This window comes from Podarcis muralis, chromosome 15 (assembly GCF_964188315.1).
Source record: "Podarcis muralis chromosome 15, rPodMur119.hap1.1, whole genome shotgun sequence".
NCBI classification, from domain to species: Eukaryota; Metazoa; Chordata; class Lepidosauria; order Squamata; family Lacertidae; genus Podarcis; species Podarcis muralis.
The window spans coordinates 21,134,565-21,277,626 of NC_135669.1; the positions used below are offsets into that span (position 1 = coordinate 21,134,565).

The window sequence follows — 143,062 nt, forward strand, 5'->3', positions numbered from 1 at the left end:
ACAGCTTTGGAAGAACGGCCTCCTTTGCCTCACACCTCCAACAGGGTAGACAATACGGTGCCGAGAGGCGGGCAAGTGCAGAAACGTCAAGGCTGGGTTCCATAGCCGTAGTGCAATTAAACAGTTCCCCGAGGTGCAATGCCCGTCTCTGGGTGGCGCCGTTCCACGGGGAGGAGAGAAAACAGGGGCGCCTCCTTCTGTTGCGCAGGTCCAGCACTCGAGATCCCTTCTCACTTTTGAACCCGGCGAAGGGGTGCAAGCCGTGGGGGGTTGTGTGGATAAAACGGGACAGACAGATTTCTGCCCCATCAAGAGCTGCTGTTCACGGTTTATTATTAAAGCGGGGAAAGGTGGAAATGAAAGAGAGAATCACACACACGGGAAAGGGAGACAGAGAGGCAGGAAGAGAGGAAAAAAAGGAAAACATTAAAAACCACCCCTGACAACACTAGGGGAGTGATGGAGCTGTGGGGTGCCCCCTGGCCCTCCATTTCCGGCGTTCTCTCCCCGGCGTCCGTGAGGCTGAAGGGCACACTACTCTTCGACGACAGCCCCGGAGCAGGAGAAAGGCCTTCCCGTAAAAGTCGGCAGCTTTAGTCAATGCTTTATTAGGACTTTCTTTCTCCCCCTTTTTTGTTTGGTTTTGGGGTTTTTTTTAAGAAAAAAAACAACAAAAAAACACCCCGGCTTAAAAAAATCCCTGGAGTCACCATTGTCCTGGGTTCTGTCCCTCCCTCCTTTTTTTCTTTTCTTTTTTGCATCAGAGAGCTGGTGCTCGGCTCTCTTCCTTTTTCCCTCAAGGGTTTGTGGTAGGGGGAGGGCATGTGGAAGCTACATGCGCGAAGACGGGCTGGCCAGCTCGTAGAAAAGCAGGTAGGCATCGCTGCTCCGGACGTGGCTTGAGGAGAGCGGTGTCACACTGCAGGGGGAAAGAGAGGAGAAAGCAGTTAGGGGGCTGAGGTCTGGCACTGGGGCGGGACCCCAGGGAATGTATATAATAAAAGAACGTAAAGGAGGGTTCTGCTAGACCAAGGAACATCGAGTCCAGCATCCTGTTTTCCTGTACGGGCAACTCCCCGTTTATGCGGGGATTACATTCCGAGGCACCACACGCTTAAGTGAAATTGCAAAAATTGGGAACACCATTGAGAAAGCCTGCAAATGCCCCCTAAACCTCTGGAAACCCTTGTGAAACCCTTTAAAAAACAAAAACATCTGCCCACCAAACTCCACCACAATTGCTTCTCCAGAGGCCTCAAAGGTTGGCGCAAAGGCTCCTGGGATTGCACTTGCAAAGGTTTGTAGGATTGCTAGATGCTACTTTTGCACCGGTTTTGTGCTCCTTTTCGTGCCCCTTTTCATGCCCCTTTTCATGCCCCTTTTCATGCCACTTCTGGGTTTGTGGCGATGCGCATGTGTGCATAAGAAGCAGATGCTCTACCACTGGGGGCAAAGGAGAACCATAATGCTCGGATTCCCAGTTTTCTTTTTTCTTTTTTTAAAAGAGAATGTTTCTAGCATTTGTAGAACGTAAGATTTGAGATACAGGCGATGCTAATTTCCTGTGGGCCCCCATGTGAAAGCTGCAGCCCCCTTCCAATAGAGAAGTCCTAGACATACCGTGAGTCATTGAAGGCATGCCACTCTCCGGACACAGGGTTTTTGCAGTAGGCTGTGTAGTGACCTCCCATTGTGGTCCCGCTGTGATTGGAGACGGCGTACAGGTTGTAAATAGCATGATCTGCAAGGTGAGAACAAAACAGAACACACAGCATCACTTTTATGTTCTGTGCTCTACACATTACTTATCAATGTGTAAAAAGGGGAAGAAACACAGGCATCAGGACTTCATGAATCACATAGGCAAACCCTGGTGAAATTTTGCTATGGTCTTATTGAAACACCTCTTTTTTTGCTACTCTCAAAATTCTTTTGGTGCTGGCTCGAAATTTCACTTTTGCAGAAGTTTGGTAGGGGGTTAGCTCTTCGCCACCCCTGCATTTTCAATTGGACATCCAGAACGGATGAGAGGTGGCCGCGGGGAGCCCGCAGCATTGCTTGACAAACTAGCTATGTTGCATTTCTGTGTGTTTGCATGAGATGTTGCCAGTCTTATCGAAACCAGCTGCAAACCCGTTCAATCCTCGTGGCTTCAAGGGATTCTAGGCAGGGTTGTGGCACTGGGGCAGCTGAGCAAAATTTAAAAAAGGTCAACAGCATCATGGATTTATAATGCCCAGATGCTTTTGCGTGGCAGCAGGGAGCAGAAGTAGATGGTGTTATGGGGTGATGGCAATGACCTGACCTCCTGACCGGTGAGTTACTGCTGTTATTGGGAGAGGGGTCAGGTGGCAGGGAGGCCAGAGAATTGCAAATGCACTGGCAGGAGTACTGGACTGGCTCTTCTGATGCATTTGCACCGCGCTGATCTTTCTGTTATCATATCCTTTATCCTCCCAATAAGCAACAATGACTGTCAGGAGGTTAAATATTCACCGCCGCACCACCATTTCATCTGCTGCTAGTGGGGAGTTAAGACTGTTAAACGAGTTTCAAACTAGCTTCATTTTACAGTGGTACCTCGGGTTAAGTACTTAATTCGTTCCAGAGGTCTGTTCTTAACCTGAAACTGTTCTTAACCTGAAGCACCACTTTAGCTAATGGGGCCTCCTGCTGCCGCTGGAGCACAATTTCTGTTCTCATCCTGAAGCTAATTCTTAACCTGAAGCACTATTTCTGGGTTAGTGGAGTCTGTAACCTGAAGCGTATGTAACCTGAAGTACCACTGTATAGTGTACATAAAATGCTACTCACTTAGCGCAACAATAAAGATTTGATTTACAGTGTATACAAGAGGACTAAGAACTGCTTTGCTAGAATGGACCAAAGTCTATCTAGTCCACACTTCTGCTTTGAACAGCTGCTGCCAAGTCTTTGGATGCTTTCACACAGGGCATGGTGGTGATGGCTATCTTGTTTGTTTGTCTCCAGCATCTGCCACTCGGAGATGGACTGCCCTTGTATATGGAGGTTCCATTTAGCTGCACTTGATAATGTGAAGTCATATTGTTGATGCAACCTTCCCACCAGTGCCCACCTTGCTCCTCTCAGGCTCCTCCCACCCATTCTAGTTTCTGCAAGGAAAAAACAAAAAACCACTCACTGCAGTTTTGGGATGCAAATTCCCTCAGGTCCAAGTCCTTGAGTGGGAAATTAACGAACGTGGTGAGCTTGCTGGATCGCATCCTTGCTTCAGAGAAACGCTTCAGGTCTGGGATAGGAAGTTAAGGAAGAAGAGCAGACGAACTAACAGGACAGGTATATTATGGGAAAGAAAGGAGGCTATTGGGCAACTTGTCTGACTTGTTTCTCATTGTTGGAGCGAAGGGTCTGGGCTCCCTGGAAGCTCTCTGCTGAGACAACCTGCTACCCACAGAAAATGGGCTACTCCATCTTGCATAATCAGGGCTGTGCGTATGCCTTAAGGTAAAGGTACCCCTGCCCGTACGGTCCAGTCTTGACAGACTCTAGGGTTGTGCGCCCATCTCACTCAAGAGGCTGGGGGCCAGCGCTGTCCGCAGACACTTCCGGGTCACGTGGCCAGCGTGACATCGCTTCTCTGGCGAGCCAGAGCCGCACACGGAAACACCGTTTACCTTCCCGCTAGTAAGCGGTCCCTATTTATCTACTTGCACTCAAGAGTGCTTTCGAACTGCTAGGTTGGCAGGCGCTGGGACCGAGCAACGGGAGCGCACCCCGCTGCGGGGATTCGAACCGCCGACCTTTCGATCGGCAAGCCCTAGGCGCTGAGGCTTTTACCCACAGCGCCACCTGCGTCCCTTATTGTGCGTATGCCTTATTGTATTTTAAATCAAAGATCTAACAAAGCTGGATTCTGTGACCTACACGGCCTATTCCAATCAAGTGCATTTGCTTAGTTCTGAATTTATTCCGGTCCTGTTATTCTGAATGCTTAAAAATTTAATGGCACATTTTTATCCTGCCCTTGCTCCAAGTTGCTCAGGGTGGTGTACAAAGTTTGCTTCCTCTCACAACAACCCTGAGAAGTAGGTTAAGGGGCTGGAGAGAGACTTGCAAAGGTCACACAAGAAGCCTCCCAGCCAACTGGGCATTCGAACCCGGGTGCCCTCACTTGATAGATCCAACAAACTGGATTTCAAGATACAGGAAGCAGCACTGGAACTCCATCCCCCTTCACCACCCCAGCTCAAACTTCCTTGCTCTAGCATGAGGGCTAGAATCTTGCACATTTAAAATCAAAACATTAAAAGCTGAGATCCCGAGATGCTGAATTCTATGCCCAATACAAAACCCCTGTGTGATGTTATTGCAGAACAGTTGCCCCCACCCCCACCTGCGATTCACTTGCCGTCTATATGCTCTCTAGAATAAGGACACAGCCACAGGGAAGGCAAAGGATACGCAACACTAAAATCTTTGGGAACCTCTGGATGCTGAATTTTTTCATGCATTTTGTTCTGGCTTTGCAGCGGCAGCAGGTCTGGAAAATAAAGGGACTCCTGATTAGTGGGAAGATATCATTAGAGTGCTGTGTCACAGGGATAAGGCTGGGCTAGCTCCTCTTCCTCTCCCTTCTGGTGGCCAGGGCTCCTACCCCTTGAGGTGGCAGCTGCCTGCATTCCAGTCCACCTACCCCTATATGCGCACAGGAGTGCAGTAGCACCACTAGGAAACATGATCAACAAGTCTGGGGGCACCAACAGCCACCAAGAGCTAGGGAGAAAAGGAGAGATAAAGAGCAGCAAATGGCTGGATTTGCTTGGAGTAGGAAGTGGGTGGCAGGATTCATTCAGTTTGCCTTTTAAAGAAAACCTACCAAATTTGCACTTCCTTAGCCAGTAAATTAAAAACACAAAAAAACCCCCCACAGTTGCTGCTCAAAATTCACTCCTCTGAATTTTTGTGATGCAGTTCTCCAACCAAATATTGTGTATTAAGGTGCATATATTAGCAAAAATCATGTACAAACCCACGTAAACTGCTTGCGCAAATGCATATATTGGGAGAAATGCAAAAAAAAAAAAAAGAAAAAAAAAAGGGGGGGGCACATGAATATCCCTTACTGGTTTCTCATCTCCGTCTAGGATGTCCTCCTTGGTGAAGAGATACATGCAGTCAATCAAGTTCACCTCCCCGTAGCTCTTCTGCAAAAAGAGGAAGACACACCAAAGAGGTGGGAGTTAAGAGCGTTCTGCCAGAGCTGGATGCCAGGGATCGGGAAGGGTGGGGGGTGCGGCAGACAAAACAGCACTGAGGTGGCCAGGAAGTAATGGAGAGCACATGGTTACCTTAGCAATGGGTAGTGACAGGTCCCAGAAGGGATCGAAGGCTGTTGAGCAGTAGCCACACTGACTGCACGTCAGAGAACTCTTGAGCTGCCCAACAAAGAGATCTGAAGAGGCAAAAAGTTGGGGAAAATGAAGAGCGGGGACACTGTTGGCTGGACCAATCAGTGAAGCCTATCCAAACACTCAACCTCTTTCCCAAACAAGACCTGGCAACTGGTAGCCTGAATGCTACACCTGTCCCAGAATCCCATTCTGCGTGGCACTTGGCATCTCTACCAACCCATCTGCCTTACTCACAGCACAGGACTGGTATTCTGTGCTGGCCTCTGGGTGGAATCTTGCTAGTCATGTGACAGAGTGAGGCCACTGCCTCAGGTGGCAGATGCAAAGGGGTAGGGAGAGCTGTGTGTGTCACAGGGCCTGTTCTGCCCACCTGCCTGCCAAGCTATCCTGCTGCCTTCTGGGAGCGGTAGAGGTCTACGTCCTGTTGCCAGTTCCAAAGTAAGATTTAACTGCCAGCCTGGCAGAGGCACTATCTAGTCCTTCGTCTCAGGGAGAAACATATCTTGGATCCACCTGGCAGCTAATCTGTGGCTTTCTAGGCAGGTGGAATCCAAATTTATGGGGTTCCACTTTGCACTTCAGATGCCATCCTGGGGAGAGGGCTTCTCCCACATGCCTCTTAAAGGCTGAGGTTTTGATCCAGCCTCCCCAATTAGCTTTAATGACTCAGAAAGCCTTCTGGGCTCTATGATGGACCATCAAAGCCTTCTCAACTCCTGGGCCTGAATCAGGTCACCTTATCTTTCTATACAAGCTTTGAAATCCAAGGCCTTCTCAAGCTGCTCTGATAAAACAGCCCCACTAAGCCAAATCACTACGGATCAAGATGAAACCGTAAGCCAGCCTTTGTTCTCTGTGTGCAAATTTTAAATAACCACATCAAGGCTCAATTTTGCGCAAAACTGTACTTGAAAGGGCCTCTTAAGGGACAAACTAGATGCTGAGTACAGTTAACCTATCTCACTTTTAGCATTTAAATAGCAAATGTGTGTGAGAGGGAGCGAGTGAGGGTGATGGTTGTGAGATCATTTTTTTAAAAAATTGGCACAAAAAGAAGCTTTCCTCTTAGGCTAAGATCAACTTCATTGGAATGCAAGAAGGGCAGGTAAATTTATCAACTGCAGTGAAGGTGGAAGGGTTAACTCCCCACCCCCTGCTACTTACATACCATCTCCTGTGGCCTGCTATCTAAGGCCACATCTGCACCAGACATTTAAAGCAGCACCATTCGCTAATGGCACTGAGAGTTGTTAGGAGACCAATTTCTGCCCCAGAGAGCTACAGTTCCCAGAATCGTTTAACCATCGACCTCTCCCCCTGGGCAACTCTGGAAGTTATAGCTCTGCGAGCGGATTAGCGGCCTCCTAACAACACTCAGAACCCTCAAAAAACTACAGTTCCCAGGATTCTCTGGGGAAGCCAAGACTGCTTAAAGTGGTAGGACGCTGCTTTGAATGCATGGTGCAGAGATGTGGCGTAAGTTCTAAAAATAATTTAAAATGTTAACTGAAATCACAGAGTTAGTGCAATGCTTGACGCTGTGGGAAATGTGCTGAGTCATGGAATGCCAGGACAAGGCTCCTGTCTCATTCAGAACTCTGACCTGAAATCACCACCACCCGTACCTGGGATCCTGATGCCTTCTCCTAACTCCCAATTCATCCTGCGGTGGCTTTGGCGTCTCACGGGCTGCACTTTAAATCACAGGTGGGGAACCTTTTGGCCCTTTAGATGCTGGGAGCTGCTGCTGGAGGGCCACAAGTTCCCCCCTGCCCTGCTCTCCTGGCAAAGACTTACCCCCAATCCGGCTGTCTTCTCTTGCCAGGTATTTCATCCACATCTGCCTGCCCTTTTCATCATCGCTGCAAAAAAGGAGATAGAAAAAGTCTATCCAAGGCTCTTCCAGGGTCAAAGGGAACTCATATGAGAGATTGAAGGGGTGTGTAGAGCTCTGGATTACAACTGGGGAAGCTTAAATCCCCAAAGCTCATGGGGCCACCTTGGGCTAAGTCACTCTCACCCTACCCTAACCTACAGGACTGGTGTAAATATACATTTAGGAGGTGTGGGGGCAACTGTGTACAGTGATACTTCTGGTTAAGAACTTAATTCGTTCCAGAGGTCTGTTCTTAACATGAAACTGTTCTTAACCTGAGGTACCACTTTAGTTAATGGGGCCTCCTGCTGCCGCCGCACGGTTTCTGTTCTCATCCTGAAGCAAAGTTCTTAAGCCAAGGTACTATTTCTGGGTTAGCGGAGTCTGTAACCTGAAGCATATGTAACCCAAGGTACCACTGTATCTTAAAGTATAATTTTATCCTGCTCTTTGGCAAAAACAAACAAACAAACAGCCAACTGCTCCCAGAGCACTTCTCAGGTGTCCATAATAAGACATTCCCTGCCTTCAAGCTTACTATCTAATAGGCACAACACAAAATGAAAAAAGGGATTGTGATGGAGAAAAAGCAAAGCAAAGCCAGGCACCGTATCCTAGTTACAATTTCTCATTTTTCCAATCTGAAGCCACATTTTCCACATCAGTTGGCAGCTTTTATTTTCTTTTAAAAGCCCTTTTGCACGTAGTTTTGATCAATATATACATTTCTGCAAGCAACTTTCCCTAATAATATAATTCATTATAGGAGCCAGCGCCACCCACAATCCAATGCCCACCCCCCTTCTCTGCCTGCTCTTCCCAGTTCCTTCACACTCTACTGCAACTCACGTGAGATGGTCTAGGTTGTCTTGGTTGCCTTTGGGCCTCACCAGCACTCGGTTCACCTCGCTGTGGAGCCCATCAAGGAGAAACCGCAGGAACTCCTGTGCGTCTTGCTGGCTGCAAAGAAAAAAATGGTAAGCGTTAACTGATCCCCATCAGAGATGAAGGTAAGGTCTTCCAGATAGGATCATGAGAGCTGGAAACCTAACTCCCACTTGGCTAGTCAGCTTCCTAGCCAGCTTCTGAGACCAAATTCAGGGGAAACGGAGGACTTTTGCAGGAAGAACTGGTGGGTGCAGGCAGGGTTAAATGCCATGGTTCCTAAGCTTGTGATCCTACCTTGCAAACACCCACCCGCTGCCTTTCACATCAGCTGACACTAGCTATGTCTGCATTGAAGCAATTCCTACTATGGTAAATGAATCTTACTCCAACTCTGCACCAGGTTATTTTGGGTGGGTGGGTATAAAGGAACCCAAAGCTCAGTGCAAACTAAAAGCATATTTGAGGTTGGTTTTTTTTGCAGGTGTATTCTGCAACATGCCATTGACACATTAATACTGCATTAGTGGTCAATTTATACTGGAATGTCTGCACATCATTCCGCTTTATTATTTAATGTGTTTCCCCAATGCTTATGTATTATTGGCACAATAAAAAGTAGGAACATTTGTGGTAGGTCCCAGGATTTCAGCCAGAAGTAACGGGACACGCACCAATTGGAAATGAACCAGGATAGCCGCTCGAAAACCTTTTGCAGGCGCAGACAGTATTGAAAGTGGGATTACGTATAACTACCCTGATACCATCACGTGCACAAAGCATCACAAATGCACAACAAAAAGGACCAGAGGAGCTACATCTGGAGACCACTAATTAACCACCCCCCTGCAACCCAACAAATAATTTTGTCCATTGGAAAATGAGCAGGGGGTAACATTTCTTACTTGTAACCCACAAAGCGGGGCGCGTATCTTTGAATTTGTGTCTTGAATTCAGAAGGACTCACGGATTCATTGGGGGATGACGTCCACAATGCCTGGATGAGCTTGGCAAACTCTGGACAGTGGAGGGGAGAGGGCGATTGGGGAGGTGGGGGGCAGAAAGAGAGAAAATACTTGAAGGTTAGGATTGTGAGGGAAGGGCAATGGCTTTGCCATGGAACCTATTTCACAAAATGTATCTGAAAGACCCTAAAATCTAGTCTGAACAACTATACCAACAACAATTTCCTTATGCCAAAACTGGATGGACAATTCCAGCTGGGAGCGTGAAAACAGAGGTAGGTGGTCAATTGGAAAAAACAAACAAACCCAAGAGGTCATATAATATGGATAAGTGGTTCCCAAGTTGTGCAGTACTATAGTTGCAATGATATGGAGAGACAGTGTGATGTAGTGGTTAGAGGGCTGGGAGACCAGGGTTCAAATTCCCACTCGACCATGAACTTGATTGGGTGACCTTGGGCTGCCTCTCTCAGCCCAGCCTACCTCGCAGGATGGTTGTGGGGGTTAAATGGAGAGCAAAGGGGGGAGGGAGCTCTTTGGAGAAAAAGGCTGGGGTATAAATGCAATATATTATAAATATTTAGGCTGCCTCCGGACTATTTTGTGGAAGAGAATCAAGTGCACGCTGGAAATTTAGGTTTGCACAATTAAAGTAGATTAAAATGGCCTCTCTTTCTCTTGGTCAAGTATAACGAATTCACTTTGCAAAAAAAAGGATCAGACTGCTGTTTGGAAGGTGAGAGGGGAAAGTGCGAGATGAACAAATGACTCATGGGAAGATGCATAAAACCCTACAAACAAATCAGGATGAATGTGGGACAAAGGCTCATTGCAATATACTGCCCGAAATCCCGCAAACAAATTAGAGCGAGTGCGTAATACAAATCAGGATATAGTCTAACCTCAGTGTAAGCTTTGTGCAAGCAAATCAAGATGACTGGCTAGTGAATAGGTCATCTGGGAGGAGACCATAGATAAACAGAGGTCCAACTATTGGTCCACTGAGTTCACTATTGTCTACTCTGGCTGGCAGCAGCTCTCCTGGGTCTGAGATGGAGATCCCACATTAGCGAGAGATGCCTGGCTGTCCGCCCCCATTTTGGCACTCCTGGGTAGGCAGGAAATGCATTCAGGAGACTCATCAAGTCCACCACACATGACTGGAGTTTATCTCCTGCTGCAGAGGAGACAGAAAAACGAAGAGGGTAAAACTGAAACCCAGAAAAGCCATTTAGCTTTTCATCAGAGTTCCTTATTGTTGTATTTCTGTATCGTTTTGAGGCTTGCTTCTCTTTTTGGTCAGCTGCAGAGGAAGCACTGAATTTCCTTTTGCCTCAAGAACCAACCCACCCTTCTCGGGGGTTCGGGGGCCTTAAAGTCAAATCTGCCCCTGTGAAAGACCCTGGTTTGAAACCTCTGGGGAGAGGGCAGCTGCCAGTCAGTGTTGACAATATGGGGCTGAGCGGACCAAGGGCCTAATTGGTGTAAGGCTGCTCGCCCTGTGTGTGAAGTGTCACGGTCCTTACCAGCCATGAGGGCCATCTGCATGCGGCTTTTGTTGTTCAGGTCGTGGACGTACTGGTTCTGCAAGCAGTAATCTCGGAGATCTTTGGTGTTGCTCAGACACTGCAGGATTGAGTTCATAAAGCACTACAGGAGGCAAACAAATGAACATGCATGAAGTGTAAGGACAAATAGGTCAACTTTCTTTTCCTTTCCCCTTTTTCTAATTTCAAATTCAGCTGGCCACATTTCTGCATCAGATCGTGACCCCCCCCCCCTGAAATATCATAAATATCTGTCCGCATTTTAGTGCCCATTCATTCTAACGTCCGCATTCTGGTATGCAATTTTGCCTACTATACACATATTTGCAAGCGATTTTTCCGTACTAAGAACTTTATTTAGGTATGTAAAACATTTATACATCTTGCCGTTCATCACCAAGAGCTCTGTTAGGTGGCTAACAGAAACAAAACCATAAATTAAACCTTTTTAACGTATCGCTTGCAATTTTACAAGCCAAAGCACCAAAACAGAAGGCAGGAACTGGCATAATCCAGCAGCAGTAAGAACCATAAGAAAATACAAGAGAATGTTAGAATCAGGTCAGTAAAGGAACCCCAGCTGTTTGCAGTCTAAATGTCTTCCCCAAAAGGAAAGAGTTCTTTTTAAAAAAAAAAAATATATATATATATATATATATATATACAAAAAGGCCATTAAAGAGATGGTGGGAGAGATGAGCTTGCTTCCCTCAGGAGGGAGTTCCCAAGCATAGACAATATTATTGCTAAAGCTCCCTTGGGGCCAGGGTCCTTTAATGGCTGAAAAGTATACTACGAATAATTTCATATAATTCTCTGGAGTCTGTTTTTTTTGCAGTGTGTGTGTCTTTCAACCAAGATTCCTCTTTCTGGGGTGAGGAGAGACAAATCTGCATTGCTTTTAAATGCAAATAGTGGGTGAGGCTGAGCTGGTCCTTAACTGAACTGATACCTTAATTCTTCCTCCTTCCACTTGCTGTGATCCTGGCTAATAAAAAGCCTCTTCTGCAGGTGCTGTTTGAATGGGAAAGAAAGCTATCATCTGTCCTAGTGGGTGGATTCTCTCTCCTGCTCGCAGCATAGCAAGCAGCAGCTTCAGAGGAGGTGTCCCCCCCCCCCCCCCAGGACTGAAGCAGGGGGGAAAGGGTTAAAACTCCCCACCATGTCTGCTGTGATTCTGTTAGCAGTCAGCCTTGCCCCTCTACCCCTGTCCTCTACCACCACCACCACCCTTCCTGAGTTTGAGGCCAGCACCAAAATCTGTATAAGTCCACCTGTACTGTGATGACATCTATACCATAAAGGTAAAGGTAAAGGAACGCCTGACCATTAGGTCCAGTCGTGGCCGACTCTGGGGTTGCAGTGCTCATCTCGCTTTATTGGCCGAGGGAGCCGGCGTACAGCTTCCGGGTCATGCGGCCAGCATGACTAAGCCGCTTCTGGTGAACCAGAGCAGTGCACGGAAACGCCGTTTACCTTCCCGCCGGAGTGCACCTATTTATCTACTTGCACTTCGTGCTTTCAAACTGCTAGGTTGGCAGGAGCAGGGACCAAACAACGGGAGCTCACCCCGTCACGGGGATTCGAACCACCGACCTTCTGATCGGCAAGCCCTAGGCTCTGTGGTTTAACCCACAGCATCCCTACTGTACATTAAAAGCACATGGCTTCCTCCAAAGACTCCTGGGAACAATAGTTTCTTAAGGGTGCTATAACCTTCAGAGGGGTGAACTACAGATCCCAGGATTCTCTGTTCAAGTGTCATAAATGTTCTGTGTGCATAGCGTGTGGGTGTCTGAGATGGCGAGGCTGTGGAATAAAAAAAAATCCATGTAAGACAGGCCCTTATACAGTGGTGCCCAGCAAGACAAACGCCTCGCAAGACGGAAAACCCGCTAGAAGAAAGGGTTTTCCGTTTTGGAGGCGCTTCGCAAAACGAATTTCCCTATGGGCTTCCTTCGCAAGACGATAGCCCATAGGGAAATCTCCGGGACAGCGGGGAAGCGCAGCGCGTTCTTCCCCACTGTCCTCGGACCTCCTCCGAAGCCGGGCGGCGGGGTGGGAACACCTCCTCCCGCCGCCCAGCTTCGGAAGGATGCTCCGAAGCCGGGCGGCGGGGCAGGAACACCTCCCGCCGCCACCCGGCTTCGGAAGGCTCCTCCGAAGCCGGGCGGCGGGGCGGGAACAGCTTCTGAAGGCCGGCGGGGGGCAAAAGTCTTTGTTCCCCCCTGCCTGCCTTCCCGGGAGAGCGGAGAAACGCAGCGCGTTTCTCCGCTGTCCCGGAAGGCTTTTGAACCCCCAGCATTTTAAAAAACCCTGGGACAGCGGAGGACTTCTCCGCTGTCCGGGGCGATCTTAAAATGCTGGCGGGCGGCATTTTAAAATCGCCCCGGGACAGCGGAGGACTTCTCCGCTGTCCGGGGCGATTTAAAAGCCCCTGGGAAGGCAGGCAGGGGGGACAAAGACTTTTGCCCCCCGCCAGCCTTCAGAAGAGGGACCTCTTCTGAAGGCGGGCGGGGGGCAAAAGTCTTTGTCCCCCCTGCCTGCCTTCCCAGGGGCTTTTAAATCGCCCCGGACAGCGGAGAAGTCCTCCGCTGTCCCGGGGCGATTTTAAAATGCCGCCCGCCAGCATTTTAAGATCGCCCCGGACAGCGGAGAAGTCCTCCGCTGTCCCAGGGTTTTTTAAAATGCTGGGGGTGGGAAGAAAAGCCCTTGTTCCCCCCCCAGCCTTCAGAAGAGGTTGGGGGACAGACTGTCCCCGGACCTGGTCTGAAGGCGGTTTCCATAAGAATGCATTAATTGATTTTCAATGCATTCCTATGGGAAACCGTGCATCGCAAGACGAAAAACTCGCAAGACGAAGAGACTTGCGGAACGAATTAATTTCGTCTTGCGAGGCACCACTGTATTTCCAAATGGGCCTTAACAGTTATCACTTTACCTAAATGTGACTAGGGATCTGATAGTGAGGCCGTTGCATTTTTAATGTCTTGCTTCTAGTTTTATCAACGGGGAACATTTTCAAAAACACATTTATTGCCAATTGACGTTGCGCTTTCATACATCATGTGAACTGCCTTGAGAAAAGAATGTTCTTCCTGAAAGGCTTAGGTGTGGAAACCTATCGGATGGGCAAACCTCAGCTGCTCAGCTCCCAAACTAGGCCCTGTGAGGTTAAATGCTCCTCCGAATTCAATATGTAGGTGTTTGTGCCTGCACTTAAAAACAACTCTAAACAAGCATTGCATCTTAAACCTAAAAGAGCATTTAATTGCCTGAGTTTGGGCCTGAGCGGTTGAGGCTTGGTGGGGTGGGAGGGTGACACACTTCCTGAGACTGTTGCAAAAAGGCCCTTCAGAAGGGCAGGGGATTCCCACCACAGCAAAGGGGAACTGAGGGACAAACAGTGGTGGAAAGAGCTGTCGAAATTTCCTGCATTGGTGGGGTACCCACCCACCGGGCCCGGAGAAGTGCCACACCACTAATCCAGCCGTGACCGCCGGGCTGCACTGGCTCAGCTGGCGTTGTGTGTGCACGACTTTCCCACATACTATGTTCCCATTACAGTGCCAGAGGCAATGTGGCCTCTGAATGCCCGTTGCTGGGGTGCACGTGTTGGGAACAGCGCTGTTGCGTTCAGGCCCTGCTTACGATATGATAATCTTTATTGTCATTGTCCCATACAGAACAACGAAATTGAAAAAATCTACATCAGACATTCAAAAACCAACAAGCCTGCTATCCCAGCTATCCCAGCCTGGTTAGCCCCTTAAAAACTCTGATACCCCATAATTAATTACAGTGGTACCTCAGGTTAAGTACTTAATTCGTTCCGGAGGTCTGTACTTAACCTGAAACTGTTCTTAACCGGAAGCACCACTTTAGCTAATGGGGCCTCCTGCTGCCGCCACGCCGCGGAGCACGATTTCTGTTCTCATCTTGAAGCAAAGTTCTTAACCTGAAGCACTATTTCTGGGTTCGCGGAGTCTGTAACCTGAAGCGCATGTAACCTGAAGCGTATGTAACCTGAGGTACCACTGTACAATATACTCCCATAGAGACTACCTTACGCTGCGTTTAAAACCAAAATTGCATTTGGATAGAAACTGTTTCTCAGGCGGTTGGTCCTAGTCTTTATAACCCTGTACCTTCTTTCCAGAAGGCAGAAGCTGAAAGAGATCATTTCTAGGGTGCGCACTATCCTGCACTATCTCTGCAGTTTCTTATGGCACCTTGCTGGCTTTCCCTTAGAGCAGATGGCTGGCCATTGTGAGAACAGGATTCTGGATTAGATGGGCCACTGGCCTGGTCTAGCAGGCTCTTCTTACATTTGTGTGTGTGTGTGTGTGCATGCAGTGCCTAGACAGCTCAGTTGGTTAGAGGGTGGCGCTGATAATACCAAGGTTGCTGCAGGTTCGAACCCCATGTGGGGACAGCTCCATATTCCTGCATTTCAGGGGGTTGGCTTAGGTGATTCTCACGGTCCCTTTCCAGCTCTACAATTCTATGATTCTATACACAAGGAAGCGGCATGCGAATCACAATGGCTGTAATTATGCCATACAAACTAGCACATGCATGCTATCACCCCGGGGCTCCAGGATCCTGATGCGCAAGGATCTGAGAGGTAGCTGCATGGTGGTGCGGTCATGCCACGCTCTCCCTGCAAGGCGAGCCAAGCAGTGTGAATTTGGCAAGGAGGTAGCAGCGTCAGCAGTGCCCGGCAATGAGACCAGGGTGATCTCTGTGTTTGACCTGCCCAGAGACTGGGTTTAACCTTGCACTGCTTTTTAAATTGTTCATTTCAGAGCGCTTTGGTTCGGACTTGCGATTCATAGTCTCAGCTATATAAATCGGAGAGCTCCCCGTTTGAACCTTGCTTCCGCCGTGATCTCACTATGAGGTGGGCTTCGACAAGCCACTCTAGCTCTGCCTCAGTCCTGCCATCTGCATTATGGGGGCAATAGCTGAAATAAAGTGAAGAGGAAGAGGAGGTGGTGGTAGAGGAGGAGGAGGAAAAACAAAGATTTCCCTTTGCCCTGCTCCTTTTCCAGCATAAACCCACTCTTTAGTGATAAAGGGTAAAGGGACCCCTGACCATTAGGTCCAGTCGTGACCGACTCTGGGGTTGCGGCGCTCATCTTGCTTTATTGGCCGAGGGAGCCGGCGTACAGGTTCTGGGTCATGTGGCCAGCATGACTAAGCCGCTTCTGGCGAACCAGAGCAGCACACAGAAACGCCGTTTACCTTCCCACCGGAGCGGTATCTATTTATCTACTTGCAGGAGCAGGGACCGAGCAACAGGAGCTCACCCCATCGTGGGGATTCGAACCGTTGACCTTCTGATCGGCAAGTCCTAGGCTCTGTGCTTTAACCCACTGCGCCACCCACGTCCCACTCTTTAGTGATAGATCAGAACAAATGGCAATCCGGGGAAGACCCAGATTGTCATTTGCTCCAACTGAGCATTAAATTGCAGTTTCCCCAGGTGGCGGTAAGGAAGTGTGGGCAAACTGAAGGGGTGGTCTGGATCTATCACTGCAAGTGCAATGCAAACAATCCATATATCTGGTTTTTATTATGCTAAAATGCCACACAGCTCGCCAACAGGAGCCAAGGGCAAACGAGTGACCTAACTGGGTATACATAAACTAAGAATTAAGGCAAAAAAAAAAAATTCCTTCCAGTAGCACCTTAAAGACCAACTAAGTTATTTCTTGGTATGAGCTTTCGTGTGCATGCACACTTCTTCAGATACACTGAAACAGAAGTTGCCAGATCCTTCCAAGAAGTTGCCAGATCCTTCCAGTGTATTCTTCAGATACACTGAAACAGAAGTTTGCCAGATCCTTAACAAGGGATGGAAGGATCTGGCAACTACATCTCCCATAATTCTTTGGGGGGAACGCCATGGGACTGTTTAAACTGGTACCATTCACAGTGTGAATGTGGGCTCAGTTCTCCCGCCCCAGTGCAGATATACCCAAGTGGAGGGGGGGACAGGGATGGAAAGAGGAGTGGACTCACAGTATTGCCGAGGTTCCGGAGGCCAGTCAGGCCCTGCACAGTTTTGGAATTCTGTCAAGAGAGAAGAACATGCATTGGTTGTGAGAATGCGGTAACTCCGGGTCGGGTGGATATGCAAACACAGCCAAATCCAAGGGTGGTGGTGGGGAACAAACAAAGGCAAAAGAGAAAGGGGGTTCATCCTCCCAAAGATTTGGGATAACAGGCATAACGATTACAGACCATTAAACCCACAGCTTGCAGGGAACCTCAAACCCCTGACACATCCCTTGTCAATACTTGCTGAGCAGGAGCAAGGCTTAAGGGGAAGGTTCCTTACTGGGGGGATAGTGGAGGTGGTGGGGGTCAAGAAACAGAGTCTACAAAGCAAAGCCAGTGCCCTGCTTTCCCCTACTCTCAGCGCCAGAAATGAATGAGTGCCAACTCTAGCAGCAGCTGACAAAGCCTGTGGGAAATTTCTGCTATCACAGAATCAAAGGCTCTGTAGCAGATGTGGGTATTAATATCTTGGGCTCCGCCAAGAGATCTCAAGCATTCAGTCTCAGTCCTAGAATATGGAAGTCATGGCGAAGGGAGTGGGGAAGAGACAGAGAAGGCGCTTCTGTGCATGTGCAAAGAGCTTTCCCTTTCCAAAAGTAAGTTAAGGCAATCAGACACTGTCTTATCTAGAACTGGGGGCCCCTGGACTTCCAGCATGGCCCTGAGTTTCCCCTCACCTATTAAATGAATCCAAAAGGCTGAATGAATGAATGCAAACTTACTGTATTTACTTATTACCAGTGCTTCCCCCCCTAAAAATATGTTTAGGGGTACTCTAATTTTGACTCAAGAAATTCACCATTTTATAGTTCAAATCGGGAAAAATAAATACAGTAAATGGACAAAAGTACAAAGATTCACAAAATGTTTAGGGGGTATTTATACTCTGCGTACCCCCAGAAAAAAACACTGCTTATTACCCCAACTTTTCTCCAAGGATCTCAAAGTGGCATAATATGGTTCTTTCCCACGCACCCACATTTTATCCTCACAGCAACCCTGTGAGGTAGGTCAGGCTGAGAGACAGTGACTGGCCCAAGGTCACCCAGTGAGCTTCATGGCTGAGTGTGGGATTGGAGCCCTGGTCTCCCAGGTCCTAGTCTGACACTCTAACCATTATACTACACCGGCTCCCCTACTTGGGGGAAAGGTGCGGCAGACAAATTAAATATTAAATAAGCAGGCAAACAAACAAATAAATAAAATCAGGACTGTCTAAGGGTGCGTATACGATCATAATGTTGTTTGGAAGAAGTACGGATGAGAGAACCTGTCAATCGCAGTTTCTCACTTCTCTCGTCTTAAATTCAGTTCTCCACAGTAGTTTGCAAAAAATCCTCATAAAAACCCATGAAGCGTTTTAGTGCAGATTTGTTAATTACATTTTTTCTGAGCATTTGCATCCCGCTATTCAGCCAAAAAAAGCCTCCCAGAATGGCTTATGTACAATCTTAAAAAACAACAATAGCACACAAGGGGGAAAGGCCAACGAGAGAAGAAGGGAATGAATGAATGAATGAATGAATAAAACTCTGTCACCAATTTACTCGAAAACACACACACACACACACACACACACACACACACACATTTTGGCATGAAACTTTGTCTAATACATGTACTGTGTACATATTTTTTCAAAGCATTTTTTATGAATATATGCATCCTCGTGCGCATTTTACCTTAGCAGGTGGGTTTTTGTACACATTTGTTGGCTGGAGAACCGCTTTGCAAAAACCGCTTTAAGCAAACAGTAAGACAGGGAAGGCAAAGGGAGGCCTTTGGCAGAAGAAAAACAAGAGAGGAACATACAGCAGAGAGAGCCACCCAAAGTGTTGCATCAACCCCTTGCCCTCCCATGGAGGTGTCTGCAAAGCACTCAGTTGACCTTGTGTTCAGGAGGGCAAAATCCCAGGAAGCCAAAGTCCCATTTCCTGTACATGTGGTGCCCCACACATGGCAATGTAGCAGCCAGGGGAGTAACCAAGCTTGGCTAGTCCCCAGCAGCAGTAGCAGCAGCACCTTGGCAGTCTGTTGGGCCTGGAACACAGAATCCTGCCCAGAGGGCCTGGAAGGGATCCAGCTGGCACCCAGCAGAGGGACAGAGGTCATGTGGGCATTGCTCAGGGGGTGGGGAAAGAGAGAATGGAAAAGCAGGGAGGACAAACTTCATCTCTGCATTTTGCACCTCTGACATAGGTAATGCAAGGAGTATCTGCTTTTCAATCTCCAGGTGGGCAGGGAATACATGCCACCCCCCAGCTGAAACCCTAGGATGAGCCACTGTCCACCAGTGCAGGCAATATTGAGCTAAACAGAACAGCGGTCAGACTCAATATAAGGCAGTTTCCCATGCTCCCAAATTGGGAAAAGCAGAACTTCATTGTTCTGGATAAAGGCCGCCTACTGAAACTGCAGACAGCCACTAAGAGCTCTCTGCTTGCTGCGCGGCTTCAGAGACCTGCCGTAAGGAGGCGAGACACAGGGAGAAAAGGTGGCTTGGAAGCATTGCGCTTGATGACAGCCTTCGTTCCGCGCTCCTCATAGAGCATGTGCTGTGGGTGCAGAAGGTCCCGGGTTCAATCTCAAGGATCAGGACATAGCATCTGAAGCATTTATCGCCTGCTCTCCAGCCAAGAAGGCTCTCAGAGTGGGCACAACACATGAGGCAAGAGGGATGGGGAGGGAGGAGGGGAAGATCAAGGTCGGGCACCAGTTCTTAAAGTTACAGGTCTAATAATGCAGCTATGTAGTTCTATTGACGTACAGTGGTACCTCGAGTTGCGGACGTAATCTGTGACGGAGGCACGTCCGCAACCCGCAGCGTTCGCATCCTGAAGCACCGTGTCTGCATAGGCACAATTTGGCGCTTCTGCGCATGTGCAAAGCGCGATTTAGTGCTTCTGCGCATGTGCGAGTGGCGAAACCCGGAAGCAACCCCTTCCGGGTTTCCCATAGTCTGCAACCTGAAAACACGTAACCTGAAGCGTCCGTAACATGAGGTATGACTGTAGATTATGCCTGTCTTGGAAAGCAACTCTGCTCCAGAAACCTCCCCTCCCCACACCAGATCAGGCACAGAGGTGAGCGGGGGGAGGCCAGAAGGACCCAGAATCGTATATCTAATTCTATTCTCATATAGCTGACTAGAATCCTCACCGGAGGGAGCTCGTTGAAACTGCCCAGCAATGTCTGTGTCAGTTTTGGTTGTCTTGGATTGGACAAAGTCTTGGAGGTTGCCGCCTATTAATGGCTATTGACCATGATGGCAGAATAGAGGCTCCATGGGCAGAGGCAGCATAGCCCTGGGTAACAGAAATTAAGGCAAAAGAAGCAGGGCGATGAGGGCTTCTTCCTTCTAGTTCTACTGCAAACCTCCCCGATCGGATCGGTGCCCCTGTGGGGCATCTCTGCTGCAGACAGAGCGTGTTGGACTTGAAAGAGCTTAAAGAGCTGGTGCCTGATCTTGCCTTTTCCCCTCTGCCCTCCGCTTCCTTCTTTCCTTTTGTCCCTTGTCTTTTAGAACGGAAGCGTGAGAGGGGGCAGAGACTGCCTTGCTTCAACTGATTGTATGCAAGCTGTTCTGGGAGCCGTTTTGGGGCGAAAAGTTGGTGTGTGTGTGTTATAATCCACTACAGTGTTACCTCTGGTTGCAAACGGGATCCGTTCCAGAGCCCCCTTCGCAACCCGAGAGGAATGCAACCCGCGTCTGTGCATGCGCGGGTCGTGATTCACCGCTTCTGCACATGTGCGTGACATCATTTTGCGCATCTGCGCATGCGCGAGCGGCGAAACCAGGAAGTAACCCTTTCCGGTACTTCTGGGTCGCCACCTGAAAAGACATAACCTGAACCGAACGTAACAAGAGGTATGACTGTATATAAATTCATAAAATGGTTTAGGGCTGCAGGATGAATGGAGGGGTGCCCCTGTTCCCCACCCCACTCCCCCGGGCTGGACTGGGTTTGGGGTTCAGTGAGTTAAAGCGTCAACCCTTCTTCTTACCTCCTTACATTTCTGGCACCCCAGAAACTGAAGAGGAGGAGGAGGAGGAGGAGGGGAGGGGAGGGGAGGAGGAGGTCCCTGCTGCTTCGCCAGCTCCAAAATAGCAGCGCTTGGCATGTGTTTGTAGGAGGGAAAGCAGCCTCCTCTCCTGTTCCTGACAACAGCCCAAAATAGACCGGCTCAAACAGCACACGTTTCTGCTCTGGCAACATAGCCTCATGTCACATCGGGGGGTGGGATGGGGACAGGGATGGGGACAAGTGGACCCCTATTCTCCGTCTCTGAGGGATGGCAGAATTGCAGAGGAGGGGAGAGAGAAGGAAGGGGTTTGGGGTTCCTTAATGAAATAACAAGCCCTGATTAAGGATGGTGGGGAAATTCAATTTGGTTTGCATTGAAAGGCGATTCAGCCCAATTCATGCATGAGAACCGAAACACACATCCAACCTTCTGAAATCTGCACTTCTCTCAATTTCGCAGTGCAGTCCTCCGGGCAAGTCATGTGTACAAAAGTGCATGAACTAAGGTAAACAGTGCATTTAAAAATGCATATACTGGTGAAAATAACAGGAAAAAACTCATTATCTCAGGGAAAACACAAATACAGTGGTATATTGGTTCTCGAACGTAATCCATTCTGGAAGTCTGTTCGACTTCCAAAATGTTCGAAAACCAAGGTGGAGGCGTCCTGGAAACAATAGCTGACAGCCACATTGGATGTTGGGCTTCCGAAAAATGTTCAAAAGCTGGAACACTTATTTCAGGGTTTTCGGCGTTCGGGAGCCGAAATGTTCGAGCACTAAGGCGTTCGAGAACCAAGGTTCCATTATATTAGGAAAAGTATACATTGCTAAAATGTGTTATTACCCAAAATATATTTACATAGAATGGGAGCTGATATGTTGTGGTGCAGTGGTTAAGGTGTTGGAGTAAGGCCTGGGTTCAAATCCCCACTTAGCTGTAAAGCTCATTGGGTGGCCTTGGGCAGTGACAGTCTCTTAGCCTAACCTACCTCCCAGGGTTGTTGTGAGAACAAACTGGAGAGGGGGAGAATCACGTAACCACGTTGAGCTCCTTGGAGAAAAGGTGGGATACAGAAATAATAATAATAATAATAATAATAATAATAATAGTAATAACACATAACATTGTAAAAAAATATGTAGGAGAAATTTGCACTATATTGCTGCTGAATTTTCACGAGGACTTAAAAATCACAAACTGATGAGAAAGCGTGGAGAACTGAGCTTAAAATTGGGTTTTTGTTTTTTTTTAAAGAGAAATTTAAATGGACATATGCCTACATCCCTAGCCCTGATTCCCTAATTTCACAAATATTAGCTGAATCCCACCCACCTACGCTCTTATTATTATTATCAACAATATTTTTATTATTAACCATGCTATTAAAAATCGCTGACACAGCCAGTTTGGGTGCTGTAGTTGGAGCGTTTGACTCAGCTGGGAGAAACCTAGGTTCAAACTCCTCCCCTTGAAACATTCTGGGTGATCAACGGCCAGTATATATTTCTCTTAGCCTAACTCAGCAGTTCTCAACCTGTAGGTCCCCAGATGTTGTTGGATTACAACTCCCATCATCCCTGAGCTCTGGCATTGTTAACTAGGGGTGATGGGAGTTGTAGTTCAACAACATCTGGGGACCCACGGTTGTTGTAAGGACAAAATGTGTGCAGAAAAACACACACTCACACATACCCAATAACCCAGCCCTTCCACTTTGAGGACAAGGTGGAATAAAGAGAAATTAAGATAGTAATTACAGTCACTACATTTGCTTTGATGCAGAGGATTTTGGGCTTCTGTGGTGGAAAAGTAGCCACCCCACTATCCTTCTTCAGCTGTGATGCTTACCTGTGAGACAGGCGGAGACTAGAAGTGATGCTAGGAACAGAACAGCCTCAAATTTAACCCCTCCATCTAGTCTAGCACCCTGGTGGAGGAGAACATCTCCCTCCTCTCTACTTGTCAGATCAATGTGAGAACGATGTTGTCCTCCAGAATGTTGCTGGACTCCAGTTCCCATTAGCCGTAGGCAGCATGGCCTGTGGTCAGGAATGATGGGATCTGTAGTCCAAAATACCTCTTGAGATAAAACATCTGAAGAACTGAGAGCAGGCAGTAACCCTCCCTGGATCTGCCTGGATCAGCTGAGGTTGTGGTATGTGTTGAACAGCCACACGCAAAAGTGTAGTGTCCCTTCGTGATCCAGCCACACCCTTTATAAGATTGTGCAGCTTTCCAAGTTTATACAGTAATCTTATAATTATGCAACAATAATAATTAGGGATGCATTGCATCGCTCAGTGCAGATCTCCACGTGTTCCACTTGAGCTAGATCTATTTTCTGTGCACGTACATTGGCAAATGATTTGGAATGCTCTAATATCTTATTCTGGAGTGGCTTAAGCTGCACATTTCATTGTACACAACAGAACTTGCGCACCATTCCCTTGAAGCTGAAGCACCTTGAGTTTTCAGTGCTCCTAAACACTTAGCTTTGAAGCAGATAGCGGCTAAAAAAATCTTCCCTTTCTTGCTGACTGGGTGGTTTTAGGTCGCTGGAGACAGGGACCTTGCTGCTGAAAGAGTAATGGGTCTTTGACCCCAACCCACCCTGCTACCTTGGATCACTAGATCACTGGTGAGACCCACTGCAAGCATATGGCCTGAGGGTTGGCAGAAGCTGAATAATGGTTAGCCACCTCTGCCCTGGTTGAATAACTAAACCTGGAGGCATATGCTAGCTGACAGGTGGCCAGAGAAAGAATACTAGTTTTGAGAACTGAGCTGTTCCTGCTCACCCATCCTTGCATCAAAACCTTGCATTTTTTGTGTGCTGATACAATGGGATGCATCCTGGCACCATAAGCACAGTTTTTCAATGACCACGTCTAGATCTTGAATGGCAACCAAGCCACTAAGCACCACTCAATTATGACACTGAAAGCAAGCACCGAGTTAAGGATCCTGATAGCATCACCTTAGGGTTTGCACCCTAAAGGCATTTCCTTGGAAGTGTGTTTGGTGGCAACCTAAACAAATTTAGCTGGATCTGGCCATCACAGAAGGTCCAGAAGAACCATATTCTCTTCTGAGCAGCGACAAGGACACGAGAGGTGCCTACAATGTGTGTCAAAGGGCAAGGAGGTTTGGAGAGGCTGTGACGGAGGTGACCTGATGCTCTGAGGTCTCTGGGGGTGGCCCAGCCCTGCTTAATCTACGTACATCCTTCCCGAAACATTTCCCAGCCCAAGGGAGTAGACGGAAAAATCTCGGAGGAGAGAACAAGGAACCGAGAGTGTGCTGGGGAATGGCGCATCGCCAAAGCATGCGGGACCAGCCAGCCGGCATTCCTCTGCTATGGAGAGGAAGAGGCAGGCCCCAGATGAACAGTCAGCCCACGCGAATCCAGAGGAAGGAGGAGAGAGAGGGAAAGAGAGAAAGAGAGAGAGAAAGAGAGAGATGGGGAAAGCCACTGCTTGCCCTTGAGCACCAAAACCTTGTTCCAGGAAATTCCTCACAAGCAGTCTGACACAGGCACAGAAGGAACAGGTGTGCATTATCTGGGACCTATCCGGATGCCTCCCATTCTGACCCAGAAAACCAGGTCTCCATGGAAGCACAGGCAGAATATGCTTTATACAGAGTTAGGCCACTGGGTCCATCTAAGTCAGCAGTGTCTACATGGCAGTTCTTCTGGGAAAGGCGCTCTGTACATGTTCATCAAGTGGAACTGTCTTGTTTCAAAGGCCCCAGGATGTGCCGGGGCATTGAAAACCGGTTTGGAAGCGAACAAAGCTTGGACAAATTAAACCCCGCAGCTACCCTTCCTGCAGCGCCACTGGGATAGGAAAGGACTCGTGATGCCCCAACTCCCTGCCCAAGTATGTAGGCAGTTCCTTGTATTGGGAATGGTTTTGACGCAGACCGCGGACCCCATAATCAAGATTTATCCAACTGTAGGATGCAGAGCAAGGGGCGTGGGTCGCGCTGTGGGTTAAACCACAGAGCCTAGGACTTGTCGATCAGAAGGTTGGCGGTTCGAATCCCCGCGACGGTGTGAGCTCCCGTTGCTCGGTCCCTGCTCCTGCCAACCTAGCAGTTCGAAAGCACATCAAAGTGCAAGTAGATAAATAGGTACCGCTCCGGCGGGAAGGTAAACGGCGTTTCTGTGCGCTGCTCTGGTTCGCCAGAAGCGGCTTAGTCATGCTGGCCACATGACCCGGAAGCTGTACGCCGGCTCCCTCGGCCAATAAAGCGAGATGAGCGCCGCAACCCCAGAGTCGGCCACGAGTGGACCTAATGGTCAGGGGTCCCTTTACCCCTTTACCTTTAGGATGCAGGGCATAATGTAAAACCAGCTTGAGTTTCATTGCCAGGGGCTGGACAAGATGACCGCTTGTGTCCCCCTTCTGATTCTACTGTTCCATGATTCTATGACTATGGGGCAGCTCTGCAACTCGTGGTTTAAAAACCAAACACTGATTAATTAAATAATAACAATAATAATAACAATAATAATAATAATAATAATAATAATAATAATAATAATAATAATAATAGACATTTCCTTGCAAAATGAAACCCACTATGGCAGCAGCGAGGAGAGAAAAGCTCTCTCTCCAAACATGCTGCCAGCAGCAGCCACCTGGTTACAAATGGCTTTTCCTCCGTCTCCCTCCCCTGTCCTGACAACTGAACTCTCCTTTCCCTTCCCCGGCCAGCTTGGATCACAGCTCCCTAGCTGGCCTCAGCTGCTGGAGCTCAGCAAGCGGCGCCAAGGAGGTTTCAAGCTGCCTGTCGGGAGAGAGGCACGGACAACTCTTACATAACATGCCCAGCTCCATTCATCGACCGAACAAAGGGGCTGACCTGCCCTGAGCCACAGGTGCCGCGGCGGAAGGGAGTCTGTTACGTAACGGCCTGGAACAAAGGCGCTCCCCGAAGGGCACTGGCCCAACGAGGTCAAAACGGTCCCGGCTTCGCGGAGGGAGGAAAGGACACCCCGAACAGCCACGTGGAGAGGGGGGAAGACCCAGGTGTCCTGGCGCCTGTCCGTCCCTCCCCCCCAAACATGCCCTGAGATCCTTTCTGCATGCTCGGCTTTTATTCACTCTGAATAACTACCAACACTCTCCCAGCATTCAGAATGCAGATTCGCTCCTTCTCTCTCGCACACACTTTCACCCATAAATAAGCACTGAAAGGGTTTGAGCATGGGAGGAAAGGTCAAAAGGTGAAAGGTTAACTTCTCGGTTATCTTGAGAGCATGCCCTTTAATTTACTGGGGCTCTCTGCCCGGGGGTGAGATGGAGGGCAAAAAAACAGAATGCAGTGATTTCCAGTCTCCTCCCCAACTGTGCCCCTTCTTAGAAATGGAGACCCGGTGAGCAACACCCAAAAGGTTGGTATCACAGCAGAAAACTCTTGGGACCTAAGTACCAGGAGTTAATAGCTTATTGCTTCATATTGCAGGCTGCTCTTGCAAACTCCATCTTCTGTAGGAAAGCGGGGAGGGTCTCCTTGTCACCTCTAGTTCTTGCAGAACTCCTGCTTTTTGACAGCGGGCGTCTGCACCCACACAACCGTCTTCTGCTCTAGCAGAAGTTAACTACCTCCCTACTTTTAGCTTCTCCCACCCACCCAACCGTCTTTAAAGGTGCGATAAGAACAGGAACGAGGCGAATTCTGGCTTTGCTATGGGGTGGGCAGCACTCACACTTTAACCCCCTCCCAGGCTGAAAGCAGGGTTCAGCCTCCACACCAAGTCCACACAGTGATATCAGGAGCAGAGCAGAGACAAGGACCCAGGGCTCCTGCCAGGCAGCAACAGAGCGGACTGCTAAGATTGCTGAACTCATGCCCACCCAACACATGCGGTGCAAGGCCCACCTACCCACCCTGCGATTTGTGGCCGGTCCACCCGGCAAGGCAGGGGAAACCCCTAGCCAAACCCAGCTTAGAAAATGCCATGAGGATGGTGTGTGTGTGTGTGTGTGTGTGTGTGTGTGGTGAAGCCAAGCTGTACCTTGGTTTTATTGAGCACCAGACCCACAAAGGCAGAGACCAGCAGCGATCCTGGCATGGGTGTCTTGGTCCGCAGCTCCTTTGGCATGCCAGAGAAAGGCGAGACGGGGGGCTCTTCGGGGAGGGTGACCGTGTAGGAATTCCGCATGCTGCGAGGAGGCACCCCTCGCCTCTCTCCCCCCACAAGCTTCCTTCGGTAGGAGATCCAGGTGTAGAGAAAGGTGAGACTCAGACGGGTCTGATCCTCTCAACCCCTTGCTCTCCCTGCTTCAGGCAGCAAGGCAGCGTTCCTTCGAAGAAGAGCTGGACCCGGTGGAATAAAAGAGGGAGAGGAGCTGCTGAGTTTGGCGTGCCTTCTGCCCCGAGCGGAACCACAAGTGCTTCTTCTCCAGCAGGGAGGAAAAGTTTGGCAGGTTCTTCTGGCTGGACATGGAAGCGTGGCAGAGCGCGGGCGACCCTCCACACTGCGGCTCCGGCTCGCGTCTTTAAAATCCAGGGTCCGCCTCAAAGCTGTCACTCCAGGCAAAGCCGCCGCTGCTGCTTTCGCCTTCCCCGCTGCTGACGGCACCTGAATCACTCTGACATCAAGCAGGGGAGGTGGAACAGACGCCCAGGCAAGGCTGCACAGAAGAGGGCTCCCTCCAGGGAGGTACCGACGGCCAAGGCTGCAGGCAACTTTCTGTGCCGGGTGGGGAAGCCAAGGGGAAGTGTGACGGGTGGCTCTGCCTGGTCCTGCTGGGGTGCTCCAGCGTCGTAGCAACCCGGCTATGCAGGCCCAGCGATTTAAGGCACACACATACTCAGAGCAGGCACTGGGGGCGTGTAGAAGCCGATGAACTTTTCTTCCGGGTGGAACTATGACTCTCATCTCAGCCAGACAGAAATACTGTACTCAGTGCTATCCGTGACCTGTCTGTCTGTCTTTTTATTGGAGTCAGGGCCATAGCTGTCAATGTTTTCCTTTTTTAAAGAGAAATTCCCTTATTCCAAATAGAATTCCTCGCAGGAAAAGGGAAAAGCTGACAGCTGGCAGGGGAAGTATGTCGGAAGAACCCGTTTTTTTCACACGTCCCACAGCGAGGCGAAGTGACTTCTCTGAGTCCACATGGTGAGGCAATGGTGAATCTCAGAAGGAAAGTCTGTTGCCCTGCACAGAGTTGCTGCCAAAAGTGAGCCAACCGAGACCATGCAGGGCCTCTTCCCCGAAGTAATGCCCACAGGTGGCATAGCTTCTCCCAGTGGCCCCTCTTTCCCAGCCAGCACATGAAACTACCCACATCCCAATAGTGGGGCAGAGAAAGAAGGGAGCTCTCTTGGTGCAATCTGGTTGTGCATTCTGCTGGTAGCCGAACTCCAATCCTGCCAAGGTGTCTAGTCTTTGAAGGGCAGAACAGTGGCATTGAGAAGGAGTACTCAAGAGACCACCCAGTCCAAACCATCTTGCACCCAAAGGTGTTCATTCACCAAGCCCGCCACAGATTAACTTTCCACACCACAGTGTGAATACTGCAGCAAGAGTGCTGAGGCGGCTGCTTTGAGACTCTTTTGTGGCTAGTTCCTCCGAACCTGTGTTCCCCACCCCCACCCCCAAACCACTTTGCTGATGTGGGTGGGAGAAGTAGGGGCAGAAAACTAAGGGGAAGAAAGAAAAAGGTTGTATGTGGGGAAACTGGAAGGAGAGAGCCCTGCAAACTCGAGGGCGCGCCTTTGTGACACCGGCAGCTGGCATGCCAATCCCCACCCGCCTCTCAGACCTATTTGCATGCACAGCAACCAACACACCTCACTTTTATTTCTTTTATCATTGAAACTTTTCAATAAAATATCAACATCGAAAATAAAAGGAAAGGAGCGATAGTCACTGAAGTACAAAAGGACAAGAAGGAATGCAGGGTATCCCGAGGCAAGCTATGGCCATTGGGTGGCATTTTACCCACTTTGTGTAACACTAGCTGACCTCCAGATAATTTGCTGGTGTCAGCACTCTGCAAGGGGCTTGAGGTCTGATGCCAAATCCAGCACTGGCTTGGATTTCAATGACAAATATTTCCTCTGCAATGAAGCACCCTTAACGGAGTATCTACTGCCTGACAAGCACCCTTCTTTACACACAGAGAGAAACTGAGGCACAGAAATAAAAGGGGAAGCTCCGTGAAGGCGCAGCAACTACGTTGCCTAGGAACCCAGACTCTCCTGCAAAACCACATATTCCCCACAGCCATCGCAACAGACCCATTGTCTGGTGACCTCTTAAAATTTCCAGACGGGACTGACCAAGCGCCTGACACAAATCTATAAATCCCCCGGCCAATGGTCAGATTGTCCCGCGGTAACTTTCCATTGTTTACGTCAGATGCTTTCAAGAGTCAGGATGAAGTTCTGGAAAGTTGCACTCGAGGTTGTTATTGCCATGTATCTATGCAGCCATAAAACCAAAGCATACGACCATAAGAAGAGCCTGCGGGATGAGGCCAGTGGCCCGCCCAGTCTAGCATCCTGTTCTCACAGTGGCTGACCAGACGCTTGTGCAAAACCCGCAAGCGGGATCTGAGCACAAAAGGACTCTCCCCTCCTGAGGTTTCCAGCAACTGGTATTCAGAAGCGCTGCTGCCTCCAACCGTGAAGAAAAGAATGAACAGCTTTCCTTTCCTCTTTAATAAATCAAGCACCGTTCGTTCCTTTTTGCACTGTTTCCAACCTTCTTCCATCCTCCAACCAGATCTCTTTGTGCAGACGCTGCAAGGGAACTAACTTTAGCCTGGATGAGGTAGGGCTATTTTTGGTAGCGTTAAAAATAAACCCAGGGAGACATACATACATATATTGCAGCATTATTTATCTACAAGATTTGTAAGCCTTTCATCAGCATGACACTGTCACTCCAGGGAACGCAATCTGCAAACGCAGAGATAAAAGCACACGGGAATAGTAAGGAATTGGAATTGCTGACGCACGAGGATGGGCAAACGCTCCCATGCGTGCCCGGGACAGAGGTGATAGGAACGGCGCATTGTTACACCGCACACAGACCCAGGCGACAGCAGAAAACGTAATTACGGTTCTATAACTGTACCCAAATTGCTCTGCGCTCAGCGTGTTTTTGCAATCATGAACACAGTTGGAACGCAGGCAGGCTGCACACCCACACAGAGTTGAGAGTCCAGAAGTACACAGTGCCAACCCAGCATTCAGATATCAGGAGACTGCGCAGGAAGACAGACAGAGGCGGCGGCGGCGTTGAAATAACAGGGTCCAATCACCTACGGAAGCCCTTTTCATATGCAAGAGTGAGAAGCGTTCAGCTAGAGCACCTCGGTTAGAGAGTTGACTTTACCTCTCGCAATCACAGACACAGAGAAGACGCTTGTAGGGAAGAAAATAAGAAAGCTGTTTACTATAGGAAATGCCTAACTGGGGTGGCATGGCCCTGGGCACACAATTTTTGAGGAGGTGGGCTGGGGCTCTTCTCCGCTCGCCAAGGGCTGTATCAGCTGCCCAGGCTCCCCCCTGCGTGAGCAGGCAGGCAGTCCAGCTTGGCCCCACTTTGGTCCTGCGGGGGTGGTTTGCTCCGGTGGCAGGGGCTGGGCTGGCACCCCTGCCTGGCACCCACCCACCCTTGGCTCCAGCAACTGGCACAATGCCATTGTGTCTAACGTGAATAGAACCGTTTCTCGCTCTAGTCTGATCAACTAGTCTAGAGGACAGCATGGCAGCCATGCTTGTGCCTTTCCTTTCTGAGAGGATAGCTACAGATGACCTCTCACCTTGAGGTCTGAGAGAGAAGAGTGAGGAGGAGGAGGAGGAAATGGCAAGCAGGATGCAGCCTAAGACTTATCAGTCCAATCAACAAGGTGATGGAGAAGTAAGGCACTAGGTTAAAGGTACAGAGATAGTCTGGGGACCTGCCTTAACCCTATGCAAACCCCTGTTCCGCAAGCTGAGTTGCACCCAAACTTCCAACAGGAGGTTTCCAGGTTATCACTGTTTCCAGATGGGATTCTGAGCTCTTCCGCAAACCCTCTTGTCCTGGGCCCTAGAGAGCGCAGATCCAAGTGTATTTTGTTCTCCCCCCGCTTTCTGGGCATGGCTTCGAGTGGTTTTGCCTTTGCTCCCTGGAAAACCCGCTCCTTAGCGCTCCATGAGAACTAACAGCGGCAATCTGCAGAAAACCAGATTGTTGTTTCGTTCCGGATTCGGCCCAAACTGTGGGTTTTCCCATGGTGGGGGAAAGAGGTGAGGCAAATGGAGGTGTGGATAAGCCCTCAGTCCTATATTGGCAAACCCTGCTTCTGAAATTTTAGATGACTGGGAGGTTTTGCGCAACAAACTCGCTTTCCCTGGGAGATTGGGCTTTTTGCAATAAGGGAAGTGACGTGGGAATATACCAGAAAGCACAGGTAACCCTTGCTTTGACGCAACGCCATCTAATTTCTCACCATTGACAAATCAAGGAAGAATGTTCATTAAATAGCCAACATCATCTCATCTCTCATCTCATCTCCCTCTCATCAGAATGGCAGGGGGTTGGACTCGATGGCCCTTGTGGTCTCTTCCAACTCTATGATTCTATGATTCTATGAATGAGTTCCCTAGGAAGAGGGACTGCTTGCTAAATCATGCTGGGAACTTCAGAGGGGAATAGGCCCCTTTAAACAACTCTCGGCACCTTTTACAAACTACAGTTCCCAGGATTCTTTTTTTTTTGGGGGGGGGGGGGGAGAAGAAGCCACGACTGTTTAAAGTGGTATGATACCGCTTTAAATGTATAGTGCAGATGCGGCCTGAACTGATTTTATAAATGTGACACTGTTGCAGCTATACTCATTCGTGAGAAAGGCTTCGGGTGTAAACCAAAAGGTAAAATCCATACCTGCTGCCTTGCAGGAACATCTTCGGGAGAATAAAAGGCTAAGGAGTAAACCCTACACAAATCAGAACAGACCCCTGGAAGTCAATAGGCACGAATAACTTAGGTACATTCATTTCAATGGGTCTACTCTGCGCAGAACTCAGTTTAATGCAACCCATTGCTTATATATATGTAAATGTTTCATTAGCATTTTTTAAACGAACACAATTATTTTGTGTGTGTTTTTTCTGTACTGTAAATTGCTTTTAGGAAGGCTCATGGGAAACCTATCCAATCAATCAATCAATCAATCAATCGTTGCATTAATGCCCCCTAAAAGTATACCCACTGAAATGAAGAGACCTAAGTTAACCATGTCTAATAATTTTGGTGAGTCTGACAAGCACCGGAAAACCCCCGGTGTCAAAAGACTCTTCTCTATCCGTTTGTCTGATTTTTCTTTTCTTTTTAAAAGGGCACTGAAGAGTCCTGTGTGATATGAAAGCTGCCACAGTTGGAGCAATGGGGGAAGGAGAGAGGGAGATATTTACTTTACTGGGTTTGTGGCTTCTTGAAGCAGCTGCTGGGATGGCTCTCTGACCACCAGGGGAGGAGGAGGAGGAGGCCTCCTCCAAGTGTCAGCCAAGAATTCCTAGAAGCCAGTATATGGATGGAGCACGAGGACAGCTGAATGCCTTCTTGCGGGCAGCAGCGGCCAAGGCAAGTGAGGGTTAGGGCAGACCTCAAATGGCCCTGGAGAGCCTGCGTGGCATGTTGCATGCCAAAGGTGCAGCTCCAGTTGTGCAGAAGAGGGAGTTTCGGCAGGGAGAAAAGTTCCAGCTGCTCTCAAATGACAGTTCCGAGGCTAGATTGCTGCAATATGCTCCGTGTGGAGGTGCCCTTGGTGGTAATTTGGAAACTGCAATGGGTTCGGAATGCAGCGGCCAGGGCGACCGAGTGGAGCCAGCAGTTCGGATCACGTTGTCCTGAACTTGAGCTGGGTTGGAGCTCAGCAGCAGAGCATCTGCTATGCAAGTGGAAGGTCCCAGGTTCAGTTCCTGGCATCGTTCAGCCCGGACATGGAGATCCAGCGCCGAGGGCCTTCTGGCGGTTCCCTTCCTGCAAGAAGTGAGGTTACAGGGAACCAGACAGAGGGCCTTCTTGGTAGTGGCGCCCACCCTGTGGAACACCCTCGCATCAGATGTCAAAGAAATAAGCAGCTATCTTATTTTTAAAAGATATCTGAAGGCAGCCCTGTTTAGGGAAGTTTTTAATAGTTAATGCTGTGTTGTTTTTAACACTCGATTGGGAGCCGCCCAGAGTGGCTGGGGAAACTCAGCCAGGTGGGCGGGGTATAAATAAATAAATTATTATTATTATTATTATTATTATTATTATTATTATTATTATTATCTCCAAGTAGAGCTGGGAGAGACTCCTGTCTGACATCCAGGAGGGTAACTGCCAGTCAGAGCAGTTAGATGGGCCACACTGGTTGCCCATCTGTTTCAGGCCAAATTCAAGGTGCTGGTCGTAACCCTAAAAGTCTAACAGCCTAGTAATGTAGTATCTCAAGAATCACACATCCCTGTGGAATCCAAGCAATGTTTTTCCATCTCTGGAGGGAATGCCCTCTCAAGTCTCATTATTCCGGTCCCAAGGTTATCAAGAAAATATCTAAAATAATCAAATTTCAGGCTTCTGGACAGCTGTCGTTACTTGGATATGTGGACGGACAACATGAAAGCTCTCAAAAACTTTTGACATGAATGCTAGTTGCAGCTAGGATTTCAATAGCCCAGCAATGGAAAACCTTGAAAAATCTGCAAAAACTATCTCTGTTCCAACTAGAGCAGAATATTATAATGCATATAATCATGCGAGAATTATTTGCATTTTTAGCAGAACATGCCAAAACTAAAACCAAACACCAAAACCACCCAGCCTTGATTCTTGTTGAGATCAAGATGGGAATTAGAAAAAAGGCAGTGCAGTCAAGCTCAACATTGAGGTTTTCAGAAAATTGTATCCCGACTTCCAATTACTTTATTTTATTTTATTGAAGCCGCCTTGGTCATTTTATAGAACGAGAGGGTGGAAAATATTAGAATTAAAAGTAAATGATTAATCAATGCAAGCTGGCCGCCATACAACTCCTGGGCAGCCCCAGTGCGGAAACTCTCAAAGCAGGGGGCTTTGTAGTGGCACACACCCCTCTTGCAGTGGTGGTGGGGCAGACGCGGCAGTGACCAGCTGGCCTCAGGTTGCCCAAAGAACAGGCTGTGATCTTCCTACTTGGCAACGGCCACCGGGTTCACTAGCCTGGGACGATGCAGATGGGTGATTAATGGGGCGAGAAATTTCCGGAAATTCTGCCGCAGACGTCAGGAGGCAACGTGTGGAGAATTGCAAACATGGGCGGTGAGGTGAAGAGCTATTGGTGGATCCCAATGGGGGCTTGGCCCAAAGGCCAGAGAGAGAGAGAGAGGGAAATGTCAGAGAGCTACCCTGCGATGGGGCTGAGAATCCATCCATAGGCAAGAGAAACCCGAAGGTTGCTTTGCTTAACCCGTTTTTTCTTCCTAAGTTACATGTCTCCTTTCTGTGTGTTCTCTGCTCCCACATTCCCAGCATGTTTGCACTCCTGTCTCAGCGACTTCTACACTGGCTTGCTTGTGCCCACAGGATGCAAGAGGGAAGGATCCCTCAAGGAGGCACTCTGTGGAGAGCTGGAGAGCACCAGGCCCGTTGGCAGAGCAACTCTGCATTACAAAGATGTTTGCATGAAGGCTGGCACTGTCAGCCCTGCCTTGAGGGAATCTGTTACTGGCGACTGCAGTGCCTGGAGGCAGGCAGTCAAGTTGTGCATCTGAAGTGAGAGCTGGACCATAAAGAAGGCTGGTTGCCGAAGAATTGATGCTTTTGAATTATGGTGCTGGAGGAGACTCTTGAGAGTCCCATGGACTGCAAGAATATCAAACCTCTCCATTCTGAAGGAAATCAGCCCTGAGTGCTCACTGGAAGGACAGATCCTGAAGCTGAGGCTCCAGTACTTTGGCCACCTCATGAGAAGAGAAGACTCCCTGGAAAAGACCCTGATGTTGGGAAAGATGGAGGGCACAAGGAGAAGGGGACGACAGAGGACGAGATGGTTGGACAGTGTTCTTGAAGCTACCAGCGTGAGTTTGACCAAACTGCGGGAGGCAGTGGAAGACAGGAGTGCCTGGCGTGCTCTGGTCCATGGGGTCACGAAGAGTCAGACACGACTAAACAACTAAACAACAACAAACAACAAGCAGTGACCGGAGGAGAAATGGCCACTGGGAGGAGGACAGAGAGAAAAAATGCCATGGTGCATCTGCAGCGGCACAGCCGGACGCCTTCATCTGTCCCAGCTGCAACAAAACATGTCTCTCCTATATCGGTCTCTACAGCCACAGCAGGCACTGCAACCGTCCAACAGCTTGACCTCACCCTCCCAAAGGCGCACTCCTCCATCGTCTCCCGAGACTGACGGATGTTAGCAAAAAACAAGGATCTCCTCCCCTCTCACTTAGGAATGCAATTCTAATGTTATTTGCATCAAGATTATTTAATGGTTTGTATGGTATTGTATATCGTATAGACCCACCTACTCCAGGACTGTGCTCCCACAATAGCCACTTGCCTCTCGGAATCCTGCAAGTGGGAACTGAGATCTTTCCCAACTTGTCATTCCCAGATATTGGCATTCAGAGCCATGCTTCCTCTGACAGCATCTATTTTCATTGTTTTTTCTAAACTGCCTGGAGGACTTTGGTCCACAGGCAGCCCAGAAATTAAACGAAATAAATAAATAAATAAATTGGAAGGAAGGAAGGAAGGAAGGAAGGAAAAATACTACAAGTTATGTAGCTGCATGCTACAACTTCAGCAAACATCTAGTTTGGCCCTGAACCAAAATGAGGTAGAAACGGTGGTGTAGGACCTGTGATGGATCTTGTTCCCATATGCAGGTCATCACTTGATGTTGCAAGTCAGGGCGGAGTTATCTAATTCATACTTTCTGACACCATACGTGAAGTGACACAGAGCCAGCCTTAGAAATTCACACTTTCCTGATCTTCGCAGTGCTTGCTCTCCAGCCAAGTAACGTATACAAAAAGAAAAGTGTAGGATAAAGTGTGCTTTAACATAAAACGGCGTACAAAAATGCACTCTTATCAGAAGACACTGCTTTGCACAGATGTGTGCAAAAGGCAAAAATAGTGTACCAGTATGTGTATGTTATGAGAAATGGGCACTGCTAGCAAGTTTACATGGGGATTAAAAAAATAAATAAAATTGCAAACTGATGTGGAAACATGGAGAATGGAACTGAAGGTTGGAACTTAAGTCTGGAACGTGAAATTGGCAAATTTGCCAGTCACCAAAGTGATGAACACACCCTGCACACATCGGCCCCGACTGGCTGAGCGGTGTGTGTACTTGGTGGCAGAGAAGAAAGAGGGCAGGGCTGAGAGGGGCTGAGGTCCTGGAGGTGCAGCAGAGCAATAGTGGGTTGAAGGAAAGCTTTGGAGACAAGACTGTGTGGCAAGCTAAGCCCTACTTATTTACCAAGGCCTTTAAACTCAATTTGGGCCCCATTTGGATCTATCTGTTTTTATGGTTGGCAAGATTACTAATTTTCGTCTTCTGCTTGTGCTGTCGGTTTTAACTTTTCCAGTAGTTTTATCTATATATATATTTTTAAGAGGGACGCGGGTGGCGCTGTGGGTAAAACCTCAGTGCCTAGGACTTGCCGATCGCATGGTCGGCGGTTCGAATCCCCGCGGCGGGGTGCGCTCCCGTCGTTCGGTCCCAGCACCTGCCAACCTAGCAGTTCGAAAGCACCCCCGGGTGCAAGTAGATAAATAGGGACCGCTTACCAGCAGGAAGGTAAACGGCGTTCCGTGTGCTGCGCTGGCTCGCCAGATGCAGCTTGTCACGCTGGCCATGTGACCCGGAAGTGTCTGCGGACAGCGCTGGCTCCCGGCCTCTTAAGTGAGATGGGCGCACAACCCCAGAGTCTGTCAAGACTGGCCCGTACGGGCAGGGGTACCTTTACCTTTACTTTACCTATATTTTTAAGAGTGTTGTTTCAGTTATCTACACCAGCCTTCCCTCACTTGGTGCCCCCTGGATGCTTTGGACTACAACTCCCATCAGCCCCAGCCCCAAGGCTGATGGGAACTGTTGTCTAAAAGAATCTGGAGAAGGCTGATCTACAGAGTGGTATTATTGGAACACCTGACCTGTCAATGGGCTCAGTCGAATGAAGAAAGGACCGTGCCATATGGTTAAACCCAGCTCTCTTTTCGACAGGGGTGGGGAACTTTTTCCAACACGAGGGCCACATTCCCTTCTGAGCAACCTTTCAGGGGCCACTTGCCCCTGGGTCTGAGGCTGCCCGTCCCTGCCTTACGAGAACAGTGGCAACCCACGGGTGCTGGGCTGGGAGAGCAAAATGGCAACATTCCCCCCTAGCTCAGATCAGATGCAAGAAACAAGCCTAGGCTGACACTGGAAAAGTTTGCCCCTCTTCAAAAGTGGTCCTGTTTTCAGCTGCGGAGCCTCATGCCGACAAGTGCCTCTCGTTCTGCCCCACCCCAAGATGGCAAAGTCCCAGCCTCCCTCCCTCCCTCCCTGGGGTGGGTTAATATAGGAGCAGCTCTGCAAGGCAATTCTTCTGGGTCACTTGGGGTTATGGCAGCCCAGTCCAAATGCCCTCTGCATGCTTCTTGGTTGAGCTATTTGGTAACTGAATACAGGCATGCCTTGGGGTTACAGAGAGGGGAGCTTAATGGTCCCTGCTGCTATTTGCTGGACTTGGTTTTTCAGAGTCAGGCAGCAAAATAAGAACCGTTATAGAAATGGATTGGTTAAGTTGCAATGCAAATTCCCGAAGAGCGTGTGTGTGTGTTTTATGGGAGTGTGTGGCCGGGACTGTGTTCCGTGCCATTAAACTGACAGCGCCAGGTTACTACAACCACCGGATGTGGCACATGACTGGCTAAAAATTATTCCTTTTCCCCCAAGGATACTTGAAAGAGATGATGCAAGAGCTTAAGAAGAACACTATCTGGCTCTGACTTCCATCTCCCACAAAGACCCAGGTAGTATGGCCAATGGTTAGGGGACGATGGGAGTTGTAGTCCAATAACACCTGCAAAACAGCAGGGTGAGGAAGACTGTCATAAACTCACTCTGCACCATATGAAGAAGGAATTTAAAGGATATGTGTAGAGATGGGTGTGACTGCTTCTGGGGAGAAAAGTGAAGGAAGAAGGTCCTTTTTATGATAACAGCATCCTCCAAAGGCAGCATTTGTTCTTGAACCTCGTGTCCCACAAAGGCACAAACCCAGGGCCGGGCCTGTTTGTGAGGCAGACTGAGGCAGCTGCCTCATGTGGTGGAATCATCTCTGATGGTGCCCGGCTGCTGCTGCTACTGCTGAGGAAGCGAGGAGATGTGGCTGTGTCGGCTCCCGGGTTCCAGTGAGCTCTTGTGAGAGCCCTGCGAGATCGCACAGAGGCCTTGCGAAATCTCACCAGAACCCAGAAGCTGCAGCCATGCGACCCTAGGAAGTGGTTTCAGTGGCAGCAGCAAGGGGTGCTACCAGGGGCGCCGACTTATAAAAAATATTGGGGGGGCCCATACCGGGGTCCTGCCCCGGGAAGTTTTCTAAGTTCCAATGTCAGCGGCGCCCAGCAGAGCAGCCCTCTCGGCCACGGCAGCCCGGCTCTCCCAGCCCCCGGGGGCCGCCCTCCTCCCTCACGCACCCGCAGCGTTCCCGCCCGGGGAGGCGGCGCCCCCAGGAGAGGCGGCAGCAGCAGCCGCGCGCGGCCCGGGCTCCCCTCGCCGGCCGCGGGAGCCAAGGCGCGCGACGAGGGAGCCAAGGCGCGCGAAAAAAATTTTAATTATTGGGGGGGCGGAGCCCCCCCAATAAAATTTTTGAGGGGGCTCGGGCCCCCTCAGGCCCCATGGAGTCGGCGCCTATGGGTGCTACACACACAAGGCAGCAATTTCCTGTTTTGCCTCAGGTGGCAAAATGGGACATGCTACCCCTGAACACACCTGTATCTATTAGGGCAGGGGGAAGGAACATGTGGCCCTCTACTTGTTGGGAGCTGGACTCCAACTCCCCCAGCCAGCATGGCCAGTGGTCAGAGCAACATCTGCAGGGCCGCACGTCCCCCATGTACATAGCTGTCAACTTTCAGATTTGAAAATAAGGGATCAGCAGCCTCGAAAATAAGGGATCAGCAGCCTCACCTGTCCCGGGGACAGTCTACGGGATATCTAACAATCCGGGATAGCAGCAGGAAACGGCACTGGAATAAGGGGATTTCCCGCAAAAAAAGGGAAGGTTGACTGCTATGCCCATGTATCCCAGAACGTTTCAAAGACCAGGCTTCTTCAAGACAATGCATGTCGTCCTCCAACTTATCCGCCTCTAAATCTGTAGCTATATTTGCACGGAGGTTCTGGTAGGCCAATCATGCTAGGGAAGAATGCATTGGGTTTTCCTCCTATCATCTGGGACTCTGCTCTGCTGTTTCTTACGTTGCATGCCAGGCACGCATATAGGTGGGAAGGGATGACAGAGAATTCCAACAAGAACAGAAATGTTGAGTGGAAACGACCGATGTTTGCTTATTCATCCCGTGTCCACAATGGAAATCAACCCGGAGAACATGACTAATATTCGCTGCTAGCTTGGGTTGCTTTCAGTTCTCAAACAACACGCAACGGATTGCTTCCAATCCTAGTGAATAGGCTTACAAAGTCAGAAGGATATCAGGGCAGACAAAATCCCCCGTTACCCACGCGGCCTCATACTATTGCGCCTCCTTCCGTCTCGAGGCTGTGCACGGGTGAAAGAAACAACCGCTTGCCCGGGGACCCTCAGGAGCACCCCAGCTGCTTTGCTGGCCTTCTCAGTGTCTGTCCCAGACGGAGCCAGATGGTGCGCCGCGTGCCCATGTGAAGGAGGCGTGTGCAATGCCAGCTGGGAGGCCGACAGCCCCTCCCACCCAGCAGCCAAGCCCAGTGTTTGGTCAGGGCCAGCTGACGCCAGGCCAGCGGAAGGAGGAGTAGAGAGGGAGGCAGAGGCAAGAATTTCTGAGTGAAGGAGAGAGGGGGGATTTAGGGAGGGGAGAGGGGAGAAGAACTCCCTGGCCCCCTAAAGAATAGCTGCCTCCTTAAAGAAGATACGTCTGCAAAAACTGACTGATTTGGAGGATTAGACCCCAAACTGGCATTTGATTGAAACGGTAATATTCAAAAGCCAATGGAGGGAACGTTTCACCTTCCCAGGACATTCTTATTTGTGATTATTTATGCTTTCAGTACTGCTTGCAGCTGCAAAAGTTCCAGGGCAGGCATCCTGCTATGCTTGCAATTGGTCCATCTCCTGCAGCTCCCAGCTGATATTCCGTGACATTTCATACCACCAACTGTTACAGGGCTGGCTGGGGCTGGTGTGAGCTGTGGTCCAAAACTCTAGGTTTAGGAAGGCTGGAATAAGCGGTGAGCTTTAAAATTCTACAGACACCCAAATTAAATAATAATTTTGGGTTGTTCTCAGAGTGCTGGCATGGGGTGTGGGGTGTGAAGAAGAGGAACAGCGCTGGCATTTGGTGGGTGGTTAGCGACAGAGATTTTGCCAGGGTTCGGGTTTGGCTTAAGAGTCCTGCCACCAGTCCCTGGAAAGACCACCTGCTCCTTAATTTTATGTGACGGGGGCCAGGTTGCATTTCCCCCCAGTAGTGAGAGGAAAGGCACTCTGCACATGCTCAGAGGTACTTTCACCTTTGCTATTACTTCATACCTGCATCTTCAAAGGCGGGAAGGGGCATGGCTACAGATTGGGATGTGGGCAGAGTTGGCTGAACTAGAGGGCCCACCCGAACCAGGAGCAATGGCTGCTTCTGGACTAGAGGCTACAAGCTCTATGCAGAATGAAACGCTTCAGATACACATTGCTTGAGAAGTGCTGCAATCTCTGCCCATGCAGGACTAACAATGGAAGAAGATTCCTGCATTGCAGGGGGTTGGACTACACTGATTCTTGGGGTTCCCCTTCCAACTCTACCATTCTATAATTCTAAGTATCGTTTACGTGATTAATTACGTCGTTTACGTGATTAATTAGCATAAACGATGTTATTCTACCTCATTCATTTTACCCAATCTGTGCACCAAGGTAGTGGAGCCCTAAAATGGGGGGGGGGGGGGGGGAAGAACTGTACCACTTCAGACTGTGTGCATGGAATGGGGGCAGAGGAGGAAGTTCCTTTCTCACTTAAAAACAAAGTGACTGCAAGTTAGAAAACAACTACTACTCACACAAATGTATTAGGGGGGTGAGGTTCTAGTCCAGTTCATTCCCTGTTTTGCTAGTTTTCTGTTAGCAGGAACCTGTGTTTTGTTTTAAATGAGGGAGGACTGAAAAAATGGTACCCTCCGCTGGCCTGACACCTCTACCATGAAGTGGTACAGTCCACTCTGCCATCCTACCTCTCTGGATTCCACCAACTCAGTGTGCCCAGCCGTGAAGCGCTGGGTCTAACCAGCAGTAAATCGCCATGCAGCCCACCTGCCCACCTGCTTTGCTCAGGCTGAAGTGGAAAGTTACCGGCTGTGGTGTGAGAGAGTTCAAGAAGGCCATGCATGCATGCAAGGGCACGTGAACCTTTGCAAAGCAGGCGTCTCCCAGAATGTTAAGTGCTCTCTGCCACCCGTTTCTAATCTAGCTGAGTTTACTGCAAACATGGAAAACTTCCCTGAGTTATGGAAGTGACCGGCGACAGCCAAGCAAACAAACAAGCCCTCCGTGCAACGCTGTCTACTGAAGGGCTTAACCTGTACAAATAGTTCTCCAGGGCTTAGCTCTCAAGACATTTCTGTATACCTTGCATCCACCTGCATCGCAACGGAGCCCCTGAGCATGTCCTGAGCGGCTTTCCCCACCAAAACCGGCGGCACTGAAGAGCTTCTGAGATTGCACCTAGCCTGACCCACACAGTTCCAAGCGTGCATTTTCCATCTTGAGGACCAGAAAGTTGCTTTTCACAACACTGACGTTTTCTCGATTGCTTGATGCCCGTTTCTGTGTCTGCTTAGAACCACAGCACACACTCAGGTCCTGGTTATGCCCTCTCACTTACGCACCCTTCGCCCCAAATAAGTGGCAGCTGGTTGCTGCCCAGCGGCGAGGGAGTGGCACTCTGCACGTGCTCAGAAATACACCCACTGACTCGTACGATAACCTCAACACTGGAGAAAACAGGTTTCGGAGGACAAACTCTGTTTTGTCTTATGATGAAGCAGGCATCCTCTCACCCCCATGAGTGGCTATGCTACCTTTTAGAATGGCAACCTTCAGCCACTCTGTGGAGACAGGATCAAGGGGCTGGGCCATGGAGGAGGGACAAAAGCAAGTGCTGCAAGACTGGAAGGGCACCTTTGTTGCTCCCAGCGAGTGGCACGCCAGCTGGATCTGCCATCCTTGGCATTGCCCATCCCTGGTTATGTCATCTCTGCTGTGTTCACAAACAGTTGGTGGCGGCGCAGCACTGAATGTACCAGCGTGCCAGCCGTGGCAAGCGAGCTCTTGCAGCTGACTCTTCCTGCTTTCACCCAGCCAGGACCTTCCTTCTTCCTCTAAGCTGCCAGCTCTGGGTGCTAGTCAAACACAGCTGAATCCTGAATCACAAAAGGAGTGGTGATGGAGGAGGAGGAGGAGTAGAAACCTCTTTCTGTTCCCAAGCCATGGTGTGTTTTTTTCCAGCTGGAACTCGCCAGAACTCAGTTCTGGCCCTTCTCAGGCGGGCACCACTGCCATTGTAAGAGAACAAGGGTGAGTTCCAGCACCTGGTTTTTCTAGAAAAATAGCACTGCCCCAAGCACTCCTTCCAACGCCAATCTGGGCATCACCGCTGTGCCTCCTTAGCTCTGAATCTGCCAGGGTTGGCAGCAAAGATCCATCTTTGCCCAACCTCCTGCTTCCCACAGTGACCCATCTGATGCCCCTGATAAGCTCACAAAAAGGGCATGCACTGCCACTCCCCTCTGCAAGTTATTACTCCGATAGACTGTCTCCGTCCACAGAGATTCCAAACCATAGAAAACAACATTATTTAGGGGCTTTGTTTTCGCACACAAAACTGCATCGCACAAATAGAAGGATGAAGACTTCGACGAAATGCTTTTGCTCGTCTTACTTCACTTGGGAACGTAACCAGGAAACAAGCTTAGGAAATATGTTTTTAAATCTCTCCATGGAGATTCCAAACCACAGAAACAACGTTCTTTGTGGAGGTTTTGCTTACAGACTCCACTAACCTGGAAGCAGTACCTCGGGTTAAGAACTTTGCCCCAGGATGAGAACAGAAATTGCGAGGCGGTGGCGCGGCAGGCCCCATTAGCTAAAGTGGTACCTCAGGTTAAGAGCGGTTTCAGGTTAAGAATGGACCTACGGAACGAATTAAGTTTGTAACCCGAGGTACCACTGTACTTAGATTAGCTGGACTGTCCCACTGATTTTTTAAAATAAATAATAATAATAATAATAATAATAATAATAATAATAATAATAATTATATGACCCCCTCATTTTTCTCAACTGTCCTTCCCTATCAATAATATTTATTTGTGAAAAGGGGGTGAGCACATGACAGGCTCTCGAAAACAAGATGTGGAAGTCCTGCCCTCCAATCTTAAACACGTGGAGACCAGTTGCAGTTACTTAGGCGAGAAAGGAATTCACTCTGTGCATGCTCAGCAGCACCCTCAGCCATCACTCTCGCAAGACTGGGGTATGCCATTCAAAACTGAAAATGTGGGCCTGAAACTGGTGGGGGCCTGCTTCAAAGGGGTCCCTGCCTGACACCAATCTAAGGACAATGACTTTGTAGACTTACGGACGGGGAAATAAATTGGGAACCTTACAGTGTCACTATTTGGGGACCTCTGCTGAGGGCTGGCTGTGGACTCAGTGGGAAGCCACGAATATTTAAATGCGACACAAAAGCGCTCTGACGGTGTGCTGCGGGTGTGAGCTCATGCGCCAAACATCCCGCGCGCGTCGCATCCCTAAAGGCGAACTAATTGCACATTGCTCTATCATGCGCAGAGGAAGAACCAGGGAAGCACGCCCTTGAGGCGCCTGTGTGCATATACACATGTGCACACACACCTCCGTGTGCTGAGACAGCTGTCTCGGTCCGTGACACACTCTGGGGAGCACCTGCAGGGAGGCCCCACCCCAGACCTTCTCTAATCTGCTCCACGGGGGCCTATTGACATAGCAAGAGTTTGTGTGTGTTCTTAAGCGAGTATTAAACAATTATAGCTGTTACATAAACTCAGGGGACTAGTGCCAAGCAGGGAGGGAGAGACTGACAGGGAGACTTAATTACACAGGCTCTGAGCTCTGCTGCCAGTTCACCTGTTCGCTGCCAGGGCTGGGAGGAAGTGGTCCTCCCTAGGAGACTCAGTCCCAAGGGCAAGAAGGCCTGAGAATCTTGGCATTGAGGGGTCTTCATCTGAGGCAGGGCTCCATGCCTAGGGCTTGTGCCCCAGGATGTGTTTCTTAGGCAGGTCACCTCACCTTTCTCCTTTCTCTCCGCTTTTAGGAAGCTCTCACACACGGCACATTAGATAGGATAATGGAGCGACCCCCAGAACCTGCCCTCCTAGGCATAACAGGTGTATTATCCATTTATAGTTAATAACTAACAGCAGTAACTATGTCAATATCATCATGCGCTGTAGTATCTCGTTGCACTTAACTACCTTGGGAGTATTGTGCTCTAGAAGTCATGTTTGCGTGCGTCGTGCGATGCACACAGATACGTTTATTGAGCTTTCAGGGTGCAAGTCACTGTAGGATAGGAGGAATGAAGCAAAATAATACTCTGCAGTGGCTCTCCGTCTGTGGAATGCTCTCCCCAGGGAAGTTCGCCTGGCGCCTTCATCATACACCTTTAGGTGTCAGGCAAAAACGTTCCTTTTTATCCAGGCCTTTGGTTGACCTGATGGACATCCTATGCCCTTTTAAAATGTGGCTCTTTTTTGCGGGGGGGGGGGGGAGGAGTTATTGGGTTATTGCTCTTGTTTCGATTTTATATATTGTGATCTTTTCTGTGAACTGCCCTGATACCTCCGGGTATCGGTCAGTACAGTGGTACCTCGGGTTACATACACTTCAGGTTACAGACTCCGCTAACCCAGAAATAGTACCTCGGGTTAAGAACTTTGCTTCAGGATGAGAACAGAAATCATGCTGCAGCAGGAGGCCCCATTAGCTAAAGTGGTGCTTCAGGTTAAGAACAGTTTCAGGTTAAGAATGGACCTCCGGAATGAATTAATTACTTAACCCGAGGTACCACTGTATATAAATCCAATAAATAAAATAAAAACTGCACTAACATTCCTGCAACAGAGATTAGTCTGCGTGTTGGGCAGGAATGCCTGTGCAGGCTGCTAGTCCAATTCCCGATGGTATCTCCAGTTAAGAGGGAAGACAGCCTGTCTGAAAGTCTGGAGAATCATACCAAGTTATAGTAATCCAAACCATGCTGAACGAGATTATCTCGCGGCAGATTCCTATGTTTCATTTGCTCCCACCAGCCACAACCAGAAAGATGGCAGCTGTAGTCCAGCAAGAGCCACAGGTTCTCCATCCTGACACGGGAAGCTTGTTTTACCTTGGAACCAGTGTCTGAAATTTGTCAGCTGCACTTTGCACCTGGCTATCGGCCACTTGCGACCGAGCGAAGATGCCCGGGTGCCAGGATGGCGTCTGATGTCTCTGCCATCTGTAGGCGCATGTCTGGGGATCCTTGGATGGATCTCGACTTTTTTTGGCACACACCAGCAGCACATCCTGTAGAATTCTACCCATTACATTTTATCTGCACAATCAGAATGAATTTCAGGAATCAAAAAGTCATATTGAAAAAATTCGACTTTCGAGCCGTCTGCCTCCAAAATAGCAACTAGGTATTCTGTTCTAGTGGCCATAATCCTCTTTTAAAGGAGTGATTTGGTGCTCAGCTTATATATCTGAGTTTCTAACACAGCTTGGAGCCCACCTCCCGTGACTTCTGAGAAAGTCCTGCCTGTCAATGTGAATAAGAAATGTGAAGGAAAGGCATTTGTCACGCAAATGAACATTCTGGCCAATGAACATGATATGAGAGAGAGAGAGAGGGGAGGGGGAGTGTGTTTTGGACTTGATACCCTGCCTTTCACTCCCCTTAAGGAGTCTCAAAGCAGCTAACAATCTCCTTTCCCTTCCTCCCCCACAACAAACACTCTGTGAGGTGAGTGAGGCTGAGAGACTTCAGAGAAGTGAGACTAGCTCAAGGTCACCCAGCAGCTGCATGTGGAGGAGCGGGGAAGCGAACCCAGTTCACCAGATTACGAGTTGACTGCTCTTAACCACTGCACCACACTGGCTCTCAATATAATAATATGGCTCTCAATAATATGTCGCATTACAAGAACCAAACCTGAACAGGCTTTGTTTAAGCCTGCCGTTTTGAGAACAGGAACCACAGAGAGTTAAATCCATGCCCAGCAGAACTTTCCATTCTGCTCTTTGCAGAAATATTTTGCACTGCGGCTGCTCAGGTGTTTCTGATCCAGGAACACAGAGAGCCTGGGGCAAAGGCTGGTTGTGGGAACAAGTGACTCAAGTTTGGCCACGTTTGACCTGACCCTGGCATGACAAAACCGGGTCGCCGTGACATGACCGCATTTCCTGGTGGCCCCAGGTGCAGAAAAGACCCAGAAGCGCATGGGAAGTTGAGACCAACATAGACCCAGAGCTGAACGTGAGCCAAGATTTACCTAGTGCTCAGCAATGAGTGAGTTTCAAAATGACCAAAACTTGCATGCGCCCACCCTACCCAGCAATAATTCTGAAGTAGGGGAACAGGGCTGTGGGTACCTAGAACTAACCTCCATCCCTGCTGCCTGCAGAAAAATATCACAGTATGCTAAGCCAGCGAAACCTGTTATTCCACACACAGACAGCCTGGAAAGGAAAGCAAACAAAAACAACCAGATCTCTTCCATTTGACAAAAGCTCCTGCTTGGTGTGTTTACTCGCTGAAGCCAAGGGGCAACTTCTGTGCCCGAAAAGCAAAGCAAATCCAGCAACCGTTAAAGCAAACTTAAGCCTGCAAAACGGAGCAAACTGGTGCTGAATCTGGAAGAGTAACACGGGATGCACTGAAGGATGGGGAACCAGATTAAAGGAACCTTAGGGGATCGATTGACTCTGCTGTGCCACAGCAAAGAGCCATCACCTTATGAACCTAAGAACTTAAGAAAAGTCCTGCTGGATCAGGCCAGGGGCTGATCCAGTGCAGCATCCTTTTTTCACAGTGATCAGCCAGAGATGTCCTCAAACAGAACCTGAACACAAGAGTCCTCTCCCTCTCCTGTGGTTTCCAACAGCTGGCATTCAGAAACATTACTGCCTCCGACTGCAAAGGCAGAGCGTAGTCATCGTGGCTACTAGCCATCGATAGCCCTCTTCTCCATGAATTCGTCTCATCCTCTTTTAAAGCCGTCTAGGTTTAGCTATGTGCTGCATGAAGAAGTGACTTGCTTTTGCCCGTCCTGAACCTTCCAACATTCAGCTCCTTGGGGATGTCCGCAAGTTCCAGTGTTAAAAGCAGCTTTCCCCAACCCGGTGCCCTCTGGAGGTTGTTGGGCTCCCAACTCCCATCAGCCCCAGTCAGCACAGCCAACAATCAGGAATAACGAGAGCTGGAGTCCGATAACAACACCTTAAGGGCTAGAGGATGCCTTTAGAACAGGTGTGGGGAAGCCTTCTGCCCTCCAGAAGTTGCTGAACTACAGCTCCCATCATCCCTGGCTGCTGGCCATGCCAGCAGGGGCTGATGGGAGTTGTGGTTCCCACACACTTGCCTCACGAGCAGCATTCTCACCCCGGAGAGAATGCTCCTTCTAAGATGTCACTAGCCACCTGCAGTTTTAAGAGGAGCTGTAAAATAGTAATTACCGTATTTTTCGCTCTATAAGACGCACCAGACCACAAGACGCACCTAGTTTTTGGAGAGGGAAAACAAGAAAAAAATTATTCTGAATCTCAGAAGCCAGAACAGCAAGAAGGATCGCTGTTCAGTGAAAGCAGCAATCCCTCTTGCTGTTCTGGCTTCTGGGATAGCTGTGCAGCCTGCATTCGCGCCATAAGACGCACACACATTTCCCCTTACTTTTTAGGAGGGAAAAGTGAGTCTTATAGAGCAAAAAATACGGTATTTTAAAGCCCACAGCTTGATGAATCAGGGCATCTTTTTAGCCTACTGAAAAGGAGGTTTTTAAGTTTGTTTTTAAAGAAATATCTTACCAGTGGATCAATTAAATGGCTATTTGTGCTCTTTAAGGCCTGGTGGTACATGCATTTTTCAAACTGGAGGTTTCCCTATTGGAGAAAGGCTGTAGCTCAGTCGTAGAGCATCTGCTGTGCAGGAAGAGGGGCCCAACCTCAATCTCTGGTATCTCCAGGCAGAGCTGAGAATGTCCCTTGACTGAAATCCCAGAGACACACAGCCACCCAGGGCTAATCCACACATCTGTTTCTCTGCAAGCTTTCCCCTGGGAAACCCAGTCTCTAGTGCAGAATCAGAACAACAGCAATTGGGTTTTAAGTGGATTGCTGTTAATAATAATAATAATAATAATAATAATAATAATAATAATAAAGCTTTTAAAGCTAGGCACCAGCACTTTGAATTGTGCTCGGAAATGTACTGGGAGCCAGTGAAGATCCTTTAGGACCGGTGTTATATGGTCTTGGCGGACACTCCCAGTCACTAGTCTGGCAGCCACATTCTGGATTAAGTTTCTGAGTCACTTTCAAAGGTAGCCCCACGTAGAGTACATTGCAGTAGTCCAAGCGGGATAGATAACCGAAGCGTTTGCCACCCTGGCGAGACAGTGCGCAGGCAGGCAGGGTCTTAGCCGGCATACCAGATGGAGCTGGTAGTCAGCTGTTCTGGGCACAGAATTAACCCGTGCAGTTCTCATGTAGCACTAAAGAGCAGGTTTGCCAGAGGAGAAAGGCGGGGGGGGAGGCAAAATTGCTCAAACCCATGCCTAGAAAGCACAGTGGAAAATTGGTCAGACCCATGCTTTCTAGGCACAGGGTGAGCAGAAGTGTCCCCCCCCCCCCCGCATGTAGACACAATACAGTTGTACCTTGGTTCTCGAATGCCTCGTGACTTGAACGTTTTGGCTCCTGAACGCCGCAAACCTGGAAGTGAGTGTTCCGGTTTGCAAATGTTTTTCAGAAGCCGAAAGTCCGACGCGGCTTTCGATTGAGTGCAGGAAGCTCCTGCAGCCAATTGGAAACTGTGCCTTGGTTTTCGAACGTTTTCGGGAGTCGGACGGACTTGTGGAACAGATTGCGTTTGAGAACCAAGGTACGACTGCACTGAGTTAAAAAGGACCAATGGCCTGGCTCAGAAGGAGGCAGCTTCCTATCTTCCTAACTAACACCTTTCACAGGCCTTATTCAGGCTGGGGCTGTGCCCTGCGACACAAGCAGCAACATCGCCAACTCCCTTTTCCCCGGCACCACAATGCAAGGCCTCCTGCCCCACTTCCATCCCCGAAGCCAGAGCAGAGCCCTACCTGGGCCTCCTTGGCCAAGATGTCCGTCCGACTGTCTGTCCGCTCCCATGGTTGAGTCGAGGAGCAGCTGGTGGGGCGCAGGGTGGGCGTGATGACCTCTGGGGTGGAGCCGTGGAGGCCGGAGCCTGGGGACCGCCCCCCTTTGCGCCTGCTGGACTCCAGGTAGTCCTTGACGTAATCCGACCGGTAGTAGTTCTGCAGCGGGCACAGGTCCTGGCGGCTGCGGGCGATGTACGAGGCATGGGCAGAGGGCGGGTCAGCGCGGTAGGAGTCCGACAGGTGCATGGAGGTGATGTCCCGCGCCAGGTCCGAGTGGCTGCTGGATTTCTTGCGGCCCAGCGTGGCGCCGTAGCTGGTGGATGGGCTGTTGCCATAGGAGTAGCTGGGGGCCCCTCCGCTCAGCCCCCCACTGCCCGGGGTTCTCACCGGAATCCGTCCATAGCTGGGGCTCAGCCTGGTGCTGGAGTCCGGGCGTTGGAGCAGCCGCCTGTCGTAGGTCAAGGAGGAGGAGGACGCGGTGGTGCCCGATGTCCGGAGGTAGCTGGAGGGCGCGGTGGGCTTGATCTTCTCCTTGTCCGGGTAGGAGGAGGACAGGTTGGAGGAGTAGGAGGAATAGTTCCCATAGCTGGTGGAGGCCTTGCTGTACGACGAGGTGTCCGAGTAGCGGGGAGCGTCGACATAGCGTTTCAAGGTGGAAGACAGCTGGGACATCCTGCGGGATGGGGCGCTGGGGGCGGCGCTGGTGGCATTGGCTGGAAAAAAGGGGGACACGATGGCAGCCGTTAAGCTAAGGGCGGCCCACTACTATTATCAGGGTTGGGCCCAGGTTTCCTGAAAGAGCGTCTCTCCCTATATGAACCTGCCTAGGTATAAAGATCCTCAGGTGAACACCTTCTCTCTCCCCCCCCCCCAAATCCTTTATTATTTTATTCACATAATATACCTTCTTTACAACAAACAACTCCAAAATAAACAGACAACTCCAAAATAAAATCATACGTAACAAAACCGTAAGTCTCATGTTTTCATTTATACTGATCGCCTTCTCTCGGTCCCATCAACACCAGAAGCATGGTTGGTGTGACATGAGAGAGCCTTTTCTGCGGCTGCCCCCAGATCATGGAAGTTTCTCCCAAGAAACGCTAGACTGGCTTCCTCTTCGCCCTCCTGGTATAGGGCGGTATATAAATTTAATAAATAATAATAATAGCCTTCCACTGGCAGGCTAAGACCCTCATGAGACATGCTTTTGAAAACTAAGGTGCAGATGATGTTGGCCACTGCATCAGGGCAAATTGTGCTTTAATGCTGGTTTGAAATGTAGTTTGAGGAACTTGACCTGTTGTTTTCACGTATTGCGGGGGATTGTCAGAAGATAACATTATCTTTAATTATATACCTAATATATGGGGCTTGATTATTGATCGATGTGCCCTTACACCTCCAAAAGATTGATACTGATACATTGGAAGGACAAAAAGACGACCGCTTTTGATTAATGGATAGATGACATGGCAACTCTTGCAACCCTTGAACTGTTCGTTTTCAGACAAAGATTATGTATAGATAAATTTAATGATATTTCCAACACATTTACTGAAACCATAGTGACCTGTGAATCAGTGTATATTTGAGGGAAACAATAAGTTCATCCATCTACATATGTTTTATGTAGTTCTTTAATCTTAATTATATTCCACTGTTCTATTGTTATTGTTGTTTTCCTCTATATTTTCCTTTCCTTTTCCTATAACTCATTCTAATATTCTTAATAAATAAAACAAAGTAATTTTTTAAAAGGAAATAGTAATGCTGTGTGTGTGTACAGATTCAAAAAATGCAACCACATAGGTGCCCGTGGGAAACTAAAATGACATCGAATGGGGCAGTGGGTGCGAATCAACCAGCCCCGCAGGCAGGTGTTGCAGAGTCAGAACACCAAGGAGCCAGCTCCAAAACAGGAACAGCAGGTGGCATAAACAGAAACTCAACCCTTGATTCCTTTGCCAAGGTGTGTTTACATTTGCAAACCCTGTAGCCCTACATAAAGGCCACCGGCGCCCTCTTCTGACCAAGACTATCTTTGCAACAGAACAGCAATACGATCATATCACGGAGGAGCTCTCTTTCAAACTAGAATTTCTTGCAGATCAACACCATCAGCGGGTTTTTTTTTACTGGGTGATACCCAAGGGCACATAGTAGCGGCACCTTTTTTTTCGTAAAAAAGAAGCAGCAGCAAGCACTGCACACCATTATACATTTAAAGCGCATCCAATGAACATTTAAATCAAATGACTTTCCCTCAAAGAATCCTGGGTGCTGTAGTTTGTTAAGGGGGCTGGGAACTGTAGTTCTGTGATCTACCTCAGATAATACAGAGTTGTCTGGCCCAGATATTCAGAGCACGCTCTCTCTCTCTGTGTACAGCCTTTATCTTCCAAGGATCTCAAGGTGGTGTATATGGTTTTCCTCCTCCCTATTTCCTCCCCACACCGACCCTGTGAGGTAGGTTAGGCTAAGAGATGGTCACCCAGTGGGCTTCACGGCTGAGTGGGGATTCGAACCTGGCACTCCCAGGTCCTGGTCCAACACTCTAACCATTATGCCACACTGGCACTCTTGTGCCTTTAACACAGCTGAATTAGTGGGGCAATTCTATGAGGAATTTTCCCATCCCTTAAAAACCTCAGAAAAGTACGGCTTGCACAATTCAGTCCCTAATAACATCTCCAGATGGGTTTGGGAATGTCCCCCATCTGAAATTCTGGAGAGCCCCTGCCAGCCGGTGTAGACCAGTGTTCTTCAATCTTGGGGCCCCAAATGTTGTTCGACTGTAACTCCCATCATCCCGCACCACTAGTAAAGCTGGCTGGAGATGATGGGTTTTGTAATACAGCAACACCCGAGGACCCATGGCTAAAAAATACACCGGGGTAGATAATAATAATAATAATAATAATAATAATAATTTTATTTATACCCCGCCCTCCCCAGCCAAGACCAGGCTCAGGGCGGCTAACAACCAATAATAAAAGCAAGTTGATTGAAATATAACTTAAAAACAAGATTAAAATACAACATTAAAACATTAAAATGCAGCCTCATCACAGGAGAAAGAAAAAAAGAAAGAAAGAGGGGGAGGGAGTCAAACTGATTCTAAGCCAAAGGCCAGGCGGAACAACTCTGTCTTACAGGCCCTGCGGAAAGAAATTAGATAATAAGATACTAGATGAGTTCACTTTTTTGCCAGGCTGGCCACATACTATGACTGCATGAAGATGGCGGGGGGCTTCACCTGTGTGATTTCTGCCTGCCACCCAGCTATTCAAGGCACAGCCTTTCCTATCTCAGGAAATAAAAAAAGTGTGGCCATTTGCCAAGGGAACTGCCTCCAAAACACAGCTCCCTGGGAACATGTTCTTTCATGAACCTCTACACTTGCAGCACACCTGCAGACGCCTTCAGGTAAGCTTTTCCCAGCAGCGATAGGCCTCATGCCCGCCTGCCTTAGCCTCTTCCCAAGCGCCTCATCGCCCAGGGTGACCCGCAGCTGCCTGCTCTTGACCCATCATGTGCAATCACGAGGTGCGCCGTGCAGGTTGCGTTGTGCGCGATTGCCGCCACTACCTCCCAGGGCCAAACAGACTGCTTTGCTCATGCAGAAGCACGGCCCCTAGTGTCGCTTCTAGGAAAGGCAATGCCGGGCTGTTGCTTTTCCTAGCGTGCTGCCTAAGATTAAATCTCCAGCTCTGCTAATAACAGGCCTCTGACAGCCCTGTTTTCCACTTCTGCTCTCTACCTCGCGAGCACCATCTTCCCATGCCATGCTCAGCTGAGCCTTGCAGGCAGATCCCGGTGCTTGCTGGCTTTTAGGCTGCCCCGAAAAAGCTACACTTGCTTTTCTTGCTTCCTTGTTCCAGCAGCCTCTTGCTGAAACCTGGACTCTCCCGGGAACCCGGCACAACCTGATCACAGCCCTTCCACAGCCTAGCACCTGCCAGCAGCTTTGGGCCACAGCTCCCTTCGTCCCGACCATTGGTCCAGGCAGTTGGAACTGGTGGGTCGAGCGCAAGGGAAGCCCCACGCAGAGCGCATTGCAGTAATCTAACCTTGGAAGTATCTGGTGCACAAACTGCTGCCGCCATCTCCCTCTGTGAGGGATTGTGGATGCTGTGCTTGCTCTTATTCAACCATCTCAAACTCCACTTTGCTCTATTTAATCCAAACAATAAAGGTTATAGTTACTAGCAAGTCTTATGTAAGCCCTCCATTCCAGCGGGATGATTGTTGGGACTGACTCTCCACTACCATTTTCTTTGGGGAGTGACTCAACGACTGCCCTGCTCGTGGCCTGACCAATTGTCACGTCTAGGGCAATTATTTCCCAGCCCCCCCAGGTCAAACTGGCTAATGACTCCGTGGGATTGTCGACATGTGGCCTAGACTCACTTGCCCGAGTCATTCAGAGCTATTTTGCTCTGCATGTATTTTCCCCCATAACTGCACTTGCTGGCAATGCGTCTGAATCACAAAGGCTGTTCCTGGAAGCCTCTCTCAAGCTAAGGTGACTAGAAGACACTGGACTACAACTCCCATCATTCCTAGCTAGCATGCCCAGTGGAAGAGGATGATGGGAGTTGTAGTTCAAGAACGTCTTGTGCCCAGTTCTGGGCATCACATTTTAAGATGGACATTGACAGGCAGGGACGTGTCAAAAGGAGAAAGGCAAGTGCGATAGTAATGTGTCTGTATACCCAGGCCACATCTTCACCATACATTTAAAGCACTATTATAATAAAGTCATGGCTTCTCCCAGAGAATTCTGGGAAATGTGGTTTGTTAAGGTGCTGAAAGTTATTAGGAGGTGCCAATTCTGCTCACAGAGCCTACAATTCTCAGAGTTCCCTAGTAAGAGAACTAGTAAGAGAACTGATTGCTAAACCACTCCGGGAATTGTAAGTCTGTGGGGGGGGAGTCTCCTAACAACTCTCAGCACCCTTAACAAACTACAGCTCCCAGAAATCTTTGGGGGAAGCCATGACTGTTCAAGAGTGTTTGAAATGTGCAGTGCAAATGGGGCCCAGCTGTGAGTAAATTTGCTTCTGGGTAGATGCTCCAAGTTTGCCATTTTTCCAAAAATAATAATAATAATAATAATAATAAAAATTATTCCATTTCAAGCATTTTTAAATTCAAGAGTGCTTTAAACGTATGGTTTGGATATGTGGCCCAAGTCCTATAAAGAACTGGCTAAATTTAATCTGAAGAAAAGATTAAGAGAAGATACAGTGGTGCCTCACAAGATGAAATTAATCCGTTCTGCGAGTCTCTTCGTCTTGCGGTTTTTTCGTCTTGCGAAGCACGGCTATTAGCGGCTTAGCGGCTATTAGCGGCTTAGCGGCTATTAGCGGCTTAGCGGCTATTAGCGGCTTAGCGGCTATAAACGGCTTAGCGGCTTTAAGAAAAAGGAAACAAACTCGCAAGAACTCGCAAGACGTTTCGTCTTGCGAAGCAAGCCCATAGGGAAATTCGTCTTGCGGAACGACTCAAAAAACGGAAAACCCTTTCGTCTAGCGAGTTTTTCGTCTTGCGAGGCATTCGTCTTGCGGGGCACCACTGTATGATAGCAGCTCCCCACATATCTGAAGGACTGTCATGAAGAAGATAGAGCAGGCAAGGGCTATGTATACAGCTATGTCTTTAAAGCACATTCAAAGCACATTTCCTCGCTCAAAGAATTATGGGCCCTGTAGTTTGGGAAGGGTTGCTGGGAACTGTTACTCTGTGACTCTGTAACTCTGCTAGACTACAGTTCTCAGAATCCTCTGAGGGAAAGAATGCGCCTCAGGTGTGCTTTAAAGGTATAGAGTGCTCTCTGCGGACTTGCAGACTGAAAAAGGCTTTGGGGTGGGGGAAAGTTGGCTTCGTGTTTAGCAAAAGCTCTCGAGCGAGCAGTGGCACCACCTGCAAGTTCAGGAGCTCTGTGCCACATTCTTGATCTGTGCCCGTGCCTTGATTTAAAAGCACAGACAAACCACTCAATCTTTTCAAAATCTCGAAGCAGTGTTTGGAAGGTGGGGTTGTGGGGTTGCTGGAACAGAGGGAGACACCGTCTCCTACACCGCCAGGTCACTAAGTCTGCCTAGCTAGTATTCTATGCTCTGACTGGCAGCAGGTCTTTCCCATCACTTGATCCTTTTTTTTAAAAAAGCGGATGATTGAACCTGGGACTTTCTGCAAGGAAAGTGCTTGCTGTTCTAGAAGAAATTTAAAGACTATCTGAATAAATATTGTAATATTACAGATATGTAATCACTTGAAAGAATCAATTAGGCCTAGGACTAAACTGGGATTAGATAAACAAATAAGAAAATGTATGATAGGAAAAGTTAGGAAATATGATTATGACTGTGATATGGTTTTATGAAATGATGATATTGGAAACTGCTACATATAATTACTAAGAAATTCAGATGGAATTTAATTAACTAATTCAGATGGATTTTAATTAATTAATTAATTAAGTGATAGTGTAGTGACGATTTGTTCTATTTTATGTTTCATATTCTTTTTTCTTTCTCTTTTTTATATTTCTCTTTTTTCCTTTATTATTGTCAACTTTTTCTTTTGTTATGTCTATGTATGGAAAATAATAAATATTCTCGGGGGGGGGGGGGGGTTGAGTGCTTGCTGCAGCCTGGCCTTGCCTTTCAGCTGCGGGGTGGGGGTTAGAGGAGCTTTGCAAGCAGCCCAGCCCCCTCTACTCCTTTCAGCTCAACACAAGCGGCTTCTCCATCAATAATTCAGGTGCACGGATCAACTCCAGTTTGATGCAAATGGGGAAGGGAAAAGTCTTCCCTGATCTAGCCAAGGAGCTGGGCCCGCTGTTCATGTCAAAGTCCCGCCTCTCCTCCTACCTCACCTGCAAAGAGGGCAGGGGATTGGGATTTGAGGGGCATAGGCTGTTGGAACCCAGGGGCGAGGCAAGCCTGGCTGGTATCTCAATAAATGAAGGCTTTGATTGGTGCAGGAAGAAGAAAACTGGACCAGCTACACCTCTGGGGTCCTGTGGTTGGTAGGGTGCCCCGTAATTTCTAGATGAAATGCTCCTATTTCCACATGAATCATTAGATAAACCTGCTGTTTTGTGGCAAATTGCTTCTACAGTTTCCTTTTCTGCATTTGTTTGTTGCACAAATTACTAACTCTGGCACTTGCTCACTGAGAGGCCTTGGGAAAATCATCACCCGCCAGTATCTTCAAGAACACCTGCAGCCCATTCCCTACACCAGTGGTTTCCAGTAGCACCCTGGGGTGCCTTGAATGATGGTTAGGGGTGCCGCGGGCAACACTGGCCTCTGTCCTTCTTTCCTTCCCTCCCTCCTCCAATGCCCTCATGTCTCTGCCTCCCAAAGGCTTGCACAGCTGTTTGTTGCACCAGCCCTGGCTATAAGCTCCCCAGGTGAATGGTGTCTCTGGAACTGGCCAGGGGGTGCTGGTTGCCAGAAGCTGAAGCGGCCTCGGAGTAAGCAAGCAAGCAGGCCGAGTCCAGCCAGCCAGTCCCCCAGCCCTTGCTGTTAGGAATGGACAGGCAAGTCCCAGGCCCCTGTGGGGCAGGGTGAGGAGGTACCTCTCTCTGCGGCAGGGGGGTGCAGGTCAGCAGAGACTAGAGGTGGCAGCTGTGGCTGCCCGGAGGACTCCCGAGGAGAGAGGAGAGGAGGCTGAGGGAACACTCCAGAAGGGAGGGTGTTCGAAAAAGGACAAGAGGCTGCCAGCTCTGCAGGCAAGGGGTAACACAACTGGGTTCCTGAGCCCCACAGGGGTGCCGCAGAAAGAATGCAGCTGATGAAGGGAGCTGTGGACTCAAAAAGATTGAAAACCTCTGTCCTACACAGAGGGAACTCTCCTGCAAACTATGCCTAAACTATTGTGGTAGCAATTGCAGATGGAGGTATTTCATGCTGTGTTCATGCGTAGGAGCTAGGGAGCTGTAGAGAGCTGCAGGTCTGCATTGAGTGTGCCTGCAATTTCTCACATGCATGATTATCCGCCCTGAGATTTTTTGATAAAAGGTAGTAAAGGTAAAGGTAAAAGGACCCCTGACCATTAGGTCCAGTCGTGGCCGACTCTGGGGTTGCGGCGCTCATCTCGCTTTATTGGCCAAGGGAGCCAGCGTACAGCTTCCGGGTCATGTGGCCAGCATGACTAAGCCGCTTCTGGCAAACCAGAGCAGTGCACGGAAACGCCGTTTACCTTCCCGCCGGAGCGGTACCTATTTATCTACTTGCACTTTGACGTGCTTTCAAACTGCAAGGTTGGCAGGAGCAGGGACCGAGCAACGGGAGCTCACCCCTTCGCGAGGATTCAAACCGCCGACCTTCTGATTGGCAAGTCCTAGGCTCTGTGGTTTAACCCACAGCGCCACCTGCGTCCCGAAAAGGTAGTATATAAATTTAAATAAATAAAATAAATAATACCCAAAGCATATGCATGCCCTGCACTAAAACAAGTTATCCATTAACAAGATAGTGGCTCAGTCTCAGTTTCCCATGTGTAAAATGGGAAGAAAACACAACCTTTAGAAATTAGGAATAAGGCTTTGGCACAGGGGAACACAGCTGTGTTTGCAAACTTTTTTACTTTTTTAAAAAAGAAATTGATATAAGCTACAGCAGAATAAAATGGCAGAGTGGGGAGATGATTAGGTTGCACAAAACCCCACAACTTTCCACAATACTGCTTGGTTTTAGGCAGATGACCTAACAGATTTCAATAATAACAATAACAATAATTTGACTCAGCTTTGGTTTGGGACATGGCTTTTAACAGAAGCACTGCAAGAGGCAAAGTTATCCCAGAGCATGTGCAGAGTGCCTTTCCCTCATCATTCAGAAAGTGAAACCAAAAGCCTCCTCTCAACCCTGCCCTGCAAAAGACGTCACAAACACCTCAGCAGCAGCAGTGCAATTAGGTAATTTTAGATTCTGGACTTAATGAGTTGCATTCAACATTAATCATACTCAGAGTAGAACTACTAAAATTAAAGGACTTAAATTAGTCATGTCCATTAATTTCAATAGGCCTACAATGAGTACACATGACAAATGCTGAATACAACCCAAAGGGGTTTTGTTAAGATGATAATTGGCAAAGCTAGCTTTACACATTTTGACATGAGTGAATTAATCAACACAGGCTATGTACATACCATAAACATACTTATAGCACATTCCTATCCCTCAACTCCCCGGGAACCATAGTGAGTGCTGGGAACTGCAGTTCTGTGACAGGAAAACTTAAGTTGCCAGAATTCATTTTTTTTGTTTAGGAGAGAGGGGTAATGCGCTTTCAATGTACACAGCCAATGCTGATTACTTCACTCATTTCAAAGCATGGCAAAACCAGCCTGGCTCAGTTTTGGGGGGGTTGTGTTGTGGGGAGCTCTCCTGCTCATTCCTTTCAGCGGGGTCCTGTCCTTCTGCCCCGAAGTCTTACCCTGACAGCGCAGCTGCCTCTAGGGTTACAACCGAAGCTCTCTTGAGCTGAAGGGAATAAAGTCCAAGCAGACAGGAGCCCTTTCCTTCGGAAGCTAAAGGGATAAAAGCGGCAAGTGTACAAAAAATAAAAACATCCGTCCGCAACGGGTCAAGTGCACAAGTGCTCAAATGGGGCTTTAAATGGTGGCTTCATCGGATCCCACCACGAAGAGCCACAGGTGGGAGCCATGGCCTAAAACTTGCAGCTGCACAGAGGAGAAAGACTTCTCAAGTCTTACGTACCTTGGTGGGGCTTGGCTCTCCAATGAGGAGGAGAAAGAAGCTGTCGTCCCCCCAAACAGACACGCTGAGAGGGTTTTTTTTTGGGGGGGGAGGGAAATAGTCTGGTCAACTTGAGGGGCAGGTGCTGTTCTGCTACACCCCTTGAGTCCAGAAACGCCAACTGCCCCCCTCCAGAGGGAAGCACGAAACTTTGGGGTGGCCAGAGGGGGGTCCTTACGGTTTGCCCTGGCGTTTCTCCAAGGCTAGCCGCCTGTTGGTGTCTCCCTCCTAACTTCTTCCTTTTTTACTTTCGAGTTGGACAGCTCTCGCAGGGCTGAGAGTCGCTGGTTGCTGGGGAAACAGCCCTCTTTTCCAAAGGCCTTTCAAGATGCCCAGCGTAAACTCTGGGCTTGGCCGGCCGCCCATGGCTAGGAGCCAGGCTGCAGGGAAACAGGCGGCCGAGGGAAATGCTCTCTGGGGAGAGGAACCAGCCACATGGCTTTGGGGCTTGCAAATTCCCTTCCAGAGGGTGCTGCTGGGCAGTGGAGGCCGGCCCCTTAGAGGAAATGGGGCAGTGCCCCACTAACTGGCCTTGGCTGACCCCCAATCTGCCTGCTTCTTTACTTACAACCCATGCAGGGGTTAGTACTGCCTTCCACCTTCCTCCTCTCCCTCCTGAATCTCAGGGTTTCCCCTTGCAGAACTCAGCAGAGAGGAAGATGGGGAGAAAACTAGGATTTGTTTGGCTCTGCCCATCATTGCCTCTGTCTCTACCCAGGCCTCACCTGTAGCCTCATGCAACTTTAAACAGCCATAGTGCGACTCATGCAACACGTTGGCGATTAATATACACAGAATAATAAATAAAACATTCTTTACCAACCTTCTGATAAAAATACAGTGGTGCCTCGCAAGATGAAAAGAATCCGTTCCGCGAGTCTCTTCGTCTTGCGGTTTTTTCGTCTTGCGAAGCAAGCCCATTAGCGGCTTAGCGGCTTAGCGCTATTAGCGGCTTAGCGGATCAGCTGATAAGCGGCTTAGCGGATCAGCTGATACGCGGCTTAGCGATCAGCTGTTAAGCGGCTTAGCGGATCAGCTGATAAGCGGCTTAGCGGCTTGGGAAAAAGGGGGGGGGAGGAAAAAAACCCTGCAGGAACTCGCAAGACATTTTCGTCTTGCGAAGCAAGCCCATAGGAAATTCGTTTTGCGAAGCACCTCCAAAATGGAAAACCCTTTCGTCTAGCGGGTTTTCCGTCTTGCGAGGCATTCGTCTTGCGGGGCACCACTGTACAAAACAGTAAACAAAGCCACAGAGACTTAAGAACTACCCAACCTAAGATGAACTTATAATGTCTGGTTTCAATAGATTGTTCAAATGCTTAACTCAGTCTTTTAGGTAAGTTCATGAAGATACCAACAAAAGGTAAGTTCGGTGTTATTCACAATACTGAGAGATGCTAGTGGAGTTGGAGATGGATGTTAATGAAGTTGTAGACGACAGGATGCCGGCGTTTTGCACCTGTTTCGCCCTGGCAGTCCAAGTAATCAAGAGGCCGCTGTTCGCCCCTGATGGAGCCCTTTAACTGGGGCTTGCAGGTAGCACACTCCCAAGATAGTTTTCCGGGCTTCTTCAGTGGTCTAATCTCAAAGTCTTGATACATCTATTGATATTCAATCTTAAAGAGAATACTCTTTCTCATAGCTGTCAACTTACAGATTTGAAAATAAGGGGCCAGCAGCCTCGAAAATAAGGGATCAGCAGCCAAAATAAGGGATTTTCCGGGCACAGGTATGTTCAACTTCTGAGCCCCTTCGAGCCAAAGGCAGAAAAGCCCAGCCAGCAGCCAAACGAAGCCTCAAGCGGTGGTTCCCACAGCGCAGCAACCCGGCAAAGGGGATGCAGCAAGGAAAACCACCGTCACCTCTCCGCTGGGAAGCGCTGAGCAAAGGCGAGTCCCCAGGCAACGCGGCCAATTTGATCGGCACAAGGCATGCAAGCTCCACCCCCCCAGTCGTTCTTAGACTCCTTATTGGGTGAGCAACGCAGCCAAGCAACACAGTTGGAGCCTCCCTCCTCCCTGGCCGGCAGGGAGGGAGGGAGGGAGAGGAGCTGCTTCCTTTGAAACCCAGGAAATTTAAGGGACATCATCAATAAGGGACAGCAGCGGGACACGGCACTGGGATAAGGAAGTTTCCCGCCAAATAAGGGGCGGTTGACAGCTATGCTTTTTCTTGGCTTAAGCTTAAGAGACTGGTTTGCTTAGCATTTGTCTACCTTTAAACAGCCATGGCTTCCCCCAAAGAATCCTGGGAACTTTATGGCGAGAGTTGTTAAGATGCCCCTATTCTCCTCACAGAGCTACAGCTCCAAGAATTCCATGGGAAGGGGGATTGATTGCTAAACCACTCCGGGAACAGTAGCTCTGTGGGCGGGGGGGGGGGGATAGGGGCATTTTAACAACTCTCAGCACCCTTAACAAACCTTTTCCAGCCCTTTCCAGCCCACTTTTGCGCAGAATCCCATCTTCTACACAAGTATCTTTAAACAGAAGGTACAGAAGTCCCATTCTCCTCCTCCTTTACAGCCCCTCTTTTCTGAAAACACCTTAAAGTGGGGGATCTGTTTGCTGTCTCTGCTGATTTCTTAGATCTTATGTGTGTATTTTAAAGCATTTATATACCATTCAGTATATCAATAACATCTAAGTGGGTTGCTTGCCACCTGAGTGAAAGTATGCGGAACACTACAGACTGGAAAGACAACCTGGGAAACTCCATGAGGAGAAATCAGGAGCAAAGGCACCACAGCCTCCCAGGCTCACCTAAGGCCTAATCTGCTCTATACATTTAAACCAGCAGCATGACACTTTAAACAGTCACGGCTTCCCCCTAAAAGTCCTGGGGACTGCAGTTTGCTAAGGGCCCTGATAGTTGTTAGGTAAAGGTAAAGGTACCCCTGCCCATACGGGCCAGTCTTGACAGACTCTAGGGTTGTGCGCCCATCTCACTTAAGAGGCCGGGGGCCAGCGCTGTCCGGAGACACTTCCGGGTCACGTGGCCAGCGTGACAAAGCTGCATCTGGAGAGCCAGCGCAGCACACGGAACGCCGTTTACCTTCCCGCTGGTAAGCGGTCCCTATTTATCTACTTGCACCCGGGGGTGCTTTCGAACTGCTAGGTTGGCAGGAGCAGGGACCGAGCAATGGGAGCTCACCCCGCCGCGGGGATTCGAACCGCCGACCATGTGATCAGCAAGTCCTAGGCGCTGAGGCTTTTACCCACAGCGCCACCCGCTGATAGTTGTTAGGAGTCCTCAATTCTCGCAGAGCTGCAATTCCTGGAGCATTTTAATGGTCAATCCCTCTTACTCAGGGAACAATCCCAGGGAACTCTGGGAACTATAGTTCTGCGATGGGAGAAGGGGGTCTCCCAACAACTCTCAGCACCTGAGGCAAACCGCAGTTCCCAGGATTCTTTGCCTGTGTAAAGTGGCATGATACTGCTATGAACCTGCAACACAGATGGGGCCTAAATTATCTCCTCTCCAAGTGCATCAAAGTTGGATTCCCATGTTCACTTCCCACGCTGAAGCTTCGTAACGAGTTTTAGCACGGCAGCATATCTACACAAGACCTTTGCCAATGGAGTTAGGGCTGGATTGTTCCAGAAACTCTGTGGGCCACTGGAAAACCATCACAGGAACAAACTGCAACGCCGTGGCCAGAACACTACAGATGCCAGAGAAGACAACCATCACTTCATCTTGCAGAGTCATCTCCAGGCTACCAATCACTGTTCACTCCAAGCAGGCCCCATTTGGGCCCAGAGGCCCAACCTGAAAAAGTTTCGTGCTACCTCAAGTCCTGCAACTCCAACTGAGGACTGCACAGAGTTTTGACTGAACAACTCAAGTCTGAAACGGCATCATGCAACCCACCCGTGGGTGCTGCAGTGATGCAGGCAGGTGCCCTCAGCCATCATCAAAGGAGGGGAGGAAGCTCTTCCAACAGGACCGAAATGCTTTGTGGGTCCAAAGAATGCTCAGCACAACTATCCCACCAAAATCCAAATTGTGGTGCTCTACATTTTGAGACCTTTTACCTCTGCAACTTTTTGGACCTCTCACTCTGGAGCATCACCCGCTCGACTCTCAAAGAGATAAATTTGTCTTAACCACACACAGACATCCACACCCTCACCTGCCACTGCCCTCCTGCAGTCAACAGGTTGGCGCTGGCAAGGGGAAAAAAGGGCCTGCAAGGATATAAATTACCGTTTGTGTCGCTGGGGGTCATGTCTTCTTTCCTAGCTGTGAAAGGCAGCTGCTTCTGGGGTGGAACACGCTCTAACCGATCGTTAGCAGTAGAATGAGAACAGGTTTTGCCAGGAGAATCGCCAAGGCAGGATATAATTAAGTGGGATGGAATTTGGCACGCGCAGCCCAGCCGACACCTCAGAGCTCAACGCCGGCGCGTCACTATCTTAAGTGATTCCAGTGAAATCATATGCTTAGTTTTGTGCAACGAGAAAGCCCAGAGCTCTTTCGCGTGGTTGTGCGTGCGCGCACATGACCGCACGTCGCCAGAAAAGCATCCCTGTGGCTCTTTCTTACAGGGTTGAATAAATAAATAAACAAGCAAACGAATAAATAAATGAATGGAAAAGAAAGGCAGGTGCTCAAAAATAAAAACACAGAGGTGTCCCAAGGAAGAGCTGGAACTCAGGGATACATGCAAGTTCTGCTTGCAGAAAGTCTTGGATTGACTCTCTGGCAAATCCTAGCTATGACCCCAGTTTCAAACGACAGAAGGTCACTGGTGGTCAGCATGGAGCAGCTTTTGCCTATGCAGAGGGCAAACATAGGGAAAGGCTGGTGCAGACAGAACTGAGTTGGGCTGCACCCACACCAAACATTTAAAGCGTACAGTGGAACCTCAGAAGCTGAATGCCTTTGAATGTTTCGGCTCCCGAATGATTGAAAACCGGAAGTGATTGTTCTGGTTTTTGAAGCATTTTTGGAAGCAAATGTCTGGCACGGCTTCCGATTGGCCGCAGGATGCTCCTGCAGTCAATTGGAAGTCGCGCCTTGGTTTCCGAACTGTACCGGGAGTCGAACGGACTCCCGGAATGGATTAAATTCGAAAACCAAGGTAGACCGTATTAAAGTTGTGGTTCCTGCATTTCAGGCAGCTGGAATGGATGTCCCTTGGCATCCCTTCCAACTCTACCGTTCTATGATTCTACAAAAGCATGGTCTCTACAAGAAACCTGAAGAAAGGTCTGGAAACCAAGCCTTATGAGGAACGGTTGAGGGAGTTGAGTATGTTTAGCCTTGGAAAAGAGGAGACTGTGATGAGATATGATGGCTGTCTTCAAATATCTAAAGGGCTGTCACATGGAAGATGGAACAAGCTTGTTTCCTCCTCCTCCGGAGGGTAGGACCTGAACCAATTGCTTCAAGTTACAAAAAAGGAGATTCCAGCTGAACATCAGGAAGAACTTTCTGATGGTACAGTGGAACGGACTCCCTTGGGAGGTTGTGGACTCTCCTTCCTTGAAGGTTTTTAAGCAGAGGTTGGATGGTCTTTGGTCATGGATGCTTTAGTTGAGATTCCTGCATTGCAAAGGGGTTGGACTGGACGACACTCAGGGTCCCTTCCAACTCTATAATTCTGTAACTTTAGTTTAGCAACCACAAAGCTACAGTTCCGGGACCCTACAGCTCCCAGGGTTCTTGGGGTGGAGGTGGTGGTGTTTATGCAGCCCTAGGAGGTCTGATTTGACTAAACTGCGGGAGGCAGTGGAAGACGGGAGTGCCTGGCATGCTCTGGTCCATGGGGTCACGAAGAGTCGGACACGACTAAACGACTAAACAACAACAACAACAACAAGGTGGTCTGAATGCATGACTTCAGGCTTGCTATGTTCCACGGCGGCCCCATTTATTGAGAGTTCACTCCAATTTACTTGCAGAGAGATTAGGTGACCTCAGTTATTTAACCAGCACTCATTTTGTACGGAGGTCAAATGATGTTGCATCAAAGCAACAGGCCCCTCACACTTTCTAGGCCCAATCTTTTGGGAAAGCAGCTGTGCAGGCAGCTAAAACTGCACAACTATGCCTAGGATAATTATCTTGATTTAGTGTGATTTAGTTTGCATTGTATTTGTTTTTGTTTCCTTTTTGGATTTTTAAAATTAATTTAATAACAACAACAACAACAACAATAATAATAGGAAGCCTGCAACTTATGTGGGGGTAACATTCCAGGGATCACGCCTAAAGCCAAAACCGTGTATAGTCAAAATACATTACGTGCAATGGCAGGTGGGGTTGCCGAAGTCTTTTTCCTCAGAACCCTGCCCCTTTAATTTTTTTATAATACGTTGCCCCATGCATAGAGTTGAAAGTGTGCAAATTGAACTTGCGTAAGTTGTGGGCTTACTGTATAGCTGTGAAACTTCAGTTTTCCAGTATGTGATTAAGTCCCACCTCCAAAAAAAGTGACGGTCCGAAGCACCACAAATTCCTCAGTACATGCCATACTTTTAAAGCAGCTTCAAAAGAATTCTGGGAACTGTAGTTTTCACCTCACAGAGCTATGATTCTCAGCACCCTTAATAAACTGCAGTTCCCAGGATTCTCTGAGGGGAAAGAATGTGCTTTAATATATACGCAGCCTCAGTCTATGTCAGGCATAGGCAAACTCGGCCCTCCAGATGTTTTGGGACTACAACTCCCATCATCCCTAGCTAACAGGACCAGTGGTCGGGGATTATGGGAGTTGTAGTCCCAAAACATCTGCAGGGCTGAGTTTGCCTATGCCTGGTCTATGTGCTCCCTAGGACACCCTCACAGCAGTCAATGGCTGTATATCCAGTATACAGTGGTACCTCGGGTTACATATGCTTCAGGTTACATACGCTTCAGGTTACAGACTCTGCTAACCCAGAAATAGTACTTCAGGTTAAGAACTTTGCTTCAGGATGAGAACAGAAATCGTGCTCCGGGGGCGCAGCAGCAGCGGGAGGCCCCATTAGCTAAAGTGGTGCTTCAGGTTAAGAACAGTTTCAGGTTAAGAACAGACCTCCGGAACGAATTAAGTACTTAACCCGAGGTACCACTGTATTTAAAGCACACGCCCCCCTCGAAGAAATCTGGGCCCTTGTAGTTCCCTTCACAGAGTTCCGATTCCCAGCTGCCCTTAACAAACCACAGTGCCTGGAATTATTTGACAGAAGCAATGCGCTTTGAATGCGCTTTACAGGTGCACAGAACCTTCACCCACGAGAGCAGAGAAAGCCCATCCTAAAAAGCCCAGCTCCCGGCCCCAAACCTTTCCCGTGGGACGCTTACCGTCTGTGACTGCCACGTCTATGAGAGGTTCGTTCCCTGTGATGTTAGAAGCAACTTAGCATCATACCATTGTGGCTGCTCCGGCTGCAGGAAGGAGGGAAGGAACAGCAGGTGAGATAGATACACACACACACACACGCACACACGCACACACACACCCCTGCATCCCGTGGGAACTCAGGCGCAGGCAACTGGCAGGAGGGAGAGTATGGCAATACTGAGAAAGTCCCTGAGGGTGGAAGAGGGAACCTGGGCCATTTCCTGGACTTGGCGTGGCTTCTTCTCTCTCCCTTCCTCTCTCTCTCTCTCTCTCTCTCTCTCTCCCAGGCGTCACCAGGATCAAGGATGCCTGCCACATTTTTGGAGCGCCTCCTCACCTAATGGCTTCAAAGGGCTTGGGAGGTGTTGCGGTTCACCCTGGCCAGGTATGCAATCATCATTCCCACACTGCAGAGGCAAGAAGGATTCGGGAGGCGCTCAGAGGGGAGTGGCCGGCTTGCAACTCCCGCAGCCCATTAGGAGGGAGGGGAAGCCAAGAGCGACTCAACAGGTGTAGAGTCCATTGCCTTCCACCATTGGAGGCAATGTGATTCCGAAGACCAGTTGCTGGAAACCAAAGGGGGCATCTGCCTGGCCACTGTAAGAACAGGAAGCTGGACCAGACTGGCCCCCTTTGGCCTGACCCAGCAGGGCTCGTCTTAGGATCGAAGAATTGCAGAGTTCGGAAGGGATCTTGGCAATCATTTAGTCCAACTCCCTGCAATGCAGCTGTCCCATACGGGAACCGAACCCATGACCTCGGTGTTATCAGCACCGTGCTTATGTAACTGTTGGGGAAGAGATGTAGCTCAGTGGTACAACACAAGGTTCAACTTCTGGAATCTCCAGGCATGGCTAGGAAAACAACAAACCTGGTTTAAACTCTGGGCAGCTACTGCCAGTTGCTGTAGACAATACTGAGCTAGGTGGACTTGGCCCATGGCAGCTTCTTACATTCCTTATTCAATCAATGACTACAATGAGGACTAGAATCTTAGAAAGGCCTTGTCCTCAGCACTGGGTGACCTCAGCTAGACAGCTGTTGTGATCAGGTCCTGTTCACAGGTTTCCCATCTGGTTGTCCACCATGAAAACAGGATGCTGGATTTGATGGCTACCCTTACGTTCGTCTTCTTATGAAAGCCCATGTGAAGAAGAAGAAGAAGAGTTTGGATTTGATATCCCGCCTTTCACTCCCTTTAAGGAGTCTCAAAGTGGCTAACATTCTCCTTTCCCTTCCGCCCCCACAACAAACACTCTGTGAGGTGAGTGGGGCTGAGAAACTTCAAAGAAGTGTGACTGGCCCAAGGTCACCCAGCAGCTGCATGTGGAGGAGCGGAGACGCGAACCCGGTTCCCCAGATTACGAGACTACTGCTCTTATCCACTACACCACACTGGCTCCACTACATGTGGTGTAGTGGCTAAAATGTCGGACTGGAACCTGGGGGTAAAGGTAAAGGGACCCCTGACCATTAGGTCCAGTCGTGGCCGACTCTGGGGTTGCGGCGCTCATCTCGCTTTATTGGCCGAGGGAGCCAGCGTATAGCTTCCGGGTCATGTGGCCAGCATGACTAAGCTGCTTCTGGCGAACGAGAGCAGCGCACGGAAACCTATTTCTCTACTTGCACTTTGACGTGCTTTCGAACTGCTAGGTTGGCAGGAGCAGGGACTGAGCAACAGGAGCTCACCCCATCGCGGGGATTCGAACCACCGACCTTCTCATCAGCAAGTCCTAGGCTCTGTGGTTTAACCCACAGCACCACCCATGTCCCTTGGAACCTGGGGGACCAGGGTTCAAATCCCTACACAGCCATGAAGCTTAAGGGGTGACCTTAAGGAGCCAGTGGCTGCCTCCCAGCCTAACCTACCTCACAGGGCTGTTGTTGGGGTTAAGTAAGAAGTGGCAGAACCATGTACACCACCCCAAGCTCTTTGGAGAATGCAATGAATAAAAGCGTTCTTTGTCGTACAAGGTTCTCAGCAATGCCTCTGAACAACTCACTCAGGATTTCAAGACTAAGCCATTGGTTTTAAGCTTAACCCAGACTTGAATAGGCCCACGTGGTCGCCTCTCCCAGTTGTGTAATGGTGCATTTTGCTGTGCAGACGTTCTTACTGACAACCACAATCAGCTGCCCACCTTCTAAGACTATGCAGGAATAATAGGTTTTTGGCAGGTGCAGACATCAGAGCTTCAATATGGTCAGCATGTTTTCGCTGCCACTGCACCCCTGGTCCCAACCTTGTTTAACAGCCTGATGAAGAGTTCTGGTGGACTCAGAAGCTTGCTTGCTATATTCTGACATTTTGATTGGTAATAATAACAGGACCTGGGGAGCTTTTGTGTTTCTTCTTTAAGGGAAGTGGTACTCAAACCCCTCAGCCATGCATGCTCATATAACCCCCTCTCCCTCTGCTTAACAACCTGTTTGATGGGTGTATCTCTGAGAAAGGCTTATTATTTTTTTTGCCATGCAGAGGAGTGGCAAACAGCGACATGGAAGATTGCATCACTGGCCCTGCTATGAAATAAGTAATAATAGTGTTTCAGCATCACTGCATTTACACCATTAGCCTCTGCTAAGTAACTATCATCTTCAGTTACCACGCTTTCTAGAAAAAAAGGGGGGAAGGGATCTATTTTTTTGGAAACACTGCTGTGAACAGGAAGAGGGTGATCTTTTGAATGCTTCAGACCATCAACACAGACTGTTGACTTAAACAAGTACTTGTGGGCAGGTTAACCCTTGAGGACTAGTAACTTCCTTTGCTTTATTTGAGAGGGAGGCATAACCAGCCTGGAAACCATCATGAACGGCAGCTATTTATTATTCTACTTAAATGTCACTTGACTACAATTCCCATCATCCCTGACTATTTGGCCATGCTGGTTGAGACCAATGGGCTACCAGTTCACAACTACAGGTTTAAAGTAACTCTAAACTATTGCTTATTATTGAACAGAATCCTGCCTTTCCTACGGCTCCCAAGTAAAAGGACCAGAAACGTGGTATGTGTGTGCATTTGTTTTTCTTTTTAACTCATTGTTTCCCCCTACAACTGTTACTACTGAATATGCAGACTGATAACATGAAAGCTTGGTTGCTCTCAAGAACTTCTGACATGGATGCTAGCCGCAGCTAGGATTTCTGTAGCCCAGCAATGGAAAACCTTGAAAAATCTGCATTTGTCTTTGTGTTATAAGAACTTGTGGACTCTGGCTATTGTGGAGGAAAATAACACATAAATTGCAGGTCTCCAGAGGGATGAAGAACACAGAATGCTTCTAAATCACCTGGTGGGATTTTATTTCTTATGCTTTGGACTTAAGATCCCCAGCATTCACCAGGTACACCTGATGGGGAATATGTCTTGAATTATAATGGAGTGTTACTACTCCTTCCTCTTATTATTTTTGGCTTGCTTTGTATAGGGTAGGGTGTAATGAATGCCCTGCTACTGCACCTTTGGGTTGTTAGTAAGTGGTCATTATGCTACAAAAAATAAAAATAAAGAAAAAGAAGAAATAATCTAGCCAGTTGCTGAAAATGCAAAGCTAGCCACTTTCGGGCTCTTTCAACTCTTCCTGATTCCTCTGGATGGGAGTTTTCGCCTCAGCTGTGACTCAAGCGTCACAGATCACGCCTTGGTGGCTGTCCCCTATAATTATGTGTCCCAGCAAAAGGGGTCAATAGTCGAAAAGGCCACTGAGGGTGAGGGAGAAGGATGAAGAGAGAAAGAAAACCTTCAAGATGTTTTCCGTCCTCTGTGATCAGAGAATAGGCTGTTTTCTTCCCCCTTTCTCTTTTCCATAACAGCCTGGAGGGTTTTCTCGGAGGCGCTCCAGTCAGGAGCACTGTTGTTGTACTGACATGGCTGTTTTGCAACAACAACAACAACAACCCTCACAACGTTTTGACCTGTTGCTGTTTTGAACCAGATATTTAGGGCCGAACTCCACAAGAAGCAGGAGATCCACTATCGGAGCTCCCCGAGTGGCTATTTTTAGTGAAAAACAGCTGCGGAGGCAGGCCCCGATTTGGATGGGGCAGCAATAGGGGCTGGAGGGAGTTTACTCCTTTCCCCCCTAGTGAAGTTTCCCTGATCTAAACATTTACACCCCTAACCTTGAAGCTGCTATTTACCCCATGGGGGGGGGGGGAAGGCTGGATGGGGTAAGAGTTAACTCCCCCTATGCCATTTCACCTGTCTACATTGGCTTACACTCAGGTAACAGGGACACAGGACTCCCTGAGGTACGCTAGAGACAGTCAGGGCCAACCCAAGACATTTTGTTGCTTGAGGACCAAAGGATGATTCCTTCCCCAATTCCATGTACAAAAGCCCACAAGGCTGGCAACTGAGGCCTCACCAGCACTATAGCAGGATCATACCACTTTAAACAGCTGTGGCTTCCCCCAAAGGGCACTGGAAACTGTTTAAGGGTGCTTAGAGTTGTCAGGATGCTTCTATTTCCCTTGTAGAGCTACAGTTCCCAGAGTTCCTTGCGAAGAGGGACTGGGTTGTTCAATTGCTCTGCAAACTGTAGTGCCAAGACTAATCTGATTCTGGCTTTAACTTCACGTCTACTCAGTCCTATTGAATTCAACGAGGCTTACTCTCAGGTAAGTGGGGTTAGAACAGGCGTAGGAGATCTTTAGTCCTCCAGCTGTTGTTGCTGGACTACAACTCCCATCAGTCTTCCCAAGGATGATGGGAGATGTAGTGCAGCACAATCTGGAGAGTCAAATGCTCCCCACATCTGGGTTTGGAGTTCAACTGGACTCTCTCGCAGATAAAAGTCATTACAGACTTTAGAAGCCGGCAGGATAGAAACTGGATGAGGTGAGCGGAGGTGAAGGATTGGGAAGACTCTCAAACAAACCCTGCTTTTGCTGCTGTTTACCATTTGTGCTGCTGCAGCAGGAATGATGTTGATTTATTTGTTTAATATTGTTCACTGCCATTGTGATATCGACTCTTAGCTGCACTGAGAACCCTGCTTCAGAGGATGATGCAGGAATATATATTCCAGAAGATGTTGGACTATGACTCCGAACTGACAAATGTCTGTGCTGGCTGGGGCTCATGGGAGTTGTAGTCCAAAAAACAAAACAAAACCTCCAGGCTGCGTGCGCGAGTTTGTGCAGCAAAGGATTGCTAATAGAATTCTCAGTGCCCTCAGCAGTTCCCAGGATCCTCTGGGAGAAGCCATGACAGTTGAACTGCTATAGAACTGACTCAATTATCTGGCCTAGCTCTTTGCAAAGGATGGCGATGAAATCCCAGCAATGGAAAACCTTGCCGCCAAGCTCAAGACAACTTGGGCCAGCAAGCAGCACTCTGCACATGCCTAGAGTACACTCCAAGGAGAGCATGCTACAGACCTTTATGGTCACGGCATACACTCTAGGGCTGGCATTAAAAACAGGTTTCTGTGCACTAGGAGAGGGGCCTAGGGCCAAGTGGCTAAGACTGGAGCTGGGATCAGCTGAAGGGAGAAGGACAAAGAGATGGTTTGCCCAACACGAGATGAAGAGCTGGCATAGGAAAATGCCTTATACCGCATTTGCCCAACTGCTGCCATTTACCAGCATTCTTGGCTGGTCCATTAGGGCAAATGGGGCACTCGCCCTATTTGCCCTCAGCTGCTTCCTTACAGCCAATCTGGCTGTCACCTTCCTCCACCTGAGCCTCAATGTTCTCCTAGTGAGGAGGAGGAGGAGGATGGGAACAAAACTAGGCTGTGTTTCACATTGCATTTGTAGATCACTGTACACACTGGAGGCGGGGGTGTCTTTGATGCACATGACCCAATTCATTTCCCATGAAACATCCCACACCCCACCCAAACTCCGATTCAATGAAGCTGCCTGCTGCTCATGCGCAAGGGCTATTTCACCTGCACATGCTTCATCTCAACCGCAGCTTATGTTTTCAGATTGGATGGAGGCTGGTTTGAGAGGCAACACATCAACCAGCAGCCTTTCTCAAGAAACTACAGGATGAGGCGGATTGTGGCCAAAGTTATGCGTGCACAGCTTCAAACACAAGTGGCAAGAGCTTACTGGAGTCAGAGTAAATGGTAATATTGGCTCTAGCTTCACCTTCTCTTGGCCTCCTTGCCTTCTGCCATAGAGATCCTGATAGGCACCAGCAACCATCCAGTGAGTTTCAACCCTGGGTCCCCAGATATTTGTTGGACTACAACTCCCATCATCCCTCACCACTGACTAAACTGGCTGGGGATGATTGGAGATGTAGTCCCAACAGTGTGTGAGGACTAGGGCTGGGCGATATATCGTCCAAAACCGGTTTGAAGCCCATATTGTGATATCGGTTTCATGACTGTTGACCTGGCAATACATTGCAAATCATGATGTGTGTTTGTGTGCTTTGCAAAAATCACAATGTTGGAAAAACCTTGCAGACAGCCAATGCCTCTACATACACCCTTATTTCAGACATATATCAGTATATATATATATATCCAATATATATACCAGTTATCACCCAGCCCTATTTGGGACCCAAAATAGAAGAATGATAGCCTACTCTGACTGGCAGAGCTTCTCTGGGATCTCAAGCAGAGAGAGAAATCTCTCCCATCATGTGATCCCTTTTAAATGAGAGACTGATCCCGGGACCTTCTATGTGCTGAATTATGGCCCCTCCCCTATCCTATCCTATCCCTCTGGTCCAGTACAGTGTACTCTGACTGGCAGCATCATCTTTTGTCTTTTCATTCAACTGCTACTTGATCCTTTTTTAAAATTGGAGATGCCAGGGACTGGAACTGGAACCAAGCAGGCACTCTCCCTACAGAACAATGGCCCCTACGCAAAAATTTAAAGCCATAGCCGCTCCTCCCAACCACTACCTCCAAAGCACAAGAGCCCCTCACTTTCTCTGCACTACCACTGGCTCCCACTGACCACCAGGGCACCAAGGAAATTTGCAGCTGGGCTCTTTAAGGTTGTGGGGGCCTCGGCCATCTAAGGTCAGAGAGCACCACCAGCTTCTGAGCTTTCTGTCGGTGACGGGCATTTTCTTTTTGCCAAGCGTACACCAGGGGCACGCCGTGACCCTTCTCTGCATTGCAGCAAATTTCAGCAACACCCCCAAGCAGACTGGATTCCCATCAAACACCCCACTGCTTCCTGGGTGTGCTGACTTAAAGGAGGGAGCCTCACAAACTTAACTTTGCAATGACAGGGGAACCGACAGCCTCGGGAAGTGGTGGACTCGCCTTCCTTGGAGGCTGGATGGCCACCAATCAGGAATTCTTAATCTGTGGTTCTGCATTGCAAGGGGTTGGACTAGATGGCCCCGGGGTCCCTTCCCAGCTCTACCTCTCTTTTAAATCAGAACCAGTGAAGGCGGTGAAGGTCCTGCGTGAGTGTCTGGAGGCGGTTGGAGGATGGATGGCGGCTAACAGATTGAGATTGAATCCTGACAAGACAGAAGTACTGTTTTTGGGGGACAGGAGGCGGGCAGGTGTGGAGGATTCCCTGGTCCTGAATGGGGTAACTGTGCCCCTGAAGGACCAGGTGCGCAGCCTGGGAGTCATTTTGGACTCACAGCTGTCCATGGAGGCACAGGTCAAATCTGTGTCCAGGGCAGCTGTTTACCAGCTCCATCTGGTACGTAGGCTGAGACCCTATCTGCCTGCGGACTGTCTCGCCAGAGTGGTGCATGCTCTGGTTATCTCCCGCTTGGACTACTGCAATGCACTCTACGTGGGGCTACCTTTGAAGGTGACTCGGAAACTACAATTAATCCAGAATGCGGCAGCTAGACTGGTGACTGGGGGCGGCCGCCGAGACCATATAACACCGGTCTTGAAAGACATGCATTGGCTCCCAGTACGTTTCCGAGCACAATTCAAAGTGTTGGTGCTGACCTTTAAAGCCCTAAACGGCCTCGGTCCAGTATACCTGAAGGAGCGTCTCCACCCCCATCATTCTGCCCGGACGCTGAGGTCCAGCGCCGAGGGCCTTCTGGCAGTTCCCTCATTGCGAGAAGCAAAGCTACAGGGAACCAGGCAGAGGGCCTTCTCGGTAGTGGCGCCCGCCCTGTGGAACGCCCTTCCAGCAGATGTCAAAGCGATAAACAACTACCTAACATTCAGAAGACATCTTAAGGCAGCCCTGTTCAGGGAAGTTTTTAACATGTGATTTTACTGTATTTTTGGTTTTTATGGAAGCCGCCCAGAGTGGCTGGGGAGGCCCAGCCAGATGGGCGGGGTATAAATAATAAATTATTATTATTATTATTATTATTATTATTATTATTATTATTCCAACTCTACAATTTGATGAATTCCATGACACCAATTCCTGCACTTTAATGCCCCAGCATACACCCTCCTGAACTAGTGGGGTGTTTTGTTTAAGTTACGACTTCAGCCTAGGTCGAAAGCATGGACGTTATAAAGGCAGCGGAAACAGGCAGGAAGGGGGAAAGGGACTTTGCAACCAGTGGTTCAGAACAGAGGCTGACCAGGCCATGCAGTCTGCTGAGACCCTACTATGCCTTGATCTCCCATCAAGCAACAACCAACTGCTAGCCCAACCAGCTTGCTGTGGACCAGTGTTTCCCAAACTTGGGTCTCCAGCTCACCAGACTTGGTGAGCAATATAGTTCCACAACATCTGGAGGGCACCACGTTGGCGATTGCTGCTCTTGACACAGCTGGCTGCCTACTACTGTTCTGCTCTGCCGGAGGTAAAGCATTTTGCACATGATGACAATAATAATAATAATAATAATAATAATAATAATAATAATAATATTTTATTTATACCCCAGGTTTCCCCAGCCACTCTGGCCAGCTCCCAACAGAATATTAAAAACACGATAAAACATCAAACATTAAAAACTTCCCTAAAGTTTGCCGATTCCTACAAACACCTGTAACCGGTCCGAAATAAAGAGGTTTATTAAAGTTTTTTAAATAATAATAATAATAAACCCCATACTTTGGATTGCTTAACAACTGCAATAAGAACACTTGGAGAGTAATTTGAGTAAACGTATAAACCTCCCATCCCCAGAAAACATCTCAGCCTAGGAAGAAACAGAGTTGTTTTGGACTTGGTCGAGCTATTTAAGGGTCCCTCTTTAAACAGCCCTCCAGCCTTCCTTCCGCCCCGGTTTGTACCCACCTGTGCGCATGGAACAACGGGCCTGAGGAGTAGTGGCATGGGGCTCAGTTCTGTCTCCGCAAGGTGCTTTTTCTGCGGCAGGATCGGGTGGAGAGAAAAAAAGGTAGGTTACAGAGCCAGTAGGTACTAACCTGTTTGTGAAAGTCAGATTTGTGGGGGGTTTCTGGTTGTGTTTTTTGGCAGTTAAAGAGAGGTGGGAGGGTGGAGATCTCAACAGGCAGCTCAACTTCTCCAGCACAGAATGAACTCGAATGCCTTTCAGTAGTGGTGTAGTCCACAGCAGAAATTCACAGCTCAGGTTACCAGCCAGATAAATATAGTGTCTTATCTGACCTCACAGGATGGCTGGAGCACTCTCACATTCCAGCGTGGGGAGACTTTAAAGGGGCAGCGCAGGAGGGGCCCAGCCAGGCAGGGAGGGGGGCTCGTCTCTGATAGAAAGGTGGGGGGCAGGTGGGCCAACAGGACTCGACTCATGGTGAGGAAGGAAGAGGGCATTGGGGATGGGAGGTGAGTAAGATGTTACAAGAAAGAGAACTAAGGTGAACAGAAGGATATGATTGGAGAGGAATGGCTGAGAAACGGGATTCTTCCCAGTCTGAAGTCAAGCTAATTTATAAGGACAAGAAGCTCACCCCCCTTTAAAAAATAAAAATAAAACTGTTATTCACTGAGTGCTGCAAACTGCCCTCAATATCAGTTTTTGGAGCGGCTCGTGCTGTTCATTTTAAGCTTTATTTTGGTACGCACACAGCCTGTTTTGTTTTTGTTAAAAGCACTTGTAAAACAATCATTGAAATTATTATTGTAATAACTCCACGTTCATATGAGGAAGTGAGCAGCTCACGCACAGAGCCTTAATGAACCGGCGTGACCCCCTTAGGCGCAGATAGTATCTCTCAGCCTCAGTTCTGTCATCTGTGAAATGGGAACATTAGCACAACCTGCCTAGCAGCGTGACGGGCATTGTCGCAATGACAGACGGGGAGACAGAAACGGGCGTTACAATGTCCTGAACTCTGGGAGCAGAAATCTAGGGCAATCAACCAACACGCTTCCCATTGGGTAAAGGAGCTGCAGGGTGTCACAGGTTAAAGGAAGGAAAAAGGGGGACAGTTTAAACTCACTTGGAACCGTTTTCAGGGGGATGTGAGGCTCCCCCCTGGGAAGTCTTTAGAGAAGGACTTAGGGCAGGCTGGGCCAGCCAGGGGCACCTTCCAGATTCTGCTGTACTACAACTCCCACCAGCCCCAGCTGATGTAGCGCAGCAGCATTATTTAGAGGGCCGCAGTTGGAGAACGCCCTAAGATGCAAACAAATCCACATAGCAACACAACACAAGAGAGTCACACTCTGGGAGGCGGAGCCACGGCTTGGGCCGGCTGCCCCAGGGCTTATTCCAGGCACTGACTCAGCCTGCAATAACAGGGAGAGATTCCTCAACGCCAGCTTCATCATTCCTGGTGTTAACAGCAGCTCTGGCTTCTCGGTCACATGCACTGCAGCGCAGACAGAAAGCCCAGGCAGGGCTCAAAAGGGCTTGAGGCCGCTGCTGAATTTCCGTAGGGGAAACCAAATTTTGCCCCAAGAGCTCCAGCAAGCAGCTAATAGAGAACGCTGCCTTGCCCAGTGAGGATCCGCAATGTTTCCTGACATCCCAGAGCTGGAGTCTGGCGATGGAGGTTAAGCCAAACTGTCTTTCACCATCTGGCTGACCATGTGCAGCTCTCCGGAGTACAGGGAGCAATCGCATGAGCCACCACCAACAATAAAGGTAAAGGGACCCCTGGCCATTAGGTCCAGTCGTGACCGACTCTGCAGTTGCGGCGCCCATCTCGCTTTATTGGCCGAGGGAGCTACCGTACAGCTTCCGGGTCATGTGGCCAGCATGACTAAGCCGCTTCTGGCGAACCACAGCAGCGCATGGAAACGCTGTTTATCTTCCCGCCGGAGTGGTACCTATTTATCTACTTGCACTTTGACGTGCTTTCGAACTGCTAGGTTGGCAGGAGCAGGGACCGAGCAACGGGAGCTCACCCCGTTGCGGGGATTCGAACCGCTGACCTTCTGATCGGCAAGTCCTAGGCTCTGTGGCTTAACCCACAGCGCCACCCGCGTCCCATACCACCAACAATACTTTTCTTCAAAAAAGACAAAACTGAGTTCTATTTAAACTCCCTAGGATGCATTAAAGACAACTTCTAGAACTTGCAGCATGCAAGAAGTTGGGGGGAAGTGTATACACACTGGATGGAAGGGGACAAACTCGTTCCTTCTCCTGATGCACTTGTTTTATTATTACATTTATATTCCACTTTTTGTCCAGGATGGTTAGGCTCCCTGTTATCTCCCTGTCATCCTCACAAACATGAAAGGTAAGGCAAGGCTAGGAGTTGATGGTGGGCATCACAGCCCAGTGGGAATTTGAAGCCCAGTCTCCCCCAAGCCTTGGCCTGACACTCTGTTAAGTGACTCCCTGCAGCTCTTTAATCTCAAGGTTGTGGGTTCGAGCCCCACGCTGGGCAAAAGATTCCTGCATTGCGGAGGGGCTGGACTAAATGGTCCTCATAGTCCCTCTTCCATTTCTACAATTCTATGCAATGAATCTGAAAGGAAGCTGGATAAATAGACGATTAAGTTTCACCTCTCCACAGACATAATGCAAAAGCAAATCAAAATGAAGGCTCAATTAAAAAAAATAATTGCCTGGAAGTGACTAGCAAGAGAGAAATGAAAAGTAGTGTTCTGTGATGCTTCTGAGCATGTGCAGAGAGCCTTTTCCAGACCACCTCGGTGGGTGCAGTCTGTCTCCATACTCAATCAAGAGTCCTTATCCTGGGGAAGGTCCTTTCACATATGGGACTGGACCCCACCACACGCTATCTTAGACCCTGAACTTGATACTATTATTAATAATAATGACGGTGATAGTGCTTTTAATCTCTATGCCGGTTGCCTGCCATTGGCTACCTCCCCTCCCCACGTACTTTCATTTAATCCGCCAGAGCGTAACCTGGGATAGGTCTGTATTCCCGAGTGAGATGGGAGCTAGTAACTTGGGAAAAGGCGAACGCGCGTCGGGGAAGGCTACCGTAACGGCGCAAGAGTTTCTCCAAGCCACGGATATACACACCGGGCCCCGATGCTTCGCCACGCCTTCAATCGCGAGGAGGGGCCCAACTCCGGAGTTGCCGCGGGCGGCGGGCGTCTCTAACCCGGGCGAAGGGAAGCGCCTCCCCCGCCCCGCCTGCCCGTGGTTAGGGGTGGGGATCGGGGCGCGCCCCGCACTCACCTGGCTCTCTCCTGGGGGGACGAGCCGAACCCGGCCGGCTCCATGGAGCCGCTTTCCCAGCCGCCAGCACCTGATGTCACAATCCGGGCGCAGCTGACGCACCGCGGGGCCAGAAGCGACACCCGCGTCCCGGAGAGCGCCGCAGGGCGGCGCGCGCGGAGAAGGGAGAAAGCAGGACCGGGAGCCGGAGAGAGGGAAGGAACGGAGCAGGGGGACCCAAGCTTAGGTTTTTCCCCCGGAGCTGCCTGCAGTAGCTGCACGCGAGCTGGAAATGCACTCTGCACGCGCTCAGAAAACGCGCAGCTCCTTATTGCTTTAATAGCACGCCTTTCTCCCAGTGCAGGACCCCTAGCGGCTCATGGCGTAAATAAACTAAAAAAACACACAGAACATATATATTGAAAATGTAGGTCAGACTGTTTAAGAGCAGCAGTCCCTTGAAAGCACAAATAAAGTGTTTTGCTGTTTGCTTTTGAAACGAGTAATCTCTTAAACTTTTCGCGGCTTTTTGTTTTCTTTTTACAACGGCATAGCAAGCGACCCGCCTCCTTTCGAACAAACCTGCTGGCCCATTGTTTTTTTATGGATCGGGTGCGCTGCTGGCCGTTTACGCACACGCGTAGTGGCAACGACTCGCAACCTGCTGGCGCGAACACTTTCCTGGGGAAGTAAATAAACCCGCATTAAAGTAAACCGGGATTCCGCCTGGCCACGTGGTCGAGCTCGCCACGCGTATATAAAGCTTCCTTGGCCTTTGACGAAGTTGGCGGTTCTCTGGAAATAAGCCACGGTGCAGGAAGGGTCGGGTGCGGATCGTGAGTGGAGGAAAGCGCCCTTACCGCTCCATCCTATATATGCGTTTCCTCGGAAGTAAAGGCCGCTGTGTTCAACTTTAGATCGGTGTATCAGCTTTGGAAGATCGAACTACGCCGCAGGGGGATGCAGCAGATTGTTGGAGTGAGCTTTGTCGACAGAGAGGTTCTGGAGCTCAGGCCCGGCCTGGAAACCTGCCTCTCGCATCTGCTGCTTGTTTAAAAGGAGATCTTGAAATGCAATCCCTTAAAAAAAGCAACACCCCGCTAAAAGTGCCAGATTTATTATTGCAGTTTTTATAGGGTTGGCATTCATTTTTCACAGTGGCCTAGCATGCAAAAATGAATTAAGTGGGTGCAGGTGTTTATATCTTCCGGCAGGACATGAAATGGCGGGAGAAGCTACAGCTTCCTGTTAACTATGCATGATACGCAGAGATAAATTGGGGCTGGTGGAAAGGTTTGCCAAGCTGCCTTCTGCTCACCCTCGAAAGACAATAGCAGCTCAAGGCAGGCCCATCTGAAAGCCAAACCCTGATCTAATAAGCAGGGCTCCATACCAGATGCGGAATTCAACAACCTAAGGATTTATTGTGTGCAGACAGATCATCCAAGGGATGTGCACATAACAACACGCAGCAGTCTGTTCATTTGAAGCAGCACAACAAAAATTTAACACATTAACAACTCATTTTGCATTTTCAGTTGCTGGGGTGTAAATATTGGAACCCTCCTTTTAAAAAATAAATAATAATAATAATAATAATAATAATAATAATAATAATAATAATAATTAGTGTTGCTATGTATGGGGGTGTTAGAAAACTCCTCCTAGCAAGAGCAACATTAAAGTGCTGTTCAAGTTTCATGGGATAGAGGGGCATTTTGTGCGCCCGTATCCTAGGGATGCAGGTGGTGCTGTGGGTTAAACCACAGAGCCTAGGACTTGCCGATCAGAAGGTTGGCGGTTCGAATCCCCGCAATGGTGTGACCTCCCGTTGCTCGGTCCCTGCTCCTGCCAATCTAGCAGTTCGAAAGCATGTCCAGGTGCAAGTAGATAAATAGGTACCGCTCCGGCGGGAAGGTAAACGGTGTTTCCATGTGCTGCTCTGGTTCGCCAGAAGCGGCTTAATCATGCTGGCCACATGACCCGCAAGCTGTACGCCGGCTCCCTCAGCCAATAAAGCGTGATGAGTGCCGCAACCCGAGTCGGCCACGACTGGACCTAATGGTCAGGGATCCCTTTTCCTTTACTCTATCCTAGGGATGGAGAATTTGACTGATTGCATTTAAAGACAAATCTGTCAAATTCACACTTTCCGAAACAGCCTTAGAACTGAAGCACTGCCATTGAGATTGGCTCTTATCTGATCTATTGCAGCGCAGTTTTCCAGCCAAACCATGTTTATGAAAATGCCTACGTTAGTGAAAAAAGCCGTACAAAAATGTATTGTTTTAGGGTAAGTTGCTTGCAAGAATGTGTACGTTAGTCAAACTGCATGCAAAAAACCAAGCTGTTTAAGGAGAAATTCGTGCTAAAAATGGTGAAGGATTTCCAGGAGGATTTTTGCTTTTTGAAATTGCTGCAAAATGTAGACAAATTCAGACTGGTAAAATGGTAATTTGGTTTGGCCCAGATGATTGCCTTCTCAGACCGCTAGATGGCAGTGCAAGGCAGCCCTTTGCAGTAATGTTTTCTATCTGTCCAGAGGACTTAAGTGCTAAAGGTGGATCTCATCTTCCTCTTTGGTGAAATCTAGGAATTGGAAAGGCACCTGGTCATCTGGAGAGGGCACTGGAGGTGAAAGGCAAACTCCCACCCTTCTTCTCATACTCCATTCTAAATCATAGTTGTGGCATTCCCTATGGCACTCCGAGTCTTGTCGCCCAGTGCAGCTGAATGGGTTGTGCTCCCCTAAATCCATCTCTGCCCCCCCAATCCTGCCTGCTTACCAGTAGTTTGATTTGCAGATGTCAGCTGGCAAAACTGTACATTCTAATCCATTATCAGTAAGGCCAGCTTCAGGTATGCAAGGGTGTGGCCTAAATGGGCACTGCAGAATGTGAGTTTTTTTGCTGCAAAATTATTGCAAAACTTTGGCACTGGTTGGGATGAAATTGGACCATGTTGGATTTTTGGGTGTTACCTACAGACACCTATTTGATGTATCAATGACTGTTGGGCAAGGCACTAAAAAATGCAGGTTTCGTATTGCAAAATGCTGCAAAGCAACTGCGAAACGTTGGCACCAGTTTGGAGTGGATCCAGAATTGTGGGATTCGTAGTTAATGAAGCTCACAAAGTGTCGCAGGTCCACACCATCGTTGGAAACACCAGTGCAGAAAATGCAAACGGCTGTGGATTAAATACTGAGGGGACGGTGCCTATTGTTTTTTCTTGTCATCGGGGCTACCAGTCAGGTTGGCATGGGGAAACTTTGGCCCTCCAGATGTTGCTGAACTACAACTCCCATCAGCGTGAGGCAGCATGGCCAATGGTTGAGGCTGATGGGAGTTGTAGTTCGGCAACCTCTGGAGGGCCACAAGTTCTCCACACCTCCATTAGAGCAAGGCTGGCTGAAATCTTGGCAATTGATTTGCCCAGTGCCCACCCCTCCCTGCACATTTTTCTGGACCCCAGGACCTCACCAATTTGGAGGCAGCATATGTTTGCAGACAGCCACCATACCCACTGGTGACTGGGAGCGGCCGCTGAGACCATATAACACCGGTCTTGAAAGACCTACACTGGCTCCCAGTATGTTTCCGAGCACAATTCAAAGTGTTGGTGCTGACCTTTAAAGCCTTAAACAGCCTCAGTCCAGTATACCTGAAGGAGCGTCTCCACCCCCATCGTTCTGCCCGGACAGTGAGGTCCAGCGCCGAGGGCCTTCTGGCGGTTCCCTCACTGTGAGAAGCCAAGTTACAGGGAACCAGGCAGAGGGATTTCTCAGTAGTGGCACCCACCCTGTGGAACGCCCTCCCACCAGATGTCAAAGAGAAAAATAACTACCAAACTTTTAGAAGACATCTAAAGGCAGCCCTGTTTAGGGAAGCTTTTAATGTTTAATAGGTTATTGTATTTTAGTGTTCTGTTGGAAGCCGCCCAGAGTGGCTGGGGAAACCCAGCCAGATGGGCGGGGTATAAATAATAAATTATTATTATTACTGCTATTGTGGGGTCCCTTAGGTAAATCCTACTTGCAACAGAGGCTGGCAGATAGCTAGGAGATATTATGTCCCATGCAGACAAGTAACTTGTATCTGATGAAGACAACCAGGCAATGACAAGGTCTGTTGGCCCCAGAGAAAGAAACGACTCGCATCAGATGAGGAATTCAACAATCTAAGGATTTATTGTGTGCAGACAGGTTTTTTTTCCTTTGACATAATTTCCTTTGACAATAAGCTGTGGAAAACACGCTACAAATGTTCACAAAACAAGACTAGGACAATGAGCAGTGTTGGGCTCTGCCTCCCCCCTTCCCCTCACCAGATTTCCAATCCTCAGATGATGAATTGCAGTTAAGAATCAAGTCTGGCTGGGCAAAAGATGGTTACAGAGAAGCTACCTGAGCAGTAAAATCGGGGGAGACAAGCCAAAGGCGTCAGCTTGGAAGGGTCAAGGAGCAAGCCTTAGCCGAGCACAATGGCAGGGGCTGATGAGAGGCTGGACACTGGCGAGGCAGGATAGGGCACCAGGTTGCTGAGGGCAGGACAGAAGCGAGGAAAGGGGCCAGCTCATAACCACCCATGGAATCTGTATTTGTGGAGATCCACCTAACCAAACATCTCACCAATAAACCTCAGCTTCCTGTTTGTTTCAGGCCTCAAACAACATTCAGTCCAGGCAGCCTGTAGCTCTTTCACAATGGATCTACAGTATCTAGATGCAAGTTCTCTATCGCCCTTTCTCACTTTCTTATCCAGCAAAGAATTGCAACAGCTGTAAGCGCATCACTCTGTTTTCAGTCATAATCCCACTCACACTGTGTTTACAAAGCCTGGTTTAAAAAAAGGGGGTCCGCCCTCCCCCCTTTTTAAAAAGCACACATTTTACTTGAAATCTCACAAAATGTGCATGTGACATGCAGATATCCACTTGCCCATTTCAAATGGCATAACAAAAATACAGCACGTGAACATCTTATATTATGCACCTTCAGTTCTGGGCACATAAATACTGGAAATTTACGTGTGTGTGTTTTTAAAAAAATAGTGCCACTATGAGTTGGTGAATGAGGTGGTAGTGGGAGAAAATTGAGAAAATTGCAGGTGCACAGTGTTTTGCAAAGTCAGCCAAAGGTTGTAGTCCACAGTTTTCTAGTAGGCTAGTAAAGCAAATTGACTTTGGCCATTTGCAGTTCAAAGAAAACGTTTGCTTTCCTTCATGCTACTCAGAAAGCAGCTTAGAAAGAAATAGTTGCTGATATGGCTAAAGCAAAGAGTGTTACTGCTGTGAGAGAACCCACAGGATATAGCACCTTGCAAAGTCTACTCAAGGTACTAGTCCACAGTTTTCTACCACTACTGGTAAAATAATCTATTCTATTATTTGCAATTGGCAGAGTTGGCTGGGTACGTTTGCTTTTCCTCTAATATCTCCTGGAAGCAACCTTCTGCTGCCAAGAAGTGACCAGGGAAGGTGGCTTGCTCCAAACGTGCTCCAGGAATCCAGACTAGAATTGCTTTGAAGGCATAATGAAAAGCACTTTATATTAAGCAGATTTTGCTGGAACGACAGAAATGAGGAGGGCCTGTTTTGCTCAGCTGCGATGCAGCAAGAGAATGTAAAGAGTGGACCTTTTGAGAGTCAGGTAACGATACCATTTGTCAAACAAGCCCTGTTTCTGGGTAACACAGCCTGTAGACTCACGCCACTTAACGTTTGGAGGTGGACTCTGCATCAATCTGTCCAAATCTTTGAGAACTGGGAAAGGGAACTGTTTTTAGCTTATTTATCAGTGCAGGGTGGGAGGGTTCTGAATGCAGCTTTGAGGCAATTTAGATCTAAGCAATAGAGAGGAAAACACTGCAGATTTAATTCCCATGGTGATTTTCATGGAGCTGAGGATCAAGAGGTCCTCTCCTTATGCTCTATTACTCCAAGATAATTTCTCCCTAGCCTGTTGCAATCCAAGGTATTTCCCCCCCTCCCACTCCCAGCTAGCTCTGACTGAATAAGTCCACACGGTTCCCCCATCAAACACCTACTTTTGGCCCTTAATTCCAGTAGCGCTGAGAATCCAAGACAGCCTCTCCACTTAGGACTGAGCCAACTCTAGGACTTTCTAGCCACAGGTGGGCAACTGGCGGCCAAGGAAAACATTTCACACTCTTTACAGCTGAACACTTTGCTTGCTTACTCAGTCGTAAGACTCTGTGGTCAATGAGCACAGTCTCAGATTAAGGGTCACTTCCACTTCTATTAAGAGTAAACCCATTGAAATGAATGAAACCAACTTAGGCATGCCCATTAAACTTCAGTGGGTCTACTCCAGGCAGGACTAGCATTAGTAAAGCCCTGCGGGACTGCAGCCATCTTCCCCGCACCCAAAGAATTGAGCAATGAGAGGAATATCTAGAGTAAGGCTGTTTTATACCCAGCCAGATCATGGGCTCATCTCTCAGTCTTGCCCTTCCCTATCTGGACTGGGAGGGCGGGGCCCTGGTTGGCTCCGCCTACAAAGGCTGTTCAATGTTCCAAGAGACCACCAGGGTGCGGATTGGCTAGGGGTTGTTGCTGGTGGTGAAGATTTAGGTTTGGAGATGCATGGGTTTGGTCACAGCACTACATGGCAAGAAAGTGGCAACTTCCAGAGCAGAGGGGAGCAGGGAGACTCTGCAGCGGATTTAGCACACCCACTCACCCCGTTACTGCCTTCATACCCCTACGTTAGACATCTGGAGCTGCAAACTGGGGAGTTGGGGTAGACAACCACACTTAATGGTGCTTTCCAGCCTGGTTGCGCAGGGGTCATTTCTCCTGGCCCCTGGTAAAACTGTGCTCCCTTTCCTTCCTCCACCTGAGGGCTGGGGGAAGACCATAGAATCAAAGAAGGGTTGGAAGGGACCACAAGGTCCAAGCTTCTGCAATGCAGGAATCATTTGCCCAGCATGGGGCTCAAACCCACAACCCTCAGATTAAGAGCCTCGTGCTCTACTGACTGAGCTATCCCATGCAAGCAAGCTGCTCAGCTATGCTTCCCAGCTGAAAGATGGAGGGCTATGGCTTAGTGGAAGAACATCTTGCTGTGCATGGAAAGGTCCCAGGTTCAATCCTTGCCGCCTCCTGGAACTGTTGCCTGAAACCCCTGAGAGCTGCTGCCAGTCAGTGCCCATAATACTAGGCAAGGTGGGCCAATTGTACAAGGTGGTTTCTTTGACACACTAGGCTTTTCTTCAGAGAAAAGACCAAGATCTGTTTTGCTGACAGACTAAAAACTGGCCACCTTGGGCTGGGTTAACCGGAAAGCTTTGCCCTGATACTTGATAATGTTATGAGTTATGGGTGCCAGAACCTCTCTATTCCCTGGATCCAGTAAGTGTTAGAATTTAATCAAGGCTTGGTGTATTAAACTGAGTACTAGACACTTCTAATCCCTGGATTCAGCAAGTGTTAAAAACTAATCGAGATAGGTTAGGCTGCTGGGTGATGGGCCATTAAGAAAACAAAGGACCAAAGGGCTTGTCCTAGATGAAAAATGGGTGGGGGGGGGCTTCTTCAATGGATAAAGCCACAGTTTAGAGTAGAGAGGTGAGAAGGAATGTGCCCTAGAAGCAAAGCAGCAAGCTGAAGAGAGAGAGAGAGAGAGAGAGAGAGAGAGAGAGAGAGAGAGCAAGCAACATTAGAAAGCCATGTTTGATGTCTGTTTGAATCCAAGGCTGTAGGTATGGAAGAAACATGACCCTTTTGGGGTGCTGATGCTGTGAACCCCTCCATCGTAGTTTAATAAATAAACAATATACCATAGATAAATAAACCATATATATATTAAAGGCAACACAGTCTCTGCCAGGCCTCATTTCCTAAAGGAAACACAAACCCTGGGTAAGCTTCTGGAACCCCGGAATCTTGAATTGCTCAGAGATTGGATTGGTGTGCAACACTGGTGTCAGAAGTTGGGATTCGGGTTTCCTGGAGGAGGACCTATGAGAGATGTGTGCCTGAATCGGAGGGAACAACAGCAACCCTCCTTGAGTGGCTTAAGAGAGTGAAGCAGCAACAAAGCAGGCGGTTGGATAAAATGGGCCAGCTGCTGGCAGAGTGGCCCCGAATTCCCTGTGGAGATGAAAGCATGACTAGTTTTGAGGTGAGAGCCCTGCCTCATGAGATGCTACAGGGGTTTGGAAGTGACCCAGGAGCTCAGCTACAAGACGCTTAGATGGAAGGGTGGCCAAACAGATCCACTGTGTGGATGGGCAGCTGAGGGGCTTGGACCGCAAAGTTAGCAGCTGAAGGCAAGAGGAAAGACAACGCCTCCAGCTGGCTGGAGCTGAGCAGCTGCTGCTGGCTGATTTCTCCACTCCCTCGGAGCCTGCTGGGGAAAAAGGAGAGTGCAGGTGGAAGGTGCCTCAGCAGAGGACACACTGCAGGATGGAGGTGAAGAGCTGCTGCCTAGAGATCTCTTCTCTCCCTGAGTGCCAGCGGTGGAGGGGGACAGACACAAGGTGTGTGCGCGTGAGCATGGGGAAAAAGAGAGGTGTGAATATTCGTGCGCAAGTAGAGCAGCTAGAGGCATAAGTGTGCATAAGTCGCCTGCAGAGGTGCCAAAAAGAAGAGATGAAGCAGGAGAAATTGGAGGTGTGCGAAAGCATGCAAGAAGAGCAGCTGGTGTCTGAGGAAATGAATGAGATAACCGCCCACAATGATTTTGCCCCTTGGGTGCCCTGATATGGACTTGCACAGTCGGGACCCATCCCTATACTGTGGTACCTCTGGTTGAGAACGGGAACTGTTCCGGACCCCCGTTCGCAACCTGAGAGGAACACTACCCATGTCTGCGTATGCGCGGGTCACGATTTGCCGCTTCTGCGCATGCGCGTGATGTCATTTTGTGCATCTGCGCATGCGCAAGCGGCGAAACCTGGAAGTAACACTTTCCGGTACTTCCGGGTCGCTGCAGGACGCAACCTGAAAAGACGTAACCTGAACTGAACGTAACAAGAGGTATGAGTGTACTGGGTGCAGCCCAGCACCCACAGTCACCCAGGATCCCATGGGTGTTGGAGGAAAGAGCCACTGGGAGGATTACCTGCCTTTGTTTCAGGCCATGAAGCGTTCAGGAGGTGTTGGGAGTAAGCAGAGAGGAGATGCCTGGCTGTTGGGAGGAAACAGAGGGCAATTTCTGGCCACCAACTTAGGGGGTCTGATCCTAATGAAGGTATCCCCAGATTTGCAGTTTGGGGGCAGGGGATGAAGTGGACTGGCCCAGGGTTAGCCAGAGGAAAAAAGATGAAGGGAACCATCAGTGTGCCAGTGCAGAAGCAGATGTGTTCCTGGGAAACCCAGCCAGATGAGCGCGCTACAAATAATAAATTATTATTATTGTTTCTTGAAGCCCTGCATGCCGCTGCAGAGACTGTTTGGGGACTGGAGTTTGGAGCCTCCGATCCACAACCAGAGGGGAGGGGAAAGAGAAATTTGAAAAACAAACGCTGAATGTGTGATTTGAGCCCCAAAGTAACTGTTGATCTACTTGGAACTGAGAACTCTGTGAAATCCCAAGACAAACAGACAAATTGCTGCCGGGGGCCATCCTGGAAGTTTTAGTAAGTTTTATTTATTTTCTGAATGCTGTTGATTTGTGTTTTTTGCATGTTTGGGGCTGTTGAATGATTTGTAGGAACTGTTCAGCTAACTGTATGTTTGAAAGCTGCCTTGTGCAGCAAGAGCGCAAGGGAAAGAATGAACAAGGGTGCTGAGAGCTGTATCCTGGCTTAAACATGTCAAAACTCACTATCTTGGACATGCCAAGTGTGGAACGCAGAACTGACTCAGAGTGTGTGCTAAGGAGAAAGGAGAAAGCCTGACTTGTTTGAAAGGAATAAGCTGTTACTGTACTCAGTACTGGGTTGGGTTAAAAGTGTCATTGTGTATTATTATCTGTTTTTAACAATGTGTGTTCTAATGCCTTGGCTTACTTGTCTGTGAATTTTCTACAGGGAAGAGATATTTTGCTGTTTGTTGAAAATGTGTGGACAGGTGTCTGATTTTTTTTGGGGGGGGGTAGTGTTATGAATTTGTGGGTGCCAGACCACTCTAATCCCTGGATCCATTAAGTGTTTAACCGAGGCTTGGGGTGTTAAACGGAATGCTAGAAGCATCTAATCTCTGGTTTCAGCAAGTGCTCAAAGGCTAATCAAGTCAGGCTAGCCTTCTGTGTGATGGGCCATTAAGAGAACAAAAGACCTAAGGGCTTGTGCTAGATTGCGAATGGGTGGGTCCCCCTCCCTCAACAGATAAAGCCAGAGTTTAGGGTTGAGAGGTGAGGAGAGATGTGTCCTAGAAGGAAAGCAGCAAGCTGAAGAAAGAGAGCAATGTTAGAAAGCAATATTTGATGTCTGTTTGAATCCAAGGCTGTGACTATGGGAGAAACATGACCCTTTTCGGATGCTGAAGCTGTGACCTTCATAGGCTCAGGTTGTATATATGTGTAAATAAACCATATATATTAAAGACAACACAGTCTCTGCCATGCCTCATTTCCACGAACCCTGGGTAAGCAGCTGGAACCTCTGGAATCTCACATCACTTGGAGACTGGGGTGCCGTGCAACAATAATAATTTTAAAATCTTCCTTAAAAAACAAACAAACCAGGGTTAGCAAAGCAGTTGCTTGGGCTAGGAATAATTTTAATTTTCCTTCACGCAAACCCAGCCAATTTGAGGATCCTGTTATGCAGAGCAAATGATGGGCAAATTTGAAGCTCACCCACCCACTGCTGCACTCCAGGCTCTCCGAAATGTAAGAAGAGCCCTGCTGGGTCAGTTGCGCCTGAGCTCAGCACCCAACTCTTCACTTGCCCACACTGGGAAGCCCACAAGCCGTGCATGAAAACAAACAAATGAAAGTCACAGCATACAACTCTCTCCCTCACTGCTGGTCCCTGGCAAACAGCTTTCAGTGACAGGTTGGCAGGGATTGAATCTGGAGCCTTTTGCATGCAAACACACGACTTCCATGCCACTAAAGCTATGACTCCTTCGTTCAGCAGCCAGCGCCCACCCCCGGTAGTAAATTTGCAAGCTTCTGCTATTCCTTTTGCAACCTAACCCTGGGTGCAAGAGATTTCCCATTCTCTTGCGGAGGGTTCCCAGCAGATAAGGAGGCCACGCTGCAATAAAGACTGCTGTGGACTTCAGAGGGGAAAGGACATTCTGCGTGTAGGCAGTGTGGCTGTCCTCCAAAAGTTAATTTATTTCATTTAACGAAATGCATACACTGATTGTACTTAAACCTATGAGTGGTTTGCAAGAAATACGCAGGCTCTCAATGCATGCTGTCACCCTCACAACTTCCATGATACCTGGTCAACAGCCACGCAGGCTGGGCGCTGATGGGAGTTGGAGTCTAAGATCCCGTTGGCTACCCCTGCTCTATGCCCACGTGGGGCTGAACCCTCCTGCCTGCCCCCTCTACGTTTTTCTGCACACCTCTTTGGTTTAAAATTTTAAAAGCATGCTGAGGCTCGCTGGCATTGCCTCCTTCCCTCGAGTCTCTAAGACAAAGCTGCGGAAAACCAGCAGAGCCCTCAAAAAGCAGGGCACATTTGGGGGAGTTGGGCAAAAAAAGAGAGGAACCAAAATAGTCAAAGTTGCCATGGGGTGGGACAAAACAAAAAGAAAGGGCAGTGGCACATAAATTCTGCCATGCTTGATTTCCGGATGTGGTGCTGAGGATTCCCCCCCCCTCCTTTTCCTGTCCGTCCCCACTGGTGACCCATTGCTTGAATGTAGCGGCATGATACTGGCTTTTAGCGCAAATCAGTCACTTTCATCAGCTATGCGGCTATATAGAGATATAGAGAGATAATATTAAGAGATACAATCGGGGTTTGGCGTCAAACCGTCCTCCTTATCGGCTGCCTCTTTCTGGAACAAGAACAACAATGAAAAAAGGAAAGGGCCACGATGCTCTGTTGGGTTTAAGTCCGCTCCGAGCCGGCTCTCCCCATCCTCCCTCCCTCCCTCCCTCCCTCCCTCTCCCCATTTCGCTCGCTTCTCCTTCTTTACAGGGACACAAAATCCACAGCTTGCAGGAGAGGCAACGAGAGCAGCAGCAGCAGCAGCCAGGAGGTGTTTTGGATCAAGAGGCTGATTCCTGCGCATTTCTCCAGCCTGTCTGTAAGAAACAAAGGGCGCATTCAGACGTGGGGAAAGGGCTGCATTAGTTTTCCAGATGAAAACACTGGGCCTGGGGATCCCGACCTTCCCTTTTATGCCGTCTACTTGTTTAAGCATTTTTTTTTTTAAGGGAAATCACCTTGGGAATGGCAATCAGTCTATCAGAATCATTCAATAAAGTCATAGATAGATATGACAACTCTTGCAATCCACAAACGGATCGAAGACGATGTATGGACAAATCTAATGATATTTGGAAAGTATTTATCAAAACCATAGTGACCCATGAGTCAAGGCAGACTTGAGGGAAACCATAAGTTTATCCATTTACATACACATTATATAGTTCCGTAACCATAAATATATTTCCTTGCCATATTCTTGCTGTTGTTCTCCTTTGCCTTTTGAAATGTTTTTTTATGTATTCTTTTAATTTTTTTCTATTTACTGTAACTCATTGTGCCATTCTTAATAAGGATGATAATAAAATAAAGTCATGGACCCAAAATAAATCACCAAAAATGTGCCTACCTGATTTCTACCCTCCCTTCCACCCCCTGTGAATTTGGGTGGGTTACTTTGCCTCCTGTCTTAAATCTAACCCAATAAACATCTTTGCCTGCATTCACACTTCACCACCCTTATGGATGAACAGACCCATCCATTTTTGGTTCTGCGAATTTCTCATTCTTATCCAGCCTTAATATCAGTTCTCCACAATTCTGCAGCAATTTGCGCTTAAAAAAAGAAAAGTTAATCAAAGTTTGACAGCAGTTTAGTGTGAATTTCTCCTGCTACACCATTTTGACAAATATACACATTTTCACCAGCAACTTCCCACAATACAATAATTTTGGTCTCGTTTTCACTAAAATAGGTGCCTTTTTTTGCATGTTATCCCCAGGATTTCCATTTCTGTGCACATTATTCGGCTAAAGAACGGCACTGCAAAATGTGGAGAAGTGCGAATTTTGAAGGTTAGCTGTGTTCTGGTCTAATTGTGAATTGGGAAGTTTCTTGTTAAGATGGAAACGAGATTGAATTTCTCTCCCACCCATCCACCCCGTTTCAGGACCAAGACCAGCTCCTCTTAATTCTTTTCCTGCCTCACATCCAGGCCTCCTCACCTTTGAAAACTGAGATGTTCTTCATCTGGTTATCCTCATAATCGTTGGTGATCTTCAGCCTGCACACATAGGTCCCCTCATCGGCGGTGGTGAAGCCCGCGAGGTGAAGGCACACCAGGTTGTTGGACACAGTGACGTTGGCCCGGTTCTTGTACATGGCGTTGGGGACGTTCTGGTTGCTGGCAACAACAACCCCCACACCGGCATCCCTGCTCAGGCGGAAGTCGTAGCTCAGGGCATTCGAAGTCTTCTTTTCGTACGCACAGTCCAAGCGCAGGCTTTGGTCGCTCATGCAAGCGGTCAGGCTTCTAATCCTCTGGCAGCGCGCAACTTGGAGCACTGAGGAAGGCAAGAGGTTTTCACCAACACAGGGAGAAACAATGATCTGCAGAGCTGAGCTGCAATCCCTGCAGCCTCATCAGTTAGGAGTTGAAATTAATACAAGAGCATTTTTAATCCATCAAGTTAGGTTAATTAACTCATCAAAGGGGAGCATCCCTTTCGGGTCTCTCTTTCTGGGTCACTGCAAGGACACCACCTCCTTTGGGGGGGGGGCTGTTTTCTATTGTTTTGATTCATTTACAGTGGTACCTTGGTTCTCAAACTTAATCCGTTCCAGAGGTCTGTTCCAAAATCAAAGCGTTCCAAAACCAAGGCGCTCTTTCCCATAGGAAGTAATGCAAAATGGATTAATCCGTTCCAGAATTTTAAAAACAATCCCTAAAGCAGCAATTTAACATGAATTTTACTATCTAACGAGACCACTGATCCATAAAATGAAAGCAATAAACAATGTACTGCAGTCACACAATCAATTGATCGATCAGTAGCTGAACTGGGTTCCACACAGTCACAAAAACAAAACAAAAAAGAGCTGCAGAAACGCAAAATAAACTGCGAAAATAGGCAGACCTCAGTGTAAAACTCGAAACAGAAGTGTGGCGCTCAAAATGGAAGCGTAACACTCAAAACGGGGCATGTTCAGCTTCTGAAAAAAGGATGCAAACACTTACTTCCGGGTTTGCAGTGTTTGGGTTCCAAGTTGTTTGAGTACCAAGGTGTTTGAGAACCAAGGCATTTTTTCAAAAAAATACTTTTCATGTAAGGAAGTGGCACCCTTGACATCAGTACAAGGAATGAGTTTTACCTGTCACAAGGACTGCAATACCAATGGTGGACTTCATCTTCCTTTCAGTCTACGGTGTGGAGCGTGGGAGGAATCTAGGAGTAGAAAAGGCACCCGATGACATAGAGATGGGACCGGGAGGGCAAAAGGGGAATTGTCAAAAATTATTCTGGCTGAACACAGCCGGTCTCGTAGTCTGAAGCTTATTAGAAAGCAGGGGCTAGATTTGGGGGAGAGGGCCTGCAGTTCCCTAGACAACACACGCCACACACCCCTTGCTTCCCGCCTCAGGCCCTTGATTCCCCTCCACCTGGCCCTTCTCCCCCTGCAGCGGAAACCATGACTCAGCGCTGGGTGAGCTAAGTTGGGGATGAGTCATCCTGAGACTCCTGCAGTGGGGAAAGACGCCAAGGAGAAGGGTGAGGAAGCAGAGAGCGAGACAGGCAGATGGAGAGAGTGTGCCTTTTTGGCAAAAGAGGTGCTTTTGGATAGATAGATATAGATAGATAGATAGATAGATAGATAGATAGCCTCTTCCAGACACTTCTGGGGTACATGGGAACAAGGAACTTATTAATCACTTTAGCAGAAACCTCCAGCCTGCTTTTCTATGTCCCCACCCCCATCAACCTCTTCAGCTAGGCTCTAGCAGACAGCACGATGCCTTAGAAGCAGCACAATTTCTCTCACCATCCCTAAGTAATAAACCACATGAGCAAAGCAGTGCCATCTCAGGCGTATCTGCTCAGAAGCAAGCCCTGCTGTGTTCACGGAGTAACATTTGCATTCATTGCCCCATCTGCTTTTGCCGCTGGCCCTGCCCACCCATGTCATGTGGCCTCAGAGGTCAAAACGGTTTCCTGCTCCTGCTATAGGGAATGGCTGCTGTGCATGTTCTGCCTCCCAGCAGCCTTTGGTGCCATGCAGTTGGCTTTGGGAAAATCCTGCATCCTCCTCAGGTCTTTTCCACCTTTCCTCCCAAGTCTCCAACACAACACAGTTTGGAACCAGGAAAACCCCAGACTGGGCTGCTCCACACTTGCCTCTGGCCCACAGAGGGAAGGACACTGACTCAGAAATATGTTCTCTCTCTGCCAGCCCAGACCCAATGTTCCTAGAGGTTACTCAGCCTTCGGAGAGCGTCCAGAAGAAGGAAGCCTCTAGTCGTGGGGCAGCCATCAAAAGCGTCTCTCAGTGGGATATTATTGCCCCTTCTGGCATGGCAGAAGGATGGTATAGAGGAGGGGAGTGGAACCTCAGACCTAGGGGCTGAATGAGGCCCTCCAGGATTTCTATCAGGCCTTGGGGTTCTCTTCAGAGTGGGTCAGTTGCTAGAGCATGAGTCTCTTAATCTCAGGGTCAAGGGTTTGAGCCCCATGCTGGGCAAAAGATTCCTGAACTTCAGAGGGTTAGACTAGATGAGCCTCCAGGGCCCCTTCCAACTCTACAATTCTTTGATTCTATGATTCAAGCTCCACCTCTTCACTAGCCACTCCCCTCTCCAGGCCACACCCCTTGCCAGCCTTGCTCCACATAATCTGTGAATGCTTTTGCCTGGCTGGAATTTGTCCTTGAACTCTGAGCACGCCTCTTGCTTGTCTGGATGCAGGTTAGAGAGGGGCGTGCAGCCTGCTGTACAAACATAAAACTTAGATTTCATTGCATCAGTATTGGCAGATCCATCAAGGGTTTCACAGCTGCTAGCAGTTGGCTTGCTCCTTTGGCAAGGAGAACGATTTCAACTCCAGTCTTTCATCTGGCTTTGAAAAACCTATTGTCACTTGCCTATTCTTCTCGTATTCTATTGTCACCTGCCTATTCTTCTCGTTTCAAGAAGATGGCAAAAAAGCTTGGTTCTCTCCCCACCCCAATTCGCTTTCTTCTTCATCATCATCATCAACATCATCATCATCTTATTTGTATGCTGTTTTTCCATAGTTAAAACTATGCTCAAGGTGGCTCACAAAGTGGTTTACAAAATTACAAATGTAATAAAAGTACTCATAAACAATAAACAAAACACATTCAAAAGTACACAACCAGATTTCCACACAAATTGTAAGATCTAAAAATCAAGATACCTAAAGATTGAGATCAAAAACAGTAACAAAAAGCTCCAAACAATACCCCAGCCCACGAGTCTGTTCAGCAGCCTCAGCTTTTGTAGCTGGAGTCAGTCTGGGCCTCTAAAACACCCCGCCCCTGCCCAACTTTGTCTTCAGAAAGACTCTCTGGAGACTCCAGCCTTTCTTAGAAAGTTGCACAGTCTGAAAGACAGTTCCTCATAATCCCAGATACATCAGGACTGGAGTGAGCAAGGAACGGCACTCTGCACAAGCACAAGGGCTCTCTGCTTCATGCTGTCCCCTCCCTGCAGCACTGAAAGCAGGATGCCTGAACAAACCTCCCTTAGCTTTACAACTCTGTAGAAGGCACAGGTCTGACAGGTCCCTGAACCCAAGGGGCTTGCAATAAGACACAGGGGAAAACAACAGCAGCAGGAGGGAAATAGAGGCAGGGCAAAGAAGCAGAAAGCTATGCAGTTATTTCAAGCCTGTGTCCTTTTGCTGTGGCAGTCAAAGGGTTTGGGGTCTTTTGCCTCCTTCTACACCTTTCTTGCTGGTTTGTGCTGCAAAGGGAGGGAAGGAGGTCCCGAGTACCAAGGCCTCAGGTTTGAACGGCCACAACTCCAATTAAGAGGATCGAGTAGCTAGTGGTGCAGAAGGCCTTTCTCTGTTGGAGATCCTGGAGAGCTGCCAGTCAGTGCAGACAATGCTAGGCTAGAAGGACCTGATAAGGAGGCAGCTTTCTGCACTTTTATTTCCTCTTTAATACCTGTATGAAGTTTTGCTTTGGGGGGCAGATTTACAAGACAAGGTCCTTTGGGTGTTGCCTGTTTCAGGGTTTTGATTTTGGCATATGGGTTTTGCTGTTTCAGGCAGGCTGGAGTGTGTGTGCTTGTGTGGCTTGCCTGGCTTTTAATGTTTTATTCTTTTTTAGAGAGCGCATTGTGCATTTCCGGAGAGCAGGGGGAGACAGGGTGTGAACACGTGTTTTGCCTTTTTGCTTTGTTTTCCGTGTGCCTCCATCTAGGTGACCCATATTTTTTTGTCTTCGTGATTTGTCAAGCCCACATGGCAACAGTGCCCATGGCAGTTTCTCACGCTGCCAAAACATGCCTCCCTGGGAACCCTCAAAAGTCTGGGGACCCCTAGTGGCAGAAGGCATTGCCAGCTGATCAAGGAGAGGATGTGCAGTGCAACGGGGGTAATTTTCTCTGTAAAAGGTCTGTGCTGATGTCTCCCACTCTGATTTTCTTTCTTTCTTTTTTTTACGCAGAGTACTAAGCAGTAAGAAGGGACGCGGGTGGCACTGTGGGTTAAACTACAGAGCCTAGGACTTGCCGATCAGAAGGTTGGCGGTTCAAATCCCCGTGACGGGGTGAGCTCCCGTTGCTCAGTCCCTGCTCCTGCCAACCTAGCAGTTCAAAAGCACGTCAAACTGCAAGTAGTTAAATTGGTACCGCTCTGGCGGGAAGGTAAACGGCATTTCCGTGCGCTGCTCTGGTTCGCCAAAAGCGGCTTAGTCATGCTGGCCACATGACCCGGAAGCTGTACGCCGGCTCCCTTGGCCAATAAAGCAAGATGAGCGCCGCAACCCCAGAGTCGGTCACGACTGGATCTAATGGTCAGGGGTCCCTTTACCCTTTACCTTTACTAAGCAGTAAAGGTTACCTCCCACCGAGTCAGAGCACTGGTCCATTTATTTCAGTATTGTCTGCAATTATGGGGGTTTCAGGCAGGGGCCTCTCCCAGCCCTACCAGGAGAAGCCTGGGTGAGAGACTGAACCTGGGACCTTCAGCATGCAAAGCAGACGCTCTCCCACTGAACTAAAGCCATTTTGCATAACAAGAACACAGGAAGGTGCCTTATGCCAGGCCTGAGGTTCCCCACCTCTGTTCCCGAACTAATCACTGGCCATGCCCTCTGTGACTGATGGAGACCAGTAACATCCAAAGGGTGACAGCGGCCACTTCCACAACCCAGAGCCTTCTCAAGGGGCTAACTTCATACAGTGGTACCTCGGGTTACAGACGCTTCAGGTTACAGACTCCGCTAACCCAGAAAAAGTACCTTGGGTTAAGAACCTTGCTTCAGGATGGGAACAAAAATCGTGCTCTGGCGGTGCGGCGGCAGCAGGAGGCCCCATTAGCTAAAGTGGTGCTTCAGGTTAAGAACAGTTTCAGGTTAAGAATGGACCTCTGGAACGAATTAAGTACTTAACCCGAGGTACCACTGTATTTTTAGGATTTTGCGTTTGAATCCCCACTTAGCCATGACGCTCCACTGGGTGACCTTGGGGCAGCCATCCTCTCTTAGCCTAACCCACCTTACAGAGTTGTTGTGAGGATGAACGGGGGAGAGGAGAACCAATGCACATCACCTTGAGTTCCTTGGAAGATGAAGGAGGGATATAAATGCAGCAAACAAATAAATAAATTGAAATTGAGCCGATGTGGCCCATCAGCTTGCAAGGGACCCCCACCCCCTCTGTAGCTGCAGAGGGCCCCCCCGTACCCCAAAATTATCCCTTCTGTTGTTTTGAGTAGCTGCTGCCCATGCTGACTTCCGCGGTGGGAAGATATATTACAAGATGACTCACAGGCACAAAGCAGATTTAATGCTGGAGAGTGAGGGTTAGGACACAACCCATTATTTTTTAAAAATTAATTAGCAGTTGGGCTGTGTATGTGAGCAGCTGTTCTGAAAACCCAGGAAGGTCTGCTGTGGGGAAGGGGGTTTAATTGAACCCTTTCCCTCGGGGTGACCTTTTGCCAATTCCTCCCCACCCCTCCACCACTGCTATTAGCTCTGTGGAGTAAAAATACGGATATGAAAAGGTGTGTGTGTGATTTGCATCAGAAAAGGACGCAGAAGGTTTTAACTTGCTCCAAGAGCACCATCTACCCCCCCCCTTTCAAAGCAGGCTCACCGGGTTGCTAATTAGTAAAACTAAAGCTCATGGAAGGAGGGGGATATAGGGTGCTGCCTTATACTGAGTTGGACCATTGGTCCATTTAACTCAGTACTGTTTACACTGACTGGCAGCAGCTCTCCAGAGTTTAAAAGACAGGAGATGCCGGGGATTGAACCTGAGTCCTTCTGCATGCAAAGCAGATGCTCTACCACTGAGCTATGTTCATAGTTGAGCAGCAGAGCCTCTAATCTGCATGCAGAAGGTCCCAGGTCCTATCCCTGCTTCTCCAGGTACGGCTGGGAGGCAGCCCTGCCTGAAAGCCTGGAGAGCTGCTGCCAGTCCAGGTAGATAATACAGAGCTGGATGGACAAATCGTGGGACTCAATATCAGGTAGCTTTCCAAGGTCCCTGAAAGGGGATGTAAGAGAGGAAGGGTGGAGAAGAGAGAGATGAGAAGGAATATTTAAGAGCCAGTGTGGTATTTCTGGCTAGTTTGCCCGACTAGGACCTGGGATCAAATTCCCACCATGCCATGAAGCTTACAGGGCGTGTGACCTTGGGCTCGTCGTCGTCTCTCAGCCTAGCCTACCTCACAGGGTTGTTGTGGGGATAAAATGAGGAAGCGGAGAAGTATGTACTTCCTTGGAGTTCCTTGGAGGAATGGTGGGATAAATAAATAAAAGAAATAGGAATTTGGAGGAGGCAGACATGGGCTTGTCAGACGGGCATCTGTTGTTATGAACCACTTCCATCTACTGCACACCCCAACTCCTCCCCTTTTCCTAATGGTCATGCCTTAATTTGATATCAAGCCTGCCTTTGTCTTGCTGCTTCCCTCCCTCTCCCCACCCTACATCAACAGGCACGCTCCGTATGGAGCAGACTTTGGTAATATGGCGCCCTGAGCGAGGACAAAATTTGGCAGAACTGACATGATTGGTCAGCTACACCCATGTTGTAAGAATAGCACCAGTGGGCATAGCCTGAGTGCACTGTTTATGCAGAACCAGCCCAGTGAACACTCGGAACAAATAAAGTCTTTCAAGGCAGACAGTAGGAGAATTCATAGCACTGCAATTATTTTAGGCCATTTTTCTCGAGCTGTGCAAAGTCCTGGGTTTGTGGGGAAGTGGCGCAGGTGAGTGGCAGGGCATTTTCTTTGCACACAAAAGTTTCCTGGCATCTCCAGGACTGGAAATGTCCCACCTGAAAATCTACTGCAAGTGACTGTAGCCAAAACACTAATCCTATGCGTGGTTTTCTGCCTGCGGAATGGATGATACTAAATTAGATGGACCAATGGTCTGGCTGATACTGAGCCAGATCATTGGTCCATGTAGCTCTATATCCCCCACACCAACTGGCAGCAGCTCTCCAGGATTTCCTGCCCGAAACCCCCGAGAGTTGCTGCCATTTAGTGTGGGCAGTACTGAGCTACATAGACCTATGGCTCATTGTATGTTCCTATAAAGGAGCTGCGCTGACATGGAGAAGGTTTCTCCCTGGTCACCAGCTAAAGAGACAGACCAAACTGCTGTCAGTTGCAGCCAGCCTGCAGATCTGCAGCCTGAACAACAACAACAACAGCCTGTGCTGATGCTTCCTTGCCCCCCCACTTTAACGCCCACCCCACAGGAAATCGAAGGACCGGTCTAGACTGCACCAGCAATGCAGTCCACCATGATGCTGCTGCAGGACTGGCTAAGGTGCTGCCCTTGCAGAACAGGCAGCTGCAGAAAAAGCCTCGCCAGCAGAGCGCTTGGCACAGGGTCTGCGGCACCGCCATGTCCCGCACCCAGCCTTCCCAGACTGCACCTGCGTTTTCCACATTCCTAGACCTTGGCGCGGTGACCGCAGCGCTCCTGACACCCAGCTGGAGTCCGCCACCCAAGGAGATCAGGTTACTGGTTCGAGGGCAACGGCTCTCTACCCTGTGGGCGATACTGCAGCAATCCCTCCCCCCAGCCATGTGGCGCTGATACAGCAAGTATGCCCGCGTTAGACAGTCTTGGAAATCGGATGCCGGATCCGTTCCATCAATACAGCCTCTCTCTCTCTCACACACACGCATTTCTGGGGAGGCGACCAATTTCTCCCCCTCCCTCCCAACACTTTCTGCATGTGGCGGTGGGGTCTGTAAGGCGGAAGAACGGGCAAATCTGCAAGAGGAAGGGCGGGGTGGCAGCCCCCTCCCACAGGGAGACCCTCCTAAGAATACCAAGAAAAGCTCTAGGGTGCTGAGAAAGATGGCAGCGCCCAATGGTGTCGCCCTCTGGGGCTGCTGCTGCTGCTGCGTCAGAGGGGACCCGAGAGGGTCACTAAGGCAGAGGAAGCAAACGCGTAAGAGACCCAGCCCTGCCCCCTTGCCGTCCTTTTCTCTGGGGAAGCGGAGTCTGGTCCACAAAAGCGCAATAAAAGGGTTAGTCTCTAAGGTGACAGGAGACTCCTTGATGTTTTTGCTGCAAGGGTCCGACCCGTCGACTACGTCCCTTTGGAAGTCCTGCTCCCTTGCAGGACTCCATCCCTCTTTCCCTGCCCTTGCCTGCATTCCAGATCTATTCTCCTCCACCTCCGTGGCTCCTCCAATCGCCTCTTTCCTCCTTCCTGCTCATCTCTTTCTTCCTCGGCTCTGTCTCTCCCTAACAGAGCAATCTTGGGAACGTTTGCTCACGAGCAAGCGCTGTGCTTGTACCTTTGCGCAAAGGAATGCAGTCTTTTTTTATTCGTGTGTTCATTCCCCCCCACCGGGCGGTTAGCCGCTCCTTTCCTCCATCTCACCTTTCCTACCTACTCCATCTTCTTCCACCTCTCTTCATCGTCCACCCCACCCTCCGCCTCCGGTTCTGCGGCCTCACGTCTCCAAAATTTCCCGGGGGTGGGGGCAAGAAAATATGAACAGGAGAAGGGACAGCGGTCTTCGCTTCCCGCCGAACCCCCTGCCCTCCCTCCTGCAGCCCTCCTCCTGCAGCCTCCCTGCCCTCCTCCCTGCCCTCCTCCTGCAGCCGCCCCACCCTGGAGATGGGCTCCTCCGACGGTCCCCTGGCGAAAAGCGAGCCCCGTTACCTGCGTCCGGAGCGAGGATGCTGCGCGTCTCTGGCTCCTGCAGTCTGGGGCAAGGCGAGAGACTGCTGCACGAGGCGACAGGGAGGAGGGGCGGGGCTCCGGGACACGCCCCGCCCACGCAGCCCCACCCCCTGCGGTACAAAGCGGACTTCTCTGCAGGGGTGGGGCGAGCGCCTTCAGCAGCTTCTGGAGCCCCCTCCCACGCCACGTGGTACACGGCCGGGAAGGAGAGGCGGAAGTGACAGCCGTGGTGGCTGGGCTGCGTCTCTCAGGTGTGCCTCAGTTTTAGGGACTCGCAGTCGGGGAGAGGGCTCAGGTTGGTTGGTGGGCGCAGGTTCTACTTGAGGGCTTCCCAGAAGACGTTTGGTTAGGCTGATCTCCACAAATACAGATTCCCTGGGTGGTTATGAGGCAACCCTTATCTCTTGCCTTTCTCTCACAAACCTGGTGCCCCATCCTGCCTTCCTCAGCTCTTACCAGGCCCAGCCAGTGCCCATTCCTCGTCAGCCCCTGCCATTGTGCTAAGCTAAGGCCTGCTCCATCACCCTTGAGCCTCCCAAGGACCCAAGCTGATGCCTTTAGCTTGTCTCCCCAATTTTACTGCTCAGGTAGCTTCTCTGAGAGCTGGACCATGAAGAAGGCTGATCGCCGAAGAATTGATGCTTTTGAATTATGGTGCTGGAGGAGACTCTTTAGAGTCCCATGGACTGCGAGAAGATCAAACCTATCCATTCTGAAGGAAATCAGCCCTGAGTGCTCACTGGAAGGACAGATCGTGAAGCTGAGACTCCAATACTTTGGCCACCTCATGAGAAGAGAAGACTCCCTGGAATAGACCCTGATGTTGGGAGAGATGGAGGGCACAAGGAGAAGGGGACGACGGAGGACAAGATGGTTGGACAGTGTTCTCGAAGCTACCAGCATGAGTCTGACCAAACTGCGGGAGGCAGTGGAAGACAGGAGTGCCTGGTGTGCTCTGGTCCATGGGGTCACAAAGAGTCGGACACAACTAAACGACTAAACAACAACAAGCTTCTCTGTGACCAGTTTTTGGCCCAGCCAGACTTGGTTTGTAACTGCAACTCATCAGCTGAGGATTGGAAATCTGGTGGGGGGGGGAGGGGGGAGGCAGAGTCCAACGCTGCTCAGTGTCCTAGTCTTGTTTTGTGAACCTTTATAGAGTGTTTCCCACAGCTTATTGTCAAAGAAAATCATGTCAAAGACCAAAAAAGGAATCTTGTCTGCACACAATAAAACCTTAGAATTCCAATAAAACCTTACTGAATTCCTCATCTGATGCGAGTCTTTTCCTGGAAGCTGTGTGTTAGTTAAGCACAATGAGCCTGGCTGTTTCGGCAAATCTGCAGAAGTGGTTCGAAAGGAGACCGTATGGTGCTTTCCAGTTCTGTGTGTGTCTCTGGGAAAGCTTAAGGACTGAGTCAGCATACATTGCCGGCACCTGCCAACCAAGCCCAGCCAGGCTTGCTAACTGGAAAAAAAGACACAAACAGCTCTGCTCACTGATCCTTCAAGAGAAACGTGGTCCACAGATCTCAAAAGGGGTGCAGATAACCCTGCTAACATTTGAAAATCAAAACTCCTGAGAAAGGCACAGCCGTGGGGGCCGTTTGAAAAGTTGGCAACCATAGCATTGGCACATTTCTGTGGATGAGAACCAAATTGGATGTGCAGCACCTCATATGAGACATCACCAAGGAGTTTGGGGTGGGGTGGGGCTCGGACCTCTGCTGGGAACCCCAAAGAACTGATGTGTGCCATCATGAAGATCTTCAGCTGTTTGAGATCCAGCACCCACCTCTGACTCCCAGCCATAAAGGTAAAGGTAAAGGGACTCCTGACCATTAGGTCCAGTCATGGCCGACTCTGGGGTTGCAGCGCTCATCTCACTTTATTGGCTGAGGGAGCCGGTGTAAAGCTTCCAGGTCATGTGGCCAGCATGACTAAGCTTCTGGTGAACCAGAGCAGCTCACGGAAACACCGTTTACCTTCCCGCCTGAGCAGTACCTATTTATCTACTTGCACTTTGACGTGCTTTCGAACTGCTAGGTTGGCAGGAGCTGGGACCGAGCAATGGGAGTTCACCCCGTCGTGGGGATTCGAACCGCTGACCTTCCGATCGGCAAGTCCTAGGCTCTGTGGTTTAACCCACAGCGCCACCCGCATCCCGAACCCCAGCCATAGCCTCCATCATTTCTCCGATGAAAATAGGGACGTCCTAAGGAAAAGCGGGACATTCTAGGATCAAATCAGAAACCGGGACGGCTTCTTGTAAATTCAGGAATGTCCCTGGAAAATAGGGGCACTAGGAGGGTCTGCCAACCTGCATCATATGACCCACTTTCGAATAGTCCCTTTTGATTTATACCAGTATAAGGCACACTAGGAATCCTAAAATGGCAATTTAACCGGGCATTATTGCATAGTGTTGCTTTAGCATTGCTAAATGAAAACCAGTGAAGTAGGCAAGAGCCCAGAACAGATATTCTGAAATCGGAGGAATGTGTACATGAATTGGGGAGGAGGGAACAGGAGATAGGACTGCTTGAGGCATTGGGAACCAAGTGACTATACACAGAGAGATCCATAAATGGATCCCCCTCTCTGTACAGCAAGAATTCTTCCCCATGACCCAACCCTATTTCCCGTTACAGGACGTGGAGTGAGCAGTGAGGATGATGCAGCAAATGCCGGGCAACTAGCTGCCTACCAGTGTCCCATTTGTTCTGGAAAGTCTAGAAAGCCATAGAAACAAATTAGAAAATGATCAGAGAGTTCATACTCCTCAGAGAACTCCTTTGCTACAGGTATAGCTATAAGGAAGTGGGGGATGCAGTTTGCCAGAGATACATTTATTATTGAAAAGGCTCTTGCATTTATCCTGCCACTGCAACACTCATGGAAATGGAAAGGGCGGCTTCCTAATGTGGATGTTGGTAGTGCCAAAGAGCAAAGTGGCAGAAGGAGCCTGGCATTCGGTGGAGGGAGAGCCAGCTGGGCCGCTCACAAACAGCAACAGGGAGAAGGAAAGGAGAGGGGCGTGTGATTGAGCGATACAAAACCATGCATGGTGTGGAATAATGTGGAGCCAGTGTGGTGTAGTGGTTAGAGGGCTGGGCTAGGATCTGGGAGACCAGGGTTTGAATCCCTTCTCAGCCATGAAACTCACTGGGTCAGATTTTTGGGCCAGCCACAGTCTCCCTCAGCCTAACCTACCTCGTAGGGTTGTTGTGAGCTCTTTGGAGGAATGGTGGGAAATAAATAAAGTGGGCAGATATTTCTTTCTCTCATAATACTAGAACTTGGAGACACATCCAATGAAGCTGAACACTGGAAGATTCAAAACTGGCAAAAGAAAGTACTTCTTCGCGCAGTGCAGAGCAGGCCCAGACATGGGGGGCGGGGGGGGGGGGGCGGGCGATATGGGCCACTTGGCCCAGGCCTCCGATTCCAAAGGGGGCCTCGATCAGCATACATTCCCTATGTATTTTTAAAAAGCACTATTGTATATCTATATTTTCCATTTTGTCTTTATATGCAGATATGGTTCAAGCCTTGAAATAAAATTATTTGTCAGCATAACTCTTGTGAAAATTGTTTATATACTTACTTATTTATAAGACTTCAGTTATCCCCAGGGTAAAAAAAAAAGGGGGGGGCATTATCTACCTGGCCCGGGCCTCTGCCTGGTGCTGCAAGGCCCTGGTGCAGAGTTAAACTATGGAACTCACTGCCACAAGATGCAGTGGTGGCTACTAACCTGGATGGCTTTAAAAGAGGAATAGACACACGTGCAGAGGGGTGAGGCTACCAATGGCTACTGGCCACAAGGGCTTTGTTCTCCTTCCTCTGCTGCAGGCAGTATGTCTCTTAATGCCAGCTTGCCTGGAGTCAGAAGTGGAGAGAGAGAGAGTGGGAGCTGTTGTGCTGTTGCCTTCATGCCCTGCCTGGGAGCAACTTGGAGCCATCTGATGGTCCACCACTGTGGGAAGCAGGAGGTGGAACTGATGGGACATTGGCTTGATTCAGGAGGGCTCTTCTGATGTTCCTAGAATCTTAACATGGTGAACTTCAAAAGTATGAAAGATGTGGGTGTATGGAGTGATGAGATTTGGAGGGGGAGAGTAATAAATTAAAATTTTGTCTAAAATGTATAAGCTGCTGCTTGAATGGCATTTGAAAGATGAGGAGGTAAAGTTGGTTATGATACATTGGGCCAAAAACTTTGGGTATAATGTACAGTTAGAGGATTGGGAAAAACTGTGGAAAGATGGATTAAAATTTACTGCATGCAATGCCTTAAAAGAAAATGTGATGAAAATGATGTATAGGAGGTATATTATGCCTGTGAAATTAGCTTAAATGTATAAAGTTAGTAACAAATGTTGGGAATCTAAAGAAAAAGAAGGAACATTTTATCACATGTGGTGGGAATGTAAAAAACTTAATTCTGGGAAATGATTTATAATGAGATGAAAAAGATGTTGAAATATACATTTATTAAGAAACCAGAAGCATTTTTACTTGGCATTGTAGGAGATGATATAAACAGAAAGGACTGTAAGTTGTTTTTATATGCAATGACGGCAGCAAGAATATTACTGGCACAAAAATGGAAGCAAGAAGAACTACTGACGAAAGAAGAATGGAGGATGAAATTGATGCAGAATTAGATAAATTAACAGGAAGAATTCGAAACTTGCGGGACCAGAGATTCTCAGAAGATTGGAATAAATTTACAGACTATTTGAAAAATAATTGTGATGAACAGATTACGCTAGTAGGTTTGCAAGAAGTTTTGTAAGGTGAATTATCTGAAATATTGCAAAAAAGACAATGAGGAGAATTATTAGTTAAGGGTATTGTGATGGGATGATGAGCTGCTTGTGCGTAAAATCCTAGTCCCTCAGAGTTTGGTTAAGTCCGCAAACCTCTGTCTATAACGGAGCCCCTTAAGCATGGCTCCGTCAGTCGCTAGCAGAATCCGACAGTGGGCGCTTACGGAATCTCTTCCAGCATAAAAGCTCCTTAACGGAAACGCGTCTTCTGGACTCTCGGCGCGACAGTTTCCGGCGAGGAGTGGGTGTCCCTATAGGAGGTCCTGAAACCTCCCCACTGTTTTCGCTGGAAGTGTCTCTGAGCCATCCCTCCGACTCACTTTCCCTCGGAGCTCCTCCTCTCCCCCTGCTGGTTCCCTCTTCAGCTGCTAAGTCTCTCTCAACCTCTGTGAGCCCTTCCACCTCCTGTCCTTCCGATGGCAGTTCCCTGACAGGTATTAAAGGTAATATGAAATTAAGAAATGCATAATATGTGATAAATAATGGAAAATCACCAGAGGCGTTGATGGAAGTCCAAAAACATTGTATAGGAGGAGAAGTATGTTGTATGAATGTTGGAAATAATATGTTAAAAAATTAATAAAAATGTATATATATTTAAAAAAGACATTTGGAGGGGGAGAGAGATAGATAAAGAGAGAGAGATGTGGGTGGCTGTCACCATGTGGCAAACAGATGCTTCTGGCAGCCACAGGAATTCAAGCCCTTCTCTTCTCCTTGGACTCTTCTTTTCTGGGTCCTCCAGAAATTTCAGGAATTCAAGATAGAAGGGGCCTCAGTTCCCTGGAAAAAAGATTCCTGCCCATCCCTGATTCATCTCTCTCTCTCCATCCAGGACACTGGCCTTCTTTCTTGCTGCACGAGAAGTTTGGCAAAAACAGCCCTTTCCTTCTGGAGAGTGATCACACTAGGGAGGAGGGGAGGAACTGATGATGCACACGGCTGGCCTTGCGTTTTGCACCACCAGAATCTGGCTCCACCTCTGAAGGATGCCAAAAGCAGGAGGTTTTCCCCTTCATTGTTGAAATGATCCTGCAAAGTAAGTGTGTGTGTGTGCATTGCCCTTTCAGCTTTCTTCTTCCCTCCTTCATTCCCCAAGACATTTTGACAAGCCCCAGATCACACGCTTTTAATTCTGTGCTGAAAATTCCTTTGCCAGAGTCTTGTCCCTTCCTGATTCATCTTCCTGTTCTAGCTAACAACCCCTGAGATGTTTGGCAAAAACAGATATTTCTCGCAAGCAAGAAGCAGACTCAGCCTCCTCATCACCATGGAAGCAGCAGTCTATGCAGAAATGTCACAGGCTTAGAGAGCTTGTGATATCTTGTGCATCTTGCAAAATGGGGGTGGGGAACACAAACAAGTATAAAATGAGAGGGAGGGCAGGTGGTATTCACAAGTCCTCTCGGAAATGGGGTCTGTGCCTTTGGACAGGTTCCTGCCCTGTGTTACTTCATCCCACAAACGCCATGCATCCCCTCCATGTACATTGCTGACAGGATGGGTGGCTGTCCCAAACATCTGGATAGCCCCAAGATTGACAAAACCTGGCTGGCTCTTTCCATTTCTCTCTTCTCTTCCCCTTAGGCTGCAGCACACTGCTCTGTTCTGTCCCCGCTTTGTCTAGCATCTGCCTCTCCCAGGGGCAGATTTTTTTTAAAAAAGAATATTTGGTAATATGGCCCCTTGAGCAAGGCCAAAATTTGGTGCTCCCAAATGGATCTTCTCAATTACGTATCTTCTCAATTTTGTGCCCCCTTGACTTGGCTCCCTGTGTGGAGGAACCGACTGCACCATCCCAAAACCAACGCTGTTTCCCCAACAACCCAACAATTCTGCTCATTGGTGTCTGGAGCCCATTGGGACCGACAGGTCAGAAGCCAGGGAGGCCAACAGCAGGGGGAGCCAGAGCGGATGAGAGGCAGAGCCAACTAACCCTCATTTGCTCCCTATCCTCTTCGTCCACTTCTCTGCTGAGTTCTACAAGACTGGGATTGAGGGGAAAGGGGCTGGCAGGCAGTGCCATCTCTTGGACTGGTTGTAAGTAAGAAGGCAAGCGAGTGCATGGGGGTGGGGTGGGGAGAAGCTGTATTCTGGACTGGCTGGATGCAGAAGAGTGGTGGGAGGCACCAGCTGGAGAACCCCCAAGGGAACCCCCAAAGGAAGAAGGCTAAGAGCCAGGGGATTGGTGGTGGGACGACACTGAGTGGTCAGAGGGAGAGGTGTCAGAATCTGAAGAGGCAACAGGCTTTAGTGAGCAGGGTAGGTCTGTGGCAGAGAGCAGTTCAGAACCAGAGGCAGAAGCGGAGGCTGGAGAGGGGGTGGGGTCAAGAAGCAGAGTGGAGACTGGCTGCTCCAGGGAGTCTCCCCCTCCTGCTGCAAGCAGCTCCCCTCCTCGCTGGTCTTCCAGAACACCTGGAAGAATGAAGAGAATGGAGCAAAGAGAGTAAAGATGAAGCAGCCGTAGGCTGCTGGGGAAGGAACCCGGGAAGGAGGAATCTTAAGAGAGTGGTGGGATGGTGGGGACCTTCAGCCCTCGCCACTGCCTCATTGGGGCAAGTCCACCACAAACTTCAGAGTTGCAAATGTTTCCCCATAGAAGAAGAAGAAGAAGAAGAAGAAGAAGAAGAAGAAGAAGAAGAAGAAGAAGAGGAGGAGTTTGGATTTGATATCCTGCTTTATCACTACCTGAAGGAGTCTCAAAGCAGTTAACATTCTCCTTTCCCTTCCTCCCCCACAAAAAACACTCTGTGAGGTGAGTGGGGCTGAGAGACTTCAGAAAACAGAAGAACAGTGTGGTCGTGGAGAAGTATTCTATACAGAGAGCAGGCTGAGAGATCCTTACCACTGGATCTGCCCAAGAAGAAGGGATGTAATGGCCTCTCATGCCTCATCTTTGGCAAGATGCAGCTCACGAGCTCTCGTGTTTCTCTGTGACCAGCTTGAAAGAGTCTTCAGGAGAAAAGTGTGTATAGTAGAGACCCCTGCACAGGCAAATGCTTTGTATCTGGGTCATAATGATCTGAGAGGGGGCTGCACTTCTGAGTGAGGAATCTGATTTGCAGTTATGCCAATTGAGGGTTCGATGGACACACACGCGCGATGCACCAAAATTATTCGGATTCTGTTTCACATCGTTCCAAATATTGACAAAAGCAACACCCCAGTCCCTGTGCACCCTCAGCCTGGTCTCTGCCATGCCAATCTTTAACTCCCACCCCTCCTTTTCCATATTCAGTATTTATAAGCTGCCTAGGCAAGGACCATACCATTTCAGCACTCTGCACAGCACCTATTATACAGCTGGCGCTATGCATCAGCTGAGCAACAGACAGGATTTGGGCTTTGATTTATATCCTTGAGCCTACAGTGCTTGGGAAGCAGCTTTTCAAAGGTTTCTGAGCCCTTTGTAACGCTGAAAAAGCTGCAGCTTTTGTTGAAGGTCGGTGTGAAAATAACCTAATATTATATCTGTTTCATGAGTCCTTCAATGACATTCATGTGGCGAGGCTTTTTGTTTTTGGGGTTTTTTTGTCTCAAAAACACGAGTTTTGCTACATCTACAAAAAACGTCTTCCTGCCAGCTGCTTTCACCAGGTGGTGCCTCTATATTTATGTAGTTCATAAAGTGTTTTTTTAAAGAAGGGATAAGAACATTATCAATAAGGCTGAGACAAACCTACTCACTTTTCTTTTTGTGAACAGTTTCAAGAGTTTTACAACGGTACTTTTCCCCCCAATGGCTATTTGGATGCGTGAATTTTTATGAATGCTGGTGTTTTCATTCATTTATGTTGCCCTCACTTGTTCTCACTTGTAGTAGCCTTCATTTGCCCCCAGTGACATAATCAAAAAGCCAAATCTGATTTTTTTAGTAGGGCTTCTGTCTTGAATTGCATAGATGTGTGAATTAAAATAAAACCTTTTAAACTGGTGAAAAAGGCACCAGTGATTATTTGGGCACGATACTTAAAATAAATAAATAATTGCTTAAATTATTTTAATGTTAACCCTTATTAAAACTATAGATGTCAAGGAATGTATTGGAAAAGGCATTTCCTCGTTTATGAAAAGGAAGGAGGAATATAGCCCTTCTTAGATGGTTCCTGGCATGACATTCATGCATGGTCTGAGAAAATTATGCTTCCCACCCACCATCAAAGACTGTGACAAGCAGTGCCGGATTTACATTTAAGCTAAACAAGCTATAGCTTAGGGCTCCACTCTCTGGGGGCCCCAAAAAATTAAAGGAAAAAAAAATGCATATTTTGTTATGTGCAAATGGCTTTAGATTCCCATTAGGTCCACAAATTACCATATAACATATATTCAACACAAAAACCAGCGTCAATTTGTTGTTGACAAAGGACAGCTGGACATACAAAGGGCCTCATTACCTCCAATAGCTTAGGGCCTCATCAAACCTAAATCCGGCCCTGGTGACAAGCAAAAGTTGGGGTTTAGTGACAAAAAGCCAGAGTCGGGGACCGTAATCACACAATTGCACAGGCCACTTTGGTATTTGCAGAATGAATGGGAATGGGCAAAGGCTACTTGAGCTGTGCTCGTATCACAGGCTCTGCATCACAAAAACATTCTTCTCTCCCATGGCAAAACACCAAGTGTCCTGGAGACACCCATGGTCACACCACTGGCATCAGATGGACTTCACCGTCTCCAGGCGATCAGCGGTGAACATTGTTTGTGTCAAACGGTGTTCCCACAGTGCCAACCAGTGGTGTAGCGTGGGTTGCCGGTGCCCAGAGCAAAGAAGAGTCGTTCCGTTGACTGGAGAGGTCACTTCCTGGCTGTAACGGAGAAGCTGTTTTCAACAGAGCCCAGCAAAGCAACGAAAGTGCACCGAGTGCCGAACCTTTGAGCCCCCTAACAAATTTGCACCTGGGGCAGCTGCCCCTGTGCTCCCCACCATGCTATGCCACAGGTGCCGACTGTGACACAGATTACTCCCTGGTGGCAAGCAAGATGCATCTCCAGCCAACCTCAAATCAACACTGCCAGAACAGTCACACCCGAACTTTGCAAACACTTCTCAGATTCCAAGCTTGACCATTGCCCTTCTTGATAGAGTCTTGCAGTGCAGGCTTGAAGAGGTGCCTTGCAAAAGATCCTGAGAAATGAAATGGAGAGAGATTGAGATCTAGATGACTCAGGTGCGTGAGCCAAGCCACAAAACGCCTCTATTTCTAGGAAGTTCTTTACCCCATTAGAGCCGTGGTATCCCAGTCCATTAATTCCACAGTCTGTGCTTTTAGATATTCTCTGCAATTTCCCTTTGGAAGCCCACAAGGAAGGCCTAGAAATGGCTATCAGGTTTTGCTTCCAGCTGCAAAACTGTGCATCTGATTTGAGGAATGCTGACTCTAGCTATCCTCTGCCAAGTGCTGCAGTTTGAGGGGAACCCCATCACAACCCCAAATCTTAGGCTGGGAGGGGAGGATTTGCCCCAGAGGGCTCACAATATTTCAGTTTGATCTCTTTCGCTCGGGATGCTTGAGCAGACGTTTATTATTTGCACTGTGAGTTCCTTGGCAAAAAATAAAAATTAAATTAAAATCTCCTCCCTTCCAGGTTCCTCTTTGCATCCTGGATTTCTTTCTTCCCCCAGACCATCTGGCACAAACACACATTTTCTTTGAGAGAGAGAAGCAGACTCATCATTCTCAAAACCACCACCACCGCAGACGTGTTTCCCCTGAAATGTCTCAGGGTTTTTGAGACACTTTCTAAAGGCCGTTCCCCAGCTCGCCCAGAGCAATATGCCAGGGAAGCAAGTTTTGGTTTGTGAGATTTTGCTGGTGTTGGAAGCTGGAGAATGCAGAGGCTTGTCTTGCTCTGTGCTAGATCCAGAGCTGTGACTTGTTGTTTAGTCATTTAGTCGTGTCCGACTCTTCGTGGCCCCATGGACCAGAGCACACCAGGCACTCCTGTCTTCCACTGCCTCCCACAGTTTGGTCAAACTCATGCTGGTAGCTTCGAGAACACTATCCAACCATCTCATCCTCTGTCGTCCCCTTCTCCTTGTGCCCTCCATCTTTCCCAACATCAGGGTCTTTTCCAGGGAGTCTTCTCTTCTCATGAGGTGGCCAAAGCATTGGAGCCTCAGCTTCAGGATCTGTCCTTCCAGTGAGCACTCAGGGCTGATTTCCTCCAGAATGGATAGGTTTGATCTTCTTGCAGTCCATGGGACTCTCAAGAGTCTCTTCCAGCACCACAATTCAAAAGCATCAATTCTTCGGTGATCAGCCTTCTTTATGGTCCAGCTCTCACTTCCATACATCACTACTGGGAAAACCATAGCTTTAACTATACGGACCTTTGTTGGCAAGGTGATGTCTCTACTTTTTAGGTTCTCCAAAAACCTAATGGGGAGGCAAGGTCTATTGGAATGTCAAGGCAGTGAACCCCTCTGTCCTATGAACAGGCTGTAAATAAAACGAGATATCCTAAAGACTCCATGGTCTTCTTTTTATTTTTTATTTATTGATACTTATTCAAAGATATACAAAAGTTCAAACCCAATGCAAAGTATCTTTTTTTAAAATAATGCACCAAAATAAAAGAAACGTTTCTAAAATCTAACCTAAGAAGGACAGAGGAGGAAAGAAGGGAAAAGGAAAACAAAGGAAGAAAGCATTCCTGCTCCACACCTTCAGCTCCACAATTCTACGAGTTCCCAAACATAATGGAATTATTAATTCACCAGACTAGTTCTCTGTGTTGTGAATTTTCCACTACAGGAGAGGTAGTTAGCAGTGCAAGCCTGACGCCTAGTGTTCAGTTCTTTGAGGTGCAGGCTGGCCACCCCACACCCGTTGAGAACTCTCCCAAAGGATACAGAAATCAGATACCCTTTGGGGAGAGAGCTAATTGCAGAGACTAGATTGACCTCCACACCCCCTGCCACAATGCAATGGAAGTGTGGGGCTGCTGGCCTCTTTAGCTGTCGTACTTTACCTTCCTTTTCCAACAAACCTTTTAAGCAGAGATCCGTATCTGTCTTGGGATTGTTATTTAAAGACGTCTTATCACTTGCTGCTTGCTGCCCTGGGCTCCTTTCGGAGGAAGGGTGGGATAATAAATAGAATAAATCAGAAACATAATAAATAAACGAATAAATTGTTGGAACAAACAAACAAACAGTGGGGCTGTGAGGGCACCATTTGCCTGATGCCTCTGTGGCACAGGGGGTAAAAAGGTAAAGGTAAAGGGACCCCTGACCGTTAGGTCAAGTCGTGGATGACTCTGGGGTTGCAGCACTGATCTCGCTTTACTGGCCGAGGGAACCGGCATTTGTCCACAGACAATTTTTCCTGGTCATGTGGCCAGCATGACTAAGCTGCTTCTGGCGAAACCAGAGCAGCACACGGAAACGCCATTTACCTTCCCGCCGGAGCGGTACCTATTTATCTACTTGCACTTTGACGTGCTTTTGAACTGCTAGGTTGGCAGGAACAGGGACAGAGCAACAGGAGCTCTCCCCATCGTGGGGATTCAAACCGCCAACCTTCTGATCAGCAAGCCCTAGGCTCAGTGGTTTAGACCACAGCGCCACCCGCGTCCCCGGCACAGGGGGTACAATGCCATTAATGGTGATTCCAAAGTGAGGGGTGGGGGTGGGGAAATGAAATTGTGACTCTCACCCCTGCATCCTAGGATCTTTATACATTGCAAGCTCTTCGTCTGCTCTAGGCATGGAGGGGTGGTGGTCTGTGTCCCCCAGACAGGGATGGATCTATTAAGAAACCAATGAAGCTTACATTTCAGGGCTCCTAATCCCAGAGGGAAGCAAGTTCAGTCCACATTGCTTAAAATGTTGGGGTCTAACAGACCCAATTTGTTGGGGTCTAACCCAATTTGAGTGGCATGACTCTAACAGACCCAATTTGAGTGGCATGACTCAGATGGATTAATTTTTTGTTGTATTGTTGTTGTTTAGTCGTTTAGTCGTGTCCGATTCTTTGTGACCCCATGGACCAGAGCACGCCAGACACTCCTGTCTTCCGCTGCCTCCCGCAGTTTGGTCAGACTCATGTTTGTAGCTTTGAGAACACTGTCCAACCATCTCGTCCTCTGTCGTCCCCTTCTCCTTGTGCCCTCAATCTTTCCCAACATCAGGGTCTTTTTCAGGGAGTCTTCTCTTCTTTTGAGGTGGCCAAAGTATTGGAGCCTCAGTTTCAGGATCTGTCCTTCCAGTGAGCACTCAGGGCTGATTTCCTTCAGAATGGAGAGGTTTGATCTTCTTGCAGTCTATGGGACTCTCAAGAGTCTCCTCCAGCACCATAATTCAAAAGCATCAATTCTTTGGCGATCAGCCTTCTTTATAGTCCAGCTCTCACTTCCATACATCACTACTGGGAAAACCATGGCTTTAACTATACGGACAAGGTGATGTCTCTGCTTTTTAAGACGCTGTCTAGGTTTGCCATTGCCTGTCTCCCAAGGAGCAGGCGTCTTTTAATTTCGTGACTGTGGTCACCATCTGCAGTGATCTTTTTGTTGTATATGTTTCAACAATTCTGAAGTTTGACAGTCGATAGCACAGATGTTGTAAAGGTGTGGTGATCTGTCATGGAACAACCCCACCGAAGAAGATCGCAGTGGTTACCCAGACCTTGTTGCTAGTTGTGAAGAGGTCCTCATGACAGTTTCAGGGCCCCCCAAATGCAGGTCTGCCGCTGCCCCCAGGTGGTGTTGGGCAGCACCTCCCATCATCCCTGACCATTGGCCATGCTGGCGCCTGTCACCATGACCAACGTTTTGCTAGTAATGAGCAGGAGTCCAGGGCCAGAGTTTGGAAGATGCCACTGCAAACAGATTAAAGGTGTTGCAACAGGGCTTTAAAGAGAATTGGAACTAAGAGGCGTGACATATAGCCATATTTTGGCAAGAGATACATGAACAATGGCGTAGGAAGGGGGGTGCAGTGGGTGTGGGCCACCCCGAGTGTGGTGGGTGTGGGTCGCCCCAGATGTCATCACTGAGGGGAGTGACAAAATGGCAAAAACATGTGTTTTTAAAATAAGAAATTCCCATCGTGAAAAAAAGGTTTTAAGTGCTTATGCTCACAATGTTAAGTAAGTAAACCAGAAAATAACACTTGCAACTGTATCGTATTTTTTCCTTCTTTTAATATTTTCAAAGTGTGTGTGTGTGGGGGGGGGGGGTGACAAGAAATTTTCCGCCCCGGGTACCACCTGACCTTGCTACGCCACTGTGCAGGAACTCGGAAATCATTTTGTGGAGCCATTAATGCTTCTGAAAACCACTTGCTGGGGTGTTAGGCGAGGGGTAAGTCCTCTGGTGGGGGACCCGTCGGGCCCCTTCTGTCCACCTTTGGTCCCCACTCTGCACTCAACTCTCACCTGCGGCTTCTAGTAGCTGTCAGCATGAGACAGCGGCCACACCTTGGAACGGCTTTGACAGGTGAGGGGAAACCAATGGGTCTCGAATCTTCGGTGAGTTAGGGACTTCCCCTGCATGTGAAGACAGGCTCTGGTGGATTGAGCAGACGAGACCAAGAGTGGGTCGTACAGTCAATAAGTCTGCACGTTCTGTAGAGGGAAGTGAAGGGCAGAAGGGTACTCGTCACCCTGGGAAGGTAGCCCATCTCAGGGGAAGGAAACTCCGATCGTAAACCTCTGCTTCGGGAGAAGAAATGGCTAAGGAGTAAACCCTACACAAATCCATTCCTGAGATGGTTGGATGGTGCCTTGTGCACCTCCTTCCGCAACTCCTGCAGCCAAGCTGGTGCCAAACATATTGCTCTGCTTTCCTTCAGACCAGTGGCGTAGCGTGGGGGGTGCAGGGGGGCCCGGCCGCACCGGGCGCAACATCTGGGGTTAGGGCAAATCCACAGGTTAGGGGGCGCAAATCCACGGGTTAGGGGGCGCAAATTACTTGCCTTGCCCCGGGTGCTGACAACCCACGCTACGCCACTGCTTCAGACCACATCAGTGGGGCCAAGAGAGGGGTCTTGCCTGAGCAGCCTCGGACCTCCATGCACATTGCCTAGGCTTGCACTTCAGGGAGGGCACTTCAGCGCTGCTAACACAGAGGTCTGACTTCACCTCTGCAGGTGCACTCCATTGTATCTTGAGACAGATGGATGCCAACTGACCATTTTCTGAAAACCACAGGGCTCTTCTGCTTGAGTCCTGCTTGTGGGCAGTGGCGGAGCAAGGTCAGGTGATACCTGGTGCAGAAAATTTCTTGGCCTCCCCCATTGAATTTTTATTTTTTGCCTGCAACAATGGTTTGACTTTACAGTCATACCTCGGGTTGAAGTAGCTTTGGGATAAGTATTTTCGGGTTGTGCGCTGTGGCGACCCGGAAGTAATGGAACGCGTTACTTCCAGGTTTCACCGCTCACGCATGCACAGATTGTCAAAATGACGTCACGCGCATGCGCAGAAGTGGCGAATTGCGACCCGCGCACATGCAGACGTGGGTTGCATTCATGTCTGGATGCAAATGGGGCTCTGGAACGGATCCCGTTCGCATCCAGAGGTACCACTGTATTTCATTTTTTGGGGGGGGGAGCCAAAGTTGTTGAGCTTTTTAGGGGGAGAACGTGTGCCTTGCGATAAGGAACCTGCTGGCTGAGGGAGGGCTGGCGGGCAGACCATTTCGGTAGTGGGAAACCTGGGCGTACCAAAGCAACAGCGTCTCTCACAGCCATTGGCTGCCACAGCTAGGTTTACTTCCGAGCAGGAGCTTGGGGGCACTAAAGCAACAGCTTCTGCCCCGCTTCTTTCTCTGTTCCCCACAAGGATCTGGGTTTGCAAAGAGGCTGGGGAGGCAGTCCAAATGGAGCTGCAAAGCTTTTTGAAAGTGCCTTGCCACGGATCCCGGGCATACCTCTCTCTCTCCAGCACGGTGGAGGCCAGAGGAGGTGGGTGGCATGATCCCGGTGCATGCCAGCCAGGGTGGGGGAGAAAGGGGGCAGCAATTGAGATCTACACACCCACCCACCCACCCCAAAAAGAGACAGAATAAAATACTTGGCAATGTTGGGCTCTAATCTGCATACCTGTGATGGCCTGGGATTCGGACTCGGATGCTGAACCTGAGGAATCCCAGCCTGCACAGGATTCCCCGCCTCCAGAACCAGCTGAGCCGGGGCTGGGGCATGAGCCTGAAGGGTCCTCACCTGTGCGGGATCCTCAGGTGCAGGTACCAGCTGAGTCTGCTCTGGCTCCTGAGGTGATGGAGGACCCATTGCCTGCAGGTGCTCCACTCTCAGCCCCGTCAGAGGCTCAGGGCAGAGAGGTGGAGGGAACTAAGTTCCCGCAGGAGGAGTGCTCGCCTCCAGGCCAGGAGAGGTGAGTCACCTGTGGGCCGGGGCCGCCCTATGCCTTGGGGCAGATAAAAGCCAACCAGCCCCAGTCCCAACATTGTTGGTAGCCAGTTCCTGCCTGCACCCTGTCCTGCTTTTCTGCCGGAGCTCCTAACCTCACCCGACTCCCTGCCTTGGACTCAGCTTCAGCTTTGACGGACTGCCTCCATACTGCACCCTGGACCTCGGACTGGACTCAGACCTTGCCTCACGGTTATCCCACGGGAGCAGCACAATACCACCCCTTCACTCATCATCCGCCTCCCTCATCTCCTTTTGGGGCTATCGCATGCCTTGCAACGAGGAACCTGCCGGCGGCCATACAGCTGAGGGAGAGCCGGTGGATGGACCATTTTGGCACTGGGAAGCCTGCGCACACCAAAGGAACAGCGTCTCTCACAGCAATTGACTGCTGCACAGCATTTTGTCACCCTCCTCGCACCGCACCCACTGCACCCACCTTGCTTGCGGGTTTCCCTACAGGCAGTGAAAACAGGATGCTAGATTAGATGGCCACTGGACTGATGCAGCAGGATTTCTTTAAATTCTTAGGAGAAGCGTTGGAAATGACTTTCCACATTCGGTCCCAGGATGGCCAGAATAGATGGTGCAGCCCAAAGAAATAACTGGCGCGGTGCAAAACTCGCCCCTGCAGCCAGTCTCAATTGCCGTTGCATTTGTGAATCCAGCAAAGCAGGCAGGGAATTTGATGGTCGTCCACAGATGTGGGGCCTATTAGGAAGATAAATGCAACTTGGTCTCTGCAGCTCCTGCAAAAAAAAGAGAGAGAGCGGGGAATGGATATTTATAGGCCCCAGATAGGACTTTGTGAATTGCTTTGTTGGATCAGCCAAGCGTTCTGCCTGCAACAGCAGCCAGCAAGATGCCTGTGAAAAGCCTTTAAGCTGGGGATGAAAGCAGCAGTCCATCCCTCTTGCCTTTGGCTCTGATATCCACAGGTAGACTGCCCCTATAGATGGAAGGTCAGCCAGTCAATCAATACATCTCTTTATTATGGTCAGTTACTAGCATTCCAAAAAGAAGCATTGTACTGTATACAATAGTACCAAGCAAAAGAGAGACAATATCCTGTCATTCTACTTCTCCAGATTCACTGGGGCATTTATGTTGACAATGGGGGATTTTTCCTGAACCTCCACTCTAGAACTGTTGATGGAAGAACACTTAAACATGCCAGGCAAAAAGGCTCTATGCTGCTTTTGAACAGGGAGCAAATAAAGAAAGTTTGCTGGTTTATAAGGGCTGACATGCTCTGTCAATTAGCATTTTATCTGAGATTCAGCCTGGATAGGACTGGGAAAGACGTCTCCCTGCTTGAAAATCTGGACAGCCCCTGCCAGTCCTGAGCTAGATGGACCAGTGCTTTGGAGCAGCTTTGTGTCCTTGAACCACAGGTGATGGGCAGGTGGGCAGCCACCTGTCAAAGGGGTCCATGGAGGGTTGGCCATGTCTGGATCCATCAGACATCCTTCAGATCCATCCATCCATCCTTTAGAGGATGTCCTCCATTAATCTGCTTACCAGCGCCTGCGATATACTTTCATCCTTGAGTACAGAGCCAGTGCAAAAGAACAAGATGCCTTTTCGGGGGCGGGAAATAACTGACGGGTCTTAAGCACTTAACAAAGGCACCCTTAAACTTTCTCCGGATTGTTCCCATTGTGAAAATTGAGGCCGTTGCCAGGACAACGAGAAAGTGCTTAAAATTAGATTCAAATCAGGGGCATCCCAAGGGTGACACTGCAGAGGTGTGGGCAAGAGGAAGAAAAGGAAAATCATTATAGTCTTATATTATTATCCTAACTTTCCTCCAAGGACCTCAGGGCACAATAGAAGGTGCGCCCATCCCCCTGTTTTATTTTCACAACAACCTTGCGAGGTATGTTCCGCCAAGAGAAACATTTTCCCTAATATAATGCATTTTTTAAATGTTATTTTCACTGATATCCTCGTTGTTTTTTTTAATAAACAGGTGCCTTTATTATATGCATTTTTGTAAACATTGTTTGGCTGGAAAACTGCATCGCAAATTTTGGGTGAGCACAAATTTCGAATAATGGTTTCGGCAACAGATGGATGGAAGGATGACAGTTCGCATTTTGCTTTGGAAATTGCAAATTTGATGGGTTCAGATTTAAATGTACAGCGAATCAAATTTCTCCTCCATCCTTACCAGGAAAGATAGGAGTCATGGTGGATAACATAATGGAAACATTGATGCATATGGGCCCATACTGAATTCTGTATTAGGGATGATTAGGTGTGGGTCTCTGGCTTGATTCAGTCTTAGATTTTAATGTTTTCTTTCTTGAGCTATTTGAGGGATGACCTCAAATTGCCCAAGACCTGCAGGTCTTTCCTGAATCCCATCTACAACATTCCCGGCATAAACTGAAAGTAACACCTATTGGTTCTGACTGGGATATGTCACTGTGCCATTCCCTGTAATTCTTCTGGGATTGCTTGTTTCCGTAGATGTCTCTCCCTTCTCAGTGAAATTGAGGTACAACAACAGGGAATGCAATACAGAAAGCCTGCAACTTACATGGCACTTAACTTGTGCACAAAAGTGAAAATCAGGAAAAAGTTGTTGGGCTTTTCTGGGATTTTTAAAGCATTTTATAAATTAAAAAAAATCGCCCTACCTCCGGGTTTCCCCAGACATTTTGTCGATTCAGTGAAAATCTGCCCGGGCGACATTTCGCTGCCTGATTCCTGGACGTGTCTAGGAAAACCTGGACATATGGCAATAATAATAATAATAATAATAATAATAATAATAATAATAATAATAATGGCCTGCCCATTTGACTGGGTTTCCCTAGGCACTATGGGCGGCGTCCAACACATATAAAATAATAACAAAACATTCAACAATACAAAAAAGGCCCTATACAGGGCTGCCTTCCAGTGTCTTCTAAATGTTGTATACTTACTTATCTCCTTGGCTCGAGGGTTGTATAACACCAAACCTGCCAAGGTTTTCCACATGAAAATAGGGACATCCTAAGGAAAAGCTAGGGATGCGGGTGGTGCTGTGGGTTAAACCACAGAGCCTAGGACTTGCCGATCAGAAGGTCAGCGGTTCGAATCCCCGCGATGGGGTGAGCTCCCGTTGCTCGGTCCCTGCTCCTACCAAACTAGCAGTTCGAAAGCATGCCAAAGTGCAAGTAGATCAATAGGTACTGCTCCAGTGGGAAGGTAAACAGCGTTTCCGTGCTCTGTTCTGGTTCGCCAGAAGCAGCTTAGTCATGCTGGCCGCATGACCCGGAAGCTGTACGCTGGCTCCCTCGGCCAATAAAGCGAGGTGAGCGCCGCAACACAAGAGTCAGCCATGACTGGACCTAATGGCCAGGGGTCCCTTTACCTTTAAGGAAAAGCTGGACATTTCGGGATCAAATCAAACCGGGATGGCGTCAGTAAATCTGGGACTGTCCCTGGAAAACAGGGACACTTGGGAGGTCCGGGGAGAAAGACTCCACCCACCATTGAACCCAATGTGATTTGACTATGCACGATTTTGACTTTAGGCTCAATCCCCAGAACGTAATCTCCTTGAAAGTAGCGGTCTTACAGCACTTAACATTTTCAGCTTCTGAATTTCTTGCAGCTGTTTCTCCATTTCGCCACAAGGGGGCAATGTGTGTTAGAATACAGTACTGTACACAGCCCTGTTTTAAAAAAACATGACAAGAAAATAATATCTCACCTGCTGGTGACATTTTGCTGTAAATACAGATTGCACTACACTTGCCAAACTATGGAACATGGGGCTTGTAAATCCAGTGGCGTAGCGTGGGTTGTCAGCACCCAGGGCAAGGCAAGTAATTTGCGCCCCCTAACCCGTGGATTTTAGCACTTGAGTCTCTTCCGCGCCCCCCCCCCCCCAAGATGTTGCGCCCGGTGCAGCCGGCCCCCCCTGCACCCCCCACGCTATGCCACTGTGTAAATCCATGGTTAGAGACCTCTAATCACTGACCCACAAGGCTCCGATATTCCATTATTTTGGAAGTGAAAACCCTGAATGACTTTAAGATCACTTCTCAGACTACCCCGTGGTTTCAGAGGAATAGAAAAATTGCCAAAGAGGGAAAGCAAGGATAAAAAAGGAGGACACACACACGCGCACGCACACGCACCATGGCTGCAACTTAATGAAAAGGAGATTTATTAAATATTTGGAGAAATGTAATCTGCCTTTTGCAGCGCTAATACTTAACCAACACAGCTACGGACAATTTAAATGCAATGATTCCCTGCTGCCACAGCTACATTTACAAAAAAATACATTTGAGATAAATCAAGGAAGGGGAAGCATTAAAGGCTTCCCGAGATCTGTAAACAGGAATTAAATCAAGTGCGAAACCGCTGTAAATACTTCAAGCCCATCCTGAACTTTCATGCACCGCAGTCTCTGGGTGGGGGAAAGCTGCAGAATGACCTCCATTGCACCGAAAGCTATTTTAATTGCTTTCGCCCGGGTGTGTAAGCTGAGAATCACACGCGCATAATATCAGAGGAGGTGAAGTCACCCGGCTGGGCTCAGAGGAGCGAGGAGCGCAGGCCGCATCTCTCGTCTGCTGCACGAAGCAAAAACAGGACGGGAATCAGATGTCGCGGCCCAACGTGCCGGCACCTCGCTGCACTTCATAAAGGCGTTGCGGCAGGGCAGGAAAGCGCTCAGGAAAAGGCAACTCAGGGCTGTGCAGAGTGCAGCATCATTACGCAGAACGGTGGACAAGTCAGTCATGGGGAGAGAGTTGGGTGCAAGAAGACAGGACAACGGAACGATGCACAAGCCTATCTCATGGTTGAGATGGGATTTTAAGGAGAGGCAGTGCGGTGTAGTGGTTAGAGACTAGGACCTGGGGGGATCACGGTTCAAATCCTCACTCTGCCATGAAGCTTACCACGTGACCACGTGTGTGTGTGTGTGTATACAGTGGTACCTCTGGTTACGAACTTAATTCGTTCCAGAGGTCCATTCTTAACGTGAAACCGTTCTTAACCTGAGGCACCACTTTCACTAATGGGGCCTCCTTCTGCTGTCATGCCGTCAGAGCACGATTTCTGGTCTCATCCTGAGGTAAAGTTCATAACCTGAGGTACTACTTCCGGGTTAGCGGAGTCTGTAACCTGAAGTGTTTGTAACCCAAGGTGTTTGTAACCCGAGGTACCACTGTATATAATTTTCATTTCAATAATTTTACAATCCTTTTAACATCTCAAAACTCGACTTCCTTCCCCTTCTTCCTGCAGTTCCTTAAATTTGTCCTTTACATTTTCTGCGTATTCCAAATTAACTGAACTTAATCATTTATTCATCTATTTTAAATATATACTCTTATAAAGCTGCAGGTTATTACAACAATCCTGCCAATGTTCTTATCCTGTTTACAGTTTGCTTGCAAATATCCAATAAACCGTTTCCTCCATGGGACCTTTTGACAGCCGCCATTTCACAGGCTCACCTACCTCGCAGGGTTGTTTTGAGGCTAAAATGGGAGAGGAGGAGAACTAGAGCTCCCTAGAGGAAAGTTGGGTCACAAATGCAGCAAATAAAATAAACTAGCCCCAAGTTGCCTGAGGGTGGGAGGTCTAAAATACGGTGGAGCGAGCAGGGGTGGCAGCCCCTAGTATGTGTGTGTGCAAAGCTAGATACTCTCTTCTTGATAGCTCAGTGGGTTAGAGCGTGGTGCTGATAATGCCAAGGTTGCAGGTTCGATCCCCGTATGAGACAAGTTCAACCACTGACATCTCCACATAGGGCTGAGAAAGTCCTCTGTCTGAAACTGCTGCCGGTCAGCATAGGTCATACTGAGCTGGATAGACCAAGGATCTGACTTAAGTATAAAGTAGATTCCTAGAAATGGGACGTGGGTGGCGCTGTGGGTTAAACCACAGAGCCTAGGACTTGCCGATCAGAAGGTCGGCGGTTCGAATCCCCGCGACGGTGTGAGCTCCCGTTGTTCGGTCCCTGTTCCTGCCAACCTAGCAGTTCGAAAGCACCTCAAAGTGCAAGTAGATAAATAGGTACCGCTCCAGCGGGAAGGTAAATGGCGTTTCTGTGCGCTGCTCTGGTTCGCCAGAAGTGGCTTAGTCACGCTGGCCACATGACCTGGAAGTTGTACACCAGCTCCCTCGGCCAATAAAGCGAGATGAGCGCCGCAACCTCAGAGTCGGCCGAGCCTGACACATTAGATCGCCAGTCGTGTTGATCCAGCCTGGGGCAAACCAAGCATCGCCAGGAATGTTGTTAAAACTCAAGCGTCCTGCAAACTTCTGCAGTGCATTCAGGTTCACGCCGAGCCGCTGATGCGAACAGAGTGATGCCCTCGCGAGTGTTTCATGGGAACAGTGCCTTTGGCGGTGCTGCGGTGTCAGCTTGGAGCGCTGGTCAAAATGTCTGTCCTAGACAGGCTTGTAGGTGTGAAGAAATATATTATAGCTGATGGAGCGGCTTCTATTGAGGGTTGCCGTCCTCCTGCCAACAACCAGCAGAGGGTGCTGTTGCCCTGTGTTGAAACATATGCAGTCGGAGACCACTGGGCCAGGAAAGAGGAAGGGGTCTGTTGCAGAAATAGGGAGATGTGATGGAGCTGCAGAGTCTAATGGAGGTTTAAAGCATTGTAACTCAGAGGCGGAGCACATAAATGCATGCACAAGGTCCAAGGTTGAATCTAAGGGAAACTGCCTTACCCCAAGTCACATCATTGGGCTATATTGCCTACACTGACTGGCAGAGGCTCCTCATCATTTTCAGGCAGGGGACATTGCATGACAAGGCCCCGTAATCCTGATGCTCCCTAATTATGAAATAACCAGGCAAGGCAGCAGATACAGTGGTACCTTGGTTCTCAAACTTAATCCGTTCCGGAAGTCCATTTCAAAACCAGAACATTCCAAAAGCAAGGCATGCTTTCTCATAGAAAGTAATGCAAAATAGATTAATCCGTTCCAGACTCTTAAAAACAACCCCTAAAGCAGCTACTTAACATGGATTTTACTATCTAACGAGACCATTGATCCATAAAATGATAGCATTAATCAATGTTCTGTACTATAAAATAAATAAGACAGTATTGTAGATGATCAAAATTAAAATTACCGGTAAATTATTTTCTTACCCGCACTCATGATAGTCATTGTTTGGATGGAGGGGCTTTTATCCATTACCGCAGTCACACAATCAATCAATCAATCAATCATAAAGCGAAAAACAAGCCACAGTCACAAAAATGAAAAAGCCACACAAACAAAAACACAAAAAATAGCAAAAGCACCAGATATCATCTCAGAACACTGCAATCAGAAACGGAAGGCTTTAATTATGATGCGGGGAGGGGGAGCTCAAATGAGCTGCACAAGGGTAAAAACGGGAGGAAAAAAGCCTTAATTTCCATGGGGGGGGGGGAACAACTCAAATAAGCTGCACAAAAGTAAAAAAGGAAGGAAGGAAGCCTTAATTACTTTGTGGGGGACTCAATTTAGCTGCGCAACAGTGAAAACGGAAGCTCAGGAGCACGTTCGGCTTCCGATGCAAAGTTCAAAAACCGGACTAAGCCGCTTCTGGCGAACCAGAGCAGCGCACAGAAACGCTGTTTACCTTCCCGCCGGAGCAATACCTATTTATCTACTTGCACTTTTGACGTACTTTCGAACTGCTAGGTTGGCAGGAGCAGGGACTGAGCAACGGGAGCTCACCCCGTTGCGGGGATTCGAACCGGCAACCTTCTGATCAGCAAGTCCTAGGCTCTGTGGTTTAACCCACAGAGCCACCTGCGTCCATATAGCAAGGTCTAATCTCCATTGAGAAACTGAGGGAAAAGGAGAGGGAGGGTGGGAGGTCTGATGCCAGTGAACTGGGAAGGAGGCCTGGGCAGGTCTCAATTTATCCCCCCTGGGAGTGGACCCAAGCGACACTTATGGGTCAGTTGGGTCCGCCCCCCTGGGGAAATCCTGCCCATGCCGGCCCACCATTGGCCAAGTGGCAGGCAGGCTGGAATCAGCAACGTTCCCAGGTCACTGTGGCCAGGCTGCAATGCTCTGCCACTGAGCTATGGTGTTTCCTTCCAAACAATAGCAAGATTTAGGGTTACGCTGCCCATACGGAGCCAGAACTTTGGCCCATCTAGCTCAGTATCGTCGGCACTGACTGGCAGTGGCTCTCTAGGATTTCAGACAGGACAGGGGATATTCTCATGTCTTCCCAAGGACGTTGGCGATTCGATTGAATCTGGGAAAGCAGTTGCCCTGCCAATGAGCCACAAACATGAGTTTGGTAGTTATTTTTCTCTTTGACATCTGCTGGGAGGGCGTTCCACAGGGCGGGCGCCACTACCGAGAAGGCCCTCTGCCTGGTTCCCTGTAACTTGGCTTCTCGCAGTCAGGGAACCGCCAGAAGGCCCTCAGAGCTGGACCTCAGTGTCCGGGCAGAACGATGAGGGTGGAGATGCTCCTTCAGGTATACTGGACCGAGGCCGTTTAGGGCTTTAAAGGTCAACACCAACACTTTGAATTGCGCTATCTTAAAGAGATGTTCAAAGGCACAGCGAACATGCAAACAACTTTCCAAAATATATGGTAGGCTAGCGGCCTCGTACCCGACGTTGTGCGGGAATTCCATGAAACCAAAAAGTCCGCACAGTTTGGAAAGGTTCGCGTTGGCATCTTAATCCAAAGGGTTAATCCAATGCTATCCAAACAAGGCTGAAAAACTGCTTCTTGATCTCCCACTGTGCCCAATGTGGTGTTGGGCATCTTAGGAAGCATCCCAATGCACTGTCAGCAAACAAACAACTTTACAAAATGAATAGGGGAAAGATCTGTGCCTTTTGGCTAAAGAGGGGGCCAAATCCGCTGGGATGTGATTAGGGTCTCTCTCATTCTTCCCAAAGGGCGTTGCTCTCCCTTCTCCTCACGCAGCTCCTGCCAGCCCTTCTCCTGCTCCCGGAGGATTGCAAAGGAGAGGATTGTGGGAAGGGACTGTTAATCAGGCCTCATTTGCGATGGCGGTGAACTCTCGCGTTTCATGGCCTGCATCCTAAAAACCTGCGTTCTAATTCCCCACAGGAGCAAGATTTACACTTTCAGTTTTATGTCTAGTTGGTTAATGGCCCATTACTGTCAGAAGGATCAGTAGCTAGAAGTTAAATCCTGCTAGATTTATGATAAAGAGGGAGCCAAACACGCTTGCTGAAAACAAGGAGAGCCCAAGGTAAGCAGAGGCATCATTATTTTCTGGGAAACGGGACTCCAGGAAGGTTTGGCGAAGAACGAAGCCTAAGAGACAAAAGGGGCAGCCCCACCTGCACTAAATATTTATTGTACCACTTTAAACAAATATGGCTCCCCCCCCCCAAGAATTCTGGGAAGTGGAGCTTGTTGAGGGTGCTGAGAGTTGTTAGGAGGTCCATTTTCCCCTCCTAAAGCTACAATAAAGAGGGATTGATTGTCAAACTCCTCTCAGCACCCTTAAAGAACTATAGTTCCCAGGATTCTTTGGAGGGAAGCCGTGACTGTTAGGGTCAAGCTGCAAGGTTGTAAGACAAAAAGCGTCTGTCACCACTGGCTGAACAGACACGAGGAAGGGCAAGGCAGAGAAATGGGTACCTCTGTAATGAGGCACCGATGTTCCAAAAATGAAGCCCACCCACAGAGTCTTAATAAAGGATGCCACGTTAAAGGTGAGTTCTGGCGCCTCTTTTTCTAGACAAATAGCACTGCTTAAGGAAGCTTGTCTAATGCAGGAGAGGCCAAACCAATACAAGCAGGAGACACCAGCCTCTTGCGTATTGTGGATTTTTTGCTTGGATATTTTTACTGAAGCCTTTCATTGGTGCCATAAGAGATACTGGTGGGCACACTGGTGCCCATGGGCATCACATTGGTGAACCCTGCTCTACCTAGTCAAATATAACCTAACAGCGGTCCCATCTACCCATTCATTGTCCAGCTAGTAGAAAGGACAGGGAGCAGCTGTGTAGCTCAGTGGTTAGAGACCTTCTGCTCTGCATGCAGGAAATCGATTTGGGGGTCTGTCTAAAATGTTTTGCGTTGTCTAAAACAACTTTTGGGGGTTCCTAAAAAAAAGCTCACAAATTATTGTGTCTTCCCCAAAAAAGCTCAACAATTTTTGGGGTGTCCTGAAATATTCCCAGCCTCTCCGGCTAGGGCTGAGAGAGACCTCTGCCCCAAACCCTGGAAAGCTGTTGCCAGTCAGTGCCGACAACACTAAATGAGATGGACCAATGATCTGCCTCAGTATAAGGCAGCTTTCTGTGTTCTGTGATGGCAGCCTTTATGTGAGGAGAAGTGGGAGAGCCCAGGGGAGAATCCCCCCGGGAAACTGAGGAAAAGGATGACATGGGAGGTGGCAGAATATGGAGCCTAGTTCATCATCATCATCATTTTATTTGTATGCCGTCTTTCCATAGTTGAAACTATGCTCAAGGCAGCTTACAACATGACAAGATTTACATACTTACAAACATAGCAGAAGTCATAAACAACAAATGAAACACATCAAAACGTACGCAACCGAATGGAAACAATTTCCATGTAAATCATAAGATCTAAGACTAAAGATACAATAATAATATCAATAAGCTCTCTCAACCTCCCCATAAACAATACTCCAGCCCAGGGGTCAGCAAACTTTTTCAGCAGGGGGCCGGTCCACTGTCCCTCAGACCTTTGGGGAGGGGCGGACTATATTTTGAAGGAAAAAAAATGAATGAATTCCTATGCCCCACAAATAACCCAGAGATGCATTTTAAATAAAAGGACACATCCTACTCATGTAAAAACACGCTGATTCCCAGACCGTCTACGGGCTGGTTTGAGAAGGCGATTGGGCCAGATCGGGCCCCAGGGCCTTAGTTTGCTTACCCATGCTCCAGCCCAAGAATCTGTTCAACAGCCTCAGTTTTTGTAGCTGGAGTCAGTCAGCACTCCACTCTCCCAGGCCAGATGGGAAAGGGCCAGTAAGGCCAGGTGCAGGTCTTCCAGGGCTCACAGCCAAGATGGTCTCATTTGAAACAACACAGATAAAAATTAAAAACAGTTTAAAAGAGGAGCCCTCACTGCTGAGCGGCAGCCACAGTCCTTGTGAAGCCTGTCAGGCCCCACCCCAAGCCAGGTGGAAAAGAGCAAGGGCAGGGCTCTTCAGGCCCTCAGTAGGCAGTTATGGGAGAACAGGAGGGGGGTGGAGTTAGAGGCATCCTTTGCATCAATTCCCATACCATCTCTGCATTTCAGATCACATGCATGCGTATACCCATGCCCCACTCTCACCTCTGAGTGGGGCACCTTAGCTTCCGGATCTGTGGCATTAAAGGTGCTCTCTGCAGAAAACTCTGTCAACATTACCGACCTCGCCGGAGTGAGGGTTTATAGCCAGACCATAAACAAGTTCTGCGGCCTTCCCTGCGCACTAAGTGAGTCCCCAGACAAGGCAAGGAAATGGAAGCATGTTATTTATTTTGCAAACAGCAGAGCCATTTATTCCGGTAGCTGTCGGTGCAAGCAAGGGCTGCGAATGAGAGAGTTTGGCAAGGGGGCAGCTGGGTCTTGAAAGGATGGGCGATGTTTGCGCAGCCTCAGGCGGGTAAGGCTCCTGAGGAGAGTCCTGAGACCCAGAGAGAAAGGGGTGGGTTTCGTCCTCCATCCCTGTGACAGATACGAACATTTGATTTCTTTCTTTCTTTCTTTCTTTATTGAATAAAATGTCAAATTAAAAACAACAGCCGTCTTGATAATTACTATGACAACACCTTGAATTGTATTTCCCTTATGTTGTGCCGCCCTCAAGATTTTCCCTCAGCGGTGGGAAGTTTCAGGAGAGCTTTGAAAAAAGGATCAGTTTCCTGCTGAGGAAAGAGGGTAAAAGGTGTTTTCGTGATATCACCTGCCTCTGCAAATATCTGACTTGGAAGGGAAGAAACGTTGCAGGAGACAGGACGCTCTTTTTGACAGCTTCAGACCATGCACTCACCCCGAAGCAACAGCAGTCCCTTTGCAACCCAGGCTGAAAGTGGTAGAAAATTAAACGTTAATAAATGTCAACTACAGCATCTCTCCTAAGCCTCTGATTGCCCCTCCACTGTGGCAGCTCAAACTTCTCTCTTTTTCTCTGGCTGCAGTTGAGACATAGCTGAACGGACTGGCCTCAGGTGAGGGTGCCCATTGCACCTCTGTATGCGATACTGCTCTGGCCTGGCTTCCTTCTAGTCAGCCTCCGCTGGAGGCAAGTAATTCTGTCATGTTTTGGCATTCTACCACTCCTGATAAAGAGACACAGAAGTATTATCCACTCTTTTTTTGGGGGGGGGAGAGTAAAATTAGTTTTTATTAAAGATTTTCTTGTGTTTGAAAACAAACAAATAAACATGGAAAAGTACAGTCATATCTTGGGTTACAGATACTTCAGGTTGCATTTGGAAGTACTGGAACGGATTACTTCTGGGTTTTGGCGGTTGCGCATGTGCAGAAGTGCTAAATTGTGGGTTGCGCATGTGTAGAAGCACTGAATCGCAATCCGCGTGTGCGCAGATGCGCAGCTGTGGGTTGCGAACGCTGTGAGTTGCGAACGTGCATCCCGCACGGATCACGTTCGCAACCCGAGCATCCACTGTACATATAGCATGTCCATTTTTGATTCGTAGTCATTTTCACAGTTCATTTACATTTTGTAGGAGACACTATCGTCATAGACATCATGCAATTGTGGGGAAAGAGAGAGGAGAGACAGAGGGAGAGAGATGGGAGGCCAATGTTCTTTGAAGAGTTCCTGTTGTACCTCTGGATGAGCCATCGCTTTGGGCTTGTATTCCAATTTGGTGCCGTGACTCACACAGAAATCTAGGTGCAGGGCTCTTTAAAAGCATGTCATGTTTTACCTTTCCATTCTTGACAATATGATACACGCTGATATATGCACCAGCTGCTAGTAAGTTTAGGAAACCCTGTTATAAAAGGGGGGGGGGAATAAAGCACTGATTCCACCCCTTTGGCTCAGCACAGCAGTGCCAGGAGTATGGAGGGGGAAAGGGACAAGGCAGGGATTTGGAAATTCTGGGGGATCAGGACCTCCTCTAATTATGTACTTCTGCCCAAGAGAACCTTGCCTGCTGATTAAAAACTAATCACCTCCCCTTCTTAGGAATGACTTTACCTTCAAGGTCTCCCCAGCCTTAATCAGGCCCCTCGGCGGAGACACTTAGCTTGCAGCTCAGTCCATTCTCATTAGCCGCTCTTCTCAAGCATCAAAATGAGAGCTGTGAAGGTGTGGCCAAGAGTTGGGAGAGTTTGAGCGATGGGCTATTGTCATACTCCCTTTGTTTCTTGATTGGTGGCAGGGCTTGGGTGGAATCTTCCATGTGGACGACCCGCTCTGATTCTGGATTTGCTCCTCAGATCTGGGCGGGGAAGCCTAAGGCCCAGATGAAATCCATACGCTTCAACATTTCTCCGATGAAAATAGGGACATCTTATTCAACAACAACAACAATTTATTTGTACCCCACCCATGTGACTGGGTTGCCCCAGCCACATAATATTTCACAAAAACATAATATTGCATGAAATATTATTGTAACATACAGTGGTACCTTGGGTTACAGACGCTTCAGGTTACAGACTCCGCTAACCCGGAAGTAGTACCTCGGGTTAAGAACTTTGCTTCAAGATGAGAAAAGAAATCACGTGGCGGTGGCGCAGCAGCAGCAGGGGGCTCCATTAGCTAAAGTGGTACCTCAGGTTAAGAACAGTTTCAGGTTAAGAACAGACCTCCGGAACGAATTAAGCTCTTAACCCGAGGTACCACTGTAATTATGTTTAATTTTATTGAATATTGGAATGAAAGTTGGGAAAGCTAATCTACTTGGAGCAGTGTTGGAGGGAGCAGGGAAGAAGGAACGTCTGTGCCGGTGTATTAAACTTTGCATTAAACTTGTATTAATTTGGTGACAATCGGTTTTTTAAAAATTGGAAAATCAATAAAAATAATTGGCAAAAAATCATAATAAAACATTAGACATTTAAAAAAACCAACAACTTCCCAATACAGGCCTGTCTTCAGATGCCTTCTAAAGGGTGTATAGTTACTGATCTCCTTGGCTTGGGTGTGTGTGGTTTGCATAGCTCCATCCCCTCCAACATTTCTCTGATGAAGATAATAATAATATAATAATAATTTATTATTTATACCCCGCCCATCTGGCTGGGCTTCCCCAGCTGCTCTGGGCTGCTTTCAACAAAATATTAAAATACAGTAATGCATCAAACATTAAAATCTTCCCTAAACAGGGCTGCCTTCAGATGTCTTCTAAAAGTCTGGTTGTTGTTGTTCTCTTTGACATCTGTTGGGAGGGCGTTCCACAGGGCGGGATGTTCCACTTAGGGACATCCTAAGGAAAAGTTGGGACATTCCGGGGTCAAATCAGAAACAGGGACGGCTTCTGTTAGTGCGGGACTGTCCCTGAAAAATAGGGACACTTGGAGGTCTGGAAATGATTCCCGAGACCATGCCTCTCCCTGACTGACCCTTGGGAGGAAGGGGTGGAGCTGTAATTCTTTTCCAGAACATTCTCTCGTCTCACTGTAAATTAAGCCCCGGAACGGTAGCTCCGTCTCCTTCAGGCACAGCCTAGAACTGCGCGCCAAGGCTGAGGCCATCCATCACGCCTGCATTCGGCTAGGAACTTTGTTGATAAAAAGTGTTTCCTTTGCAGGGGGATCTATCATTCTGGCAGGCGCTTTTTGGTCTATAATAAAACACACGGCACCCTTCTTTGTTTGTTTCCTCCCCAGTTTGGGCTTTTATTATTATTATCATTAGGAAGCTTAATGCCATGTATCTCGCCGCTCCATATAAATAACTCCTCCAAATGGAAGAGGTGAAGCTGGCGAACGGGCAGCTGTGGGTCCCCCCCCCCTACTTGTTTTTCTTCCCTAACGGGTTCGACAAGACAGATCTGCGAGAATATGATGCTGCATCAGGAAGACGGATGGGCCCGGTTTGGATAAATGTGTTAAACTGGGTGACAAACAGCTTGGTTGGGTGGCAGGTGCTATATTTATCCAATGCAAATAGCCTTTTGGTGCTAATTTATTTAATTGCCAGCAGCGCAAGGGGTGCCAAAAGGGGCCGCTACAAAAAGAGCAACGAAGGGGAGGCACCTTTCCCCATTAAAACCCCAGAATAGATAGATAGATAGCCCATAAATTTTGAAAAGTGCTTGGTTATTTCTAGGTTCAGCTGCCTCTCAAGATATTGTTGCCAAACTTAGCACATGTGTTCTGAAGACTTCATCACAATTTTGGATGCTGGGCACCACTTTGGATCAACATGGCAGACCGAAATGTGATTTTGGCATGATTTCATACCTTTTTTTTACACATAGATTTGGCCTCCTCTTGAGATATCATCACCACACACGGAACAAGGGTTCCTGAGGTGGGGTTGGGGGTCTTCATTGACATTTGGATACCAGGTGCCATTTTGAATCAGGATGGTGGAATAAACCATGACTTGGGAGTGACTTCACCTATTTTTTTGTCATACCACCTCCACTTGGGATATCCTTAATTCAGCAGGAGGGTTCCCGAGGTGGGGGTGATTATTTGTTGATGTTTGGATGCCAGGTGCCATTTTGAATCAAGATGAGAGCGACCGAAACGTGATTTTGGCATGACTTCACACGATTTGGGGTGGGATGGGTCCAAACGCACAAACTACACAATCTATGTAAGAAACACAACATTTTTTGGTTTCAAAAAATATATTGGGCAGCGTTAGACATGCTGCGCTCATGTTTATGTGTGTATCCAGTCTTGGTTTCCTGCCACAGGAATTAGAAAACGGTTACCCCAAATTCTTTGGGGCTGCCTAGCACATACACAGTCCTGAAGACAGGAGGCAGAGCTAGTGTGGATTATTAGCAGTGCTTTTTTTCTGGGGGTACGCAGGGGTACGCATACCCCTAAACATTTTGTGAATCTTTGTACTTTTGTCCCTTTACTGTACAGTGGTACCTCTGGTTTTGAACTTAATTCGTTCCGAAGGTCCATTCTTAACCTGAAACTGTTCTTAACCTGAGGTACCACTTTAGCTAATGGGGCCGCCTGCTGCTGCCGCACGATTTCTGTTCTCATTCTGAGGTAAAGTTCTTAACCCAAGGTACTACTTCCAGGTTAGCGGAGTCTGTAATCTGAAGTGTTTGTAACCCGAGGTACCACTGTATTTATTTTTCCTGATCTGAACTATAAAATGGCGATTTTCTTGAGTCAAAATGAGAGTACCCCTAAACACTTTTTAAAGAAAAAAAGAGCACTGATTATTAGTATGGATGAGCCTTTGGCTTTCTCTTCCTGCATGTAGCCGGGGGTGGTGGTGGTGCAGAGTGGAGCTGCTGACCCCTCCCCCCCAAAAAAAAATCAAGTACGGTAAACAAATAAAATTACTTAACTAACTGACCAATCGCCTCACAGTTAGCTTGGTTCTGCCCCCCCCAAAGTCCTGCCCACCCCAACATAAATCCTGACTATGCCCAAGGAGTCAGTGAGATGGGAAAGGAACAGGGCTTAGAGAGAAGGGGCATGACCTAGAAAAATGCCAGGAGCTCGACTGAAAGGCTCATTCCAGCCATAAGTAGAACTCTCAGCCTAAAGAATTTAGGTAATCTCCCTCTTTCTTGGTTTTCAGACAGCACCCAAATTCCCTTCTTTTTCAACAAGTATTTGATTCCATTTAAGTCTGCCGCCTCAACCCCACTGACCTGGGAGTAAGCCACACTGAATTCCATAGAGCTACCGCCTGCCACGACAGCCACGCTGGGATCCCTGATAGGTCGGGATATGCGGCAGCACTGTACGGATCAGGGCCCTAAATATCTGTCTCTGCCAACCCTTTGTTTGGTTCCTGTTTTGCTTTGTTCTCCCGCTTGCGCTGGATGGGTTTTTATTTTGCTCTCTCGTGCTTTTATGGAAACGTAGAGAGAGCTATGCTTCGATTAATTAATTTGCTGCTCTTCGCCATTTGCCGGCCCATCTTTTATTCATGCCTGTGTGGCGCAGATGCGAGTCGCTGCCATAACATAATGCAGCATCAATATATAACCCTCAGAGCTGCCTGGATGAAGCAACGTCGGCTTGCCGGAGAGTAATGGGGGTCTGCTGGGTGTTTGCCCCAGAACCTCTTCCACGCAGCCTTGAATGCTTCACAGAGGGGAAAGGAAAGCTTGCGAACTTTTAACACCTCTGTTCTTAGCATCCAGGTTCATATTGTGTTTGCCAGAACTCATAAGGAGCAGTCGTTCACCAGGGACTGGCATCGAGAGATAAAGGGCAGGATGTGTGGCCAGGGGTGGTGCCCCCCGTTTCGCCGCTTGAGGTGGAACAGGAAGAAGAAGAAGAGTTTGGATTTGATATCCCACTTTATCACTACCCTAAGGAGTCTCAAAGCGGCTAACTATCTCCTTTCCCTTCCTCCCCCACAACAAACACTCTGTGAGGTGAGTGGGGCTGAGAGACTGCAGAGAAGTGGGACTAGCCCAAGGTTACCCAGCAGCTGCATGTGGAGGAGCAGGGTAATGAACCCGGTTCACCAGATTACAAGTCCACCGCTCTTGACCACTACAAAACACTGGCTCTCAGTGTGCCTCTTTGACCTGCCTCTGCTGCCACAACCACCTACATCAACCTTTCTCAACCTTGGGTCCCCAGATGTTGTTGGACTGCAGCTTGGGGGATATTTACAATGCATGTTTGCTGGATAGGCACATGACAGGAGTTGAAACTCACAGAGTTTTCCTGTAGGTTTGCTAGAGAGAACTCCGGGAGCCGCTCCCCTTGTGGCCCTGACAGGGGGAGGGCACAGCCATATATAATCTCCTCACCTGGCTGGGCACCCCCCCCCCCCCTGCTCTTAGCAATGTAGAACCTATTTTAAGTCTGAGCTCCATTGCTCAGACTCCATTTTAAACTAGACCAAACTATGGCTTTACCATTTTAAGCCTGCCAGAACAAAGCTGCTGTTATCTGTTATTCTTCAACCAGGAATGCTGAGCGAATAAATGTTGTATTTACCTTTTACAAGACTGTGTGGTTATTGTTTGAGGGGGGGGGGCAGGAGAATCCAGTTTGCCTTAAAGAATCCATGGGATGTAATCCATAGGAGCAGTCAAGTACAACATTCCTTGTTTCCCTAGAGTGGACACGGGTAGGAGGGTGTTGATCCAGTCAGCTGAACTTCCTGTTACACCTGGTTTGGAGCATCCTCCCTCTGCATGTGACCAGGTAGGTGAGTGTGACCCTTCCAGACCCTAAAAGGAGGCTAGTCATGCAGCCATGTCTCTCTCTTCCATTTTGGCCACTGCTCCTGATGCTATCTGCTGGCTCTCTGCCAGCAGCACATGGGCCCATCCTTACAGGGATGTAAGCCACACTGTATCTGTAACTACAAGCTAAAGCCTGTCTTCAGGGATCATACTGTGAACTGAATGTGAGTAAACTTATAAGGAAGACTCTTGTGTCTCTATTCTTTTAGGAGGCAACCAAAGGGGTCTTACCAGGAATATACTCCAGTCTGGGCATGTCAGATGGGATTGCTTAACTAAAGAGATTCAAAAGATTCTGCAATTAGCCTCTTGCTGTGTAAAGGGGAATTTGCTCTGCTATATATATGACTCACTAGTGTGAGTTAGGAAGGATAATAATTAATCAATATATCCTCTCCTACTATCCACAACATGGGATGCGGGTGGCGCTGTGGGTTAAACCACAGAGCCTAGGACTTGCTGATCAGAAGGTTGGCGGTTCGAATCCCCGCGACGGGGTGAGCTCCCATTGCTCGGTCCCTGCTCCTGCCAACCTAGCAGTTCGAAAGCATGTCAAAGTGCAAGTAGATAAATAGGTACCGCTCTGGTGGGAAGGTAAACTGTGTTTCTGTGCGCTGCTCTGGTTCGCCAGAAGTGGCTTAGTCATGCTGGCCACATGACCTGGAAGCTGTATGCTGGCTCCCTCGGCCAATAAAGCGAGATGAGCGCCGCAACCCCAGAGTCGGTCACGACTAGACCTAATGGTCAGGAGTCCCTTTACCTTTACTATCCACAACATTCCCACAAATCCTGGAATACTTAAACTAAAAGGTTAAAATTGGCTTATCAAAGCTTTTCTTTAAGATGCAAAGGGATAAAACTCTGCTGAACTCACAAACGTAAGGAAGGAAAATATCTAATAAATATATCATCTCCTAGCATCTGTACGCTTCCCTATACAACTCCCATCATCCCTGACCACTGGTCCTGCTAGCTAGGGATGATGGGAGTTGTTCTCCAACCATAACTGGGGACCCAAAGGTGAAAAAGGGTGACCTACATACTCTGGCTGCTTCCACCTGCTCTGCTGCTGCCTCGGGCCCTGCCCCATCAGCCGCTGGTGGAAAAGTGGCACCACCATCGGCACCAATTCTGGGCAAAAGCACACCGATTTGGGGTGAGATCTCAATGGCGGTGTTCAGAAGAAAGTCATTAAGCTCTACTTAAAATATATCAAGTCTACATTCTCCTTTCTGGCCAGATGTTGAAGGCTAAACCATTGCCAGGTTGGACACCTCCATCTGAAGCAGAACAGGTAGTCTGCAAGGCTACATATGTGCCCATACCTCAATTCTATTGAATGTGGTATTTGGAGAGAGAATTCAACTTCCCCAAAATGCCAGTGTTCACGTTTAAAAGGTTTCTAGTCCTCATGGATGTTAATATACAGTGGTACCTCGGGTTACAGACGCTTCAGGTTACAGGCTCCGCTAACCCAGAATAGTACCTTGGGTTAAGAACTTTGCTTCAGGATGAGAACAGAAATTTTGCTCTGGCGGCATGGCGGCAGCAGGAGGCCCCATTAGCTAAAGTGGTGCTTCAGGTTAAGAACAGTTTCAGGTTAAGAACGGACCTCCGGAATGAATTAAGTTCTTAACCTGAGGTACCACTGTATGCTTGAAGGTGCAAGGCAGCAATGCCTGCTTCAATCTCTGGAGGGGAGGCTGGGTCATGTTTTCAGTGGCTTCAAGGCAGGGATTTCAAGCACCCCTCTTTCCCCTTTGCCTTAGCTACTAAAACGGGGTTCAATGATGCAAAAGGAGAGAGGAATCCTGCACTGTTTCCCCATTCGCACAGACTCCAGCTTTCCCTAGAAGGGAACTGTATAAGCTTTAAGAACAGAGAGAGTGCGCATTTTGTGGACAGCCTGCAAGAAACCACAGAGAAGGATCATGAAGGTTCTACCCTCGCAACGTGAGGCCTTTAACCTTGTTGTAATGGCATCCAGCGAACGGTGACATTTACCGTATGCCGATTGACCCAGCTGCTGCCTCCCTTTCATCCCTGCTTTGTCAACGAGATGCCAGCAGCCTTGGAGAGCAAGCAGAGGTGCGCCAAGGTGAAACCTGGCACAGAACCCTGAGCTGTGCGGTGGCATTTGGCATTTCCCTGCCTCTCAAATGCAGCACTTGATTTTTGCAACATCCTCTTTGGATATAAATGGGTTCTGCACCTTGGCGGGGGAAAAACCCAAACAAACTACTTTGGGGTGCTGCCAGAGGGAAGGGTTTTTCCCTCCTCACCTTCTCCTGCATCAACACACACAAAAGTCCGACGCACAATGAGAATGATTACGTGGTTTGGCTGTTGCAGGGCTGTGTGACCTCCGAGTGCAAGAGGGAAACCAGTCTACTTGCAAACGGGTCAGGGAGAAGACCAGGATGAATCTGGCTTCCTGACACGTGATCTGTAAATATGTCAGGGGCTGTGTGAGTTTGCAGTGGCATAGCGTGGGTTGCCAGTGCCCCGGGCAAGGCAAGTACTGTACCCTCTAAAGCAAGAATTGCGCCCCCTAACTGGTGCCTCCATGTGGAGCTGCTGCTGCCGGACAGAGAACATGTGCATACCTCCTCAGACTGGGGCACTGCCACCACTGCGAGTCTTGCCATCCATCTGCCGCCCCTGCTGGCAGGGGACGTTGCATGGCCAAGGGATGCGAGGGCCCATCCTCTCCTTGCTCATGCTCAGTGTGCTCTTCATGTGAGGCAGGCGGGTGGGATGGGGAGTGTGTCCATTCAGGGTGGTAGCCCCTAATTTTATTTTATTTTTTGCACTTGAGGCAATCACCCTGGTAGGACCTCCCCATTATGCCACTGGGTGTGTGTGACTAAGAAAGAGCAAGCGAGAGAACACATTTATTTATGGTGTAATGGTCACTAGCTTAACTGCCTATCAAATTGAATTAAGAGAAATTTGTGGAGGCTGGATCAATAATTACCAATTAGTCATGACAAGTGGGTTCTGTAACAAAGTGTTGCAGAGTGCCCTTGTTCAGGGTTCCAGTCAGCCAACCATGCCCTATTTCAGAGTGCTCCATTCCTCCTCCTTTTTCCATCTCCCTTAACAGACCGTCAGTATCCTGTCCTCATGAGTTGTTTCCTTCCCTCTTAAGCCACACTTAGAAGGTTTTTAAAATAATAATAATGATAATGATGATAATAATAATAATAATAATAATAATAATAATAATAATAATAATAATATTGTTTGCCCCTTACTTCTGCAAACCTTGGGGCCTGCTGATACACACCTTCCTCTTGTGTATGTGGTGATGCCATTTTGACCAAGCAATGATTGGAACTCTGTGCATTGAGTTTGCGATTTGGAGCTGGTGGCCCTCTAGGTCAGGCATAGGCAAACTCGGCCCTCCAGATGTTTTGGGACTACAACTCCCATCACCCCTAGCTAACAGGACCAGTGGTCAGGGATGATGGGAACTGTTGTCTCAAAACATCTGGAGGGCTGAGTTTGCCTATGCCTGCTCTAGGTGTTGCTGAACTCCAATTCCCATCATCCCTTAGTGTTGGCTATGCTGGTTGGGCCTGATGGGAGTCAGAGCCCAACACTGTCTGGAGGGCTGCAGGTTCCATGTCGCTGATATTACAATGGCTATATGGAGCCTCGGCTTGAGTGCAGACTAAAGCTTCAATCCTGTGCACACTGACCTTAGTAGCCACGCCACTGAACTCAACAGGGCTTGCGTCTGAGTAGATGTTTGTGCGATTGCATTGTGTGACTCCTGCAATCGCTAACAAGTTTAACATCCCTGGTGCTGCTTGAGACTGAAAGACCCTTAGGAAGTTTGGATGAAACACCACTCTTTGACCACGGGACTGTGTGCCACATGGTCATGCCAGAAAACCAGAGCAAAATAAAATGTAGACGGGCGAAGCAGTGATGTCAGAGAATTCCAACGGGTGTGGAAGTTGCTGACGTTTGCTTATTCATTACACATCTGGAGTGGAAATCAACCCCGTGAAAAGAAACCGTATTTTCTGTTTTCAGTCCACAAACCATGCACGAATCTGACAACTCCCCATGTGCATTGTGTTTCCTTTGCACTGACGCAAATGGTGTGGAACGACACAGTAATAATGTAATAAATTGATTGTGTGAAAGTCTGCTGACAGTGGGAAGAATAACATAGGTGGTTTTTGGTTTTTTTTGGAAACTGAACCGCAGCGGAAAGGAAACAGTGTTGTATGCAAGGCATCCTGGTCGAAATCGAGGCCTTCTTATTTCCTTGCAGGGCCAGGAAAGATCCAGGAAGGAGTCCACAGAAGAAGTTAAATGAAGGATCCTATTATCAGGGGTTCCGTCCGGGAGCTGAAGGGAGCAAGAAAAGAAATGGTGACGCTGGGTGACAGGAAACACACTTTGTTCTCGTGTTGCTTCTGTTCAGCAGGGGGTGGGGGTGGGGACATGTGGGATGAGTTGTGCAAATGCCAAGAGCAGACTTTATGTGGGGTGAAGGGAGTTTGTGTGTGGCAGGGGGAGAGGGAGAATTAATGAATGTGGCTGCGCTTTCCGGTCTGTGGAGGCTGCGATCAGCAGAATTTCCCTGCAGCCTCTTTAGATATGTCTAAATTAAATGTCAGATTTGCATATCATTTTTGCATTTTGGAGGCCTATTACACGGCAACAAAAGGAAGCGAGCGGAGAAGAGGCAAAGTAGGGGGAAGAGACCTATACCAGTTTTGGAATCTATCCAGGAGATACAGGCTGGTGGGCTGGTTTTGCAAGGAGCAGATCCCACTAGCACACCAATTAATGCTTCAGCCTTCGTTTCTGTGAAATGTGAAATCGTTTTACACCATATTACCTTCCACCTAACAACATTAACCCTCTTTGCAGCATGTTCTTATTTTAACTGTTTTGCTCCAAACTGTTTTAACTCTCCAGGACGACACGTGTCCCTATGAAAGACTCCTTGTCTTTGTGGACTACAAAAACCATGATGCTGTGAAAACTACGAGGCAATGAAGCATTCGTGCTCAGAAATAAGCAGAAGCACAAAACGAAATAAAAGCTTTTTTTAAAAAAGAAATATCCAAAAGCTTTCCTTAAATCAGTGAGCTGATAATATTCAGTTAAGCAGAATACAACTGGAACCTACTGGACTTAGTGCTCAGCTCTAATCACTACCATTAAGTCAACAAGAAATGAAGACGGTCCCCCAGCAAGTCTGTTGTTTTTCTTGGTATTATTTCGCATCTGATTTTGAGGTACTAGTTATGTTCTTTAAAGGGTAATACCATGGCTCAAGTTTGCTTGAAAGTTTCCCTTTTTCAGCTGAATTTTTGCATGTGCCCCAACCCAGATCCCAGCAGTATAAAGATTCTAAGGAAAGTGTGCTCTGCACATGCCAAGAAGTGCTCTTGACTTCATCATTATCTAATGTGATTCAAAGCTGGGTACTGACGTTGAAAAATAGGCAATTGGTGAGCGACTCTCCTAGGTCTAGAGGCCTGGCAGATTTTGAGTCATGTTTAACATTAGCTCAGGCCTTTTGCAATGTTTAATTTTGAATGTTACATCAATCAATGTGAAGAGTATGAGAGTGGGAACAGCATGCATTAGCCCCCTCATTCACTGTACACACATTTTGAGCTTTGGAAAACATATGTGTTCTCATGCTGTCCATTTACATTATTGTGATATTTCAAGCATCCTTCTCTCAAATTGTCTGCAGCCCTTTACAATTTGAACTGGGGGGGGGGGGACGGGACCAAATACATGCTGACAACATTGACCCCATCTGTGTCCAACGATCTATGTTATTGAACTCTTTTTTTTTTTGCTCTAAATGATCACCTTTCTCATGAAAGAAATGTCAATTGTGTACACATCATCGGCTTAAAATGCAGCTAGGTCATTCTTTCCCCCAATTCTGAATGAAGCTGGTTTGGGCAAAAGCAATGCAACAAATTGCAGCATTTCTGAAGAAAGGATAGATATGGATTATGGCTAACGTTTCATGCACCTCGCTTCCCAAACCAGTGATGCAGATTGAATTGGGAGGGGGATGTTGTATGCAGTTGCAAGACTACGATACCTATGGTGTTGTGCAACTGTGAACAAAACACACATGTGATAGGCATGCAGATGGAACCTGTTGAACTGGCAGCTCAATTTCAAAACCAGGAGAAGACTCACAAAGCAGGAGTTCCCTGGCAGAATTTGTACCTGTCTGTCAAGGACCGCCCACTTCTCTTTTCTTAAACCAAGATGTCTATGTGGGGAACGGATGCCTTCCCTGCTCATCTCCTTACTCTGACGCAGGGCAGAATGTTCTGATTCCCTACCCAGCACTTCTGAATCACAGAGAGAATTCAAGAGCTTTCTCTTCCTTCTTTTCGACAAGGAATGCAGGGGAGGGGGGCAAAGGTCTGTCCCCTGGGCACTCCAGCACTGGTAACTTTCTGAGTTTCTGAGCCTCGGTTTTTCTCTTAATAACCAAAGCGTGGCATGAAAAGAATTGATGCAATTACTTGTTCAACGAGTTCCTCATTACGGCAAGTTCCAAGAGGGATTAGAGCTCTGCTTCCTCCCCCATGGTCCCCATTGCCAACTGAAGACCTGCATTCAAATGAGAGCTCGCTGTGCTTGCTAGGGGAAGCAGGAAGCGGCAGCTGCAGCTGCAGCCTCAAGGTGTTGCAGTGCAGCATGCATTCCTTCACTCCGCCTGCCTTAGCAAATGCACTGGGCCAGGAGATGCCTCGATTGCTAAAAAAAGAAGCAGCTCAGATTGCAAATCTCAGGTTGCATTAACACCTTGGACCACCAGGTGTTTCAGTTTGGCCTGTGAGCCCTTCCCCCCCAAACCACGCCCATCTGTCAATCGGGTGACACCAACTGATGGGTGAGTGGGGTTTCAATCCTGCTTCATTTGCTGGCATGCGCTAGATCTGTAGGAATGATTAACAGAAGCACTTTTTTAAAATTGCATTTATCACCCACCTTTACCTCCAAGGAGCCCAAGGTGGCGCGTATGATTCTCCCCTTCTTCATTTAATTCCCACAGCAACCCTGTGAGGTAGGTTAAGCAGGA

The 143,062-nt window shown here is 48.5% G+C and overlaps 2 protein-coding genes and 1 long non-coding RNA gene across 4 annotated transcripts; 1 reads left to right on the forward strand and 2 right to left on the reverse strand.

Annotated features, from left to right (window-relative positions):
• Positions 1–663: 663 nt before the first annotated feature.
• Positions 664–75,923, reverse strand: USP2 (ubiquitin specific peptidase 2). 2 transcript variants are annotated; one of them, XM_028708076.2, is made up of 13 exons: positions 75,657–75,923; positions 49,332–50,083; positions 16,694–16,744; positions 10,646–10,769; positions 9,060–9,171; positions 8,119–8,229; positions 7,191–7,255; positions 5,331–5,434; positions 5,106–5,186; positions 4,444–4,522; positions 3,164–3,271; positions 1,621–1,741; positions 664–919 (listed from the first exon to the last, which is right to left on the reverse strand). In XM_028708076.2, the coding sequence occupies exons 1-13, from the start codon at positions 75,664–75,666 to the stop codon at positions 832–834; spliced, it is 1,806 nt and encodes a 601-aa protein (XP_028563909.2). In that variant the 5' UTR covers positions 75,667–75,923; the 3' UTR covers positions 664–831. The 2 variants fall into 2 exon arrangements, with proteins under 2 accessions (XP_028563909.2, XP_028563910.1); XM_028708077.2 differs by lacking the exons at positions 49,332–50,083; positions 75,657–75,923 and adding an exon at positions 26,787–27,460.
• A 15,040-nt stretch (positions 75,924–90,963) lies between these two features.
• Positions 90,964–101,537, reverse strand: THY1 (Thy-1 cell surface antigen). The gene is made up of 4 exons (XM_028707804.2): positions 101,402–101,537; positions 93,382–93,455; positions 92,235–92,573; positions 90,964–91,105 (listed from the first exon to the last, which is right to left on the reverse strand). Exons 2-4 carry the CDS (start codon positions 93,416–93,418, stop codon positions 90,993–90,995), a joined length of 489 nt encoding a protein of 162 aa, XP_028563637.1. The 5' UTR covers positions 93,419–93,455; positions 101,402–101,537; the 3' UTR covers positions 90,964–90,992.
• A 62-nt stretch (positions 101,538–101,599) lies between these two features.
• LOC144325622 (uncharacterized) lies at positions 101,600–112,980 on the forward strand. Its single transcript, XR_013390795.1, has 3 exons — positions 101,600–103,238; positions 107,093–107,296; positions 111,847–112,980. It is a non-coding gene; the product is annotated as an uncharacterized LOC144325622 (long non-coding RNA).
• The last annotated feature ends 30,082 nt before the right edge of the window (positions 112,981–143,062 follow it).

Bases quoted from the DNA above. Each gene is read 5' to 3' on its own strand.
- USP2 (XM_028708076.2), bottom strand. The intron at 16,745-49,331 runs GTAGGGCTCTGC...CTCTCTTGACAG, and splicing joins TCTTGGCCAAGGAGGCCCAG to AATTCCAAAACTGTGCAGGG. The intron at 8,230-9,059 runs GTAAGAAATGTT...TTTTCTTTGCAG, and splicing joins CCCCGCTTTGTGGGTTACAA to CCAGCAAGACGCACAGGAGT.
- THY1 (XM_028707804.2), bottom strand. From the start codon at position 93,418: ATGAAGTCCACCATTGGTATTGCAGTCCTTGTGACAG. The intron at 92,574-93,381 runs GTAAAACTCATT...TGCCTTCCTCAG, and splicing joins TATTGCAGTCCTTGTGACAG to TGCTCCAAGTTGCGCGCTGC. The intron at 91,106-92,234 runs GTGAGGAGGCCT...TGTTTCTTACAG, and splicing joins GAACATCTCAGTTTTCAAAG to ACAGGCTGGAGAAATGCGCA.